A 144,179-nucleotide genomic window follows, 5' to 3' on the forward strand; every position below is an offset into this window, starting at 1 on the left:
ACACCAAACGTGTAGTTAATGTATTTACTCATCAGTGCTTAACATTCAACAATACTCCCAAAATCCGAATAACCATTAAAGACCACACCATGACACCAATCAGTTTGATTACGCAGTTTTGTTCATGAGTCCACCCTAGTCATGGGGTTTGAATTCTTACAGTTGTAAGACACTACAGAGGGGACCAAGAAATTATCCAAAATATAGCCAAAGTTCAGTTTTTTTTTTTTTTATGAGAAAAAAGTGCTGTTGAAGAAAGTGTCTGGTTTTTCCTGCAGATGGCATCAACAAAAGTTCTGCAGCAGTAAGATGACCATCTTCCATGGTTTCAGGAACAGGCATACTTGATTCATAAAGACACATTTTTTAACACAGTCCTGGCAATTTACTAAAAGAGAGCCCATTTTTGCTATTTTCTGTGCTTTCAACCTCCTTCCAGTTTGTGATAGAAACAAGTATGAAACCCATGGTGGATACCAGAAATCTATACATTTTGGAAAACTAGATAAAAATCAAAATTCGGCAAGTGGTCATTTGTGTGTATCCTTTAAGGCTTTCTCAAATAAGCTAAGTGTAAATTGAAATAAGTATTGGAAAACAGACATTTGTGACAGTGTTTTCATTTGTAACTTTTCATCATGACGGCTGATTTACTAAAGCAATATACCATTACAGTTGCTAGCCCCTTCTGGTTGTAGGTATATACAGGGTTTCTAGGTTTTCCAAGAACTCGGGCTACCCAAAGCCAATAATCGAGCTGCACCTTGCAATGGCTTTACATTGTGTACCAGGTATAGAGCAATTCACATGGTAAAATATAAAGAGTGAGACATAAGTGTCAAGGAAACCTATGTATTTCCAAAATGGGCACAAGATATGGAGTTTAGAAACAGTGTTTAATTGCACATCTCCTAATTTGTGGGTACACATACTAGCATGTGAATGAGAGGGCATTTCTCAAATTGTCTTCTGTACACTTGTTCTACTTTTGTATATTTCCCTACGTTTACTGATAAAAATGGTACCATGCTTGTATGGGTATAGGTAGCACCCGCAAGAGGAAAGTCCCCAAAATGCAAAATGGACACATCAACTTTTTCCACTGAAAACTGACCCTTTTTTTCAATTTCTCAAGCTGTGGATTTTGGGCCCTAGCTCAGCTGGCACCAAGGGAAACCTAGCAAACCTGTACATTTTTGAAAACTAGACTCTTAGTGGAGGTGATATGTGTGGCTCTCACTAGATTGTTTTACCCAGAATCCCTTGCAAACTTCAAAACACATTTTCAACACATTTCTGTGATGGAAGGTTCTGGAATCTGCAGGGAGCCCCAAACGTCCTTCCACCCAGCATTCCAATAAGTCTTCTGATAAAAATGGTGCCTCACTAGTGTCAGCGCCAGGAAACAGCCCAAAATGCAACATGGATACATGACTTTTTTCACTCAAAACTGACTGTTTTTTTGCAAAGTTGGTAGCTGTGGATTTTGGGCCTTAGCTCAGCCGACTCCTAGGGAAACCTAGCAAACCTATACATTTTTCAAAATTAGGTACCTAGAGGAATCCAGGATGGGGTGACTAATGTGGATCCCATGAGTTTTGTTTCCCACAATACCCTGTAAATCTCAAACTTTGCCTGAAATAATGCATTTTCCTAACGATTCTGTGATGGAAACTTCTGGAACCTCAGGAATCCACAAACTTACTACCACCCAGCATTGCCTAACCTGTGCCAATAAAAAGCTGTCCACTTGAGTGGCTGGGCCTAATGCCCACAACATGAATGGATCAAAGCAAGGTTGTACCTGTTTCCCTGTTGCTGGCACTAGACAGTTGCCCCTATTGGCACTGCCAATGCTGGAACAATTTTACAAGTAATAGTAAAGTTAACCTAGAGAGGGGAAGAGACAGTAACACTTAGCCCTTGCAGTGAACGGCGGTGGTGGAGGGAGGATCAATAATTAGTTTGTGGGGGAGGGATGCGGAAAACCAAGAATGATTTGGAGGGGAGTGGAAAGAGACAGACATGCACAGTTGAAAAAGGAAAGAAATGCAAAGAGCAAGAAATTATGAAAGAATTGTAAATTAGAGAAAGAGGGAAAAGCATACACTCACATTAGAGGTGGTTAGCCACTCAAAGCTGGAGCCAGACTTGAGCCTGAAACCTGGCTCTGGCTCAGATCGAGGTCCAGCTGAAACCCCAAGCCCATAATGAATGAGCTTTCATGTGGCCTCTGCTTGCCTCCCTCTCTCTACCAAGGATGTGGCCTTAAGACAAGAGCTGCCAACTTTGAACCCTTGGAGGCAGATCGGCCGATCATGTGCGTGTGTTTTGTGTGGGGGTGACCCCTTGCGCAAGGTTTGCCCCCAAAAGGAGACACATTACTGATGGCCATTTCTGCCCCCTTTGGTGGCAGATCAGCCTTTTTTTTTAGGCCCATCTGCCCCCAAGGGGGGCAGAAGCCACGAAGACACCAGGGATTTTTTTAGTTTAGTTTTTTTTTGTGTTGGGGGCCGCCCCTTGAGCAAAGGGGGCACACAACTGTTGCCCTTGGGGGCAGATCTGCCTTTTTTTGGGGGGCCCATCTGCCCCCTGGGGGGCAGAAGCCACAGAGACACCAGGTATTATTTTGTTTCAATTTTTTTTGCTGTGGGGTGTAGCTCCTTGGGCAAGGGTCGGCCCCTAAGGGGGGCACACAACTTTTGGCCATTTATCTCACCTTTGAGGGCAGATCGGCCTATTATCTTTAGGCCCATCTGCCTCCAAAGGGGGGGGGGGCAGAAGCCAAGAAGACACCAGGGATTATTTTGTTTGATTTTTTTTTGTATGGGGGCAGCCCCTTGAGCAAGGGTTGCCCCCAAAAGGGGCACACTACTGTTACCCATTTCTGCCCCCCTTGGGGGCAGAACGGCCTAGTTTTTTCAGGCCCATCTGCACCTGAGGTGGGGCAGAAACCACTAGAAACCAGGGAAAATTTCTAAATGTTTAGTGGCGGGGTGTTTGTCAACTGGTGAAGTATTTGCATTTGTGATTATAACAGTGTTTTTCTCCTTTTTGTTCTAGTTCAAAGCTTTTGCTTCCTTTGCTGTGACTCCTTGTGGTTTTGGCAGTGGTTGACCTGCAGTTTGTGTAGTTGTATGTTTTAGGTAAGAAAAAACTATTTAATCCAAATGATTATTGTTGCCATGCATGAATGACATTTTTGTAAGTGGTGTACTAAATGCAGGATTGTGTGTGAAATTGTCCTTAGACTTGTGCACAATGATATTTGTGTTGTCTTATGTCTAATTGTCTTTTATTTTATTTTTTTAGTGAAATATTATTGGTGATTGCTGTTTCTGTGCAGAGTAGTTGCTGGTGAGTCTAGCTTTTTCAGGCAAATGAGTGGTATAGTTTTTGAGTACATAATTCTTTGGAATAAAGCTGCACTTTGTTTATCACTTATTTTAGACAGTGCAGGTTGTTGTTGGTGCATTTGTCAAGTTACTTTTCATAGAAAGGATCATGGCTTGCCGCAGGGCGACCGCTCAGCAGGTTGTTGGTATGCTTTTTGAGTTGTCTTCTGACCATGATTATGAGACTGACTCTGCATCTGAGGCAGAGGAGGAAGTGCGAGGCTCTAGCAGTGAATTTTCTGTCCAAAAGGAATCTTCTAATGAGGAAGCCACTCTCAGTGCAGACAAAGGGCCTGTTTTAGAGGAGGACACTTATGTGCCAATAGTGCAGCAGCCTGGGGCTGAAAGGTTTCCCATTGGAGGACCTGAACACTGGGTTGCCCCAAACATGGAGCAGCCAGAGTTGCCTGCCTTTACTGGTCTCCTGGGGTGTAGAGTCAATACAGAAACCTTTTTGCCTATCAGTTTCTTTCAGTTGTTTATGGATGATGTATTTTTGGAAGAGATTGTTGAGCAGACTAATTTGTATGCTGAGCAGTATTTGAGGGACAACAGTGCCAGACTTAGGCCACAGTCTAGATCTACCCAGTGGATTCCCACAATTCTGGAAAAGTTCTTTTGTTTAAGTTTTTTGATGGGGTTGATAAGGAAGCCTTCAATGTCTTCTTATTGGTCTACTAGTCAATTGATGCCAACGGCTATATTTCCTGCAACCATGACTCGTAATCAGTTTTTGCTTCTTCTTCGGATGCTGCATTTTGTTGACAACGCTATAGCCTTGCCACAAGATCACCCTGATTCTGACTGTCTTTTTAAAATTAGGCCTGTCTTTGATCACTTTGTAGATTGGTTTTGTCTATGTTCCAGGTAAAGAAATATCTGTGGATGAGTCTTTGGTCCTGGTCAAGGGTCGTTTGTTCTTTAGACAGTACATTCCTAGCAAGGAAGCACAGTATGGAATTAAGATGTATATGATGTCTGAAAGTAGTACAAGGTATGTTTATAATTTTCGGGACTACACTGGTAGGGATTCCAGTATGGATCCCCTGGTTGTCTGCCCACTTTTGCAGTTAGTGAGAAAATTGTGTGGGAACTTGGTAGATGACTGTTAAACAAATGTTACCATTTAAACTGTTAACGCGTCCTTTTATGTTACTTTATTATACATTAGGACTCGTTTTAGGCCAATGAATCTTTTGACCCAGTTGAGAGACACCGTAGGACGAGATAGCTGATCAATATGTCAATCGATATATCAATAATGTAATCAATATTTATCATCACAATACATTTCACTTTGGTCAAAGACATTAATCAAATTGACGACGCAACCATGACATTTCAGCCATGAATAACCACACCTTTAATAGAATTTCATGAAGTTTATTCCCTATTAGTTACAATCTAAAAGCAAGTGCGTCAATCTCAAAGCCAAGAAACACTACAGCATAGTTACGATATGGCAACTCTGGTAAGATTTCAATAAGGCAAGAATCATAAACATCAGAATATAACACGGCGCAAACATAGATCGGGATACAGCAAAGTGTCAAATACGTGTCAGTTCAACATAGCATAATGTCAGTCATTTGTCTATTTGCGTCACTTTAAGTGAACCCCTGTCCTAACCACTGATTAGCATTAGCATGTTGGGCTTCATGCAAAACAATTTAGAAAACCAATTTGGAAAACATCTGACTATGGTCTCTATCAAAATTAAGCAGTTGGTACCTAGAAAAGAAAAGCAAACAGACAAATTACAAATTGCATTGTCATAATTACCCTCCAAGGATTAGGTTAGCATACAGGATCCATCTTCGTCTTCAGGACATCAGTCAAAACACCATCAGTCTAAGCTAAACTAAAGGGCATAGAGGACACTTCCCTCATAAGGAGGAGAGGTGTAAAATGGGCAGTCTATCGGTAAGGATGGTTTTAATAAGTCTCAAAGTCACCAAACAGAGTGACAGAGTTTCTGGATAAAATCAATAGCATTCCCTACCTAGTTCTAATGGCCCTTCTGTGAAATGGGTTTTTATCCCTTTTCCGTAGTACATTCCCCCAAAATCCTATTGGACATTTACTATACCCCACTATCTTTACCCTATCAAATTTAACATTAGGTAATCCCGATTGTCACCCCACATTAATTCATAGCACTTTGATTGGTCTTCATAATTGATGTCTTCGGAGGTGGCACGTCCGGTGTTACTTCACTCTTTGGCGCGTCTTTTGGGTCAGCAGATCCATTGTCCATCGGTCTAAATGATCTTGTACATTACATTAATCTACATTTGCTTCAATGTGTAGATAACTCTTAAACCAAGGCACCGAATATGCGCTTCTGAACTGAATTGACATAGATACATTCGTCTTCCAAGTTGAAGAAAAAGAACATTTGCAGGGTCATGGCCCTTTGCGAGTCAGCACACTGGAAAAACAGAAAAATGCATTTAATATGAGAGCTGGGCAGCTAAAATCCACAGCTCACGCTAACTTAAGGCCTATAAAGATTTTCAATATAAATGCAGTAACATAAATGGTAATATAAGTTTAATTAAACATAACATAAACATTTTATTCATCATTATTAGTTTGCGTATACATTGGTGGCCATTTACTATAATCATAATTCAGGTGCACGTTTAAGCAAAATCGTTATTATTATTGTTTTCTATGCAGCATCATTACATATTGATATAAGTATTTCATTTTAATATAGGTTATGTAAGCTACGCTCTCTCAGTACCAAGATAACTTCTACAGCAGAGTGCAATTGTTCAGGGAACTGTTGAGAGTGGACACTGTTGCTTGTGGAACAATTCGCTCTAACCGGAAAGGCTATCCAAGGGAGCTTGTCTGTAAAAAACTTCAGAGGGGACAATGCAGTGCCTTGTGTAATGATGAGCCGCTAGCTCTGAAATTTGCTGACAGGAGGGATTTCTACCTGCTGACTACCATCCAGGATGAGCGTACTTCCTCTGTGACTTGAGATTGACATAGTGCACAATCATGCGTGCATTTTGGTCTACTACAAGCACGTGGTTGGTGTCAATAGAGAATATCAGAGGTTGGAACCTTACACTGCTGTTCGTAAGTCTTACATTTGGTATAAACAGTTGGCTATAAATTTGTTCCATTTAGCAGCTTTTAACAACTTTTAATGCTTTTATTGTGTTCAAGGATTGTTCTCCTGAGTCAAGGATGAAATGTGTTAAATTTCAGGCGCCTGTGATGGAGACCCTTGTTGTGGTGGAACATGTGAGTTCCTAGAGAAACAGTGGTGGAGGATGTGGCTAGATTGAAAGATCGCCTCTTTGCTGATCAGATTCCTTCCACTCCCAAAAAATACTTTCTCACTAAGAAATGTAGAGTCAGTGCCCAAAGATGTATCCGAAGGGAGACTTGTATGTACTGCTCCGATTGTCCTTCTAAGCCTGGGCTGTGTGTGGCCGGCTGTTTCAGAAGGTATCACACGCAAAAGAATTATTGGGAGTGTAATCTGCCTGGTCTGTTTTTATATTTTTTGTTCAGTTTCACAGTTGGCATTACTGCCATCTATTTAGTGTGAGCTTTTGTGTTTGTAGTTTTGTACTTAATAATATTTAGTTAGTGTTTTCTTTTTTGTAAAAAATAAAAAGTGATGGTGGTGTGCGTGGAGTGGCGCTTGGCTGGCGGTGTAAATAGTGACACTGCTAGCCAAATGCCTGTCCACAAACTCTGTCAGCTGGTGTGATTGCTGTGGCAGGCATGTGGGTGTATGAAAGTGATGGGCCCTTGAATGGCGTTGTCTGTTGACATGAATGTTGTAATGTGCTGGGCCAGTGGCTGGTGGCATGAATGGTCTTGTGCATGTCATGTATGAAAGGTGTGTGAATGGACTGTAAAATGGTTGGTACTTTGTTGTGGCTTTACAGCTCACAAGCTGTGAGTCATCGGTTCAGTTTTTTGGCCGTTCAGTTATTAACATTGACAAATAAATGGGACAAATGTTCCATATTGTAAATATTTTTGCAGAACATTATCATGCACTTTAAAATTCTCCCATTAAAAAAATGACTGTAGGTTTATGTTATACATATAACGGTTCCGCATAGGGGGAAAGCTATGTCCTGTGACACGGGCTCTTTTTCACCTATTCACATATATCCCGTTCATATGCACACAAGACACGCTTCCACCGACACGCATGTCAGTCCTATCACTGCACCCCTAGTCAAAAAGTATTTTGTTCAAACCATAGTTTCTGGCTGAATAGACATTAGACTTATTAGTCAATTAGCTTGGGAGGGAGTGTCTAGTAACACTGCATGAGTGCCTTGGCCTTCAGTAGCTCACAATGATTTTCACTAATCAGAAGTAGCTCTCACTACAGAAAAGATTGGAGACCCCTGTCTTAGACAAATATATCTTTTCGCAAAACAGCAATTTTTTTTATTATTGCTTATGAAAGCATGTGAGTTCAGAATACCATTTGTAAAAAACAAATTATGTTTCATTTAATAGAACTATATCATTGCTCTGTAATATTGTGGACCAGTTACAGGGTTTTCATGACAATTACTTTACATTGTAGTGTTATATTGTGACATAGAAATCTCAAAGCTTCTGCGTATTATTAAAGAAATATACAGGTTTGAATTTTGAAGAGAATTTAGCATATTTTATGTGATCTTTCTTGTATGATTTGCATAGCAAGCATTTTCAGGGCTCGGCTCACGCACGGGCTCTAAGATTAGAGCCAGACCCTTGGATCAGCTCTGGTTCAGCTTTCGTTGTTAATTTGTTGGGTCACCCATCTCTAAGACACATAAAGTGCTGAATCAAAAATGCGAAGGAAAAAATAAAGAAAAATAATTCTCTGACATCAGCAGTGGATGGATGTTCAACCAAACAAAAATCAAGGTGAATCCTCAATACTACAGGGGCAGTACAAAAACAAGAATAAGAAAGAATAGGGAGCAGAGAATTGAAATTGACAAGAAAGCCAGTCAAGGATGACTAAGCGGCTGGCAAAAAGACTGTTCTAAGGACATAGTTAAGTATCATTTTAAGTATTAAGTATTGTTTACAATGCTGTCTGTGACAAAAAGACAGATCTGTTTGTAGTAGGACTGCAAAGAGGCACCAAAGTTGCAATCATGCTCTCAATGGATAGGACAGCAATACTCCATACCCTTTGATCAACTAGTGTGTTGGAAAATAGGGTAATGATTCAACCCTCACTGCCTGCTTTGGTGAACAGTTTTTTCTTGGGGAGTTTCAGCGGTGCTTATGATGTGGACTTACAACCAGCTAGCCCTTGCTGGTCAAGGCATGAATGAGCATCATTATATTAGTAACTTTATTGCATATGTTAAGACCGCAAGACTTGCTCTCATCCATGTCATCACAAGATATAAAACTCACACATGCCCCTCATTACTCTTCCAGCACTGTGCCTGGAATTCACAATGGATAATAGTTAGAGCCCGGCTCACAGATGTGAGCTGGGGCAAGGCAGGCAGGGACTTCACAAGTGAAGAATGACCTTGACAGTGAGGCAGCTGGAAAAAGTTTCATTTGTGGTTGATGCCTAACTCAATATTTATTTTTGCATAGCAGGGTCTATAGTATTACCCTTGATGTGCTTTTGGACTACTGCCAATATCCTACTTCTAGTACCAGTGTATTTCACCGCCAAACCAAGCACCCTATTTGCTGGGCTATATGAGTCCAAGGCAGTGACTAGCATTGGAAGCAGTTATGATAACACCAGCTGCACAGCAGCCAGGGCAGTTTGATCTTTAAGTGCCTGGACAGATGGATTACAGCACTAGGGGGGACCTTCTGTGATGCACAGATTGGAAGAGGACCATTGTTGACACTTGGTCACTGCTGCCTTCTTGTGTTTTTGTGTGGGTGTGTGCGTGCATGTTACCTCCCCTCAATCTCTGATGCTTTTACAGTCAAGCCTCAGCATCAGAGGGGGTGAGGTATGAAGACTTGTGACATTAGGAACTGATTGAATCCCAACTGACCAAAGAGTCTGAGCTCAGCAGGTGAGTTTTCAGTAGGAGGGGTCAAGGAACTTACATAATAAAAAGCTTGCTTTCATGGTTTCAGTTCTATCAATTGCTTTGCAGCTTATGCTATGTTCGTAGTCCCTCACCATTCATCCAGCTAGTTTCAATGAGAGTACAAGTGTAGGGTGTCTTCTCTTTTCTGTTAGTTTGTAGCCTTTCCATATGTGCTGTGACTCAGATGTCCCCCAGCCTCGTGCCATAAAGAATAAATGTTATTCTACTGAAGCTTGTTCATTGATCAATAGTAACATATGCTAAATTACATTAAGCTCCTCTTTTATGAATGCCTGATGTCTTGGGCATTCACCAAATGAGGTGGCATTTGTAAGTGATGCTAGGGTACATCAGCATAGGTACATCAGCATACAGAGACATTCAGTCCAGGCCATGGGCCCACACCGCTGCAAGTGTTCAACCCCCTTCAGCTGTTCACAGTGGGAGTTTTGGTGCAATCAAATCTTCACAGGCAACCAACCTCCACCATGTACGGCTTTCCCCTTACACATTATTAACTTGGCAGCACAGCCTGTCTATGTCCCGTGACCTACTGCCCATGGTCTCCCAAAGGTTGTGCATGGCAGTGACTTGGGCATAGGACCACAGTGTGCCTAGCCCTCCCACCATGCATGGTTGACCCTGTCATTTAACTGTATAAAGGGTGAAATTTTAGGTGTATCAAACCTATTGGCTTTGCCAAAGTGTCAGAACACCAAAACGTGGCTGGCCTATTGGCATGATCAAGGGATCAGCACATCAACGCATATAAAGCAGACCCACTGGCTTGTCAAAAAGTCACCAATAACTATCATCAAATGTATAATTCCCACATTCAATATTTAATAATAATGATTGTAAACAAAATATTTCCAATAAAGTAGTTACTTGAAAGAAAACATTAAACATGTCTTTGAGTCTTTTTCTTAACTTTTGTCAGTCCAAAAAGTACAACAAAGAACTGACCACAAGAGATCCTTGAACTCGGACTACTTTTAAAAACAAACTATGGTGAGCTCTCCTGGGGTCATGGACTTAATGACTTAGGGCACTTACTATTTTTTTAATGCTGCTGGGAAGTTGTTGTGCTCCCAACAGCCTTCCACAACATTAACAAAAATAGTTGGTAGTGCCCTGCTTCTTCTAGGGACAACAACAGAAGGAAAAATATAATTTTAAAACGCCCCAGAGCATAATGGGATGCTCTTTGCTGGAGCAGTGAATAATAAATATTTCTTTCATTTACTATTCTGTTTTTTTGGCTTTCCTTATACATGTTTTTTTCTTTATTTTTTATAAGTTGGGGCAGTGAGAGAGCCCCATGTTCCCTGCTGCCTCTGCCATGTTCCCAGCTACCACTGTAACAGGAGACTGGCATTTTGTTTTTCAAAGGCAGACTCCCACAATTAGTCAGTCATTGGGGGCCTCAAGGGGAACCCCAAGGCTCCCGTAGCCACCCCCGGCTCCCCAACCACCACCTTGTCAGGAACCAACCCTTGTATCCGTATTTTGTTGATGGGTGCCCAGAGGCCCATGCAGGGCACCCATGCCCTCTTTAATTGTTGGGGGCTATATGGGGAGCCCCAATGTCAGAGCTGCCCCAGCTGGATCCTCAGCCACCACCCTTTGTGGTAGGAGCCATATTTTTAACTTAGCTCATGCCCAGGCAAATGAAGTATTTTTCCCACCTGGGTGGAAGCAAAGGTGTATTTCCTGGCTGAGCGAGTGTGGTCAGAAAATTACATTTCTATTCTCTGGCTGTACTCTTCCCAACAGGGAACATCAGTGTCCTAGGGGATGGGGTCCCTATAACATTGTAGCTGTAATGGGCCCTGGGAATGGACTTCCTAGGACCAATTAATGGCCTGGGTGTGTGTGCATGACTGCCTCACAAAAATTATATTCTATCTCCAAGAGTTGGGGTCCCTGGGCCTCTAGAATGTTGAGGGGGTCTGTCAGTTTCTTGTCCATAAAATTAAAAACAGCCCCAGGGTATGGGGTCCTTTGGGCCTCAATAAAGCTTGGGGATGGTGGTCACATATACCCATTCCTAATAATTCATTTATCAGTCCTATTATCAGTACTGCAAGCCCTCCCTGCCTAAAAAGGCAGGAGACAGCGTTTTTTTTTAATCACAACTGTGGATCCTCCTTTGATCCATTGTGCTGCTAAATTGTTTTCTGTTTTGGTCCTAGAGGAATTCCACCCTACCAGACCTAGGGGAGCAGGGTATCCCTAATGTACTCCCACTAGGCCTGATTCACAAAGGTAAACTTAGAAGTTTGGTCTAAACATAGACCAAATGTGTAAATTTACAAATTTGGGAATTCACAAAGGGCATTCACAAGTAGTATTTTTAGATTCGTACTTGGGGTGAACCCAAAGATACAACCAGAGATTTACTTTACTTATAACTCTGAACATTCAATTCCACAGTTATTTTATGTTCTTCATGAAAAATTGAATTTCAAAGACCCCTTCACTTAACCTAATTTCACTGCTTGTAACAAAGAAATTAGAGTTTCTTTGAAAAAAACTCACATTTGGAATTGCTGACCAGGTTACATTGCTGAACATTAATAGTTTAATTTTGTAAATGATGACAATGTCCTTTGGTCTTCCTCACATAGGAACATATGAGGTGTGTTAAACTGACACACATATGTAATTCCTAGGTCTAAGGAATGTTACCATGCCTAAAATATTTAGGTATAGCGTTTCCCCTTGTGATGAAATTGACACAACACAAAACCACTTATTTGATGTTGAGCTCTTATCCTGACTTGAGCCCAACTCACATTTATGCTCAAATAAGCAGGAATATATTCTGCAAACAAACAGTTCACCATGTGGTATTTCTTTGCATGATTTGTGCCATTCTGACTTTGCAAAGTCCTCAATGAGGAATTGCTCATGGGGAATGTTTGAAATTGGGTTACTCGTTGAGGGGGTAAAACCCTACTCATGTAGCCACCATAAGCCTTGTCAGGATGAAGTCGCGAGCAACCCCAAATTAACCTGTACTCAACCCTCTGGTAGATTGTCACAAAAGCAGTCAGGTTTAACTTAAAAGTAATGTGTAAAGCATTTACGCAACACTCAAAAACAGTAATAAAGTGAAAACACAACACAAGAAAAATCTCACACCAATTTAGAAAAATAGAGTGAAATTTAATAAAATATTTGAGACCATAGCAACAAAAAATCCAATCAGCAGAACTGGAGTTATGTGATTTTTAAGATGTAAGTGAAAACAGAGCCACAGAGCACCAACTGTGGCTATCTGGTGGCACCAGACCGGGACAAAGCCACATGTTCTGGCCAACCGTTATGGAGTGTGGGACAGATACAGGGACCAAGTTGGGCCCGCTGAACAAGAGTACCTTAAATCCTGAATGCTGGTTGCTGAGTGTTGTGATATCCTGCGTCAAGGATGCACCATGAACCTCAGGGGATGCACGAGTCCGGTGTAGAGATGTGTTAAGCAGCATTGTTTCAGTGAAGAAGCGAGGCTGCAATACGGTGTCCTGCTTCATTCTGAGGATGCTGTTGACGAGGGGCTTGCAATGTGAGGTTGTGTATTGAAGATGCCTAGAATACCAGCTGGTTCAACGAAAGTTGTGGGGCTCGCAATGTGAAAACCTGCATTGGGATGTGTCGCTCATAGTTCCTGTTGGAAAATGGGTTATTGGTAAGGGACAGTAAGTTCCCACACTTAGCAATAGGCCACTAACCTCCACTTAGGTCCAGTTAGGTCTCAGTAAATTAAACCTAGCTCAACCTGTGGTAGCTTGGCAATGAGTGACAAGGCTTAACTTAGGAGACAAAGCGTAAAGCATTCAAATATCACAAAATAGTAAATAAATAAAACACAGGAAACAGGAGATATTAATTTTTAAAGAATTAATGCTTTCTAGCACATAGAAGCAACTAGTGCTCAAAGGGTTAAAAAAAGTCACACTGGAAAGGAACAAAGTCCAGAGTTCAGGCCACCCATGAGGGACGCTGGTCAGCTGGGCTCTGCTTGCAGGACTTGATGCAGGGGACTCTGGGCAGCTCCTTTGTGCCTGTAGCAAACAGGGAGTCCCTTCTTGAAGCAGTAGAAGACAGGTAAAGTCCTTTTAGTAGAGAAGCCCAAGTGTGCAGCTGGTGTAGTCCTCCAGAGTGCAGTGTCCAGGTGCAGGTCAGGGGTCCAGCAGGGCAGTCCTTCTTCTCCTGTAGTTTTTCCTTGTTGGAATCCGATAGAGATCTGAGGTGTGGGTGCAAGTCTGCCAGTTTTATCCCTGCTCCTGGGTGAAAAACAGGGGGGTCCTGGTTCTCCAATCAGGTGTAGGGTCCTTCCCCCTGTGATGAACACTTCCTGGGAAGTGTGGCAAAAATCAATCCCAAGGAGCAACATTTCTCAAAAATCCATCATGGCTGAAAGTGATTTTTGGAGGTTACATCTGGCTGAGCCCACCCACTGGTGTGGCTAAAAATCCTAAACACACCCCTCTCCTGCCCTCTCATAATACAACCAAGGGGGCACCTAATTGTCTGGGTTTGCAGGATGTGAGGGTGTTGCTGGGTTGCTCCAAATGTCCTTCTCTGCCTTTGGAGACCAGTTTGGCAGCCCTCCCCCTTCCTGCTTCACCATCTGCTGAGGGGAGATCTCCTCCCCCAGGCACATCTCTTTGTGTGGAGCCAGGCCACTTCACACCTCATCAAGGCAGCTTGGCCAGGCTGCCAGAGGCTGGCCAATCAGAGCACAGCAGCAAAAACACTGCAGGGCTGAAGTTGGCAACTTTTCAGGTAAAGATTAAAACTCTTTACCTGAATAAGTTATATTAAATCCCACAACTGGAAGTTGTGGGATTTATTATAACAATTAATTTGATACCAAACTTCTGGTATCTGTTACTTAAGGGGACTTTTAAAATTAAAATAAAGTCTCCCCATTCTAGCTTACGGAGGCTATTCACTACAATGAGGAAAACACTAATTTGGCTGTTTTACCTCACCAAGGCTTATAAAACTATTTTTATAAGGTGCCTGCTTATAGTTACATGGCACCCAGCCCTTGGGGCACATAGGGCACACCTTAGGGGTGACTTATATGTAAAAATAAGGTAGTTTAGGACTTTGGAACTACTTTTAATTCCAAAGTCAAATTTGCATGTAACTTTAATTTAAAAGCAGCCAGCAAGGCAGGCCTGCCTTTAAAATGACCACAAGAAGAAATTAGTGGAGCACACAAACACATCAACTATATGTAAAGTTCAAAAGACCAATTATGTCTTAGAAACAAGATTACAGAATTCTCAATTATTTTAACAAAACATGGTACAAGTTGGTAAACATGGTAATCAGTTCTCTTAGCATGGTCTACAAAGACATAATTAAATATAAATACATCAAATTGTTATTGTAAATCACATACAACAAAAAAACAAAACATCACAAATACTAATACAACAATCACATTAGTTATGATGAAGAAAAGACAACAGCCGACACGTGTTTCGTCCAAACCGGACTGCTTCAAGGCTGATAAATTTCAATAAAAAACAACCAATTATAAAAACATACATAACAATAACAAACATATACAAACATATATGTACATTTTCATATAAAAAGTGTTTTTCTCTTGTCAAATTACCTCAGTTGACCAAAGATGTGAAGTCACAATTAAACAGAAGTGTGCAAAGAGAACCAACACCCATTATCCATTCTCAAAGCTATAAGATGTTAGTCTAGAAAGGATTGATTAGTCCTCTGAAATACAGCCAGATATTCAGACATAAAAAAAGTAAATATTTTTAAATATTTTTTACTTTAAAAATAAAGGTAAATCATATAAAGAATCGTAAAAGTCCAAAGATATTAGAAGAGCATGCTAACCCTAATATCATGTAATCACCTCAGTGGATATATTCCTTAATTTTATAAATAAATAACTTGATCTTTCCTATATTCCTCAGTCTCACAATCCCTGTTAGGACTATCAGGAAAAAGGAAAAGAAAAAAGGAAAACCAAATTGTTTCCTTTTACCTCCAAGTATGTCAATAAAAGTTTTTTTAAGAACAAATCATTTTTTATTAACCTGGGTACCATATAACTCATAAACAAATTCCATTCGTAAATAAGTTCTTCATATTGAGCCCAACATCAAATTCTTTAATTCTACTCTCGCTTCCTGATCTCCACTGAAAGGCAATATAGTTTGCATGTGCCACACATGTAGTACGGAACGTCACAGCAAAGTGATTAATAACCTAAAACAATAATAATGTAGTCACTAAGTCATAGAAAGCATCATTAGCAGACCCAAAGGTTAAATATATGATCATTCTGACCCTAATACTAAGAATCATGGTAAAAGGACCATATATAGTTGATAAAACCACATAAGAAGATGTCCAAATATTTCCTTATCATACCCATCTGAACTCATTACTATTGTTGACACCCCTGTGCCATGTGGCATCATGGGACCAAAAATATCACCATCATAAAATACCAAAGTGGTAACTAACAATTGTCAAATCTAAAATAATAATATCCACAAGAAAATAAAAATTATTCAAATCTGGTCACTTCAATTAACCCATGTATAGATTCACATCATAGCATAGTAACTATACGTTATTGTCATTGCATCGTTCATTCATATTAAAGTGTTAACAACTATGCTTGACCCCAGTCCACTGTTAACCTTAACAAAATAAGGTGAGAATAGGGCAAAGCGACATCCTGAAGTACCTATATCTTGCTGCGTCGCTCCTCGAAAACTCCTTGTCTAGTCTCCCTGCCGGAAAACTGAGTAAACATCTACCGCGAGCGATGAAAGGACTTTCCTTGAATGCTTATCACGGACGCCAACAAACGTCCAATCATTAAAGAGGTTGCTAAAACCTTTCAAACAAACGTGGCAATAGCCCGTAATAGACAGTGAAAAAGGACTCATAATCCTCTTAAAAACACGGCCGCCATCTTTAAATATTAAGCAGATAAATGTAAGTACATTTTATCGAGGTTTTTGGAACAACTCAAATGGAGAGAACAATGGCCCCGAATGGACAATAACGAGGGACAGATAGTCTCCTCAAAAATACGGCGGCCATTTTTTACTATTAAAGTTTTAACAAATTAATCTAAAAACATTTTGTCATGGCAGTCGTCCTATATCCAAAAAATTCTCTAAAACATTATTTGAAAATTCTATCAGCCAAGTATAGTAAATGGCCAAACCTAAAGATGTCCTAAAAATAGTGATGACAAATATGCAAAAGTCTCTAAGACAGTATAACATCTGTACAATTTCAGACTCCATCTTTTTTCACGATTATTTCATTTTGGAAACATATATAGAGTGTTATGAGAAAGGCCAAATGATATTCAGAGTGCTCAAAAGAGAATAATCCCCAAAATTAGTGAAAGAACCACCACCTTGAACACTAAGTGATAGCACTGTACATTAGTCAAAGAGATCCAAATAAGTTTCCATTGCATTTTTCAAAAAAGAATTCACAACGTTGATGCCTCATAGATTGGAGTGGGAGTGTGGTTAATTAAAGAAAATGGTATGGTTCACCATCCAGATTCATCCCCAGTTCTACAGTTCTCAACTTAATAATCCATTTTGCTTCATTTTTTCTCAAGTCAAGGGTCCTGTTGCCACCTCTGGGGTCCACTCGAATATGGCTAATGCCCAAATACATAATTAATGGGACCTATGTCCCCAAATGTTTTTTGTTCATATGTCGTACTACTGGTGAGGCCATATTATTATTTCTCAGAGCTCGCATCTGCTCCTGAATACGTTCTTTTAAGGGCCTGATGGTACTGCCCACATACATTTGACCACATTCACACTCCAATATATATATATACCACAAATTTGGTATTGGAGTTTGGCAGCCCTCCCCCTTCCTGCTTCACCATCTACTGAGGGGAGATCTCTTCCCTCAGGCACATCTTTTTGAGTGGAGCCAGGCCACTTCACACATCATCAAGGCAGCCTGGCCAGGCTACCAGAGGCTGGCCAATCAGAGCACAACAGCAAAAACACTGCAGGGCTGAAGTTGGCAACTTTTCAGGTAAAGTTTAAAACTCTTTACCTGAACACGTTATATTAAATCCCACAACTGGAAGTTGTGGGATTTATTATAACAATTCATTTTATACCAAACTTCTGGTATCTGTTACAATTTTTAAAATTAAAATAAAGTCTCCCCATTCTAGCCTATGGAGGCCATTCAGTACAATGGGAGAAAAACGAATTTGGCTGTTATACCTCACCAGGGCTTATAAAACTATTTTTATAAGGTGCCTGCCTATAGTTGCATGGTACCCAGCCCTAGGGACACACAGGGCACACCTTAGGGGTGACTTATATGTAAAAATGAGGTAGTTTAAGGCTTTGGAACTACTTTTAATTCCAAAGTCAAATTTGCATGTAACTTTAATTTAAAAGCAGCCAGCAAGGCAGGCCTGCCTTTAAAATGACACTGGGCACCTCAGCAGTGCACCGATGGGGGCACTACCTATGCTGGGGTCCCTAAACCTCCGTGCCCTACCATATACTAGGGACTTATAGGTAGGTTGACTTAGCCACTTATAATTAGCCTAATTTGCATACTGATTTTACACAGAGCACAGGCCCTGGGACTGGTTAGCGGTACCCAGGTCACCATCAGTCAGGAAAACACCAGCAAAAAGTGGAAAATTGGGGCAAAAAGTTAGGGGGCCTCTGCAATCAGCCCTGTTTTCTCACAGTTCCAATGCAGAGTACTGTGAGGTGATGCTTTGTGCTGCAGCTCGAATGTGGAGTTTGGGGATGCCAGACATCGTGCTGTTGTGGTTATGCTTGCACCATAGCTAAGCTAGCAGAGCACCTTCAGGATCACTTGCAAGCGTCGAGGACTGGGGTAATACGACTTGGGAGGACAGGACTCATAGCAGACAGAGTCCAGCTGCTGGGTTCAAAGTAGTTGGGGCCTTCTGCTCTGAGGCTGTAGTCAGAAGGCCAGCCAACTAGCACCTGAAGTCCCTCTCGTGGCCCTGGGTTCAAGATGCAGGCCTAGTCCTACTCTATGAGACAGGAGGGCAGCAGGGCAGCATTGTTGAGCAGTGCTTCTTGAAGAAAGGTAGTACCACAGTCCTTCTTCTGAATCTTCCACTGTTCCAGATGTGCACCAAAGAGTTGTGTCTGAGGATCCAATATTCAGACCTGGTAGTCACTTTGAAGTAGGAAAAGGTGCTGGAGGGTTTCACCCCCAGGAAATTTCCTGCCTCTCTGCCCTTGCCCCAGATTCTCTCAGGTCACACTAGACTATTGTAGTGTCAAACCCTTTGTGACTGTGCTCAGGGAGAGTCTTTGTGATGTTCAAGTGTGGTAGGCTTCTCCACCTCATCAAGTCAGAGATGACCCATCCTGCCAACATATATGGCCCTTTGTTTCACTGTCTGGGAGCATACACAAAGACAACTAACAGATTCACATAGTCATGTGATTCAGTAAACAGGCTGCTGGCACCCAATGATCAGCACAATTTTCAAAAAAGTGTTACTTTCAGAATTGTGACTTATTATCCAACTTTACCATTAAAGATGGCTTTATATCACAGTTCCGTAGATACCAAACTTGAAATGCCTACCTGCTCCCAATCCCTTCCAATTGAAACATCACTTATTAAAGTTAACAAGTTAAGCCAGTGTTATCCTATGGGTATGGGAGAGGTCGGCCTCACGGTAATTATAAATGAATTTAGGAATTTATCACTACGAGGATATATAAAACTTGAAAGTACCTGTCCAAATTTTAAATACAATGCACTCTGCCATCTGGGCTGTTTAAGGCCTATGTTAGGGATGACATATATATATATATATAGCAGGGAAGTTTTGGCATGGCAACAGGTTTACCTTGCCTGGTCAAAATTGGACATTTAAACTGCCCACACAGGCTGCAGTGCAGACTAGTAAAATGGCACTAAATGTTACACAGGGCCGGCAAATTAAATGCTGCTAGTGGGCCTGCAGCACTTATTGTGTCACCCACATAAGTAGTCCTTTAAACATGTCACACAAATATAGTCCACAGACTTCAAAGAAAATGTGAAGTACTGTGCCTATACTATGAGGGGTAATGGGCGAAGCATAAGACACTGAGGGAGAATCAAATGCAGACAACATTCTAAAATATTAAAACAGATGTAAGATCACGCCACATTTCATACAGGGAAGAGGTACACTCAATTTCTGAATCTATTCTACTGGAGTACAAAAATAGCCAGGTGTCCCTTTCACAGAATGGCTTTCTTTGTTTTTTGAAGGAGGTACAGGAGGTATTTGAAAGGAGGTGAAATGTTGAATCAATTTTCTGGACAGAAATATCTTGCATCACAGAGTTCATGACAAAGTTCCATCACAAGCAGAGTGACATTTTAGAAATGAGCATATGTAGGACCCTTATGTCCTCATGGCAGGTTAGTACTTGTTTTTATGCACATGTTTTGGAATTAGGAATTTCTATAAATCACACCAATATGTATTATGAGCCTTCAATTTCCTTGACTACTTGGTCTATTGTGTGGGGAATAGTCACTGCTTAGCCTATTACCAGTGCATTCTGTTTGGTATTACAATCAACTCATGGATAATTATCCAATGGCTAAACATATTTTCTGGGTCAATATATTGCTGATAGAAACCCTTTTTATGTGTGTATCTCGTTGATCAGTTTCTGCAGTATCAGTGCCTGATATTAGTTCCTTGTGAATTCAGTGCCCATGACAATTTCCTATTATGTCCAATGTTGTCATGTCACTAGAGGAATGAGGAGCTGTACTCCTAGTCATTAACAATGCTTAGCAGTGAACAATTAATTTTTCCCTGGTAATATTTAAGAGGTATTTGTCTCATTCTTCTGTCTTTTGTCTGGAAAAGGAAAAATAGTTTTTGGAACCAGGCCAAAGGGCAGGTTATTCCCTCCTTGCTCCTCTGTATTTTTAAACCTTTATTTCTTTAACTTTTCCCTGAGTTCAAAAATGGCTGCCATCACATCTTTGTTGATGTGGTGAGAGCCAATCAGATCATATTGTAGTGTAGCCACTTTTAATATAGCCTCATGCATGTTAGTTTAACACACTAGGCCGCTGTGCACTTTGCCCTAGATACATTTTATTTGCTGTGCACTTTGCCCTAGATACATTTTATTCAGCTTCACACTGTTATTTTACAATAACCAGTTTTACAGTCTTGTTTTAATTTCTTCTATCACACTGTTTAGTTTAGTTCAGCACTGTGTTCTCAAATAATGCATTCTTGATCACCTTGTGCTTCAGTCAAGGCTACAGTTTGGTACATTGCCGGTAAACGTGGTAGAAGTTTAGTCTCCAGTATTCGTAGAAAATACACATCCTTACGTAGGGACATTTTCTTAGAACATCTGCATGTTAGTTATAAAAACACTTCCTAGTCCTAGTATACGTCAAGAGGGAGATTCCAGCCAGGGACCGACAACTAGATGCTGAATGCCTTGTTGCAGATGCTGATGCAGATTACAGGCCTTTGCTCAGTTATGAGGGTTGATATCCTCCCGGGGGAACTTGAAAGGCAGGATTGGAGCTTAATATGCTGTGCTCGAAATTAGAGAGAAAATAATCTAGCGGCACTATGATCGCCTTATTCTTGTGCTTCACTCTCATCGTTACTATTTTAATTTTACTGTGTTGCATAGTTCTGGTTATTGCAGCTCACGCTTTGCTATCCAAAATGCAGTTGTTTTATTAAACCTATCTTTAAAACTTAAACTGCCTTTGTCATTTATACATGAGACCGTACTGTGTATGAGAGAACCGGTTGTGACCTGAGTGACCACGACTTCCCTGAGAAGTACTAAGATGTCATGCGCTCGACTGCCCAATTGTCTCTACCATTAGGGAGAGATGAGGCACTGCTAGTTAGCCGGAGCAAGACCCGGATTTAGAGTGACAAGTGTCATCCACCGTGGGTCAGACTTAGTTCCCCACACTGTGAACAAACTTGCCGCTCAAAATCCAGTAGTCTCATTAGAATAATGAGAGCCTACGCGACAATATCTTTGGATCTACAGATCCTCTTGCCGCATGATATATACATAAATTGTGAATCTTAATTTCACAAAAAAAACACTGCATTGATTTACAGCAAGTCACATACAGCAAACGTTCTTGGTGAATATCTTGCTTTCTGCCACATTTAGTGTAGTTCCTATTTAGCCATTTTGTCTGTAGCTGTGTCTAATTCTCCTATGGAAATTATGTATGGGGAAAACACATTGTGGGACCCCCCCCTTTTTCTCAGCCCTTGCTTGATAGATCAACCTGAAAGTTTCAATGAAAGTGCTGAGGTGGATGAACATTTTTGGAAGGCTTCATGAAGATTCATCAAATGGTGCCAAAGTTTAAGCAACCCAAAAAATCAATTTCATATGAATACGTGGTCCCAACTGTTAATTCAGTGTCAAGTGCCACAGGATGATCAATGTAGCAAAAGGTTCTGGCTAGTGGGACCAGTGAGAGCATAGATATGCTGCATCCTGACTTCATTAAAGGCGTGGAAATTGTGTGCATATTTAGTTAACACACAGTATATCGGATACAGGTTTATGCAGCAGGTGCATTTCTCATTTAAGCATGTTTGGGATCGGAACCTGTGACTTGCAGGTTGCTCGAAGATTTATGCATCAAATGCATGAACACAGTGAGCTATCTTATCAAGATTTGAGCAGGGGGCAGGCTCTGGGCAGGCTTTGTGGGAGGGATGTTGGGAGGGCAGGAGTGGAAATAGAGAAAAGAAGCCATGGAAGATGTGAACTTTAAATGACCCTCGTGTGGAAAAAATGGTTGGGCATGGACAGGGACTGAGGCTTGGATTTAGTTGCACCCAAATCCTCCTGCAATATTACTAGACAGAATTACCGGTTGGTAAAATCGAGCTGGTGTACCCGCACTAAGAAAAACTGGGTGCAGACACACTGGGCCATTTGTAGTCAGGCAGCACAGTATCCCATGTGGGTAATGGTATGAGACCTTGGTAATGAGGGCCACTATGTAAGGTATGCTTCTAATACTGCTGTTTCTACTCTACCTATTTTGTGTGTAGGGAAGCTTGCACTGACGTTTAGTGTGTGCTGAAGGAACTAGGACATAGTTGAGCTAGGGTCTCTGAACACTACTTTAAATCCTGCTGTCCTTGTTAAGGAGATACTGTTTGCACTGCAGATGCTGTGTTGTAACCATTATAAGTGTGTTTGGCAAGTCGGCACTACTTCTTTGTGCTGGACATGCTCAGTGTGTTTGGTATGCATCCTTTTATTGCTCCTAACAAACCCCCCCTTGTGGGGCTATGCCACCAGTGGTTTTAGCACATCAAATGTATGAATTGTTGGGGTAAGCCAATATTTTTTATACCCAAGTTAGCACACAATATTGATATTTGAAGACCACAGCTGATTAATTATGTCAGAAAAGGAACTACATGTATTCTGCTACCCCTCTAAATAGGTAGGCCACACCTTCTGTAAAAGCTCCTTTTGAAGACAATGATCAAGAAAGAGACAAAAGGCAGGTTTTAACTAGAAGACACTTCTCACTTTGAACAACAAAGACTGATTTCCCCTTCACCCCCATCATCAACCAAGTGGCATGGGTACAAGAAGACCTATTAGCAGCCCTTCTCAGTAAAATGACCTAATTGAATTTCTCTAGGACCACTCGTTCCTTTGTACTCACTTCACTGTCTAGGTCTCCCTCCTGCATCCCTTGTGATACACTTCCACTGACTGGGAAAACAACATCATCTCCATCTTGTTGACAGGAAAAGCCACAAGACTTCCAAAACATAGCCCACAGGCCTCCGTCACTCTGCTTTGCTTATAAATAAAACGTATATACTATAATGGTCACACACACACAAATACTCACAACATACATTTGGATGGGATTAGATAACAAAATAGGGCATATCTCAGACTGCATACTGTCAAGACACTCAACCAGTGCCAAATAACTCATATTTAGTGAGTCAGTGAAAATAATATTTAATTTCAGACAAGGGAGGAATGATCTTTGAATGAAACCTTACCTTTAGCAGCATCCAGACCCTGTATCAATGTTGGTATACTCCATACTATGTTAAAAGGGCTGTCCTTGGCTTGGCACACAACAGGCTAGGCCTCTTAATGTTGAAATGTCATGTACACTTGGAATCTCAAATCTTACCTGTCTTCCCCAGCTATGCAGCACTGTGTATATTATTGCTTCTTTCTACAACTTTCATCCTCCAAATGCTTGCTATCTCAGAAAGCCTACTCCCACTATATTCCTAAAAGTTAAAAATGACAAATCGACCTTGACTTACTTCCACTTGATTCATTTCCTTTCATACTTCAGAGTGACCATCTTCTTACCTTCCATCCTGTGCATGGATTCAAGTTTTGAGTATAGCCTTCTCTCAGTCTCATGTCTATCTGCCTTAGTATTTCTCATTGCCATTCTGCAATTGGCTGATACTTCGTTTCAGAGATCACAACTTCTCCTCATTAAGACTCTGTTCCTGTAACCAAACATTACGTAATTCCACCAGACTGTCTCACCAACCATTCACTGGAAAATACATAGCCCCTATAATTAATCACACCTAAATTATATTAACACAGTCTGTCACAAAGTAACTGGTGTAAGTGTGTGCATTCTTTTCGTGAGAACACATAGCTAACCACAATAACCAACAATAAACACTGGATTAACCATAACCTTGGGCTCTGGAGTAGTTTGTTAGTCACCATAAAGTGCTTCAATGCCTTATCAGGTGCAGTAAGTGCTATATAAATACAATTATTTGTAGAGACTTTCAGCTAGCTCACTTCATCCACTGGGCAATTCTTCTGTGGTTCACATTTTCTTCCACCAACTAAAGTATACGCATGGGGGCAATGGGTCAGTCCATTTGAGCCATTGGCTAGCCTTCTTGAAAGTGATTGCATGCTTCCATTTCACAAGTGCACACCTTCACACAAAGTAGATGCAGTCAGTGCCCAGGACTACTATGGCAACATGTTCTTTTTGAGACTAAAATTTATTTTAACTTTCAGGCAATGTTTCTTATTTAGCATACAGCAGCTTCTGCAGCATGACGTTTTGCAAAAATTATGACAAACCAAAACAAACATTGACGAAGACCAAAGGATGGCAGTCAATGCTTGTTTTTATAAATGTAATATGAAAACTGTTAGAAATTGGTTTACTGGCTGAATAGGGTTTGAGCCTTGGTCAAGCAGCACCCACTGTCCTAGTCATGGCAAGGCACAAGCAACACCCGAATTAACCCACTTTCACCTTCTGGTGCAGAGTATTTGTGAAACACTTCAAACAGCAAAACAGTGAAAACACCACATAAAAAGATCTCACAGCAAATCAGAAAAATAGAGCAGAATTGAATAAATAAAACAAATTCAAAATGACAAACATCCAACCAGTAGAACTGGAGTTATGATTTTTTAAAGACTAAACTGTAATACAGTGCCTAAAAGCACAACGTGCTAACCGCAGCTATCTGGTCATTCTGGACCAGGTCAAAGTCAAATGTTCAGGCTGACTGCAAAGGAGTGTGGGTCAGATACTATCCCAGATTAGTACAGCTGAAGGTTTACCTCTCAAGTTTTGTGCCAAGAGTCATGTTTGCATTGGAGAGGGTTGCTGGAAGCAAGGAGAGTGTTGTGGGCGGCGGGCGGCATGGTGCGAAGAGCAGGCTGGGTTTCACAGACGGATGGACTCGAGCTTCCCATTGGCTGTCCTCCACGGGCTGTTGGTGCTACTGTGTGCGAAGAGACAGGCGGGTGGTATCTTCCATTGACTTTCCCGAGCGAGTGGCACAGTTCTGGTGCAAACGCATCAGTTCACAGTGACAAGGAGCCCAAAACTTGATTTCAAAAGCTTGAGAGCCTTGCCAAGGGTCCAGATCCCTGGAGGCACCACTTGTGGTTCAGGAACTCGCTGAAAATGGGTCCAGGAGCTGTGGGGAGCCTTTTATGTCCCTGGGGCTCAGATCAGGAGGCCAGTAGACTAGCCTTTTGGACCACTCTGGGTTGCTAGGCTCAAGATGGGTTGCAGATCCAGTTCTTCTTACCCAGGCTAGGGGGCAACAGGCAGCAGGTCAGCATAGCAGGGGAGTAGCTGCTTCATAGTATCAGTCCAGCAGAGTGGCAGTCTTTTCAGCAGCACAGCAGTCCTTCCTGGCAGAATACCCAGAGGTCTAGAAGAGTACTGAAGAGTGGGTGTCTGAGGTCTCCTTTTAATACTCTGATGTCTTGGGACCGGTAGGTGGGAGAAGATCTTAGACAGTGGCTTTGAAGTGCATGCAATTTCTTGCCATTCCTGTCCTGGCTCCAAGTTGGCTGAAGTGACAATGCAGGGTCGATAGCCCCTTTGTATGAAAGCAGAGAACAGGCTAATCAGGTGTAAGTGCTCAGCTCCACCCCCCCCCCCCCCCCATCCTGCCAGCAATGACAAGCCTGAGACATGTTCATAAGGCTACTTAAGTGGGTGGCACATGTTCAGGCTGTGGGTACATATAGTTCCATTTTACTATGAACTTATAAGTAAACTAAATATGCCAATTGACTATAAGCCATTATTACCATTTTTACAGAAAACAGCACATGCACTTTAGCACTGGTTAGCAGTGGTAAAGTTCTCAGAATCCTAAGGCCAGCAAACCAAAGTAAGAAGAATTGGAGGAAGAAGGCAAATGTTGGAGGGGACCGTCCTAAGGCTGACAGGTCTATCAAACACATTGCTTTAATGTTGCTATTGGAAGTTTATTCTGCCTTTTGCTCTGGGATGTGATCTTTTGGTGCTTTCTAACCCCTAAAATATTGAGCGTGACAGCAGCAACAGTTACCAAAATTAGTTTGCCACTTTATTGTGTATTCTTCTTCCACAAAAAAAGTGGATTAGTTAGAAATGCATCCACCTTCCCATGACTGCGTTCTGTGTGAATTAGACCGCCATTACCTGTGTCATAATTCATGGTAGACTTTGAGTTTTTTTTTAGGTCAAGCAGAACAATACAACACATAAATAAACCATCTGATATAAACACTTTTTACTGTAAAACAGCTTTGTCTGACGTCCAAAAATACCTATTGGAACTGCAGGAAACTCATGTATTATATAACATTGGGGTGAAGTTGTGAAATGGTCGGTGAAGCAGCCCTCGGGCACTCCGACAAAGACTTCTTTCTAAGATGTCCTACTGGCGCGCCTGGTTGTCATCTCCCTGTGATCCGCGGCTGTGCGCGAGGGAGTTCAGTACTTGTGACATAGAGGTCCAATCAATTTCTGACACGGTGACAGGGAAAGCCGCGTCCCAGACTATTGATATGCTGCTGGCAAGTGACTTTCATCCCGCTCCCATGCCCCCGGGGATCCTTCAGCTCTTCCCTATCAATCTGAGCAGCCCGCAGTCGGGGAGACTGCTCATCTGCACTGACACCAAGCACAGCAATTGTACTGAAGGTGTCAGACAGAAAATTCAATCTCACGCCAAGAGAGGACCCACTATCAGTTAAGCTTGCAATCAGCCGTAACAGTGCCAGCTACTGTCATCAGCAGCATTTTTCTATTTTTATTGTTGTTGTACACCTATCTACAATTCTCTTTTCAGGTGAAGTAAACTCGCCGATTACCAAGATGTATGGCAGCCATTGGCACTGCCGCTTGCTTTCAACGCCCCTAGCCTGCGCTGTGCTGTTATTCAGCTTCAGTGAAAGGGGTGTTTGTTATTCAATTTTTACCACTTTAAACAGTGATCAAGGCGCTGTGGTAGAGGGGGGTTCCAAAAGACTCAAGTCATATATACTTAACGTGTGCACCAGTGCATTATGTCTGTGCCCGAAGAAGTAAAAGAGTTTTGATGCAAATAAATGAAGCTATGTTCCAAACTGCATTAACTATACGAGTTGTTGGTCCTACGGAATCAATAGGGGTTTGAATGCACCTCAGTGGCATAACTCAAATGATGGAGCCCACGGCAGATTGTGACGTAGGGCCCATGTGTCTCCTATATCTAAAAGATATTCATTGCCCTTGGGCTGTATTGGGCTCCCCTTTAAGAAATTGGGGGGCCCTGGAGGGTTGGGGCCTCACCTGTCTGTAGAGCAGGAGCAGCAGGGCCCTGTGTTATGCCCCTGGTGCATCTGTTAGTGTTCTATCATAATAGTGAGCAACAAGAACGATACAATTTTATCAGTTGTCCTGTGGAGACCAGTCTGTGACATGCGAACTGTTAGAAATGGGGTTTTTGGTTGGCAGTTAGGTTGCCCTCTGTCCAAGCAAGAACCCTCACTCTAGTCAGGGTAAGTCACACACAATCCAAAATCAGCCTGTGCTCACCCTCCGGTAGCTTGGCACGAGCAGTCAGGCTTAACTTAGAAGGCAATGTGTAAAGCATTTGTGCAATAAATCATACAACACCATAGTATAACACCACAAAAATACACCACACAGTGTTTAGAAAAATATAGAATATTTATCTGGATAATTGTAGGTCAAAACGATCAAAGTTGCAATACGAATTTGTAAAGATATCACTGAAAAGTGATATTAAGAGTCTTTAAGTCTTTAAAAAGCAATAAAGTGTCTTTCAAGCACAGAGTACCTGGTTTCTGGTGGGAAATCTCCTCAGAGGGCCACAGGAGAAGAGATGCGTGGAAAAAGGGGTGTGTGCGTCGTTTTCCGCTCAGCACACACAGACTTGCGTCGTTCTTTTCCACGCGGGGAAGTCGGGCGTCGTTTTCCGGCGCGCAGACAGTCTCTTTTTGTGGATCGCGGGGATTACCAGATGTCCCGGGTCTGTGCGTGGATTCTCCTGCTTATTTTCCGGCTGCGCGTCGTTCTGCGGGGCTGCGCGTCGAAGTTTCGATCTCACGGTAGGCGTCGCGTCGATTTCTCCTTGGAAGTCGGGCGTCGTTTTCCTTGCGAGGCCGTGCGTCGAAATTTTGGTCTCACGGCAGGCGTCGCGTCGATTTCTCCTTGGAAGTCGGGCGGCGTTGTCCTTGCGAGGCCGTGCGTCAAAGTTTCGCACTCACGGTAGGCGTCGCGTCGATTTCTCCTTGGAAGTCGGGCGGCTTTGTCCTTGCGAGGTTGTGCGTCGAAATTTTGGTCTCACGGCAGGCGTCGCGTCGATTTCTCCTTGGAAGTCGGGCGGCGTTGTCCTTGCGAGGCCGTGCGTCAAAGTTTCGCACTCACGGTAGGCGTCGCGTCGATTTCTCCTTGGAAGTCGGGCGTCGTTTTCCTTGCGAGGCCGTGCGTCGAAATTTTGGTCTCACGGCAGGCGTCGCGTCGATTTCTCCTTGGAAGTCGGGCGGCGTTGTCCTTGCGAGGCCGTGCGTCAAAGTTTCGCACTCACGGTAGGCGTCGCGTCGATTTCTCCTTGGAAGTCGGGCGGCTTTGTCCTTGCGAGGTTGTGCGTCGAAGTCTCGATCGTCCCGAGGGCGTCGCGTTGATCAGCGTCGGTGTGCGGCGTTTTTCTCGCCGCGAAACAAGCTGTGCGTCGAAATTTTCGGCGCACGGAGCGTCCACGTGAAAGGCAGAAGTCTTTTTGGTCCTGAGACTTCAAGGAACAGGAGGCAAGCTCTATCCAAGCCCTTGGAGAGCACTTTCACAGCCAGACAAGAGTTCAGCAAGGCAGCAGGGCAACAGCAAGACAGCAGTCCTTTGGAGAAAGCAGACAGGTGAGTCCTTTGAGCAGCCAGGCAGTTCTTCTTGGCAGGATGTAGTTTCTGGTTCAGGTTTCTTCTCCAGCAAGTGTCTGATGAGGTAGGGCAGAGGCCCTGTTTTATACTAAGTTGTGCCTTTGAAGTGGGGGTGATTTCAAAGAGTCTCTAAGAAATGCACCAAGTTCCCTTTCAGCTCAATCCTGTCTGCCAGAGTCCCAGTAGGGGGTGTGGCAGTCCTTTGTGTGAGGGCAGGCCCTCCACCCTCCCAGCCCAGGAAGACCCATTCAAAATGCAGATGTATGCAAGTGAGGCTGAGTACCCTGTGTTTGGGGTGTGTCTGAGTGAATGCACAAGGAGCTGTCAACTAAACCTAGCCAGACGTGGATTGAAGGGCACAACAAGTTTTTAGTGCAAAGAAATGCTCACTTTCTAAAAGTGGCATTTCTAGAATAGTAATATTAAATCCGACTTCACCAGTCAGCAGGACTTTATATTACCATTCTGGCCATACTAAATATGACCTTCCTGCTCCTTTCAGATCAGCAGCTGCCACTTCAACAGTGTATGAGGGCAGCCCCAATGTTAGCCTATGAAGGGAGCAGGCCTCACAGTAGTGTAAAAACGAATTTAGGAGTTTTACACTACCAGGACATATAACTACACAGGTACATGTCCTGCCTTTTACCTACACAGCACCCGGCTCTAGGGGTTACCTAGGGCACACATTAGGGATGACTTATATGTAGAAAAAGGGGAGTTCTAGGCTTGGCAAGTACTTTTAAATGCCAAGTCGAAGTGGCAGTGAAACTGCACACACAGGCCTTGCAATGGCAGGCCTGAGACAAGGTTAAGGGGCTACTGAGGTGGGTGGCACAACCAGTGCTGCAGGCCCACTAGTAGCATTTAATCTACAGGCCCTAGGCACATGTAGTGCACTCTAATAGGGACTTACAGGTAGATTAAATAGTCAATCATGGATAAACCAATCAATAGTACAATTTACACAGAGAGCATATGCACTTTAGCACTGGTTAGCAGTGGTAAAGTGCTCAGAGGTCAAAAGCCAACAACAGCAGGTCAGAAAAAATAGGAGGAAGGAGGCAAAAAGTTTGGGGATGTCCCTGTCAAAAAGCCAGGTCCAACATGACCCCCCACCAGCCTAAAGCCAGGGGAGAACAATCACTATCCTGATGTACTTCCCTGTTTGAGGCGACAGAACAAGGACCCAGGCCCACAACAGCAGGGGCATGCTCCAGTTCTTCGCCTTCCTGACTCCAATTGGATCCCTCTGTCCATACTCTCAGGGCCCACTAAGCCCATCCATGGGGAACCTTTCTCCTTTCCTGCGGATCCCATCTGTGCAGCACCTAACCTTACTTTGCTCACAGATGTATCCCAGGAGCAGGATAGTACCCCCATGACCAACATAGTGGTGTTGCCCACTCTACCCCTGGGGTGTGACACTTGTCCCCTCCCCAGGGATAACTCTGTCCACCCGGACAGCAAGCCACAGTGATTACTGACAGCTGCCAGGGATGAGAGCCAGGCCCCAGGCCTCTCAAAGCTCTCCAACCACTGTGGCTGTGGAGAGTGGGGGGCGGTAGCCCCAGGTGCTGGGCACCCTTTAACCACTCTCCCTTCCACCAGGTCAGGGATGACAGCCTGAACCTGGTCCTCCCCTCTGGGGCTTTGTACCCTCCTTCCTGGAGCGGTACCCCCAGAGTCCAACATGGCCAGGGGGCTTACAGAAGTCGCCCTGTACCATTCCTCCACCAGTGCAGGGCTGTTAACCTGCCACTGGCCCTCCAACCTGGGGTCTGTACCTTCAGGTGGGACTAGGGCCCGGGGTGAGGCTTCCCTCCCCCTGCCCTCCCTTCTGGGGTCCAGCACCCTCCAACTAGGAGTGGCCTCCTCAGAAGACAACATGGTAGGGGCACTGTTATCAGTAGCCCCTCCCTCCAGGTCCAGGGGGACACCCTGAACCTGGTCTTCCAGCCCAGGGTCTGTACCCTCAGACTGGATCACCGCCTGGCAAACCAGGACTTCCTGGGGGGCACGCCTACCCCCCACCAGGTCAGAGTTTAACCTCTGCACCTGCCCATTCAACTCAGAGTCACCACCCTGAAGTTGAACAATTGCCTGGCACACCAGGACTTCCTGGAGGGCACACTGACCCTCCACCAGGTCAGAGTTTAACCTCTGCACCTGACCATTCAACTCAGAGTCACCACCCTGAAGTTGAACAGTTGCCTGGCGCACCAGGACTTTCTGGGAGGCACACCTACCTCCCACCAGGTCAGAGTTTAACCTCTGAGCCTGGTTCCCCAACCCAGGGTCACCACCCTGAGGTTGGGCAATTGCCTGGCACGCCAGGACTTTCTGGGGGGCACACCTACCCCCCACCAGGTCAGAGTTTAACCTCTGAACCTGGTCATCCAACCCAGAGTCAACACCCTGAGGTTGGACAATTGCCTGGCACAGCAGGGCTTCTTGGGAGGCACACCTACCTCCCACCAGGTCAGAGTTTAACCTCTGAACCTGGGTATCCAACCCAGAGTCAGCACTCTGAGGTTAAACAATTGCCTGGCACGCCAGGACTTTCTGGAGGGCACACTGACCCTCCACCAGGTCAGAGTTTAACCTCTGAACTGGGCCATTCAACTCAGAGTTACCACCCTGAAGTAGAACAATCGCCTGGCACGCCAGGACTTCCTGGAGGGCACACTGACCCTCCACCAGGTCAGAGTTTAACCTCTGAACCGGGTTCTCCAACCTAGGGTCACCATCCTGAGGTTGGACAACTGCCTGGTACACCAGGGCTTTCTGGGGGGCACACCTACCCCCCACCAGGTCAGAGGTTAACCTCTGAACCTGGATATCCAACCCAGAGTCACCACCCTGAGGTTGAACCATGGCCTGGCAGGCCAGGACTTTCAGGGAGGCACACCTACCTCCCACCAGGTCAGAGTTTAACCTCTGAGCCTGGTTCTCCAACCCAGGGTCACCACCCTGAGGTTGAACCATTGCCTGGTATACCAGGACTTTCTGGGGGGCACACCTACCCCCAACCAGGTCAGAGTTTGACCTCTGAACCGGGTTAGCCAACCCAGAGTCACCACCCTGAGGTTGGGCAATTGCCTGGCACCCCAGGACTTTCTGGGAGGCACACCTACCTCCCACCAGGTCAGAGTTTAACCTCTGAACCTGGCCATCCAACCCAGAGTCGACACCCTGAGGTTGGACAACTGCCTGGCACGCCAGGACTTTCTGGGGGGCACACCTACCCCCCACCAGGTCAGAGTTTGACCTCTTCACCTGGTAAGCCAACCCAGAGTCACCACCCTGAGGTTGAGCCATTGCCTGGCATTCCAGGACTTTCTGGGGGGCACATCTACCCCCCACCAGGTCAAAGTTTAACCTCTGAACCCGGTTATCCAACCCAGAGTCACCACCCTGAGGTTGAATCCTTGCCTGGCATGCCAGGACTTCCTGGGGGGCACTCTCACCCCCCACAAGGGACACGCCGTCCCCAAGGGCCACACAAGAGTCTGGTTGGCGCAGGTCTCCCGACCTCTGCCCATCCGGCAGAGTCTGGGTTTCCCCCAAACCAGAAACGGTCTCACCTGGGTCATTCCTGGGGGGCTCTGCTCTCAGAGCTGACCCCTGACTTTCAAGATCCTCCACTGGGGTCTGCCACCCCCTCTCAACCCTATGTCTGGACTTCTGCACCCCCTCACTAGGAGTGGTACTGCCAGACACCAGAACTGTTGGGATGCTGTCTACAGTCATCCCCCCAAGTTCTTCTGCCACTGCGGGGCTTCCCTCAAAAGGTGGCCCTACGGTACAGGTTAGGCTCTGAGACCTACCTGGGACACTACAATCCTTTCCCACCTCACTTGGTCGGGAACCACCTAGACCACTCCCTTCAGGAGCACCCCCAAATGCCTCTTCAGACTCTCTGGTACTCACCCAAAAGTCTGCCTCCACTGTAAGTTCCCTGGGGTCAGAGAACTCACACTCCACCTGGTGTTGGCGTAGCTCTGGAAAATAAGGACCAGACATATGCTCTCCAGCAATTACATCACTCTGCCCTTCACATGTATTAACCACAGTACCCTTCACCCAACCACCTAGTAACTCAACCTTGGAAAAGCACTCTACTTCACCCTCCTGAGACTGGTGAGACAGTATCTGTCTGTCCCTGACACTCAACCCAAACTCTTCTGGGATGTCTCTACACTCTATATCCAGGACGTCCACCAGGGGGGAACCCTTTTCTCTGTCACTCTCTGCTAGAGTCAGTAAAGTGTCCCTCCCCCCAGTAGGAATATGACTCCCTGTGCCAGTTCCCCAATCCTTCTCAGGGACCCTGTGCATAACGGGAACTACCTCATATCCTTGAACCGCCTGGGGTGTGTCAACTCTCTTCTTCAAGTTGGGTACCACATCTCTGGGCTTGTGCCCTTCTTCAGCAGTACTAGATGCAAGATTTTTGCTGCCACCATCTGAACTGGACTCAGCCCTTCCGGCCTCCAGTTTCAGCTCTTTACAGCTCAGCTCTTGAGCTGCAATCTTTTCTTCTTCCAGGGCTAAGAGACTTGCTGCCTCAGCCCTTTCAATAAACTCATCTAGCTCTTCCATCCACCGTGCTTGAGCCATGAGCCATTCTTTTTTCACTGGGTCTCTTTCCTCATCTGAGTCGTCCTCCTCCTCCTCTGAGGGGTACTTAGTCATTTGGTTTCTTGCTGCCTCTCTCTCTGCCCATCTGTCTTCCTCCCAGACTATGTAGGCACGTAGCATCTCTGCTTTAGTAGATCTCTTTGCTACAGGAAGGCCACATTCTCTGCAAAGCTTCCTTAGGTCAGCCTTAGTGAGGTGGTCAGTAGGCAAAAAGAATAAGTAGGTAAGCGATCCCATTCTGATAGGATCTTACCAGCAAAAACCAAAATCCAAAGTCCAAAATATCAATAGTATATCCAGGAGGACATCAGAGACCAAAAGTCAAAAAAGAGATCAAAAATCAAGTTGACCTTCAACTGTGGGTAGGTAGTGAAATACTTAGCTACTGTATGTCACTGCACAAACACAAGTCCTATCCTCACCGCTGATCACCAATGTTAGAAATGGGGTTTTTGGTTGGCAGTTAGGTTGCCCTCTGTCCAAGCAAGAACCCTCACTCTAGTCAGGGTAAGTCACACACAATCCAAAATCAGCCTGTGCTCACCCTCCGGTAGCTTGGCACGAGCAGTCAGGCTTAACTTAGAAGGCAATGTGTAAAGCATTTGTGCAATAAATCATACAACACCATAGTATAACACCACAAAAATACACCACACAGTGTTTAGAAAAATATAGAATATTTATCTGGATAATTGTAGGTCAAAACGATCAAAGTTGCAATACGAATTTGTAAAGATATCACTGAAAAGTGATATTAAGAGTCTTTAAGTCTTTAAAAAGCAATAAAGTGTCTTTCAAGCACAGAGTACCTGGTTTCTGGTGGGAAATCTCCTCAGAGGGCCACAGGAGAAGAGATGCGTGGAAAAAGGGGTGTGTGCGTCGTTTTCCGCTCAGCACACACAGACTTGCGTCGTTCTTTTCCACGCGGGGAAGTCGGGCGTCGTTTTCCGGCGCGCAGACAGTCTCTTTTTGTGGATCGCGGGGATTACCAGATGTCCCGGGTCTGTGCGTGGATTCTCCTGCTTATTTTCCGGCTGCGCGTCGTTCTGCGGGGCTGCGCGTCGAAGTTTCGATCTCACGGTAGGCGTCGCGTCGATTTCTCCTTGGAAGTCGGGCGTCGTTTTCCTTGCGAGGCCGTGCGTCGAAATTTTGGTCTCACGGCAGGCGTCGCGTCGATTTCTCCTTGGAAGTCGGGCGGCGTTGTCCTTGCGAGGCCGTGCGTCAAAGTTTCGCACTCACGGTAGGCGTCGCGTCGATTTCTCCTTGGAAGTCGGGCGGCTTTGTCCTTGCGAGGTTGTGCGTCGAAGTCTCGATCGTCCCGAGGGCGTCGCGTTGATCAGCGTCGGTGTGCGGCGTTTTTCTCGCCGCGAAACAAGCTGTGCGTCGAAATTTTTGGCGCACGGAGCGTCCACGTGAAAGGCAGAAGTCTTTTTGGTCCTGAGACTTCAAGGAACAGGAGGCAAGCTCTATCCAAGCCCTTGGAGAGCACTTTCACAGCCAGACAAGAGTTCAGCAAGGCAGCAGGGCAACAGCAAGACAGCAGTCCTTTGGAGAAAGCAGACAGGTGAGTCCTTTGAGCAGCCAGGCAGTTCTTCTTGGCAGGATGTAGTTTCTGGTTCAGGTTTCTTCTCCAGCAAGTGTCTGATGAGGTAGGGCAGAGGCCCTGTTTTATACTAAGTTGTGCCTTTGAAGTGGGGGTGATTTCAAAGAGGCTCTAAGAAATGCACCAAGTTCCCTTTCAGCTCAATCCTGTCTGCCAGAGTCCCAGTAGGGGGTGTGGCAGTCCTTTGTGTGAGGGCAGGCCCTCCACCCTCCCAGCCCAGGAAGACCCATTCAAAATGCAGATGTATGCAAGTGAGGCTGAGTACCCTGTGTTTGGGGTGTGTCTGAGTGAATGCACAAGGAGCTGTCAACTAAACCTAGCCAGACGTGGATTGAAGGGCACAACAAGTTTTTAGTGCAAAGAAATGCTCACTTTCTAAAAGTGGCATTTCTAGAATAGTAATATTAAATCCGACTTCACCAGTCAGCAGGACTTTATATTACCATTCTGGCCATACTAAATATGACCTTCCTGCTCCTTTCAGATCAGCAGCTGCCACTTCAACAGTGTATGAGGGCAGCCCCAATGTTAGCCTATGAAGGGAGCAGGCCTCACAGTAGTGTAAAAACGAATTTAGGAGTTTTACACTACCAGGACATATAACTACACAGGTACATGTCCTGCCTTTTACCTACACAGCACCCGGCTCTAGGGGTTACCTAGGGCACACATTAGGGATGACTTATATGTAGAAAAAGGGGAGTTCTAGGCTTGGCAAGTACTTTTAAATGCCAAGTCGAAGTGGCAGTGAAACTGCACACACAGGCCTTGCAATGGCAGGCCTGGGACAAGGTTAAGGGGCTACTGAGGTGGGTGGCACAACCAGTGCTGCAGGCCCACTAGTAGCATTTAATCTACAGGCCCTAGGCACATGTAGTGCACTCTAATAGGGACTTACAGGTAGATTAAATAGTCAATCATGGATAAACCAATCAATAGTACAATTTACACAGAGAGCATATGCACTTTAGCACTGGTTAGCAGTGGTAAAGTGCTCAGAGGTCAAAAGCCAACAACAGCAGGTCAGAAAAAATAGGAGGAAGGAGGCAAAAAGTTTGGGGATGTCCCTGTCAAAAAGCCAGGTCCAACACGAACATATTGCGTTCTTTCTTTGCCTGCCAAGTCTTGTTTCGTTGGTCATTATGAACTTGCCAGTAATGCCAGAGAGTAGAAAAAATGGGCCTAATGAAGTTGCCAGATGTGTTTCACTGTGACCTTTTGCAACATTGACTATGGTTACCGAGAGGTATTATGATAATATCCCACACCTCCAAGTACTTTACTGCCAGGTTTCAAGCATTCCAGATGATTTTACTTGCGAGAGGAGGATACGAGTATACCGTACATTTATTGAACATCTAAATGCAGTGTTGAAAACTGCCCTTAATCTCACATACCAGACAGTTCATCATCAGAAGCTGAAATACTGCACATTGCGCCTGTCACTGTCTGCAAAAAACATTCAATGCAATCGGCCAGTAGTGACCAGCTCTTTGCACTTCAGCAAAGACGCTCAACCTGCTTCTGGTGCAGAAACCTCCTCTTCCCGCCCCCCTCCAGTGTGAGCGAAACCCTTTGAGCCAGACTTGAGAAAGCAACTCTTCAGCAGGACTAACCTCTTTAAAATTAGATATAGAGATGTTAAGTGGCTGGAAGGCATCTTAATTTATCGCCCTCCAGGCCCCAAAATGTAATTTCTTCACAATCTGCACCAAGTAGTTGATTCGATCATTGCCATGAATAAATGTGTTGTTTTAGGGGACTTTAATTTTCACCTGGAGGACAAGCTGGATAGTTATATAAATACCTTCCTAGATTTAGCGACCATCTTTGATTGGAGTCTAGGGGTTCAGTCAGCTATTCACTTTGTGGGTCACACTCTTGATGGGATTTTCTCCTGACATGGGTATCTTACTATCACAGGATATCAGTCACTGGATTGCACTGATCACATGCTAATTTTGATTGAAGTTTCAGGAAGGGAGGGGGACAGAACATAGGTAACTGGCCATCAAGAAGGGCTGGAAGCAAATAACAGGCTAGGGAGGATTTAAGGATTGGGCAATGTCTGAACCCTGTGATGTCATCATGGTCAAAGAGAACATGACATCACTTCAGCTGCCCCTGTTATTTTTATGTCTCAACGTCTGTGGCCTGAGGCTCCTAAAATGGTTGATATGTTAAATATATATTGTCATACTTGCATACATTAAAGAAACAGCCCCATTCCATAGGTCACACTTCAACTGAGATACAATCATACAACATTCTCTTCCTTACTGATATTTTGTGGCATTTTGTTGCTGAAGTATGCATGTACAACCTACTGTTATGAGAAAACAGGGCTAATTGCAGAAGCCCTCTGACTTTCTGCCCCCATTTTTCACTTTTTGCTGGTGTTTTCCTGACTCTCATGGTGCCCTGGGCACTGCTAACCAGTCCCATGGCCTGTGCTTTGTGTAAAACCAGTATGCAAATTAGGCTAATTATAATTGGATAAGTCAATCTACCTATAAGTCCCTAGTATTTGGTAGGGCATGTAGGTTTAGAGACCCTAGCATAGGTGGTGCACCATAGGTGCACCACTGAGGTGCCCAGTATCATTTTAAGGGCAGGCCTGCCTTGCTTTTAAATTAAAGTTACATGCAAATTAGACTTTGGTATTAAAAGAAATTCCAAAGTCTTAAACTACCTTAATTGTACAGCTACGTCACCACTAAGGTGTGTCCTATGTGCCCCTAGGGCTGGGTGCCATGTAACTATAAGCAGGGACCTTATAAAAATAGTTTTATAAACCATAATGAGGTAAAACAGCCACATTCATTTTTTTCTCATTGTAGTAAGTTTGGTATCAAATAATTGTTATAATAATCCCACAACTTACAATTGTTGGATTTAATATAACTTTTTCAGGTAAAGAGTTTTAAACTTTAACTGAAAAGTTGCCAACTTCAGACCTGTAGTGCTTTGCTCTGATTGGCCAGCCTCTAGGTCAGTGGCAAGACTAGTAGAACCAGCAGCAAGGCCAACTGAAAGGAACCAACCAGCAACACAAAAGCCCAGCAACAGCAATGACAATGATCCACTTACCTCCTTGCCCTGGTGTTGCAGCAGCCGCCTCCACCTACACGAGCCAAGACCATAGATGACAGCAGATGGCAGATGGTGAATGGCAGTGGATCACAGGGCATGGCAGCAGGTAACAGCAGATGACAAAAAATGGCAGTAATGGCAAATGTGGCAGGTATTATCTGGCCGCAATGCTGATGGTCTGTGGTGGCCTCACTGGTGGCCCGCACACTTATTTGCTTGCTATATAGAGCCCCTCAAGGCTGCAAGCTCAATTATCAATGATCTCACCTGGATTTGATCATCCATCAACTGACAGTGGAACTCCTGTAGAATTTGCTAGGATTACCATACCCCCCCCCCCTCCTTCAGCTGGAGAGACTACCAAGGCTAAAGGGGACTGTCAGCGACAGCCCAAGGTACAGCCATAGCCAGAAGCTGCACTGGCAACTCCAGCTACCGCAGCAAATGCTGCTCCCTATCCTAACCATCCTGCTGTACAACTGTACCCACCCGTCCCCACGAGGGAACCAGGTACAGTGGCAGTGGCCAAGGGCAGCGAAAGAGCAACAGTGCTAAAGAGACCAGGGGCACTATCAGCTCTATCGGCTCTGCACAAACTCAGTCTGATCCCTACCAGACACAGCAAGCCACGCGGGGTTCAGCAACAGCTTTCTCCTCATGGCTACTCTCCTCTCAGCATATGGTGAATGGGTTGGCGTGGGGACTAACGTATGGACGGGTATGAGTATGGCCTCAAGAGTAGGACAATGTGTACTATTTTTAACTATACATATACTTTAAAAAACAACATTTGTGTATATTGTTTTGCAATATTATTGTAAAATGATATTTTTTTGTATTTTTTCATTATAAGTATAGGGTAACGATATTTTTGTACTCAATATTTTTGTGACAATATACTTGTATCACAATATTTAGGGTTCAATATTTTGTGAACCGAAAGTGAGCCATAAAGCCACATCAAGGCAGCAACCACTTTCTGGTCTATTCACATGCCACTCATACACCACACACAAGACTTTCATACCTCCGGCTGCAGACCCAATCAAAAATATCAGTGCACTCACATCAACATACCACTGCCATTCAAGGGCCCATCACCTCCATAAGCCATAGGACAGAATTTCCATTCAAGACAATCTCTGAAACAGTCATCAACCAAATTGCACGCAAACACACCACAAACAAACCTCTATATAGACATATGTTCACACATGTTGTGGTGCATCCACAATCTTCGCAAATGAATAAACATTTTGACTGCATTTTTATCACCGGTCAAATAACTTCCTCCATTTTGAACATTATTGAATACATGCCTAGTGAACCTGTATTAATGGCTCTCATGACAGCCACATGAGGCTGAGGAAGACCTGTCTTACATGCGTCTTCAGTGCAATCACTGTGGTAATTCCAACTCCTTCCAGTTTGTGGATGCAAGCTAGGGGTGTCAGAGTATGCCTCCGAGGCCTCTGTCTCTTGAACTGAGTGAGCAGATCTACCTTTGAAACTAAGGCAAACATGTTGAGGAATACTGCCTAAGTTCTCTAAAGTAACAGAGGTAACTGTATTTCTCAGGAAAAGCACATCTTTGAAGTGTGTCACGCTGCTGCATGATCTGCAATCATGTGGTTGTGTGACAAAGGACAGGCATGCTTTTCCTAAGTAATCCATTTACCTCAATGGGGACATCTAAGTAACTGAGACGCCCATTTAGCATTGTTGGCTTTGTCTAGGAGTACACCTGTTTGTGTAATTGTGACCACTTTCTTCACACAATACAAAGGTGTACTTCTCTTGAATAAATCAAATACCCCACCAATACAGTCCAGCCAAGCAATTGGCTCGATATATATTGTAGACTCAAACTTGAAGTATTCTTGCATGTATTGCTTACAGGATGCCCTTTTGAAGTTCCTAAGAACACAAGATATCTAGGGAACTTTAGTCAGATGATTTTTGTCCTGATGAGATCTGAAAACCAAATACAGGTTGAATCATTAGTATCCCCTCCCTAAGTTGCTGAAACATGTTATGGTTCTCCAAGAGATGGCATATATGAACATACATGATCTCCACTTATATTTGTTTCATTTAAAATGATATACAACCTTGGAATCTGTTCACTATCTTGTTCTATGTTATTGTATGCATATTAATTCATTATCTGAGCACTGTGTCATCTGCACTAATTTTGATGCATACTTTAATGTATTTTGTCCTGATACTAAAAATGTGAAAATCATCATCATGCTAAAAAATGTGTCCTGTATCCTTTTTCAATAGCATTGATTATGATTCAAGTTACTAGTTGAGTTTCCACACTTTCAAAGCAAATAGAAGTGTTGATGAATGAGTCTCAAGGGAAATTTGTTCTCTAAAAAACACTTCAAAATTTAGTCAAGACTCTATATTTTTGCCACACAGGATACTACGTGACAATGTAGCTCATGTTCCATTCACCATTATGTGCAGTGTGTGGACTATAATCCACTTGTCAATTGGCGAACAGAACACCTTCCACATTCTGACAACAGATAAAAGTGTTTAACAGGACATAAGCAAGTCCATGAGTTTCTCAAGTAGAGGAACAAGAATCATACTGCTGTTTGCTTAGTGAAATAATTGCTCATGGAAGGTACATATCAATGTACAGCTATTGGAAGGATTACCTTCCAGCAGCTCCACCTCAGTTCATTTCCCAATATTTCACTCCTGTATGGCACAACATAAAGCACGTAGGAAAGCATAGGGCTGGCTAAAATGGGCACCGTGGACAGTAAACATGGCTCTCCCATCTCTTTCCTTGTGTGAAGCAGACTCTACAACAAAGAAATTGTTGAGTCCTTTTAAATGTTTGAGGAATATGAATGGAAAAGTATTAATCCTGCAGCTGTGCCACATTTTACATAGCATATAAAGGGGAGGCTGCTGCTTTTTTAGCAATATGACTTTCAATGATGGTCAACTGATAGTCAAGGAAAGGCATGAATGCAACACAATGCTCTGAGATTTCTGGAGCTTTAACAAACAAGCTCCTGCTTGAATCATTTGTGGTGACAAAAAGTTGTACTGCAGCCCACAGTGGTAGCTATGTACAGCTCACTGAACAGCTCTATTCCCATATAGAAGGTGTCCGCATAAATGTTATAATCTTTGTGAAGGAGTGGCTAGAAAATTCCCATACAATCTTTCCTGTGAGTCCTAGTGTGGGAAGGCAACCTACAGCGTTTAGAGTGGAGTCCTTCTCCTTATACACTCTCAGGCTATACACATAGGGCCTCATTCCGATTCCGGCGGGCGCCGCCCGGCGGGCGGGAACCGCCACTTGGCCGCTCCGCGGTCAAAAGACCGCGGAGGCCATTCTGGCTTTCCCGCTGGGCCGGCGGGCGACCGCCAAAGGAGTGCCCGCCGGCCCAGCGGGAAAGGCCCTGCAACGAGGAAGCCGGCTCCGAATGGAGCCGGCGGAGTTGCAGGGGTGCGACGGGTGCAGTTGCACCCGTCGCGATTTTCACTGTCTGCAAAGCAGACAGTGAAAATCCTGCTGGGGCCCTGTTAGGGGGCCCCTGCACTGCCCATGCCAATGGCATGGGCAGTGCAGGGGCCCCCAGGGGCCCCGCGACACCCGTTCCCGCCATCCTGTTCCTGGCGGGTTTTACCGCCAGGAACAGGATGGCGGGAAGGGGGTCAGAATCTCCAGCGCCGCCATGGAGATTCAGCCCAGCCGGGGGAAATCCGGCGGGAAACCGCCGGACCCGGCTGGGCGACCGCAGCTGTAAAGCCACAGTCAGAATAACAGAGGAAGCACCGCCAGCCTGTTGGCGGTGCTTCCGTGGTCGACCGCCAGGGTCAGAATGACTCCCATAGTCTGTAGAGCTTTTGCATAGCATGTACAAGTTGATGCCATAGCGAACTCTTGCAATGTACTGCCTGAACTGCAGCCGCTTTTTGTATAGGATCAATGACTTATCAATTGCTGTATTCTTTCCAGGAGTACAAATGTTGGGACTCCTGGTAGACAATTGTTCCACAACAGGCCAAATTATAAATAACCTGCCATGGTCTGCAAGCTTGGTTTGTGCACTAACCCTATTGTGAGCAAAAGGCCCAAAAATGTCTTCAACACCTCAGGTGAAGTGGGGGGGGGTCCACTGATGTGCTCTAAAATGAGGCCCTAGAGTGTCTAAATACGCTCCCAGAAATTATTCAGCAAGCAGATTTGTTTGCTGCACAATTCGCTCAAGTAAGTCAACGTCCATAAAGAGATGGGCATGGTCAATTTGCAAAAAAATATCTGTATCAACTTTACATCCTGTGTCGCCAGTGAAAGGTAGAATTGGGGGCTAAAATGCATTGGAGGGGCTGCCAAGAAAGCATGTTGTCTGTGCTTGCTGCCACTTCACAGGTTGTGCTTGCGAAGGGACAGAATGACTGCCATCATCATGTCCCTCAGGATTGCTGGAAGATGAGTCATCAAACGGAACTCCAGTGACTGAAAAATCACTTCCAGATTCTGTTCCATTTTTCTCTCCCTCAGATGCAGTCCCAGTAGTTGCTGTCTTAGGGACGCACTATGGCTTTGGTGGTCTGACGGAAGGCCGCCACCGTGACAGCCTCCAAAAGACTGCCATGTTGGTGGCCATCCGACCTCCATGTTAAGAGTTACACAGCTCAGTCTAACAAAAAACAGCCTATTTACCGACACCCCCAGGACACTGGAGGACAGAAAAAAGGCGGTTCGACCACCAGCACCACCAGCCCGACAAAAATCATCCAATAAAATTACAACACACAAATCACAAGAGCGGTTCTTCCATGGCGGAAACCCCTTGGCAGTGTAAACCGCGGCAGTCTTAACTCACATTAGTCAGAACACTACATCACATTGGATAGTTTGAATACCCCACACCTGACACACATTCACACACCAACACAATTACACTCTGCACTATATAACACACCCCCACTCAACCCAGAATCCTTTGCAACCGGAACACCACACACAGTCACAGACAAGCAACATTTTAGAGAGTTACAAAAAGTAAGAATAGACAACCATCCACATTTTCCTATGCACACATCCCATACGTGCACAACATACTCAACACAAAATGTACTACCACACATAATACACAGCAACTATCTCCCACTCACATCACAGCATCTACACCTCATCACTAACATTTTTTCATCCTATTTTCACTATCTCACTGTCTTTACCACCTCTACCATGTCCCCACAAAAACATTCTTGTTTCACTGATGATGAGTTGAGGGTCATGGTGGACAAAATTACCAGGGTAGAGCAGATCACAGGTCCAGCAAACATCAATAGCTAGGAAAATTGAATTGTGGCAAAGGATAGTTGACAGGGTGAATGCTGTAGGCAGTTACCAATGCACAAGGGAGGACATCAGGAAGAGGTGGAACAACCTGAGGGGGAAGGTAAATCCTATGGCATACAGGCACCAGATGGCAGTCCTCAAGACTGGCGGTGGGCCCCCACCTCCTCATCCTACTTTCATATCATGAGAGGAGAAGGTGTTCGACATCCTGCATCCTGAGGGCCTGACAGGAATACATGGGGGAGTTGAGTCGGGCAAGTAACAACAACATTCATGTTACCAAACATTTCTGTCTTGCATGCTCACTGATCACATTTCCCTACCCCGATGACCAAACCACCAACCACCCCTCTGTCCAAATCTCCAAATAGCCCTCTCCGCCGTACCACATGTCAAATAAACTGACGTTGGGCCACAGTGTTTGGGAAGGGCATGTGAAGCATTGGGCACTCACAGCACTACAACTCTCAAAAGGCACTATTCCACCATTATGAAAACCAGAACAGTGCACTCAATTTAAAATGTCTTACATGTGAAACTAACAATCAAAGTAACCCATCCTGAATGGTCCACCATTTAACAGTCCATGGCAATGACAGCTATACAATTGCACAAAACCAATACCCTTACAAGCAAATCTCAGCTAAACTTGTGTCCCATACCAAACTGGCCTCTGGGAAAAGCTTCCTAATAATGTCATATTCTCACCCTGGGGGTGGGGGATGTCAACTAAATGGCAAACTGGATTTACTTGCAGTACATTCAGACAGAATCCCAGGTCAAATTGTAACTTCTATGCTGTGTGCCAGCTCTGACACCATTGTGCATTGTTCAGCTTTTAGTTGACTCAATGATGCCAGCCACCTTACTAAGAGTGAAATGTACATTGTTATGTCTTTACTCAAACAGGATATGAAGGTATCAGCAACCATCTAAACACCAACATATTCCAAGAGCTTGGAGCATGCTGTATATAATTGCAAATCTCTGTGTCCCACATTGCACCAACCCAGATTTCGTAGCAGCTGTCATTGTCATTTCAGAGGATCATGTAAAGGCAGTGTGTGCATCTCACCTACCATGTTTAGTTGTCTAATGTATACATCACTTGTTGCATCACTTACAGCTACTGTGTGTTCTACTTCTCCTACAGGTAACCTTGCCATTCCCAAAATGGAGAGGACACCAGAGACTAACACTGCCCCTCTGGATGAAGGCCCCAGTGAGGAAAATACCTCAGGATGTTTGGACACTGATGACAATGCTGGCCCAACAGGGACGCGTGGTCAGTCAACATCTGTCAGCCTCACCCTGCCCATGACTCCTCCCAGCCCTGTTGCAACTACATCACAAGCAACCATTCGCCACCAGACCTGTGTCCCAAGGACAGTCTCTTCCATTGTGTGCCCCCAGTACAGTTACCTGAGTCTTCTCATGTCACCCCTGACAATGATGGTCCTGCCACCAGTGGGAATGGGCACACTGTGCCAGGGGCACAGGCACATGGAGGTAGGGTGCGTGGGAGAGATGGTGTGGACCAGAGGATTGGGGCTCCAAGGGACACAACTGACCAGAATACCATCTCCCAAGTCTGGAGAACCTACTAAAATTACCTAGGCATGATGGGCCAGATACTGACCATGATGGGGAGATCCAACAGCTGCAGAGGGACAACCAATAGGAAGCCATGCAGCAGTGCCAGGCCCGAAATGTCATCCTCACTTCTATTCCTGGGGTGCTGAGGGACATGAACACCACCCAGTGTAGGTTTTGCACCCAACATCAGGCCTCTTCCAATAGTAATGAGACATCAGGCCCTTCTACATCTGTGGGTACTAGTGAAATGGAGACTCTGCCAGGGGAAGGGAACGCCTCAGACACTCTACCCTCTGTAGCAGTAGAACCCCCACACCCTGCAAATGTGAATGTCCACCCAGACAACCAGGAGAAGCAGTTGCCAAGACCAAACCCACTGCCAGGTAGCAAACATCTCCTGGTTGGTTCCCCTCAGCACATACTGAAGAACTGCTGTGGACTTCTGTGTTTCATCTTAGGTGTCATTCACCACCAACCCACAGAATCTAGGGACATGTCAGTCTTTCAACATCCCAGGAGGAAGACAGATTGGTTCAATGTATCATCAGCTGAAGCCTTATCACATACCCATACCTTACCTTCAAATGACCATACCCCATTAAACAGACAGAGGTCAGTACTAATCTCCCCAGTGATGGAACCTTCTGCATACAATGGTCAGGTATCTTTAGGCTTGCCAATTACCTATGTCAGTCTTCAGACACAAGCACATTGATCTGCAATGAGGAAAGACAATGACAGCTATGCACAAGTTAGTTCACATACAACACAAACCATAATGATGGTAGAGGGTCTAGATATCACATTATGACTTGTGTTGTACAGAAATGGGTACACCCGTGCCACCATTTGAGCCACCTCAAATACCAAACAGGTGTTTCGTGGAAAAGGACACTTCCATCCCACTGTCCTGACAGTCTGGACATAGAACACACACACCACAAATGTCATGGTAAACAGTACTTGGTTTGATCCATTTCCACTTCTCATGTCAGTCTGCAAACTCCATCTGCCTGTGACACTGTCTGCGAATGCCAAATGAGGATAAGGAAAACAGCCAATCTGCAAACCTGTGATTGACAAAGATTAGGTATAGGCCAGAGTGGAATACCTCCATCACATTGTAAATTCATACCTACAAATTTGACTTTGATTGTGCATTTTCATAACAACAGACTATGGCCCTCATTCTGACCTTGGCGGCCTTTTCGCAAGACCGCCGAGTTACCGCCGCGGTGAAGACCGCCGACCGCGGCGGTATGCCGCTCTGCGTATTCCGACCGCTGGGAGCGTTCCGCCGGGAAACCGCCAGCAGCCACACTGGCGGTCGGCGGGAAAGTGGAGACTGGTCAACCTCCACCGCCACGCCAGCAGAACACCGCCCACAGAATTACGACCCACATATCTGTGTGGTGGTCTTCTGTTGGCGGTGTTCTGTTGGCGGTCACCTCCCCATGGCTCCTGTCGCCTCCCAGAGGACCAACGCACAAGGTAAGTTGATCGTCCGTTAGGGGAGGGGGTGGGGGGGTGTTGTGTGATGTGTGCGTGCATGGGGGTGTGCGTGTGAGTGTGTAGAGGGGGTGTGTGAGTGCGTGTATGCGGGCGGGGGGTGCTGCTGTGTCTATGGGTAATGAGTGCAGTTCGGCGGGTGCGTATGTCTGCATGTATGTGTGCGGGTATGTGTCCCCGTTATGTATGTGTGTGTGTAGGGGGTGTGTGCATGTCGGGGTGCATGTATGTGCATGTCGGGGGTGGGGGTGGGGAGGGGGTTCATACCACCTCTGGGTGGTGGCAGGGGGGTGGAGGGTGTGGGGCGAGGACTCGTGGGGGGGTAGTGGGGGGTGGGGGAGACCCCTATCAGTGCCAGGGAAGGAATTCCCTGGCCCCGATAGTGCCTACCGCCATGGTTCGCATGGCGGTTCCCGACCGCCAGAAACCGCGGCGGTAAGCAGGGTCATGATACCGTTGGTGGTCTTGGGACGACCGCCGGGCCGGAGTGCGCAAACTCCAGCCCGGCGGTCATGACCGCCGTGGCGGTCGGAGTGGGGAAGTGGCAGTCGATCGCGGCGGGGACCGCCGCGGTCAGAATGCCATTTTTTTGACCGCTGGTCTGTTCGCGGTCCGACCGCCGCCTCTCCGCCGACCGCCAAGGTCAGAATGAGGGCCTATATACATAACAGTCCTGTACACTACTCTAGGTAACAATCTGCATGCATATATGAGTCATGGGCTTTGGAGCCACTTAACACCTTACTGATGGTAGTAATTAGAACATTACATGGCATGCAAAACCTAAACAATACCCCATGGAATCTCCATTGTTACATCACATTACATACCTTGAGTCAGTTGAAGTATTGGTGGATAACATCTGCCCTGATGTCTCCAGATTCATCCTCATCATGCTCATCCTCACGTGGCAAATCTGCATTTCTGCCCACAAGCTCTGCTGGCTCTCCCTCATCTGGTATGAATGGTATCTGACGTCTCAGGGCAAGGTTGTGGAACATGCAGTAGACAACAGGCAACTATTATTTCACATACATTGTAGGGTGAGTAGAGTATGGCTCCTCATAGACTTGTCTATGCTCCGAAATCCTGATTTCAGGAGCCCAAATGTCAGCTCCATGACACACCTTGTCCTTCCGTGGGCCTCATTGAAGCCCACAGCCGGTGGGGCACCCATTGTAGAAAGCAGTGGAAGGAGCTGAGACGCTGGGCCTGGAAGACCACAGGGGCCTAACTGGGGATGTCCTCCCAAGGAGGAAGGGCTAACCATTGGAACTTGACACTCCCTAATGGCTCACATATTCGTGGTGGCCTACACTGAGTTGGATGGGCATTTGAGGGCAGCACAGCAGCTACAAGTGGGTAAGTACTGACTACACTTATTTACATCCCTCTGCCAGGTCAGTATATTATGTGAAAGACTCTAAGCTGTGACTATGTGGTAAGTGCAAAAGCTAAAATGTCTCCTAGGAACACCTAGATGTACAGTCCTCAATGCTGGTACAGAGGTGTGAACACAATATTGGGTATAGAAACATATTACTCACCTATATCATCCCTTCTGTACAGTAGCATATGTGACTGTGTCATATGTGTACCACTATACTGCTCTTTATACCCTTCTGGTTGAATCTTGCCACCCACAGACCCATACTCCCAATGTCCTGATGGTAAGTTGTCCTGGTTTTTGCCCTCTGTCCATTCCAATGACCCATCTCCTTGTGCAACATAAAGTCTGACAAGTTCAACACAGTCCTACTGTCCCTGAGGTCCCAAATGAGTGTCAACTTATTGTGAGGCTGTGATCTCAATCTAATGTTTCACATGCCACACTTGCTACACTTTCTCAGACTTGTTAGGAGGTGTCCACATTGGAAAGCGAGGACTATACATTTGTACCTGTAATGTTTCATCAGAATGGGCATCCTCATCCTGCATGTTGTAAACCATGGTGGTATAACTAGACTCCCAGTTCAACGCATATCATTTATCAACTATCAATTGTAGTGTTCTTTAATGGTAAAGGGCACTATTGGGACAGATAAGCTTGCACTTAAATGTCCTCATACTTAATATAAAACAGCCTGTGTCCTGGGCTGTGGAGGCCTTTCTTATGGGTGTCTGGTACATTTTAAAGATAGTACTATAACCTTGCCACACATAGGCCCTCATTACAACCCTGGCGGTAAAGTCTGCTGACTGCCATACTGACGGCCGCCAACATACCGTGTCCATGGTGGAAATCCACTACGGGTATTATGACCCACACATAGAAATCCTCCACAAGACAGACACCCACACAAGTCCGCCAAACCAAAGGTCAGTGATAAACTGGCAGTACCAAAACCCACACCGTTACGCCAACAGGAATATTTCCACACTCTCACGAACCACGAATCAACGCAGCGGTACACACTGCTGCGCTCAAAATACACACACATTTACAAAACACAACCACCTTGGACAATCCAAAATACACACACCTGATACACATACACGCACCACACCCACATACTCACACCACTATAAAACACACACCCACATTACCCACAACCCCTTACAACGGCATTTTTGGAAGAAGTAGAGAGAAAGAAAAGCCACGACAACAACAGCATCCAGAGGCACACAACACCATCACTCATACACCATCCACACACCTCAAAGAACACACCCCAACACATCAACCTACACATCACATCAACCATCACCTCACACATCACCAATATCACATCATGGCACCTCAAAGACACCCCAGGTTTTCTGAGGAGGAGCTTAGGGTCCTGGAGAAGGAAATCATCCGTGTAGAGCCAAAGCTATTCGGATCACAGGTGCAGCAAACGTCCATTGCAAGGAAGATGGAGCTATGGCAGAGAATTGTAGACAGGGTCAATGCAGTGGGACAGCATCCAAGAACAGGGGATGACATCAAGAAGAGGTGGAACTACCTACGGGGGAAGGTACGTCCCGTGGTATCCAGACACCAGGTGGCTGTACAGAGGACTGGCGGTGGACCCCCACCTCCTCACCCACAACTAACAACATGGGAGTAGCAAGTGTTGGCGATCATGCATCCTGAGGGCCTAGAGGGGATTAGCAGGAGGACTGGACTCTGGTAAGGCAAATCTTTACTACTATATCCCCCACCCTACCTGCATTCCATCACAAACGTCTACCCCTACCCTCACACCCATCACCCCAACACCTCACAGATACCCCACTATCACAACCCACACAACCCAATAACAAGCCCTACATGTGACAACAATGCATGGACACCCATCACAAACCTGCATGGGCACCCATCACCACAGCATGTTCAAGAGAGAGACTCACCCATGGCACACAATCACCACTCACACAAGGTCCAAGGTGATAATGCAAGAACAGTAGTAGAGGGAAACACACCCATTGGACAAGATGGCACACACAGATACAATAACAGTGCATTTACACCCCAACAGGACCCCTACACAACGTCACCAGACAGGAGGTGCCAGCCATATCCAGTCCCCCCACAGAAGAGGCCCACATTGACGACAGCAGCTCTGCATGCCTGGATCAAGATGACCAGCCCGGCCCATCAGGGACAGTCGGTTCCCCTGCCACAGTCCCAACCCACCACAGAACCTCCCCCTCAGGAAACACCATCACAGCACCCACCCAGCGGGCCTAGGCCACTGTCCCCAGGACACGTCAATCAGCAGTGTGTCCACCACTACAGGGACCCCAGGCAAACTTAATAACACAGGATGATAAGGGACCTGGGGTCAGTGGCAGTGGGCACACGGTTCAGGGGACAGATGCACAGGACAACAGGGAAGCTGGGAGGACTGCTGTGCGACAGGGGGGAGGACAGGCCCAGGGAACCGACCCTGCACGAGGCGCTATCAAACATCATGGGAGCATAACACCATTCCCAGGAGACCATGGGCACCGTACTGGCCAAGTTTCAGAAGACCCAGCAGCTGCAGGAGGAACAGTACCTGGGGATCAGGGAGGACTTGAAGTCCATTAACAGAACCCTGATCACCATTGCAGGGGTGCTGGGAGACATGGCCAACACCATGAGGGAGACAGTGGCATACCACCAGGCCCCTGACACCAGCCCGAACGATGAACAGCCTTCCATGTCCACTGGCGATAGTGGACCGGAGGTCCCGCCACAGGAACAACAGGCCACCAGCACCCCACCACCTGCAGAAGGAGAATCACCCCACCACCGGTCCCTGCAATCCATACACAAGACAGAGAACATTGCCAAGACCCCCGCCAGGAAATAAGACTCTCCTGATTGTCACCCTTCTGTCCCACTATGTCACCCTGCCATTGCTCCACTTCCTATCCCCCATTGGACAATGCACCTGTGATACAAAGAGACTGGACTCTACTATGGATATTCCTACACCATTACCCCAGCCCATTGCACACACCCTCTACTTATTAGCACTTAAATAAACACCCTTGAAGCACAAAACAATCTGGAGTCAGTCTGCACTTTCACAAATGTATTATCACAACCTCTTAGACAACTATCAATGTAAATGTTCATTTGCACACACTGCTGTTGGGCAGCAGTAAACATAGCAGAAGGCAGAATGCGGTATCCAGATCTGTGAAAAGGAAAGCCAAAGTGAACTGTCAGGGTCCATACATAGAGGTAAAAAGGCTGACTTATACAATGTCCTACAGTAGTCAGATATGACATGAGCAGTGCCAGTCTCTTACCTGTGTCTCACTGGATGTACTGCATGATGATGTTGTTTCAGTTGTCAATATCTTCTTCCTCTGCCTCCTCTTCCTCACTGTCCACAGGCTCAACAGCTGCCACAAGACCAACATCAGGGCCATCCTCCTGCAGAAAAGGCACCTGGCGTCGCAAAGCCAGGTTGTGCAACACAGAGCATGCCACGATGATCTGGCACACCTTTTTGGGTGAGTAGTATAGGGAGCCACCTGTTAGATGGGGGCACCGGCATCTGGCCTTCAGGAGGCCAAAAGTCCACTCAGTAATCCTAGTTCACCCATGTGCCTCATTGTAGCGTTCCTCTGCCCTTATCCTGGCATTCCTCACTGGGGTCAGTAGCCATGAGAGGTTGGGGTAACCAGAGTCACCTGTAAATGTCGAGGGATATCTGTTAGACATACACCAACCCTTAGAGACTACCCCATACCCAGACACCTATTCATACTGTGTGGGGACCTTGGGCTCACCTATTAGCCACACACAGTGCCTCTTGAGTTGGCCCATCACATAAGGGATGCTGTTATTCCTCAAAATGTAAGCGTCATGCACAGAGCCAGGATACTTGGCATTCACATGAGAGATGTACTGGTCTGCCAAACACACCATCTGCACATTAATTGAATTGTAGCTTTTACGATTTCTGTACACCTGTTCATTCCTGCGGGGGGAGGACAAATGCCACATGTGTCCCATCAATGGCACCAATGATGTTGGGGATATGTCCTAGGGCATTGAAGTCAGCATTCCATGTGGCCAAATCCTCCACCTGAGGGAAACCGATGTAGGTGTGTACGTGTTTCAGCAGGACAGATAACACTCTGGACTACACGTTAGAGAACATTGGCTGAGACATCCCTGATGCCATGGCCACTGTTGTTTGAAAGGAACCACTGGCCAGGAAATGGAGCAATGACAGGACCTGCACTAGAGAGGGGTACCTGTGGGAAGAGGAATAGCTGACATCAGGACTGGCTCCAATTGGGCACAGAGTTCTTGTATTGTGGCACGATCAAGTCTGTAGGTGTTAATGATGTGTCTGTCTTCCATTGTCGACAGGTCCACCAGGGGTCTGTACACCGGAGGATGACACCATCTCACCATCTGCCCCAGCGGATGTGCCCTATGGAGGAGATTGGTGAGCAGAGGTTCATGTACCACATAGGTTGCACAAGGGTTTTTGCACTAATGTGATTAAATCCGTGTGTTGCGTTTTCTGTCTGTATTAGTGCACAAATGTGCTGTGATGCACCTAACTGCATCACAGCGCATTTGTGTACTAATTTGTGCCCTGCCATGTGCCACGCTGAAATGGTTGCTGCCTGACCTTTAAGGAGGGACAAGGGGAAATGAGGTAACTGCACTGGCGTTGTGCAGTGTCGCAGTAGGCGGTCGAAGACCGCTGCGCAATTCAGTATTGGTTATCATTGGGCCCTATGGGTTCCAGGAGCCAATGACGATGTACGCCGGAGGTGAAGGTACACACCGCTTCGGACGTGACCTCCATTTTCTATCTGTTCACTCACTTGATACCTGACCTTCCACAGGAGAGGACCTACACTGCAAGTGTTGCTGTGACCTCAGTCCGGAAGCAACAATGGCTTGAGTGTCTGGGGATAGGGCCCCTGCCTTCACTGTGGAGGAGTTGGAAAGACTAGTGGATGGGGTCCAGTACACAATAATTTACGATCCTCCAGACGAACAGGTGAGTAAACTCTGAGCATGATGCATGGGACATGAATGTATGGAATTGTGTGGATGGAAGATACATGTTCGGGGGGCTGAGGCCTGCATGTGAGGATGGTGAGTGCAGGTGTGTCAGGGCATTGGTGGGAACTGGTGGCCAATGAGGAGTATGTTCTTTTCATACTTTACCTTGCCTCTAGGTCAGCACCCACCAGAAGAAGGGTATTTGGCGTGCCATCACCAAGGAAGTGGTGGTCTATCATAGACGGAGCACCCACTGCCACAAGAGATGGGAGGACTTGCGCCGCTGGAGCAAGAAGACGGCGGAGGCCCAGCTGGGGATGGCTTCCCAACGTGGAAGGGGTGCTCGTCACACCATGACCCCCCTGATGTTCCGTATCCTGGCGGTGGCATATTTGGAGTTGGTTCAGCGCTTGAGGGCATCACAGCAGCCACAAGGGGGTGAGTACAGTCTCATTCAGCTGACTCTGCCTTTTACGAGGTGTCTGGGTGGGGGATGTGGGCTGTGGATTCCCCTAGGCCAGGGTGAACTTGGTAAGGTAGGTCCCTTGTTACGCAGACAGTGGCCATCTACAACTAGTCAGGCTCCTGTGAGTTTCAGGTGTGCAGCAAATGTGGTTAGGCATAGTCCCCCAGGGGCAGGTGAGTTTCCTATGAACTGTAAGTGCATGGCCTAGTGCATAGGGCTGCTCCCTGTGTGTTGTGTCTGCCGGTAGTGGTGTTGCTGGCATTGACCATGTGTCTCCTCTGTCTTTCCCCCCTTTTCATTTTGTCACCCTGTCCTTGTGTGCATTAGCATCATCTGGCAGAGGAACAGAGACACCAGAGCAGGAGGGAGCTCCATCCCACATGGCCCAGTAGGGTGAATGTACGGAGTCTGAATGCTCCAGTGGGACGGAGGGCGAGGGGAGCTCCACGACGGGAACAGGAGGGGACACCAGCAACAGCGACTCCTCCTCTGATGGGAGCTCCCTTGCGGTTGCGGGCATCTCGGCACAGCCGCCACCTGCCCACCAGCACCGCCCTCCCAGCAGCCCCTCAGCGTGTTTCCCGTGCCCGCTCACCCAGGAGGGTGGGCATCACCTTCACCCAAGGCACCTCGGGCCCTGCCCCAGTCAGCTCTGCTGCGCTCAGTGAGGAGGCTATTGACCTCCTGAGATCCCTCACTGTTGAGCAGTCAACCATTTTGAATGTCATCCAGGGTGTCGGGAGGCATTTGCAGCAAACAAATGCATACCTGGATTGCATTCATTCTGGCGTGGCAGCCCAATAGAGAGCATTTCAGGCTCTGGCCTCAGCATTGATGGCAGCCATTGTCCCTGTGTCCAGCCTCCCCCCTCCAACATCCACTACCTCAGCCTATCCCAAGCACACCATCAGACCAGCATGCACACACATCAACACACAAAAGTGGCAAAGGCAAACATAAGCACCACACATCCCACAGGCACTCACACAAGCACCATACCCATGCAGACACACCAACATCCACTGCCTCCACTGTGTCCCCCTCCTCCACGTCCTCCACCTCCCTCCCAGTCTCGTCTCCACTCACACCTGCATGCACTACATCCTCAGCCACTAACTCCATCACCAGCCTGCCCATCACTACACACCCGTCACGAGCAATCACAACCCTCACTACCATTCACACGTCCCTTGTGTCCTCGCCCAGTGTGTCTGTGAGCCCTCCTCCCAAAGTACGCAGACACCGGCACACACCCACTCAACAGCCATCCACCTCACAACAGCCTCCAACCCATGCAACTTCACCCAAACTCAGCAGACGTACACCTCCTACAACCACTACCTCTTCCTCCACTCCCAAACCCCCTCCATCTTCCCGTCCCAGTGTGTTTAAAAAACTTTTCCTGGCTACCATTGATCTCTTCCCTACACCTCCCCCCGTCCTTCCTCTAGGGCCAGGTTGTCTAGAGCCCAGACCAGCACCTCAGCCACCAAATCGTCATCCACTGTGGTCCCTGCAAGTCCGGGAGGATCGAAGGGGACACCTACTGAAGCCAAGGACCACCCTATTCTGCCACCTGCCAAGCTAAAGAAGGGGCCAGCATGCAGAAGAGAAAAGTCGCACCACCCACCCAACAAGGCCTCATCTAGAACCAAAGAGGACAGTGCCAAGGTCCCAGTAGCGACTTCCAAAGTGTGGAAGGGACACAAGAGCAAAGGAAAGTCACCTCAGGGCACCGAGCCTCCGGGTGAGGGACTGGTGACCCCCATTTCTCAAGACAGGCCAGCAGCCTGTACAGCGGTAAGCACCATTGCAACGACCTCCACCTGCACCGCCACCTGCACCATCACCTGCACAGCCACCTGCACCGCCATCTGCACCGCCACCTGCATGGTAGCTGCCACAACTACAGTTACCAGCATCATCCCCAGTGGGCAGCCTTCCGAGGCTTCAGGAGATGGCCTGGTGTCTCCCTCCACTACTACAGACACCCACACCACGGGCAGCACCGGCAGCATCTCCACCGCAGACACCACCGCAGCCACTGCCACCTGCCCTGCGACGTGCCCAGCCAGTGCAACTACAGCGGACATCAGCAGCATCCCCATTGGGCAGTCGTCCGAGGCTGCAGGAGATGTCCTAGACCCTGCACACACTACAATACACACCACCACCAGCACTGGCACTACCAGCAGTTTGCAGCCTAAGTCGTCACAAGGTGGATTGTGTCTCTGCCTCCATGGAGTATCATGCTACCTGTTAGACACCCAGGTGAGGGAATGGGAACTACCACATCCCTGGTGCAGCATCACTGGGCACCAAGCCCTACCCCAGAACCAGTGGAGAAAAGCATCCACTAACAAAGTCCGTGGCAGGACGAAGCACTCTGGGCACCAAGCTCCCTCCAGAACCAGTGGAAAAAAGCATCCACTAACACAGTCCTTGGCAGGATAAGGCACTCTGGGCACCAAGCCCCCTCCAGAACCAGTGGAGAAAATCATCCACTAACACAGTCATTGGCAGGATGAAGCACTCTGGGCACCAAGCCCCCTCCAGAACCAGTGAAGAAAAGCATCCACTAACACATTCCTTGGAAGGATGAATCACTCTGGGCACCAAGCCCCCTCCAGAACCAGTGGAGAAAATCATCCACTAACACAGTCCTTGGCAGGATGAAGCAGGCTGGGCACAAAGCCCCCTCCAGAACCAGTGGAAGACGCCACCCACTTGAGAGACTGTGGATTTGCACTCCCAAGGACCAAGCAGTGGGCAAACCACCCAGTTGGGAGACTTGAGAGACTGTGGCTTTGCACTCCCCAGGACCAAGCAATGGGCAAACCACCCACTATAGAGACTGTGGCTTTGCACTCCCCAGGACCAAGCAGTGGGCAAACCACCCACTTTTGAGACTTGAGAGACTGTGGCTTTGTACTCCCCAGGACCAAACAGTGGGCAAACCACCGACTAGAGAGACTGTGGCTTTGCACTCCCCAGGACCAAGCAGTGGGCAAACTACCCACTTGAGAGACTGTGGCTTTGCACTCCCCAGGACCAAGCAGTGGACAAACAACCCACTTGAGAGACTTTGGCCTTGCACTCCTCAGTACCAGACAGTGGGCATGGAGCCCCCTCGAGGAGCAGTGGCATTGTCCAATCATCCGGCTCAGGTGCCCCCCTCCCCTTCCCCCTGAGGCGCATAGTTTTTTTTCTACCTGATACCCCTGCAGTGTTCTCTCCGTTTTGAGGAAGGTATCATGTGTGGGCTTCGCCCATGCTTTTTGGGATCAATGGTCCATGGACATTTAATGGGACAGTGTACTAACTTGTGAACTTGCTGTGAATATTTGTATATACTGATGATTTAAAGTTATCTTGGGCTATTTGACTGTTCGAATTATACACTTGTTAAACTCATTTAGTTTGGTCCTTGCGTTCTTCCAGGGGGTGATGGGGTGTATCTGTGATTGGCTATGTGTGTGTTGTGAGTGGGGGGTGGGGGCTACGTGTGTTGCGTGTGTGTGTCACTCTCTTTTCCCTCCTCCTCTCCCCGGTGTGTTAGGTGCAGTACTCACCGTCATTGTTGCTGTCGCCTTTGATGTTCCTGGTAGATGAGGAGGTAGACCAGCATCGGCAGGACCTGTAACTCGGGCTCCATGGCGTCCTGGTTGTTTGTTGTGTATCGAGAGGTGAGTGGTTTCCCTTCCAAAGACTGTTTCCGCCATGCTTTTGATGGTGTTGGTACCGCCACGGAAAAGCTGGCCGATTGGTGCCTTGTAATAGTGTGGGCATTACATTGTGTTCTGCCTGTCTGTTGGTGGTTACCACTGCGGTGTTTGTTTCTACCCCCGTGGCGGTCAGAGTGTTAAAGTGACTGTCTGTGTTGACTGTTTCCGCCATGGTCGTAATTCCACTTTTTTTCACCGCCAGCCTGTTGGCGGTATTACTACCGCTTTATCACCTACTGCCAGGGTTGTAATGAGGGCCATAGTGAGTGAAAAGTCGAGTTTGAGCAGTTGGTACTGCTCCTCCAGCCAGAAATGGCAGGCCTGCTGTCAGTAGTTTACTTGGGTCACGCAGCGTGGCACAATCAGTGCTTCAGACCTTGTTGTTCCCTTTACGACCCATGCCCTGGGGACCACTGGTTCCATTTACCTAGGGCTTGTAAAGGAGAAAAGTCCTTGACATTTGGGGTTACCATTTTGCTCACATCAGTTTTAGGGAGAGAGCACTGGCACTGAGGCCTGGGTAGCAAGCTCCAGTGCTCTTTCAGAGTCATAAACATCAGCATTGGAGCAAAAAGTGAGGAAGTGACCATACAAAAAGGACACTTTCCTACAAGAGGTGGGAGTTGTAGTTAATGTGAAAATGCCCAATGTTCTCTGCAACTCTGTTGCATTCTAAGGGACAGTCATGGCTGCCATCAAATTCTAATTCTTATCCTTAATTGGCTTCCTATGGTATGAAGTTTCCAACATCCTCTTTCCTGAATCTCTCATTCTTTACCTTTATCCATTTTCATCCAGTACTTGGAAGATGCTCATTAGTACCTTGACGTGTTCTACTGTTCATCCATGGGATAGTCATGCAATTCATATTCTAAGCCTTAAAACACTGGTAGGTACTACATTGAATATTTTTCTCATGAGGTGATGGGAGGTTGTTGGTCTGTTCTGAAGCTCCTGTGTAGATTCTCTTTTTTAAACAGTATCCACCTGCCAGTGGAAGTCCATAAGCTTCATATTTTTCTCCATTAGGATGACAGAAATCCATCTGCTACTCATGCTCAACTTAGATAATATAAAATAAGCTGGGGGACTTGTTATTGTCAACTTTGGAAATGCCTCACACATGCAGCCACCAGTAGCAGGAATGTATTATTTTCCCATGTATCACCTGTTTCTTTCATTAAACCTACTGCTTGAATTTTACCTCTAACTATCCTTTCTGCACCTGATATCTGTGAAGATGAACTAACCTTGCAATCATGATGCAACAGTAGTGATCTGTGCTTCCACATTTCTATGAACCTACTGCCAAGAACACACTGACAAAATGTTTGGGAGAAGTAGACCCATAGAAAAGAGAATGGGGCATGCAAAATAAACAGACACAAAGGCCCAGATTTACTAGGGGCTTGTGTTGCCCTTGCAACACATGAGAGTGGCTTGGAATGTCAAGTAAATCTAGAGTAATGCAAGGCAGCACAAGTTGTTTCTGTGCATTACTTTGCCCTGGGAAAACATTTTGTGGGTAGAGTGTGGGTGTTCCCACAAATTTACCAATGTTTCTTGGTGCATTTCCATAATTTCTAACAATAGTATACCTCTGAATGTGTCAAAATTCTCTGCCTCCCAGGAGAGGCTTAACAAGGAGTAATATGTTTATTTCTCCCCATTTTTCCCCTTTGTATGTGTGCTGGATTCTGCTTCACACATAGTGTGAGAAAGTCATCCATTTTGCCTTGATGCCCCCCATTGATTGACTGATATTGGTGATTGCTGACTGACTGTGTTCTCAGATCTGCTAACCAGGCCTAGGACCAGTTTTTGTTAAAAAGGTATATGGTAATTAGACATAATTATAATTGGTACTGACAACCAACCTGTAAATCCAGAGTATGAGTATTTGGTAGGGCATGTAGGTTAAAAGGCCCAGTAGATTTGAGGCACTTAATAGTAGAGTGCACTGCTGTTTTGTTTGCTCTCATTTTATAAGCCAGCCGTGCCTTGCAGGCTGCTTTAAATTAAAACTATGTCCAAATTCAACTTTGAAACTAAAAGTATTTACAAAGTCTTAAACAACCTTATTTTTGCATGCATGTTACCCCCAAGACCTACTCTAGGTACTCCAATGGCAGGGTGCACTGTGATAAAGAGAAGGGACATTATAAAATATGTTTTATACGCCCTGGTGAAGAAATAACTTCCACGTTGTATCACTGCTAGCTCCATAGGCTAACATTGCAATACTTGATTAAACTTTAATAAAGTCAAATGTTTTACAGCGGTGAGTTTAAACAGTCATTCAAAGTGGCAATAAATCCAACAACTTGCAAAGGTTAGATTTCTTATGACTATTACAGGAATGTAGTTTTAGAACTGCTTTCCTAAAGTTTCCTAAAAGCAGCCTCTTCTGAATGGTTAGCCTTTGACAGGCTGCCCAGGCTGCCCAGGCTGCTCTGATGAGGTATGAAGTGGTCTAGGCTGACACAAAGGAGACATCTGGTAGGAGAAGAGCTGTAGCAGCAGATGCAGGACAGGAAGGGGGCTGGGTAGCCAAACTGGTCTTCAAAGGGGGGGAAAGACAGATACTGCAGGACCCACGTTCAGCGGTGCTTGAGACGGCGGTGCCCTGTTCAGCGGTGCTTAAGACGGCGGTGCCCTGTTCAGCGGTGCTTGAAATGAAGGGCCCAGTTCAGCGGTGCTTGAGACGGCGGTGCCCAGTGCAGCGGTGCTTGAGATGGCGGTGCCCAATGCAGCGGTGCTTGAGACGGCGGTGCCCTGTTCAGCAGTGCTTGAGATGAAGGGCCCAGTGCAGCGGTGCTTGAGACGGCGGTGCCCAGTGCAGCGGTGCTTGAGATGAAGGGCCCAGTGCAGCGGTGCTTGAGATGAAGGGCCCTGTTCAGCGGTGCTTGAGATGGCGGTGCCCTGTTCAAGCGGTGCTTGAGACGGCGGTGCCCTGTTCAGCGGTGCTTGAGATGAAGGGCCCAGTGCAGCGGTGCTTGAGATGAAGGGCCCAGTGCAGCGGTGCTTGAGACGGCGGTGCCCAGTGCAGCGGTGCTTGAGATGAAGGGCCCTGTTCAGCGGTGCTTGAGACGGCGGTGCCCTGTTCAGTGGTGCTTGAGACGGCAGTGCCCTGTTCAGCAGTGCTTGAGATGAAGGGCCCTGTTCAGCGGTGCTTGAGACGGCGGTGCCCTGTTCAGCGGTGCTTGAGATGAAGGGCCCAGTTCAGCGGTGCTTGAGACGGCGGTGCCCAGTGCAGCGGTGCTTGAGATGAAGGGCCCAGTGCAGCGGTGCTTGAGACGGCGGTGCCCTTTTCAGCGGTGCTTGAGACGGCGGTGCCCTGTTCAGCGGTGCTTGAGACGGCGGTGCCCTGTTCAGCGGTGCTTGAGATGAAGGGCCCTGTTCAGCGGTGCTTGAGACGGCGGTGCCCTGTTCAGCGGTGCTTTAGACGGCGGTGCCTTGTTCAGCGGTGCTTGAGATGAGGGCCCAGTGCAGCGGTGATTGAGATGAAGGGCCCAGTGCAGCGGTGTTTGAGACGGCGGTGCCCTGTTCAGAGGTGCTTGAGACGGCGGTGCCCTGTTCAGCGGTGCTTGAGACGGCGGTGCCCTGTTCAACGGTGCTTGAGACGGCGGTGCCCTGTTCAGCGGTGCTTGAGACGGCGGTGCCCTGTTCAGCGGTGCTTGAGACGGCGGTGCCCTGTTCAGCGGTGCTTGATATGAAGGGCCCAGTTCAGCGGTGATTGAGACGGCGGTGCCCTGTTCAGCGGTGCTTGAGACGGCAGTGCCCTGTTCAGCTGTGCTTGAGACGGCGGTGCCCTGTTCAGCAGTGCTTGAGACGGCGGTGCCCTGTTCAGCGGTGCTTGAGACGGCGGTGCCCTGTTTGGCAGTGTGCCAGGTGGCACCAGACTTCCTGCCGAGGCCATGGTAGGAATTTTGGTCCCTGGTGTCTTGGGCCTCTCGCGCCGGGCACTGGCAATCTTCAGATGCTTTACCGGGGGTGGGCTGGCCGTGCCGTTGCTCCTTACAGAACTGGCTTCCCTTGAGGGTGGGGGACTCCACAGTCCATGGCAAACTGTCTTTATAGGTCCCACTTTTGTGGTGGCTGAGGTGCTGACTGGAGTCCTATGAGATGGACGGGGTGGGGGAGTTGTTGGAAAGAGGTCAAGTTTGGAAAGGAAAAGCAATTTAGGAAGAGAGGGACGGGTAGGTGTAGTGGGTATGGGAGTGGAGGAAGAGGTTGTGGTTGTAGGAGTTTTCAGTCTGGTGTCTTTGGGTGCAGGTGCTTGGGCTGGATGCTGTCGTGAGGTGGATGGCTGTTGGGTGGGTGGCTGCCTGCGTTTGTGTAGCTTGGAAGAGTGGGTCACAGACACAGTGGGAGAGGACACAGGGGATGTGTAAATGGTAGTGGGGGTGGTGACTGCACGTGTGTGGGGTGTTCTGGTGGGTGTGGTGGTGATGGACGTAGTGGCTGAAGATGTTGTGCATGCAGGTGTGAGTGGAGACGTCACAGGGAGGGAGGAGGGAGGCGAGGAGGAGGGGGACACAGTGGAGGCAGTGGGTGTTGGTATGTCTGCATGTGGATGTTGCTTGTGTGTATGCTTGTGGGATGTGTGGTGCTTATGTCTGGATGAGCTTCCCTTGGGTGTTGAGGTGTGTGCAGGCTGGTCTGATGGTGTGTCTGGGATAGGCAGAGGTACAGGGGATTGGGTATGGGTGGAGGAAGTTGGAGGGGGGAGGCTAGAGACAGGGACAATTGCTGCCATCAGTGCTGAGGCCAGAGTGTTGAACGATCGCTGATGGGCAGCCTGACCAGAATGAATGCCCTCCAGGTATCCATTACTCTGGTGCACCTCCCTTTCTACACCCTGGATGGCATTCAAAAGGGTAGTCTGCCCAACAATGATCATCCTCAGGAGGTCAATGACCTCCTCACTGAGGGCAGCAGGGGTGACTGGGGCAGGGCCTGAGGTGCCTGGGGCGAAGGAGATGCCCAACTTCCTGGGTGAGCGGTCATGGGGCAAATGCTGAGGGGCTGCTGGGAGGGCGGTGCTGGTGCGCTGGGTGGCGGCTGTACCTGTTGTTGCGGGGGGCACGGATGTTGCCGCCACCACAAGGGAGCTCCCTTCAGAGGACGAGTCGCTGTCACTAATGTCCGCACGAGTCCCCGCTGTGGAGCTCCCCTCTCCCTCCGTCCCACTGGTGTATTCGGACTCCGTTGCATGGCCCTCCAGGGCCATGTGGGATGCAGCTCCCTCGTGCTCCGATGCCACTTCTCCTCCGCCTGATGATGCTAATGCACACATGAACAGGAAGACCACAAAAAAGGGGGGGGGAGTAATAAAGACATGTTGAGTGCATGCATTGGCAACACCGTTGGCGGAGAGGACAGACACAGAAGCCCCCTGCACTACGCCGCGCACTTGGGGTCGACTACTCAATCCGTGGGACATGGCCTACAAGCCTATGGACGACAACTGCACACATAGATGACACAGGGCCATGGATACCTGCACTTGGCATCCTACAGAGGTGGCGGGCAGGGGCACGGAGGGGCTTAGCCTACAGAAATTGCCCTGGCCTAGGGATACCCACAGCCCTCCTCCCCCACCCAGACACCTCCACTGCACGCAAAGTCACCAGAATGAGAGTGTACTCACCCCCTTGTGTCTGCTGTGATGTCCTCACGCGCCCATCCAAATCGGGGTAGGCCACCGCCAGGATCTGGGACATCAGGGGGGTCAAAGTACGACTGCCACCCCTCCCACGTTGGGAGGCCATCCCCAGCTGAGCCTCCGCCGTCTTCCTGCTCCAGCTTCAGATGTCCTCCCATCTCTTCCGGCAGTGGTCTGTTGTGGACCCCCAGGGTCTGGATGTCCTTGGCGATGGCACGCCAAATGTCGATTTTCTGGTGGGCGCTGACCTATGTGACATGTACAGGGAGAGAAGTATAATCATCACCTTCTGCATGCTCCATGTGAGTGGCCCCCCATTCCCACCCTTGCCATGTGGCACATGCTCTCACCAGTCGTTTGATGCATGCCTCAATCGCTCCCCTCCCCACCATCTTTCATCCACCCCACTCAACACAGGCATAGCCCACAAAGCATGGTCCCAGTGTACTTACCTGTTGGTCTGGAGGACCGGAGAGTAGCGCATACTGGGGGAGGACCCCATCCACAAATTTCTCCAACTCCTCCGCAGTGAAGGCAGGGGCCCTTTCCCCAGTCGCATGAGCCATTGTCTCTTCCAGACCGAGGTCACAGCAGCACTTGCAGTGTAGGTCCTCTCCTGTGGAAGATCAGGTATCGAGTGATTAAGCTGATAGAAAATGGCGATCACGCCCGCGGCGGTGCGTACCGCAGCGGTGCGTACCGCGACCACCGGCGCACATCGTCATTGGCTCCTGAAACCCATAGGGTTCAATGTTAACCAATGCTGCTTCGCGCCGCGGTCTTCGACCGCCTACCGCCACGGTGTGCCACGCCAGCGCATTGACCTCACATCCCATTGTCTCACTTCACAGGTCAGACAGCCGCCATTTCAAGGGCCCACATGGCTTAATTTCTACTGCGTCACACATACCTAGGCCTTGCATCGACACTCAAACAAGCCATACAATGCATTGGGAATCGTGTTATGTGCAAGCTTTGGGAACGTACCTGTGGGTTGATTGACTCTGTGCTCGTTGTTGTCCTTCATAGGCACCATCTGCTGGGACATGCGAGGAGATGGAGGAATCTTCCCGTGTACAAACCGCTGGTGGACCTGTCGACAATGGAGGAAAGACATGTCATACTGACATACAGGCTTGACCGAGCCACTATACAGGAACTGTGTGCCCAGCTGGAGACAGACCTGATGTCACTCATCCGCCAACCCACAGGGTTCCCCCCTCTAGTGCAGGTTCTGTCAGTACTCCATTTCTTTGCAAGTGGGTCTTTTCAAACAACAGTGGCCATATCATCAGGGATGTCCCAGCCCATGTTTTCCAAGGTGTTGTCCAGAGTCTTGTCTGCCCTGCTCAAACACATGCGGAGCTACATCGTGTTCTCTGAGGTGGGGGATTTGCCTACAGTGAAGGGTGATTTCTATGCCCTTGGACATATTCCCAACATCATAGGTGCCATTGATGGGACACATGTTGCTTTGGTCCCCCCCAGCAGGAGTGAACAGGTGTACAGGAACAGGAAGAGTTATCATTCCATGAATGTCCAGATGGTCTGTTTGGCTGACCAGTACATCTCCCATGTTAATGCCAAGTTCCCTGGGTCAGTGCATGACGCGTACATCATGCGGAATAGCAGCATCCCTTACGTGATGGGTCAACTCCAGAGGCACCGGGTGTGGCTAATTGGTGACTCTGGTTACCCCAACCTGTCCTGGCTACTGACCCCAGTGAGGAATCCCAGGACAAGGGCAGAGGAACGGTACAATGAGGCACATGGGCGTACTAGGAGGGTGATCGAGCGGACCTTCGGCCTCCTGAAGGCCAGGTTCAGGTGCCTCCATATGACAGGTGGATCCCTAATGTACACACCAAAGAAGGTGTGCCAGATCATCGTGGCCTGCTGTATGCCTCACAACCTGGCTTTGCGATGCCAGGTGCCTTTTCTGCAGGAGGATGGTCCAGATGGTGGTGTTGTAGCAGCTGTGGAGCCTGTGGAGAGTGAAGAGGAGGAAGGCGAAGAGGACGACATAGAGAACAGGAACACAGTAATACAGTAGTATTTTCAATGACACACAGGTAAGAATCCACACCGGCATATTACATTTACTTAAAGACTGCTACCTCTCTACTGTCTGACCTTTTCCCCCAGTGTATGGTAACTGTGTTGTGACTTTCCCTTCCGATTTCAGAGATGTGGGCCCCACTGCGTGACATCTGCTTTTTTTCCCCATGGACTGCAGCTGTGTGACAGTGGTATGTTGGCATCACAATGTAAATAAACATTTTGGCACGGTCATGTCCAATACATTTGTTCAAAATCACAGCCAGACTCCAGATTGTTTTGTGCAATAAGTGTGTTTATTACCGTGCTCTAAATTGGTGGGTGGTTGCAAATCGGTGAGGGGTGATGGTGGAGGATTGTCCATGGCAGAGTCCAGACTATCAGTATCACAGGTGCATTGTCCAAATGCCTGTGGAAAGTGGTGCAGGGGCAGTTTAAGGTTGGACAGGGTGTCAATGTGGGACAGTGGGATGACAATCAGGGAGGTATCCTTTCCTGGCGGGGGTCTTGGCATCTTACTCTGTCTTCTTCCTGGATCTCAGGGCCCGCTTGCGGGGTGGTTCTCCTTCTGCAGGGGGTGGGATTCTGGTGGCCTGTTAGTCTTGTGTCGGGGCCTCCTGTCCACTAGCGCCGGCGGAGGTGGTAGGCAGTTCTTGGTCCATGCTAGTGACAGGGTCCCTTTGTGGTGCCACAGTGTCCCGCAATGTGGTGACTACCTGATTCAGAGCCACTACGATGGTGTCCATGGCGGAACTGATGTTTCTTAGTTCCTCCCTGAACCCCATATACTGTTCCTCCTGCAGAAGCTGGATCTCCTGAAACCTGGCCAGTACCGTTGCTATCGTCTCCTGGGAGTGGTGGTATGCTCCCATGATGGAGGTGAGGACCTCGTGGAGAGTGGGTTCCCTGGGCCTGTCCGCCCCCTGTCGCACAGCAGCCCTCCCAGTTCCCCTGTTTCCCTGGGCCTCTGTCCCCTGGACCGTGTGCCCACTGCCACTGCCCCCAGGTCCCTGTTGTTGTTGGGGTGGTGGGTTAGCCTGGGTGCCCTGTAGTGGTGGACACAACGCTGCTTGACGTGTCCTGGGGACAGAGGTATGGGCCCGCTGGGTGGGTGCTGTGCTGGTGTTCCCAGAGGGGGGAAGGTCTGCTGTGGCCTGTGGCTGTCTGAGGGGAACCGACTGTCCTGAGGTCCCCGATGGGCCGGGCTGGTCATCTAGATCCAGGTCGACAGAGGTGCTGTCATCACTGTGGGCCTCTTCTGGGGGTGGAGTGGACATTTGTGGACCCTCCTGCGCGGTGACCTGGCGTTCGGGTCCTACAGGGGTATAAAAGTATGGTTATTGCTTCTGTGTGTGCCATAGCGTGCAATGGGTGGGTGCCCGTGTACCCCAGTGCTGGCATTCCCTTGTGGGGGCTGTTGTGACAGTGGTTTGGGGGGGGGATGGGTATGTGCAGTGGGCATGCTTTGGTGATGGGTGTCCATGCTTTGTGGACGCATGCAGGGCTTGGTGTTGGGATGGGTGGGTTGTGAGGGTGAGACATTGCAAGGAGTAGGTGTGATGGGGTGAGGGTGGGGGTATGAGTTGGCATGCTGGTGGGGTGGGGGGATGAAGTAGTGAAGATTTGACTTACCAGAGTCCATTCCTCCAGATACTCCTGCGAGGCCCTCAGGATGCAGGATCGCCAAGACCTGCTCCTCCCATGTTGTAAATTCTGGGGGTGGAGGTGGGGGTCCGCCGCCAGTCCGCTGCACCGCGATGTTGTGCCTGGATACCATGGAACGCACCTTCCCCCGTAGGTCATTCCACCGCTTCCTGATGTCGTCCCGATTTCTTGGTTGCTGTCCCACAGCGTTGACCCTGTCCACTATTCTGCTCCATAGCTCCATCTTCCTGGCAATGGTGGTGTGCTGCACCTGTGTCCCGAAGAGCTGTGGCTATACCCGTACAATTTCCTCCACCATGACCCTGAGTTCAGCCTCCGAAAACCTGGGGTGTCTTTGCGGTGCCATGGGGTGGTGTGGGTGATGTGTGGGGTGGATTGTGTGGTGCTTAGTGTGGTGATGTGTATTGTTGTGTTGTGTGAAGTGCGTGCTAATATTGCCGGGTGACAGTGAATTGGGCGTCTGGGTGCTCGGATCTCTTTTCTCTGTGCCTGTTCACGAATCTCTAGGAGTGGGGGTTTGTGGGTGATGTGCGTGTTTGTTTTATATTGTATTGGGTGTGTGGGAGTGTTGTTTGTATGTGTATCAGGTGTGTGTATTTTGAATTGTCCAATGTGGCTGTGTTTTGGAGGTGTGTGTGTATTTTGAGCGCAGCGGTGTGTACCGCCAATGGAATACCGCAGTTGAAAGACCGCCGCATGGATTCGTGGGTTGTGATGGCATGGGCGTATTTCTGTTGCCGTGACGGTGGAGGTATGGTCATCGCCAGTTTCTCGCTGCCCTTTGGTGTGGCGGACTTTTGTGGATGTCTGTATTTTGGCGGTTTGCCTGTTGTGGGTCAGAATGACCGTGGCGGTTTACCGCGACCGCGGCGGTGTTATGGCGGTCTTCTGCAAGGCGGTAAGCGCCTTTCACCGCCGAGGTTGGAATGACCCCCTTAATATTTAAAAATACATATTTCCAGTTACCTACATTGGAATTTTGTAATTTTGTTGTCATTTGAAAGGCAAAAATGTTTTCTCTCTACTTAAATTGGTGCTGGATTTCTCTTGTGTATTGTGTCCCCCTTAATAACTGTTTTGTGGATGATAAGTGCTTTACACACCTGCCTTCTAACTTAAGCCTAACTGCTTGGCAGTCGAGCTACCAAGGGTTGAACAAGGATTTATTTTGTGAATGATGCAGTTGCTGTGCTTTTTTGTCTTGAGATATCCTGCAGACGTTTTAGTCAGGAAATTTAATTTTAAAAATAACATAGAAATTCACGGAAAAAAAATAAGGTTACTGGGACATTTTTGTTAGGCTCACAATTTAAATATGCAAAACGATAGAAATTTACCTGTTATAATTAGAGTTATCTTAAGAAACTATAACTCGTGCCTTAAAGTAACTATAAATTGCACCCTCGCCATGCACTGATAATTACCCAACAAATTACAGCACTCATGGCATCTTTAATAACATCACTAACAATATCATTGTAAAATTCTAAGTAAAAATATATATATTTTTTAATGTTGTTGGGGTTCACGTTGTAGTTACTTAAGTGCACAACTTATAATTATTTGAGATAATTCTATAACAGGTGAATTTCTATGGCTAGTACTTTCAAAATGTGATCCTAATTATAACGTCCCTGTAAACTTTGTTTTTTTCAGTGAATTTCTACTTTTTTAAATATATATATTGATTTTCATAACTATATGTTAATCTAACCACCGTTGAGCACTGTCTTTGGCCATGTGCAGTAGGAATTGGAGACAGCAGCCAACCCCCCTAGCCATCCAATCTTGCACGATGGACAGCCAAACAGTCTGTCTCTCTTTGTGTGAGAATAGGTGTGTGGGGGTATCGCTGGGTGTGAGTGTCTGAGTGTGAAAGTGGATGCGTGAGGATCTGAATGGTTCTGTGACTGCTGCATGAGGGCCTGAGGGGGGTCTGTGAGTGGGTGCATGAGGGTCTGAGTGGGTGCATAAGTGTCTGAGTCATTGTGTGAGTAGATGTGTGATGTGTGAGTGGGCCTGAGTGGGTGTGTCAGTGTCTGCGTGGGACTGTGAGTTGGTGTGTAATTGTCTGAGTGGGTCTCTGAGTGGGTGCATGAGGGTCTCAGTGGGTCTGTGAGTGGGTGCATAAGTGTCTGAGTGGGTCTCAGAGTGGGTGTGTGAGGGTCTGAGTGAGACTGTGAGAGGGTGTGTCAGTGTCTGGGTCTGTGAGTAGGTGCATAAAAGTCTGAGTGGGTGTGTGAGGGTGTCAGTGGGCCTGCAACTGGGTGCATGAGGGTCTGAGTGGGTCTGTGAGTGAGTGCATCACTGTCTGAGTAGGTTTTGAAGTGGGTGCATCAGTGTCTGAGTGGGTCTGTGAGTGGATGCATGAGGGTCTTAGTGGGTTTGAGAGTGGATTCATGAGTGTCTGAGGGGGGTTGTGAATGGGTGTGTGAGGGTCTGATTATTCTGTGAGTGGGTTTGTCAGTGTCTGAGTGGGTCTGTGAGTGGGTGTGTCAGTGTCTGTGTGTGATCTGTGAGTGGATATCTGAGGGTCTGAATGAGTTTGTGAGTGGCTGCATCAGTGTCTGAGTGGGTCTGTGAGTGGGTGCATGAGGAGCTGAGTGGGTCTCTGAGTGGGTGTGAAGGTCTGAGTGGATCTGTGAATGGGTGCATCAGCATCTGAGTGGGTCTGTGAGTGGGTGCATGAGGATCTGAGTGGGTCTGTGAGTAGGTGTGTCAGTGTCTGAGTGCAGTCTGTGAGTGGATATCGGAGGGTCTGAGTGAGTTTGTGAGTTGGTGCATCAGTGTCTGAGTGGGTCTGTGAGTGAGTGCATGAGGACTTGAGTGGGTTTGTGAGTGGGAACATGAGTGTCTGAGGGGGTCTGTGAGTGGGTGCATGAGGAGCTGAGTGGGTCTGTGACTGGGTGTGAAGGTCTGAGTGGATCTGTGAATGGGTGCATCAGTGTCTGAGTGGGTCTGCGAGTGGGTGCATGAGGATCTGAGTGGGTCCGTGAGTGGGTGTGTCAGTGTCTGAGTGCGGTCTGTGAGTGGATATCTGAGGGTCTGAGTGAGTTTGTGAGTGGATGCATCAGTGTCTGAGTGGGTCTGTGAGTGAGTGCATGAGGACTTGAGTGGGTTTGTGAGTGGGAACATGAGTGTCTGAGGGGGTCTGTGAGTGGGTGCATGAGGAGCTGAGTGAGTCTGTGAGTGGGTGTGAGGGTCTGAGTGGATCTGTGAGTGGGTGCATCAGTGTCTGAGTGGGTCTGTGAGTGGGTGCATGAGGATTTGAGTTGGTCTGTGAGTGGGTGCGTCTATGTCTGAGTGGGTCTGTGTGGGTACATCAGTGTCTGAGTGGGTGTGTAAGTGGGTTTTTGAGGGTCTGAGCAGGTTTGTGAGTGAGTGCATGAGTGTCTGAGTGGGTGTGGTGGTCTAATTGGGTCTCAGAGTGGGTGCATCGGTGTCTGAGTGGGTCTGTGAGTGGGTACATGAGGGCCTGAGTGGGTTTATGAGTGGATGCATGAGTGTCTGAGTGTGGTTGTGAGTGGGTGTGTGAGGGTCTGATTGGTCTGTGAGTGGGTTTGTCAGTGTCTGAGTGAGTCTGTGAGTATGTGTGTCAGTGTGTGAGTGGGGTCTGTGAGTGGATATCTAAGGGTCTCTGTGAGTTTGTGAGTGGGTGCATCAGTGTCTGAGTGGGTCTGTGAGTGGGTGCTTGCGGGTCTGAGTGGGTTTGTGAGTAGATGCATGAGTGTCTGAGTGGGTCTGTGAGTGGGTGCATGAGGATCTGAGTGGGTCTGTGAATGGGTGTGAGGGTCTGGGTGGATCTATAAGTGGGTACATCAATGTCTGAGTGAGTCTGTGAGTGGGGGCATGAGGATCTGAGTGGGTCTGTGAGTGGGGGTGTCTATGTCTGAGTGGGTCTGTGTGGGTACTTCAATGTCTGTGTGGTGTGTAAGTGGGATTTTGAGGGTCTGAGCAGGTTTGTGAGTGGATGCATGAGTGTCTGAATGGGTATGGGAGTCTGAGTGGGTCTCAGAGTGGTGCAAGAGGGTCTGAGTGGGCCAGCAACTAGGTGTGTGAGTGTCTGAGTGGGTGCATGAGTGTCTGAGTGGGTGTGTGAGTGGGTGCATGAATCTCTCAGTGCATGCATGAGTGAATAAATTAGTGTATGAATGAGTGGGAATTTCTTTAAAATGTTTTTGCTTATTTGTGATTAATCTCGATTAATCGTGAATATCCCGCATAGTGAAGAAATATCATTTTAAACCCATAATTTAACCCTCACACCCCCCTATATTACAGTCCTGGGGTCAGGGTACCTCCACCCTGACCCCTTATGCTACTTTTTATTTTGTTTTTCAGCCCTAGGAACCCTCTCCTGTAATTTTACGTTCAGGTTGTGGCCATCCAATTATAACACTTCTATTCACACTCGAATTAATGAAAATTTGTGAATATTCACAATATATTTGTGAGCTCAGATATACAAATTTGGATTTTCTTTAATTTCTCATATACTACTGAATGGATTTACACCAAATAAGTGAAATCGTAATCTGCGTACTGAAAGGTAGCTTTCTCTTAATTCTGCCCAGTGGTTCGGGCTGTAGTGGTAGATAAAGATCCTGAGGGAATTAAGAAGAGAAAAGCAACTTTTTTGACCAACCCCCTTCTTCTTGGCCTCCGCTTGAAACATCACCTCAAAACTTTCTGTGTGCAACAAGAATCATCAGGGCACTTTTTTGGTAGATTTTGTGAAGATTCATCAAACGGTGCCAAAGATATAGGCAAATCTACAATCACTTTTTCTGTGGAAACATGGTCCTAACTATAACTACCTATGTGTGTGTGTGTGTTTGTATATATATATATATATATATATATATATATATATATATATATATATATATATATATTCACATATATATTTATATATAAAGGAGTTTAGCCAAAACTCATCTCACCTTGCAGTCTTGCTTGCTTATGCTCAATTGAGGTTTATAATAAACATGAACTTTTTTACACAATTTCTGTTTCAGAATTTCCCTTTTCTATGTGGCTACCAGTTGCCAGCAGATAGTTATAGTTATGAGAATGTTTCCATTAAAAAAACATTTTTTGGCTTGCCTATATCTTTGACACTGTTTGACAAATCTTCACAAACTTTTCCCCAAAAAAGTGTGTCAAAGATTCTTGGTGTGCTTGGGAAGTTTTGGGGTGCATTTCCCGTGTCAATTCCTATAGGAACTTTGAACGTGACTACAGCCCGAACCACTTGATGGAAGTACCTAAAATTTGACAGAAAGATAGCTTTTGGTAGGCAGGTTATGCTTTTTGTTCTTTGGTGTAAATCCATTTGAAAGTTTTTGAGATATTAAAAGAAAATGAATTATAGGGGTCTACAGGCGCTAAGGCTTCACAAATCCTCCCGATCTCGGGCTGAGATCTGATTGTCTGGCAACACTTCAAACAGGAAGTGTTGGCAGCCATCTTGGGACTAGTCGCAAGGTGGGTAAGGTCTTGGGGGCATATAAAAAAAAGGAGGGGCACATGGGACCCCCTTCCTAGGACTTAATTTTGCCCAGGGTCCCCCACCGCCCAGGGCATATAGTCAACGGCATGTGCCCCCCTGGGACCACTACTTCCTTGGGACAAAATTCCTTGATTAAATTGGGGGGCGCTGGACCCCACCAAGCCCTGGGGACCGCCACCTCCCTGGGGCTGACATAAAATAATATAGGGGTCTGTGTGGACCTCCGGAGACCACCATCTTCCTGGGGCTGGAATAAATAAGATAGGGAGTCAGTTGTTGACCCCTAGCCCTGGGGACCACCACCTCCCGGGAGCTGTTTAAACATTGGAGGGGGGCCATGTGGCCTGACTCACAGAGCCAACAATGGCCCTGAGGACCATGAGTTAAACAGCTCTCACTTGCAAAGGTTTTCTCTGACTACCTGCTCACAGAAATGCAGGCATGTAAACAGAGGAAACTGTTGCTCTCAGACAGGGAGCCGCATGATTAGCACCTCCCTGTCTGTTACAGTAATTCCTACTCTTGCAGGAGACAGGGAGTACTGGGGCCTTGAGGCTCCCCCCACGGGTCCATTGCACACTGGGTGCCCCGGAGGGCACCCACAAGAAATAGCCGGGCCCTGGGGGATGGGGGATGGGGCCTGGGGGGGGGGCAAAATCAGTTCAGGAAGAGAATTGCATGGCCCCATCTCCTCCATTTAATTAAAGCCAGGCCTTGAGGGATGGGGTCCCCAGGGACAAGATTAGCCAGGCAGGAAAGGGGGGCCTCATGGCCCCTCCTCCATTTAATAAAGTTGGGCCCCCAGGAAATTGGGTCCCCGGGGCCAAGATCAGTCAGGGGAGTGGAGCAGCATGGACCCATCCCCCCATTGCATAGTGGTGGTCCCTGGAGAACGGCGTCCCTGGGGCTGAAATTGGCTGGGGGAGAGACTACACAGTCCCCTCTCCTAGAGCAAAGGGTCTTCTTTTAAATTGCTGAGTATGCAAATGTGCAAGTCAACTGGAAGCTGTGCCTGCTTGGACCAGCTACGTCCTCATTAGTAGTATGCATGTCTTCCCCCTTTTGCCAGGGTGTTGGACAGCTTCCTAAAGAGCACCCAGTGCATTTCCTGCTGATTTTGATAACGCATTTCAAGTCCTGCCATCCTTGGCATGGTTTCCTCTGTCTTTTTGCCTCTACCTAGTCTTCGACTATGTGTTGGATTTCATTTTTGCTGGTTTTGCTGGTTTTGCTAGTCTGGCACTTTACCACTGCTGATCAGTGCTAAAGTGCAAGTGCTGCCTGTGTAAATTGTGATTATGATTGGTTATCCATGACTGGCATATTTGATTTACTAGTAAGTCTCTAGTATAGTGCACAATGTGTGCCCAGGGCCTGTAAATCAAATGTTACTAGTGGGTCTGCAGCACTGATTGTGCCACCCACGAGTAGCCATGTAAATATGCTTCAGACTTGCCATTGCAGTGTCTGCGTGTGCAGCTTTAAATTGCCATGTCAACCTGGGAAGTGCACCCACTTGCCAGGCCCAAACCTTCCCTTTTAGTACATGTAAGGCACCCCTAAGGTAGGTCCTAGGTAGACCCATAGGCAGGGTGCAGTGTATTTAAAAGGTAGAACATGTACTGGTGTGTTTTACATGTCCTGATACTGAAATACTGCCCAATTCAATTTTCACTATTGAAATTTGGAGTTTGAGGTCCTTGAATTCACAATTTAAAAATACATATTTTTGTGATGGTGGTTTTGAAATTGCGTGTTTGAAAAAGCCACTTTTAGAAAGTGGGCATTTTCTTGCTTAACCATTCTGTGCCTCTGCCTGGCTGTGGAATACATATCTGGGTCTGAAACTGACAGTTGGGCTGATTGTGAACTCACTCTAGACAGTCACACAAAGGGAGCTGAGGTCGGTCCTTCATATCCTGACGGGTCTTGAAGGGCTAGAGTTGGTGGGAGGAGACAACACTTGCACCTGAATAGGGCTGTGCCTGTCCTTGCACAATGCAGTCTCAAGACCCCTAGAGTGTGTCCAAGATCAGGGCAAGAAAGGCAGGGTCTTGTGCACTACAAAGACTTTCCTTTGAAGTTTACTGAAATGACCATAAGTATTGGATCCAAAACCCTAGACTTTTAGAACGCTTCAGGATCAAGAGGAGATTCTGTGAAGGAGAAGAGCTGAACAGATGTGAGGAGGAATATTGCCCTTTGCTTCTTGTGCTTTCCTCGGTTGGCCTATAGTTGCTGCTTCTGCTTTGGAAAGGACAAAGACTGAACTTTGCAGTGTATCCTGCTTGTTAAGTTTCTCCAAGGGCTTGGACTGAGCTTTTCCCCTGTGAAGAAGTCTCAGGGGTACCAAAGGAGTTTACAGCCCCTGGGTTCGCTTGCTGAGGACCTTGACTTGCCAAGAGATGCCCACTCCAATTCCTAGGTGTGACTTCCTTAACCTGACAGAGTGCGGGTCACTACTTGGACATTGTGTAAATTAGGTGCTAACTAGAGATTCCGTTTCTAACACACGTTATTTTATTATTTTTTTTGGTCCTCATCTCACTAATCCTTGCCAGTAAAGGAAGGATCCACTACTCATTGACCCCCAGGTATATAGCCCCACAATATCAACGGGCCACTCCACCTGCCACTCTCTTCCGTGGATCCCCCTGTGTCCTTGGCAAATCCTTCCAATCTATCCGCCTGGTACCATAACTGGACAATACGCCTAGACGCACGGAAGGGGGGATCAGGTATAATCATCGGACTTCATAACCAAACTGAGCACCTCCAATCAAGTAAGGATTTGACAAACATTTCCCCATCCCAGCCAAAAAATAATAGGTCCGGCTCTGTCCAACTTATATAATCGATCTGCCGAGTTATGCTACTCCTGCACTGTGGAGGGTGATGAGCATACCCATTTATAACAGATTTGCCGCTGGGCAATAAGCATCAAAACAACCAAAAGACATTGCTGTTTTTGGGCTTTCAAATCACAAACCCCAAATAAAACTAGAACAGGGTTCAATGTTATTCCTTCACCAAATATCTTGTTTAGGACTTTCTGCATGGCTTCCCAAAAGTTTCCAGCCTGGCACAATTCCAAAACATATGAATATCATCCGCTTTTCGGTCATCACATCGTGGACAGTTTTTCTGAATTTTGCCAATGCGGGACAGCCTTGCTGGAGTCCAGTACACTCTATGCAAAGTAAACAAATGGTTCCTCCTCATTGCCGCTGATTTAACAGCGGACCAAAGATTTGAACATGACCTTTGCCACAACGATATTATATCAATGGTTGGAAAGACCTCTCCCCACTTCTGGAGCGGAAGGGGGGGTCCTCCTCAGTTGCCTCCAACAAGGCTTGATACCAAAACGCGATTTCCTTAAGTAAAGGTCTCTGAGTTAATTTCTCCTCCCAACTAGATCTACCAATTTCTCCTACTTGTAACAATTTAATCCAACTAGCCAGCTGATAATATATAAATTTGGAAACGGACCCCCCGCTCTCTCCAAAAATGTAGTCCACGGAATCAACTTCACATCTTCTTTGATCTGTCTCCACCATAGTACCCTACTCACTTTCAGCGGGATTGATAGCTTATCAAGAAGACATACCGGGGTACCTGGTGAATCCCAAATTGGGGCTAATCCAGAATAATAGGCTATCCCTAGTAGGTTACAAATCTGGAGCCAGACCTTGCAGGCCTGCTGTGGAATCTTAAGTCTGTCTTTTTTTAAAAACCTTGGATGACCAAATTTATACAAAGGAGGTCACGGGAACAGGAGGTCACGGGAACATGGCGGTCAGCTAAGCTGCTGAGCCGCGAGTGCTCCGTACGGGGGTGGATTGACGCAACACAGACGGAGGAGGAGGGGCTTGCCGGGCGTGCTGAGTTAGCGCTAGGCCGGGTGCCAGCAGCTCCGACGTGAACCCGGTTTGTTTTTGTTTTTAGAACTGCCTTTAAATTTCTAACACCAAGGTAAACCGGCTATCGGCCACCAGGTATTGGAGTTATTCTGCTGCAGGGATATTGAAGGAAATATATTTCCTGCAAATATTTTCAACTCTAACAGTGAAAGAGTCCCCATTTCATGTTTTACTCCAGATTTAAGAGCATTGAGCAAGATTATAGCCTCTGAGTTTGTGGCAACTCCGATGCGAGCCCGTTTTTTTTTTTTTTGTGGGTTCGCATTTTCTTTTGTTTTTTTCTCTCTCTTTCCCAGACGGCAGCGGGAGGCTGTAAACTGCTGCAAAGCATTTTTGGAGTTCTGGCCCATACCTACGCTTGGGCTGCTGGTAGCAGCAGGTAGAAGTGCAAAAGGTACATGTGGAGAGAGACGTTGGAGGTCTCATTCAACCTCGGGAGTGTGGAGTGAGGCTGTAAGGGGTGTGTGTCAGGGAAGACGCTACACCTCCAGGTGCAGTCTTCAAGGTCCAAGAATATTTCCTGGGGCTGGCTTAACAGAAGCAGAGAAGCAAGGAGAAGAGACATCTGGATCAGCATTAATGTCACCGGTTAAGCACTATCTGAAAGGTCCCCAGGTAGGCGCTGTCAAGCTAGGGGTGAGGCGAAAAGGTAAGCCCGGCTCTCGGGGACTGGAAAATATTATAACTGTGGACAATGTATGCTTACCCAAAAGGAGGGGCCAATCTTGAATAAAGGGGAGTCTGGGAGAGTTGGAGAACTATACGGGCGGTACTGGTGACTCTGGGGGAAAAAGTGCTACCCTAGGCTCAATAACTAAATACTTTCAGCCAGGGGTGGAGGAGGCAAGTGAGATTTCTCCTTCACCTATGGAAGCACAACTGGCCTTAGGGGGCTTGGAGGCATTGGAACAGGACTCTCTGGAGAGGCCTGAGGCTCAGGTGTCCCAGATGCCTCAAATAAGGAGTGGCCTTTCAGGGGGCAGGGAGGATTCCTTGCTCTTACAGGCCCCCTCTTTTGAGCCCAATACATCAGCCCCCGCAGAGCCCAGTAATCGGGTTTTTTACGAACTTTTGCTTTCCCTCACAAAAGATATTCAGGAAAAGTTTGAGATCTCTGAGAGTAATCAAGCTAAGATACAGGAAGCGTGTATGGTTTTGGAGACCAAGATTAATCAGTTGACAGATCGGGTTGGTAAGGTGGAGGAGGCCGTGGAACAGCAAAAAGGCCAGGTGTTGGTTAACACTCAAGATATCTTGCAGCTTAAACATGGGGAGAGGAACCTACAGGATAAATTAAAATTTTGGGAGAACAATATGAGAAGAAACAATATTAAGGTTCTAGGAGTACCAGAGGGGACAGAAGGGGCGGATCTTAAGGTAAATGATCTCATTGATAAAAGACACAATGCCAGGTTTAGCACATATGAAGTTGGAGGACGATAGGAAATCCCCCAGAAGAATCCTAGTGAATTTTGCTACTTATTCAATAAAAGAGAAGATCCTGTATGAGGCTTTGAAGGTGGGAAATTTTGTCAAAGGTGACTGGTCTTTTAGAATACGGTCAGATGTCTCTAGAGCGACCTTGGACAGACAGTGGGAGTTGGGGAAATTAATGCAAGAGCTTCGTTCCTTGGAGGCAACAGTGCAGCTGAGATTTTCCGCGGCCCTACGGATTATGTGGCAGAATAAAACTCATAATGTAAGAGATCCAGAGGAGGTTAGGGCCTTTATAGAACAGATGAAGCGTCGCAATAACGTTGTAATGTTGGTATGATTGGATATAGCCAGGTGTACGGAGTGCTCTATGGGATAATTGTGGTTGTCCTATTAAAAGAAAGGAGGGTTCCCACGGCTGGGTGGGTCATGGGTATGAGGGGGGCTGTGTGGTATGGGGAGTGTGTTGTTTTGGGTGTGGGAGCAGGGGGGTTTTGTTACAATTGGAGAAGGGAAGGACCCAAGAAGTTTCTCTAGAAGATGGGTAAGCAGGAGGGTTTACTCCTAAAAATAATTTCATGGACTATCAACGGGTTAAGGGTTGAGCGTAGAAGAAGAAAGATTCTGGAGTTTCTCAGACAGGCAGAAGAGGATGTGATTATTTTACAAGAGACGCATCTCTCACGAGAAGAATGGGAAAATGTGCTTAAAAACACAAGGTGGATCTCCTGTGGGATAGTGACTAATCAATTGTGCCCGATTAAAGGTGTTGCTATTCTTTTTAAAGAGAAAAAAACTAAGGGGGTTGTGCAGGTAGGTTCAAAGGGTAGATGGGTGATGGTTGAGGTTTGTTTTTTTGGGCTATGGCTTATGATTGCAGGCTATTATGGCCCCAATACGGATGGTTTTACCCCGTTTATAGAACTGTATAACCTTCTCTTGAAAACTAAGTAGCCAGTTGTGTAAGGAGGAGACTTTAATATATTGTTGAATTTGGATTTGGACAAATCCACCACCCGGGTGATGGTTAACTCCCCTAGAAGTAGGTCAATGCTTAAACAGGCGATGATTGGTTTGGGGCTTGGGGATGTGTGGCAGGTTAAGGGAGGGCTAGGGCCCAGATTCATCTTTTATATTAAGAAATATGAGCATAAGTCCAGAATAGATTTAATTTTATTGCAAAATAGCCTGCTTGGGAACGTTTCTTATGTAGCTCATGCCCGGCACACCTTTCAGATCATGCTGCTGTGAAGTTGTATCTTCCCTTTACGATGCAAGTTCCTAGGGTTTGGTGTACAATAAGCTGTTCATTATTATTAGATGACTTGATAATTGAGATATTAAGAAAAGACACAAGAATATTTTTTTAGCTGAATCAGGGTTCAGCTAGCTTGCAAATAATATGGGATGCATACAAAGCCTATATAAGGGGGGATTGCTTAGTTTGGCTGCATATAGGCGTAGTGAGGAAAGAGGGAAGTTACGTAATATTGATACCAGAATGGCAACTTTGCGGGAGTCCATACAGGCTGCACAGAAAACGGAGAATAAGGTTCAATTAAGGATACTTGAGCAGCAGTATGAAAAAGCACATTTGAACTTAGAGTGTTTTTTAGAAAGGCATGAAAGGAAGAAATGGGAAGCCAGTCAGTATGCGCATTATGAATACGGGGAAGGATGCAGTAAATTATTAGCTTGGAAAACAAAGTCAGATCGTTCAAAGAAATATATTTCTTCAATAAGGTCTGAGGCTGCCGGGCAGATCTGTGTAGAAAGTACAGAAATAGAAGCTGCTTTTGTTTCCTTTTTTTCTACCTTGTATTCAGATGAGTCTCAGAACTCTGAGGAGCAGATTAGGGACTTCCTGACTAAGGTTAGATTGCCTGGCCTGGAGAACTCAGCACAACATTTATTAGAAGGAGATTTAACTGAGATGGAACTAATTGAAGTTTTTAAGGGTTTGAAGAGAGAGAAGGCATCTGGCCCAGATATGAGCTGTACTTGGTACTGAGGGAAGAACTAATCCCGGTTTTATTGAAATTGTTTAACTATATGCTTCTGGAAGGGGCGCATGTACCGAGATCTTGGGCTGAGGCTGTAATTTGTTGGATTTTGAAACCCCGTAAAGATCCAACACAATGTTCTTCTTATCGGTCTATTTCACTACTTAACTCGTATTATAAAATTTATACAAGCTTGTTATCTAAAAGGCTGGGGAAAGTCATTTCTGGACTAGTCCATCCAGATCAGAAAGGGTTTATTAAAGGTAGGCAGCTACAGGAATTAGTGCATGACTTGCTGGCTGCAATGGACCTGGCCTTAGTTGAGAGGCTCCCTCTGGCAATAATAACTTTTGACATGGCCAAGGCATTTGATCAGGTAAATTGGCTATTTTTGCAGGTTGTAATGGAACTATTTGGATTAGGGAGCACTTTCATTAGAGCACTCAAAGAGCTATATAGGTCACCAACAGCGAGAATTTTGATTAATGATGTGCTATCACAAGAAGTAGGCATTTTTAGAGGGACACGTCAGGGTTGTCCCTTATCCCCTCTATTATTTGATTTATATATTGAGCCTCTTGCGATATCGCTTAGAAAATGTGGGGAAATTCTTTCCTTTCAGAGTAAGGGTTGGGAGAAGAAAGTTGCATTGTATGCAGATGATCTGATGATATACACTAGGGATCTTTCTTTTTCACTTCCCTCTATAAATTCGGTGATAGAAGGTTTTGGTAGAATGTCGGGCTATAATGTTAATGTTGAGAAGACAGAGATTATGTGCTGAAATATGTTATATGAATCCCTGTTAGTTAAACAAGAGATCAGATATTTAGGAGTTCAGATTATAAAAGATCTGAGGGAGGTAGCAAAGATACATTTTGAGAAAGTCCATTTTGAGACTAAGAAACTCCTTAGAGCATGGGCGGCTCTCCCTCTCTCTTTAATAGGTAGATCTAACATTTTGAAGATGATAATTTTGACAACATTTACTTTCTTATTTAATGCTATCCCCTTGGAATTCAAGGTTAAGTGGTTTACAAAACTGCAGGGAGATTTGTCTTTGTTTGTCTGGACACATAAGGGAATAAGGATATCTTGGAAGAAGCTGTGTAAGAAGAAGGAATATTATTTGGCTTTTCAATTTAAGAATAGCAGAATTCTTTTAAGTAAAAACTCTGAGTATACCCCAATGCTGGAAGCTTTGACAGCACACGCAGAGGAAGGGGCAAGTTTTTTTTTGTCTAACACACGTTCTTGATGCCGAGCAATATCTCCACAAAACAAAGAAGCACTTAATTCATATGGATAAGAGGAGAGACCCTGGTTTGATGAAGATTTAAGTCTTTGTAATCTTGTTGGCCTCTCTATAAGAAGATTCATCATAACACAGAATTCTGGAGAAGCAGGCAACAATATCAATCATGTTGCCAAAATGCAAACAAGGTCACTGGTGACATTTCCTTAAGCTCTATTATACAGCTGTAGTGTAGAATATTCCAGGCATTTACCCAGGGAGGCAGAAGGAACTCCACTTGTGTAGATATTTCATCCACATCTATGGACTCTTATGAGATAAAAGGGCAGCTGAGGTTCTTTGTCGCAAAGTCACTCACACAGCTACTGACACACCCACACAGACACTCACACATCCACTCACAGACGCTCTCAGATACTAACACCGGCACTCATGCACTCACTGACAGACACACTTGGAGACTAACGCACCCCCTCACAGATGCACTTACACACTCATGTACCCATTCACAGACCCACTCAAAGACTCATGCATCCACTCACAGACTCACACACCCACTTACAAACCACCTCAGAGACACACCCATCCACTCACAGACCCAATCAAACACTCATTCACCCACTCATAGACTCATGCACCCATTCACAAACCCACTCAGACATTCATGCACCCACTCACAAACCCACTCAGACTCTCACACATGCACTCACAGACCCACACAGACACACACACACTCACAGACACTCTCATTCCTACTGTCATACCCAGAGACACCCTCTCACACCTATTCTCACAGCGAGAGGCAGACCCTGCAGCCAACTCTTGCCACTCATGGCCAAAGGCAGTAGCAGCACGGGGTTGGTTGGTGAGGGGGTTGGCCGCAGGGTCTGTCTGCAGTGGTTGGATTAAAGTGTATAATGAAAATTACTTTACGTTAAAAAAACATAGAGGTTTACTGAAAAAAACAAAGGTTACAATGACATTATATTTAGGAAATTGAATTAAAGAAAACATAGAAATTCACTTTTAAAACCAAAGTTTGCAGGTATGTTATAGTTAGGTTTTGAATTTACTCACACAACACTAGAGAAATTCAGCAGTAATAGTAACAGTTATTTAATATTACTATAACTTGCGGCCTAAGGTAGCTATAACTTGTGTCCTCATCATGCACTGCTAATTGCCACAGATATTTCAGCAATCATGACAACTTTTATAACATCAATAAAAAAAAGTCAATAAAACATTAGGGGCCTGATTTATACTTTTTTAGCACCACATTTGAGTAATTTTTTGATGCAAAAATGGCACAAACTTACAAAATACAATTATATTTTGTAAGTTTTGAGCCGCTTCTGCATCAAAACCTAAAACAAATGTGGCACTAAAAAAGGATAAATTAGGCCCTAGATGTCAATTTATTGAAGAGAATACTATGCATGGCGGGCACGATTTATAGTTACCTTAGGCCGTGAGTTATAACTATAACTGCTGAATTTCTTTTGCTTAGTGCAAATAAATTCAAAACCTAACTATAATGTCCCTGTAACCCTTTAGTATTATATATATATATATATATATATATATATATATATATATATATATATATATATTCAGCTAAAAAAAACCAAAGGTTACCTGGGTGTTATAGCAGACTGACATTTTCTATGTATCAACCCATAGAAATTCACCAGTTATAGTTCGAGTTGTGTTAAGTAACTATAACTCGTGCCCTAAGGTAACTATAACTTGCACCATGCCATGCACAGTTACCTGATCAATAATTTTACTGCAGATATTACAGTGACTTCATTAGTGATGATGTCAAAGATGTCATGAGTGCTGTAATTTGTAAGGTAATTAGCAGTGCAATGTAAGGGTGCAACCACTATGACAACCCAATCCTGCATGGCACCCCCCTAATTAGCAGTGCAATGTAAGGGTGCAACCACTATGACAACCCGGCCCTGCATGGCATCCCCCTCCTGAGGCCAACATCGGCCCTTGGGACATTATCCCCTAGGGTCCAGCTTAAATATAAATTTTTTTTTGGGGGGGATGCATTCCCCACTGGCCGACCCAACCCGGGAATCCCATCCCCCGGGGCCTGGCCTAAACATTTACTTTTTGGGGCAGGACGGGGACCCAGGCCGATCTCGGTTCCGGGGACCCCATCCCCCGGTGCCAAACCATGTAACCTGGGTGCCCATCAGGGCACCCAGTCTCAGTTTTGGGGGCCATGGGGGGAGCCTGAAGGCCTCCACACTCCCAGATGGCTCCCGGCCTGCATCCCCGTAGACAGGCAGACAGATGAAACCTTCGCTCTGAAGATGGGAGAACTGTTTGTCAGCTCTCCCTTCATTGGAGCAGAGTGTTTGCTGTGGCTTGGTGGCAGCTGTCAAAGCTGCTACCAAGCCACAGCAAACAGTAATGTTCTGGGAGAGAGTACCCCAGGACATAGCAGGAGAAGGTTCTGGGTGGTGGTGGTCCCCGAGGCCATCAGTGGCTCCACAAAGGGCCACACAACCCCTTCCCCCCCAGGGCTTGGTGGTTTGAAATGGGCCCCTTTCTATTTTTCGCTGATTGCCCCAGGGGGGAGGTGGTTCCTGGGACTGCAGGGGTGCCGCATGCCCACAAACTGAATTACACTATAGCCCCAGGGAGGTGGTGGTCCCCAGGGCTGTGGCAGGGACCATACAGCCCTCTGCATTGAATTACATTATACCGCCAAGGGGGTATCAGTCCCTGTGGCTGGGGGGGGGGGGGCGCATGGCCCCTGCATTATATTTAATAGGAGCCTCAGAGATCATAGAATTAGATAGAAGTCCGGCGATGTGGCGGTCCGGGGGGCTGAGAGTGGCTGTGCCGGTATAGATTTAACTTAATGCCTCGGGAGGTGGCAGTCCCAGAGGGTGCATTGGGGCCCGGGTATCCCCTTCATTACAATTCATGAAAACCCCGGGGAGGTAGTGGTCCCTGTGACTGCCACTAGGTAGTCATAGTTAGGACCATGTTTTAATGGAAAGAATGTTTTTTGACTTGCCAATATCTTGATCATCGTTTGGCGAATCTTCACAACATTTTACAGAAAGAAGTGACCCGGTGATTCTAGTTTTGCAGAGAAACTTTTGGGGTGATCTGTCAAGAAGGGGGAAGTGTTGAGAAAAAGGGACGGTCAAAAAGTTGTTTCCATAGAATCTCGGAACGCGACTACAGCCCAAACCGCTGGACAGAATTAAAACACATTTGGCAGAAAGATAGCTTTCAGTATGCAGATTACACTTTCACTTATTAGATGTAAATCTGTTCAGTAGTTTTTGAGAAAGTTTTCATTTGTGTATTTCTAGCCGCAGTGCATTCACGAATAATGATGAGCTTGTGCAGGGAAATACACAGGTCTGATTGGCTGCAAACACTTCAACCAGGAGTTTTTGCAGCCATCTTGGGACTCGGAAACTATTTCGGACCCCTGCTGCCCCGATACTGCCACCTCTCTGGGGGTAAATTCACAGTTGGAAGTGGGCTGTGCAGCCCCCTCTTAAGAAGCCAATGATAGCCCGGGCACAACCACCCCACAGGGCTTTCTCCTGCTATGTCCCGGCATGCCGACAGCGGGGACATAGCTGTTTGCTTCCACTTGGTCGAAGCAAAAGCGAACTAACTCAGCTTTCTGCAAGTGAGAGCTATCAAATGCCTCTTGCTTGCAAAAAGTGGTGTTTTCATATGTCTTCACTGCACACAAACATGCCTGCAGGGAAAACATATGAAAACATTGCTCCTGTAAGCAGGGAGCTGCTATAAAAAGCAGCTCCCTGCTTGGGGGAGAAATGTCGGCTCCCACAGGATGCAGGTAGCTGGCTCAGACTGACGCTGCCCCCGCAGTCGTGTCACTCTCTCTCTTCCATCCTTTAACAGGATGGAAGAGAGAGAGAGAGTGGGGGCCTTCAAAGCATCACATTAGCAAAATATTTGGTTGGGATGTTATACTTACGTTTTGAAGGACAGCATCATAGAGTCACTTGCGACCTACTGGTAAAGCTGTTGGACTGTCAGTCAGTAGGCTGAAGGTGGCTAAAAACATGTAACACATGGCAGTATGTCTGTTTATATCCTTGTGTTTTGAATGCTTTACATTCCTAGTGATGGTACAATTATGTTTTTTGGTCATCAAAATCTGTGGGTTGAATTTACAAGATACATCTTGGCGCTGCAAAGCAAAGAGTCACCTGTGGCTTAGCGGCCAATGTCTGTGATCATCACACTGAAGGTTATGGGTTCCAGTCTAGGTCTGTCAGTGGTTATTTACCAATCTCAATTTCTTTTCAATGTGAACATTTTAAGGTACATACTGAAAGATCATGTCACTCTTTGTAATTAATAACTACATTTTAATTTTTAGTTTGTCCAAAAATATCTCATTCTAAGCATATCATTCATCAAAGTCTAAAACACCCTCTATCTCTCTCCTTCTCATTCTCTTTATCTCTCTCTCTCAATTTTTCTCTTTCAATCTTTCTCACACGCCCACTCAGACTCTTGCACACCCACTCACACACCCAATCAAATACTGAAACACTCACACACAGACACAGCAGTTATGGTTATTTCAAGGAACTATAACACACGCCATAAGGCAACTATAACTCACGCCCTTGCCATGCCAACTTCTCTAATGTCATTACAAATATCAATGACGCATTAGCAGTCAGATTAATGAACAAAAAACTGTGCATGTGGGGGCAGGAGTTATAGTTACCTTAGGGTGCGAGTTATGGTTACTTGCTGTTAGAAATGGGGTCTTTGGTTGGCAGTCAGGTTACCCTCTCTCCAAGCAAGGACCCTCACTCTAGTCAGGGCAAAGAAGAAACACACCTGGTTAATCCCTGCTCACCCCCTTCTGTAGTTTGGCTCAAGCAGAAAGAATTAACCCAGAGACAATGGGTAACATATTTGTACCAACACTTACAGTAATACAGTGAAAACACTACAAAATGACTCAACACCACGTTTGACAAATAGCCAATATTTATCTGAGCAAAACAAGATCAAAACATCAAAAATCCAACACACACAAGCAAAGTTATGAATTTTGCAAGATTAAACACAAAAATAGCGCTTAGAAACACTAATGCATTGATTAGGTGATATCACAGCATTGTAACAGATTCGTTCCCAATAATCCGATGCCAATGACAGTACCTTGTGAAAATGAGGAAAGAAGCTGGTGCACGGAGTTGGGTATCATGACGCTGATGGATTCGAGGTGGCATCTGTTCCAGTGCTGCAGAGCGAAGGAGCGGAGGTGTCACAAAGAGTCGTCGGGTCCTTGCTGCAGAGTGGTGGAGGTGAGGTGGCGTTGACTCAAAATGATGGATGCACGCCCTTCGGGCGAAGTGAATGTCTGGCGGTCACAACATGGTGCGCTGACTTCCACGGAGTCACGGACTTCAGCCTGTGGGGTTGTTGCACTCCAACGAGGACCACTGCTTCAGTTGCTGGTAGCATCACGGAATTCAGCAGCGGCGTCAGTCAGTAGTCGACGGAAGTCGGTTTACTTGGTTATTCTTGGTTTTTCCACCAGCTTCTCCGTTTGTGGGTGCATGGACCTGATTAGGCACCACTTGGCAGGGCAGGAGTCTCAGCAGAGAGTCCACATGCTGGTAGAGGAAGTCTTTGATGGCCCTGAGACTTCAGAACAGGGGGCAAGCTCAGTCCAAGCCCTTAGAGATTGTTCTCAAGCAGGAATATACCACAAAGTCCAGTCTTTGTCCCTTTTCACAGGCAGAAGCAGAAACTGCAGGATAGCCCAAAAAAGCACAGTCACAGGCAGGGGCAGCACTTCTCCTCAGCTCTTCAGCTCTTCTCCTTGGCAGAGATTCCGCTTGGTTCCAGAAGCAAATCTTGAAGAAATCTAAAGTCTGGGTTTTTGGGTCCAATACTTATACCCCTTTCTGTTTTTGAAGTTGCCCAACTTCAAAGAAAAGTCTCTGTTGTTTTGATGACAACATTTTCCCATGACTTTTGTCAGTTCAGCTGCTATGTTAAACGTTTCGGGGTGATCCGTCAAGTGGGGGATGAGAAAAAGGGGGGGTTCTCAAACAGGTTTTCCCCATTCTACGTCAAGGGGCTTTTTCAATTTTTTTAAGCTGACTACTGCCTGAACCGCAGAACATAATTACACCAAGTTTGTCAGAAAGCTAGCTCTTTGTCCAGAAAGAGTGATTTTTGTGACTTGGTGTAAATCCATTCAGCAATTTTGGAGTAATTAGAGTTTAAAACTATCGATCTCTAGGCATGGGGATAATCCGCAGATCCAATTGTCCCCATGCCGATATCTAATTGGCTGCCAAACACTTTAACAAGGAAGAGATGATAGCCATCTTGGGACTCAGCTTCACCAGAGTCCCACAAAAAAATATTTTAAGAAAAGAAAAGGACCCAGTGTAGGGTCACCATGAGCCCCTAGTCTTGGTCTAATGGTCCCCCACGGACTACGTCATGGCTAAAAAGCATTTTTTTTAATCTCAGTAAAATCACTGGATCTAGATCTGCACATTTTTCTGAGATTTAAAAAAAAAGGCATGGGTAGTTCAGGGACCCCCGTGGCTACAAGCACACCTTCACAGCTCACCTTTCCATGTTGGTGATACTGCCATGGAAAGGCTGGCGTGAGGGGAGTTGTAATCAGCCAGGGAGCACTGAGCTCAGCACCTCCCTGACTGAGTACAACTCTGACTGCCATCATGCTGTTGGGAGCCATGTTCTCGACATGGACAGCAATCCCTTGGTGGGTCAGCCTGTCAGCATTGTAATTGGGCTGTCAGACGACCCGGAGTGCGACGGTTCAATTGTTAACGCAAGTGTGGCCGTCTTCAGACAACCACACTCGTAATGAGGCCCTACGTCATGATTGAACTGAGGAGCTAACTAAGGTGTATCATCAGAAACTTGATAAATGGCATGCCAGAGGGTTACTGGATAAAGATGAATATGTTTATTTCAGGAAAGAACATCCTATTAGACCCACTACTTAGTTTTTTGCCAAAAGTGCACAAAGGCATACAGGATCCATCTGGATGACCAATAGTGAGTTCTATTGGTTCCCTTTTGGAGAATACGTCCAGGTTCATAGACATTTTTTTGTTGTTTCTGTATGTATCTGCCTTGCACTATTATTTCAGAGAGTTGATGGACTTTCTAAATAGGATAAATGATATCCCATGGAGAGAAGGCTATCTCTTTGCCACAGTAGATGTGATAGCTTTGTATACATTGATTGACCATGCACATGGCTTACAGACACGTACATTTTTTTTAAGATCCAGATCTATCAGTCTTGTAGATCATAAGGAAATGCTCTTAGAAATGTTACAATTTTGCCTAACCCATAATATGTTCATGTTTGATCACAACCTTTATTTACAAAGGAAGGGGGCCGACACAGGCACATCATTTGCTCCCACATTTTGGACAGAACAAAACTCACAAATCTTGGAACATATAATTCTGTTGGTATGCTTTATAGACAATCTATTTTTAATCTGGGAAGGGGCAGAAACAGACCTTGTGAATTTTATTAAATCAACAACCACGACCACCAAAAGTTCAAATTTACCCCCGGTATTAGTGCTTCTGATATAACCTACTTGTATATAGCAATTTATGTACAAGATGGTGGTATGTGGACTAAGATCCACAGAAAGACGACGAGCAGTAGCAGCCTTTTACGTGTGAAACAGTGGACACCCTTGGGTGCTTTAGTGGAGTGTTCTGTTTGGTAAATTAAGACCACAGCAAGAACTGCTTGTAGGATAGTGAGTTTGCTGTACAAGCGAAAGATGTGTGAAAGATTCAGGCGCAGAGGATATCCATAATCCATACTTGATGATGCCCTACAGAGAGCTTGGAGCAGTAAGAGGGAGGAACTGTTAAAACCTAAGAAAGTTATCCCCAGATCTAAAGGATTGTGTGATGAGATCAGATAAATTATGAAGTTTAATACCTCAAGTCAGGAGGTTAAGAAAGTCATCACTCATAATTAGAGATTACTACAAATGGATGACACCTTATATCAAATATTACCAGATTATCCCAGAATCACCTACAAAGGAACATGCTCACTAGGAGATCACTTAACAAGCAGCCTTGTGAAATGCAGTGGGAATGAGGCTCCAACTGGATGTCCAAACAGAAAGGATTTTGGCATTGCTTGAAATGTTAAGCGTGCACTTATGGTCAAAACAAGAAGTCTTTTCAGCTGCACAATGGCACAAGTAAGATGATCAAACAGTGGCTAAATTATGAGACGACTCATGTGGTGTATGCACTGGAGTGTATGTGTGGAAAAATATATGTAGTTAGCACATGAACACATTGGAACTATGTATCTTGCAACATCTTCAAGAAATCTCCAACAAAGATTTTTCCTATGCCGTGGCCAAACATATCTGGGAGAATTATGATGGTAATAAACAAGCAATGAGTTACCATGCAATTCAACATGTGATGAAAGCTCCGCGAGGGGGGTGATCGTGAAGTGACCTCAAGGAAATCAGAGTCCAGGTGGATTATCATGATGGTAATAGAGGTACCTTTGGGCTTGAATACTGATGCAGAATTACATATACATCTTTGACTGACTATGAGACACCATGTACTAACTGGCAACACAGATCATACACAGAGTCTAAGTTTCTGATGACTTAATATAGATATTAATTTTGTAATGCCTGTTTTCCTCGAACCATAAACTCACATATCAAACTTCGTATGTCATACTGTGATATGTGTAGAAAACTACTCATCAGTTTCTCCAGATATGCTAATGTTTACGATGTGGTGAAAAAGAAAATGTACCTTTTAGTAGACCAGGTATAATATATTGGCTAGGATCCTTTTTACCATTTGCATTGACATATGAGATAACTGAAGCACATGATACATTTGTTATGAACTAGGCCAGACAACCATGATGATGGCTCAGGGATGCACAAGTGAGTGACATGGCCCTGTAGAATTAAGCACTATGTAATAGAATGTGGATGGGAGATAGCTCTCTTTTCCACTCTGGTACTTTTAGTTGCTGCATGCATAGGACAACTTAACGTCTGCAGGCATAGGGCATATTAACTGTGGGTCATACCTAGGTATGAAGAGAGTTACAATTAATATTTTAAGTGCAGCGTACAGGTCTGAATCTTTGCACTTTATTCTGCACATAACACTTTATTAGTGGATCATATCCTTGATTGATACCAGCAGTTATATGTATATGACATTGTCTACTGTGTGTTGGATTGAAACACCCCTAAGATCTGCACATGATGACCTGATCCACACTTGACACCCCCAAAAAACATGGACCACACTCAGGTACATAAAGAGTGCTTTTTTCAATATATCTTACTTCATATAGCAAGTAAGTTTTTGATATTTAATCTTTCTTAACATTGAACATCTTTGCCACATCCCAAGTAACCTTTGCTGTTGAACGCACCGGGCACTTGAGTTATGGTCTGGTACTCCAATGCAAAAAGAGACATGCATATAATTCTTTGGATTGGCTGGAATTCCTAGATTTCTGTACTATATACTGCGCATGACACTTTTTCAATTGGATCATATCGTTGAATGGTATCCATAATAATGTACATATGACATCACATATTGTGTATTTGTTCAAATCAATGTTGACTTCTATCTTTACTGGATACCCTAATATTGCACCTTATATTGCTGCATGCACATGTGGTGTATGTACTTTAGTTATGGTCCAATGTCCCCATATAAAAAAGACATGCATTGGATACTTCATATTGGTAAAGATTCTTATACTACTCCACTTATACTGGACATGATACTTCAGTACTTTACGGGAATAATTTAAATGCATAGTGTGTTAAGATAACATAGGACATTCAGAACTGTGGACATATCAGACTGTTCAGATCTTATAGGTGGATCATGAATTTTAAAAAATGTCGGGTGTCATCAGGAGTGCTGTTTTGCCAAAGTTAGGGGCAATGGTATAACATATTAGAATCTAACTAGAAAATAGGAATTGCAGTTTAAGTTGTTTGCTGCAAGGGTGTGCCGGTGTGTCCAATGCACCACCCAGGTCCAGCACACCAACCAGCAGCTGACGCACCTCTGGGCGGATATCATTGACTGCAAGCAGGACCTCCTCGACCTGCTAGGCATTGAGATCCCGGGGCTCAATGATTATTAGTTAAATTGCTTGTTATGTTTGTTTTCTAAAGTGCTAACTTTTTATCAGAACAACATGCTGGTCACACTCAGAGATACATTTAGTTTACGTTAAGAATATTATTATGTGATCCTGTTTGAGCTAGGCAGGTGTTCGGTGCTACCTAATTGTGCTCATCGGTGCTCGCTTTGGCTGATTATTTAGGAAGCCATTGTAATGCATACTGCACTGTCACGTAGTGAATCAGTGATTATGAGTGATTTAGCATTCTCTGCGACTTTCTTTATCAAGCTTGTACAATCCAGAGCAATTTCACAGTGTTGTGTAGTTGTAGTATGCATCCATGCATTACAAAAAAGGGGGATTGAGTTGGCCCAACAAGTGGGTTGAGCAAGGATCATAGAAAGAGATGCATTGGATACTTCAGATTGATAAAGATTCCTATGCTACCTGTACCTGAGCATGATACCTCAGTACCTTACTGAAATAATTTACATGCATAGTGGGGTAAGATCACAAGGGACATTCAGACATTAAGAATTGTGTAAGTGTCAGACATTGGTGGACCATGACTTTTAAGAAATGTGAGGTGTCATCAGAAGTGCTGCATTGCCGAAGTTAGGGGTAATGGGATAACATTTTAGAGTCTAATTATAAATAGGATGTTGCAGTTTAGGTTGTAAGCAGATCAGAACTTTCAAGGAATGTGAGGTGTCATTAGGATTTTTTTGTTGCTGAAGTCAATTGTGATGGGATAGGATGTTAGAGTCTAACTTGATATAGGATGATGCCATTTACAATGCAATGAAAACTAGGCATGGGCAAAGACGCACTATGCGAAACTCTGTGAAGTAGCAAAAACACTCTGCCACACTATGAGGGGTTCCACGGGTGAGCGGCGTACCCCCTTGCACCCGTTCATGTTGTGTTTTATGTCAAACGTAATGCAAAGAACGTTTTGTCATTCAAAATCTCACACAACGGGCACCACACTCTGTTTAAGGTACTGGGTCTTTTTTTTTTCCATCCCCCATTAATCTTTTCAATCCTCCACCCCTCTGGTTATTCTACCCACATTTTTATTTATGGTATTACTGTGTCTTTTTTTGGCTAACTATTTTTTCTACTTTTTGTGACTTTTTGTGTTTTGTTTATTTTTCTCTTATTTATTTTCTTTCTTCCTTCTCCTGCTTCTTTTCTTCTTCTTCTTCACCCCACCACCCAGTATCATGACAGTGCAGGGCAGCACTGAAGAACACTGGAGCAGCAGCGCCAGGTCCCTTGGACTGCCAGCAGTCGCCCCATAACTGGTGAGTGGCAGCGCTGCCAAGGGGTGCAACCTTTAGTTATTTTACTTATTTACTTACACCCTTGCACTACTTCCCTTTGCAACTATATTAACCACTAGGGGATAAATGCCATTGCTTATGATTACCATTCATTATTTTGCTCACAAAAACTAGATACACATTTACATCTTCTTTAGTAGGAGTTAATTACTAAATAAACAGGGTAAGTTCATATCATAAGTATTCACTTACCTTAATAGATGAAGCGAGGTAGGCTTCTTACTGCACCTTTTTCCAAGGTGGCATTCTAAGGTGGTGGTAGGTTCTAGTAGTAGCAGGCTAACGCGCTAACAGAGAAGAAAGAAGTTACCACTCCCACCTAGACGAACTCCAACTACAGGAGTAATCAAGGGGTTATTTATCACTGTCAACTAGATTGAGAGAAAACAGAATTAGTGTGTCATACTATATCTTAACTTTAAGAAGAATGACACCAGATTACCACAATGAAAATATTTGACACACAACTAAGAAGATCTGATATGATAATAAAGACTCGCAAACTCATCTTATTTTTGCAATGGTGGGAAACCAATAATTAAAAACTAAACTTAGCAAAATGAAATCATGGAGGCAGGATAAGTTGTCTCAGAGTCAAGAGTGGTTGGACAAGGTTAAGCATTTATGCAACGTGCAACACAATAGGCCTTAGTGATGATGTTGATAGGGCCGGTGTATTATTGCTCGATAGGAAAAGGTCATGCTGTGAGCTGTGTTGCTTTCACCACATCCGCCACAACAATTGTGTGATCCATTATAGTGTAAAATTAAGTCACACCTCAATAATCACACAGGGAAAGGTAAATTGGGGAAAGATGTAACAAAGGCAAACACTACACAAAAGAAACCATGACAATATTCATCGGGTGCCGAGCAGCGCACCATCATCAACCTTTTGTGGAAGGAAATGATGAATCGATAAGTATGACACAATTCAGTTACATGCATTGCAAACTTTCTTCCGCCCCAGAGAGACCCAAGATGGTATATCTCTAAATGTTATGACTTCTTGGTTTGAAAATACAAATTATGGAGGACTGCAGTTAACGCACCCAGTTCTACAAGATATGATTGTTAAAAAAAGATACTGTTTTGCCAAATTAGGCGGTATATCTCTATTCTTCTTTGAATGTCCGTTATTCTTGGGTGCCTTGCTAAACCTGTCAAATAAGTAAGCTGGAGTCTTGAGCTTTCATCAAGTTTTCATGCAGAAGAGGACAAGGAGAAGGCGTGCATATTTGTTCTTCAACCGAGGTAGTCCCGCTCTGAGTCCTTCTATCCTCCTCTTGATTCTGAGTAACTCTGTCCCAGTTTCAAACTGAGCGAGGTTAACCTGTGACCTCCTGACCAGTGACGATACTTGGGTCCTCCTGGGAAATGACTCTGGCGGTGGCGGTGGTCTCCTGACCAGTGACGATACTTGGGCCCTCCTGGGCACTGACTCTGGCGGTAGCGGTGGTCTCCTGACCAGTGACGATACTTGGGCCCTCCTGGGCACTGACTCTGGCGGTGGTCTCCTGACAAGTGACGATACTTGGGCCCTCCTGGGCACTGACTCCAGCGGTGGCGGTGGTTTCCTGACCAGTGATGATACTTGGGCCCTCCTGGGCACTGACTCCGGCGGTGGCGGTACTTGGGCCCTCCTGGGCACTGACTCCGGCGGTGGCCTCCTGACCAGTGATGACGGTGCTGGCGGTGGCGTCCCGGCCGCCGGGAAGGATGCCGCCCTTCTCCGCTGTGATGCTCACACCAGGCTGTGCAGACTTCTTCTGTCCCTTCCCCACCTTTGGAGGAGTCATAGCTGATTCTGCAATCCCCCTGGGACCCCTGTGAGTTGTTTTGCCTCCAGGAGTCTTCACACGGTCCCGTCGGCCACTTTCCAAATTCAGAGCCTTTACAGGGGGTGGACTGGCAGTGCCTTGGCTCCGTGTCACACTGCCTGCCCTGGTGGCCGGTGCACTCCATACACCTTGAACACGCACCACTGGTACTGGAGGCTTTTTGGCTGAGGCGCTACGAAGGGACTGATGAATTGGAGGGGTGGGGGCAAAAAGGTCAACTTTGCAGAGGGACAGTTTCTGACGAACACTGGGATGGTTAGCTGGAGGGGGTCTGGGAGTGGAGGAAGAGGAGGTGGTTGTAAGAGGTGTCACTTTAGGTGTTTTGGGTGCAGGTGCAGGTGCAGGTACTGGAGGCTGTCGTGAGGTGGATGGATGTTGGGTGTGAGGGTGCCCGTGTTTGAGTACTTTTGAAGGGGTCGTCACAGACACACTGGGAGAGGACACAGGGGACATGTAAATGGGAGTGGAGGTGGTGATTGTAGGTGAGCGGGGTGTGGTGCTGGGTGTCTGGTGTGAGTCCTGGTGCCTGTAGATGTAGTGCATGCAGGTGAGAGTGTAGACGACACTGGGAGGGAGGAGGGAGACGATGAGGAGGGGGACACAGTGGAGGCAGTGGATGTTGCTGTGTCTGTATGTGTGTGATGCTTGTGTGAGTGCCTGTGGGATGATTGGTGTCTATGTTTGCCTGAGCTACTTTTGTGTGTTGAGGTGTGTGCATGCTGGTCTGATGGTGTGCTTGGGATGGGCTGGGGTACAGGGGATTGGGTCTGGGTGGAGGAGGTTGGAGGGGGGAGGCTAGACACAGGGACAATGGCTGCCATCAGTGCTGAGCCCAGAGATTGCAGGGTTCGCTGAAGGACAGCCTGACCAGAATGAATGCCCTCCAGAAATGCATTACAATGTTGCAACTCCCTTTCTACACCCTGGATGGCATTCACAATGGTAGACTGCCCAACAGTGAGTGACCTGAGGAGGTCAATGGCCTCCTCACTGAGGGCTGCATGGGTGACTGGGGCAGGGCCTGAGGTGCCTGGGGCGAAGGTGAAGCCCACCCTCCTGGGTGAGCGTGCACAGGGCGAACGCTGAGGGGCTGCTGGGAGGGCGGTGCTGGCAGGGGAGGTGGCGGCTTTACCTGTAGAAGTGGGGCGCACAGATGGTGCCGCCACTACAAGGGAGCTCCCATCGGCGGACGAGTCCGTGTCGCTGGTTGGTGATCCGGTGGCCGACGTGAAGCTCCCCTCGCCCTCCGTCCCACTGGTGCATTGTGAGTCCATGGTGTAGCCCTCCATGGCCATGTAGGATGCAGCTCCCTCATGCTCCGTTGCCACTGTACCTCTGCCTGATGATGCTGATGCACAAAAGAACAGGGAGAGCACAAAAAGGGGGGGGGAGACAGAAGAAAGACAGGTTGAGTGCATGGCATACCGCTACCATTGGCGGACAATACAGACACAGCAGACCCCTGCACTACGCCGTGCTCCTTGCCTCTACAGATGCAATTTCTGGGATCTGGCCTACATGGCTATGGTGGACATCTGCACACATGGATGCCACAGGGGCATGTATTCCTGTACTTGGCACTCTACTGCGGTGGGGTAGAGTGCCACATTGCCTGCATTACGGAGGGGCCTAGCCTACGTATTTCTGCCTGGCCTAGGTACACCCACAGCCCTCCTCCCTCAGCCAGCCCCTCCACTGCGTGCCAAGTACCCAGAATGAGATGGTACTCACCCCCTTGTGTCTGCTGTGATGCCCTCAAGCGCCCATCCAACTCCGGGTAGGCCACCGCCAGGATCCTGAACATCAGGGGGGTCATGGTGCGACGGGCACCACTCCCACGTTGGGAGGCCATCCCCAGCTGAGCCTCCGCCGTCTTCTTGCTCCAGCGGCGAATGTCCTCCCATCTTTTCCGGCAGTGGGTGCCCCGTCTCTGGTGGACCCCCAGGGTCCGGACGTCCTTGGCGATGGCACGCCAAATGTCCTTCTTCTGGTGGGCGCTGACCTACATGACATTCACAAGGGAAGAAGAGAAGTCATTACCAACTGCACCGTCGATGTGAGTGTCCACCCTCCCTACCCTAGCCATGTGCACATTCATTCACATGCATTAATGTTCCCTGAACTCTGCCCCCTTCCCTCTTACAACCAGCCCTCTCCACCCAGGCCTAGCCCATACAACGTGCTACCTGTGTACTAACCTGTTGGTCTGGAGGACCGTAGAGTAGCGTGTACTGGGGGAGGACCCCGTCTACTAGTTTCTCCAACTCCTGAGCAGTGAAGGCAGGGGCCCTTTCCCCAGACGCAGCAGCCATTGTCGCTTCCAGACCGAGGTCACAGCAGCACTTGCAGTGTAGGTCCTCTCCTTTCAAAGATCAGGTATCTAGTGATTGAACAGATAGAAAATGGCGGTGACGTCTGCGGCGGTGACGTCCACGGTGGTGCGTATCATCACCGCCGGCGCACTTGTTCATTGGCTCCTGGGACCCATAGGGTCCAATGTTAACCAATGCAGCATTGCGCCGCGGTCTACGACCGCCTACCGCAACGGTGTGCAACGGCAACGCAGTTACCCCACAATCCTATTGTCCCAGTTAAGAGGTCAGGCAGCCGCCATTTCAGGGGCCCACATGGCTTTATTTAATTCTGCGTCACACATAGCTAGGCCTACACTCAACACACATACAGGAAGGGTTTTGTGTTTGGTGTCGTGTTCTGTGTAACTGTGGGTACATACCTGGAAAAAAGTTGACTCTGTGGTCGCTGTTGGCCTTCCTAGGCACAGTCATTTGGGACAATTGAGAAGATGTCGGAATCCTCCGGTGTACCGACCGCTGTTGGACCTATTGACAATGGAGGAGCGACATTTAATCGTCACCTACAGGTTTGACCGTGCCACTATCCTGGAACTGTGTGCCCAGCTGGAGCCAGACCTGATGTCACCAATCCGCCATCCCACTGGAATCCCCCCTGACGTGCAGGTGCTGTCAGTGCTCCATTTCCTTGCAAGTGGCTCTTTTCAGACAGCAGTGGCCATGGCATCAGGGATGCCCCAGCCTATGTTTTCCAACGTGCTGCCCAGAGTGTTGTCTGCCCTGCTGAAACACGTAAGGAGATACATAATTTTCCCTGAGGTGGAAGATTTGGCTACAGTGAAAGGTGACTTCTATGCCCTTGGACATATCCCCAACATCATAGGTGCTATTGATGGCACCCATGTAGCTCAGGTCCACCCCCCACAGGAGTGAACAGGTGTACAGGAACCGGAAGAGTTATCATTCCATGAATGTACAGATGGTATGTTTGGCAGACCAGTACATCTCTCAGGTAAATGCTATGTTTCCTGGCTCAGTGCATGACGCCTACATCCTGCGGAATAGCAGCATCCCTGATATGATGGGTCAACTCCAGAGGCACCGTGTGTGGCTATTAGGAGACTCTGGTTACACCAACCTGTCCTGGCTATTGACCCCATTGAGGAATCCCAGGGCAGAGGAACGCTACAATGAGGCCCAAGGGCGGAATAGGAGGGTGATCGAATGCACCTTCGGCCTCCTGAAGGCCAGGTTCAGGTGCCTCCATATGAATGGTGGTTCCTTATTCTACTCACCGAAGAAGGTGTGCCACATCATCATCGCCTACTCTATGCTTCACAATCTTGCATTGCGACGCCAGGTGCCTTTTCTGTAGGAGGATGGTCCAGATGACGGTGTTGTGGCAGCTGTGGAGCCTGTGGAGCCTGTGGACAGTGAGGAGGAGGAAGCTGAGGAAGAAGACAACGACAACAAGGAGTCAGTCATACAGCCATATTTCCAGTGACACACAGGTGAGAACATTTTCATTTTGACCATTACATTCACTGTCAGACGTCTTCCGCTACCCTGTGTGTAATTTCATAGGATTATTTGGTAACTGAGTTGTTCCTTTCCATTACGGTTTCACAGGTGTGCTTACCAACGTGTGTCATCTGCATGCATCCTTCAAGGACTTGTGATGTGTGACATAGGTATGTTGCCTTTACAGCTAGAAATGCATTTTGACACTGTCATTGATAATACATTTTACCAAATCATAGACTGACTCAACATTGTTTTGTGGTTCAAAAGTGTTTATTTAAGTGCTCAAAAATGGAGGGGGTTTTTTAAATGGTGAGGGGTGATGGTGGAGGAATGTCCATGGCAGAGTCCAGTCTATTAGTCTCACAGGTGCACTGCCCATATGGGCATAGGAAGTGGAGCTGGGGCAGTTTAAGTATGGACAGGGTAACAAAGTGGGACAGTGGGAGGACAATCAGGGTGGTCTCATTTCCTGGTGGAGGTCTTGCCATCTTGCTCTGTCCTGTGCCTGGATCTCAGGGACCGCTTGCAGGTGGTTGTCCGTCTGCAGGGGGTGGGGTGCTGGTGTGGTGGTCCTGTGGCGGGGCGTCCTGTCCACTAGTGCCGGCAGAGGTGGTGGGCAGTTCATCGTCCAGGCTAGTGTCAGGGGCCCCTTGGAGTGCCACGGTGTCCCTCAAGGTCTGCTGTATGTCCTTCAGCACCCCTACGATGGTGCCCAAGGCGGAGCTGATGGTCCTGAGCTCCTCCCTGAACCCCAAATACTGGTCCTCCTGCAGGCGCTGGGTCTCCTGAAACTTGACCAGGACCGTCGCCATCGTCTCCTGGGAGTGGTGGTATGCTCCCATGATGGAGGAGAGGGCCTCGTGGATAGTGGTTTCCCTTGGCCTGTCCACCCCCTGTCGCACAGCAGCCCTCCCAGTTCCCCTGTGTTCCTGTACCTCTATCCCCTGGACCGTGTGCCCACTACCACTGCCCCCAGCTCCCTGTTGTTGTTGGGGTGGTGGGTTATCCTGGGTTCCCTGTAGTGGTGGACACACAGCTGATTGACCTGTCCTGGGTACGGAGGTTTGGGCCCGCTGGGTGGGTGCTGTGCTGGTGTTACCAGAGGGTGGAAGGTCAGTGTTGGGCTGTGCCTGTGCAAGGGGAACTGACTGTCCTGAGGCCCACAATGGTCCGGGCTGGTCATCAGGATCCAGTAGGGCAGAGCTGTTATCGTCACTGTGGGCCTCTTCTCTGGGTGGAGTGTAGTTGTCTGGACCCTCCGGTGTGGTGACGGTCCTTCGTGATCCTGCAGGGGCATAAGAGCATGATTATTGCATGTGTGTGTGTCATGGTGTGCAATGGGTGGGTGTGCGTGTACCTCAGTGCAAGCATTCCTGTGTGGGGGCTTGTGTGATGATGGTTAGGGGTTGTTATGGGTATGTGCAGTGAGCATGATTTAGTGATGGGTGTCCATGCTTAGTTGTGTCATGCAGGGCTTGGTGTTGGGATGTGTGGTTTGTGTTCTTAGTTCATTAGTGAGGAGTTTGGGTGATAGGGGAGGGTGTGAGGGTGGGGTGTGTGATAGCATGCAGGTAGGATGGGGGATCTGATAGTTAAGATTTGACTTACCAGTGTCCATTCCTCCACCGACTCCTCTGAGGCCCTCTGGATGCATGATGGTCAAGACTTGCCCCTCCCATGTTGTTAGTTGTGGGGGAGGAGGTGGGGGTCCGCTGCCAGTCCGCTGAACCACAATGTTGTACCTGGAGACCACTGAACGCACCTTCCCCCGTAGGTCCTTCCACCTCTTCCTGATGTCCTCCCGATTTCTTGGATGCTGTCCCACAGCGTTGACCCTGTCCACTATTCTGCGCAATAGCTCCATCTTCCTGGCTATGGATGTGTGCTGCACCTGTGAGCCAAATAGCTGTGGCTCTACCTGTAGGATTTCCTCCACCATGACCCGGAGCTCCTCCTTGGAAAAGCGGGGGTGTCTTTGGCGTGACATGGGGTGGTGTGTGTGATGTGTGGGGCGGTGTCAGTGTTGATGTGTGTGGTGATGTGTAGTGGTGTGTGGTGTTTTGTGCGTGGATGTTGTGTGGGTGATGGTGTTGTGTGCCTCTGTGTGGTGGGATTGTCTAATCTGTGCTGTCTCTCTGGCCTTCGTGACTAATTTTTGGTCGTAGGTGTTTGTGGGTGATGTGGGTGTGTGTTTTATATTGTGTTGGGTGTGTGGGAGTGATGTTTGTATGTGTATCAGGTGTGTGTAGTTGGAATTGTCCAATGTGGTGGTGTTTTGGAGCTGTGTGTGTATTCTGAGCGCGGCGGTGTGTACCGCCAATGGAATACCGCGGTTGAAAGACCGCTGCGTGGATTCGTGGGTCGTAATAGCATGGGCGTGTTTCTGTTGGCGTGGAGGTTTTGTTTTCGCCAGTTTAACACTGACCTTTGGTGTAACGAACTTGTGTGGGTGTCTGGATTTCGGCGGATTCCGAGATGTGTGTCATAATAGCTGTGGCGGAATTCCGCGGCCGCGGCGGTGTATTGGCGGTCTTCTGCACGGCGGTAAGCGGCTTTTACCACCAATGTTGTAATGACCCCCTAAGACTCTTAAGGCATGTGTGGTGGATGTCCAACACATTCCAACTCATTTATCAGACCACGCAGCAGTGATGCTGTCTTTGAAGGAAGAAAGGTTACGGCCAACTAAGAGGTGGACATTAGATCGCTCCCTCCTAAGCAATATTGAAGTGGTAGAACGTTTGTCTAGGGAAACTAAGTGGTTCTTTAAAGATAACCTGAACTCTGCTTCTCTTTATGTGGTGTGGTATTCTTATAAAGCTTTTATTAGAGGGATCCTAATCACTATTTCAGCTCAGAGGAATAGGGAATATAGGTCGGAGATTCAGATGATTGAGAAAGATATAGAGGGTTTGGAGAAAAAGCTGGTTGAGGCACAGTCTAGAGGGAGAGATGAAGATATAATCAGGCTAGAATTGGTGTCTCAGCAGTAATAGAAGCACGGGTGAGGGAAAAATGGGAAGCAAGCAAATTTGCAAACTATGAATATGGGGAAAGCGCGGGGAAGTTACTGGCATGGAAAACAAAATCTGATCTTATCAGAAATCAGATTTCAGAGATAAGAGACCCCGTTAAAGGGGTGATAGTAACGAGTCCTTTAGAGATTCAAAGAGTATTTCAGTTTTTTTTTAAGTTCTGTATAGAGAGGAGTCATCAGTAGTTGTGGAAGATAAGATTTCAAATGTAGAAGAATTAATTCCAGGAAAACTGGAGGATGAAGAGCAGCTTCTTTTGGAGGAGGAGTTTTCAGAGGGGGAAGTAGCACGGGCCATTTTAAGAGCTAAAAAAGGTAAAGCAGCGGGTCCTGATGGCTTACCAGCAGAGTTGTACGTAAAATTATGCAATACCTTAACCCCATTCTTTAAAGTTCTTTGTAATTCAATCTTGAAGGGGGAATCCCGATTGGCAAGGTCTTGGGATGAAGCAATAATAACTCATATTAAAACCTGGGAAAGATTCCTCGCTTTGTGAATCATACAGGCCAATCTCCTTCTTGCTTGTAGATTAGGAAAGGGTATTGCGCAGCTGATTTACGAAGATCAGAAGGGATTTTTTCAAAAAAAGTATATGTATCAATTATCTCATGAACTAATGGGGGCAACTGATATGGCAATGGTATCTGGCCTCCCCTTGGCAGTTATTACCCTGGACGCCACTAAGGCGTTTGACCTAGTAAATTGGAACTATTTAAATTACATCTTAGTACATCTGAATTTTGGACCAAGGCTTGTGGGGGTTTTAAAACGTATTTATGCTAATCCATCTGCGAGAGTCCTGATAAATGGGAATTTAACTCTTCCTTTCCCTATCACTAGAGGGACAAGACATGGATGACCTCTCTCTCCATTGCTCTTTGACCTGTACATAGAACCGCTTGCTAGCATGATTAGAAGTGACATTTTGATAAAACCTTTTGTTTATATGGGGTGGGCGAAAAAAGTCTCTTTGTATGCTGATGACATCATGATGTATACCGCAGACCTTCCCTCAACATTAGACAGACTTGAGGTGATTACACAAAACTTTAGTCATGTATCGGGATATCTGCTTGATAAGTCAAAGACGAAAATCATGACATGGAATATGGACATACATCATAAACTAATAAAAGAGGAGATAAAATACCTCGGAATTAAGATACCGCAGAATTTAGAGAAAACGCCCTCATTAAATTGGAAGTTTTTGATACACCAGATAGATAAGCATTTATGAAGTTGAGCACATCTTCCTTTAACTTTATATGGAAGGGCGAATTTGGTAAAGATGTTTATTCTCCTGAAACTCACCTTTCTTTTTAATATGATTCCGCTGGAATTAGAGGAAAAAAAAAATACAAGGTTTACAATAAAAAATGAATAGCTTCATATGGGTCTATAAGGAAATCAGGATTTCCAGGAAGAAACTCAGCAGGAACTATGTTAAGGGAGGGATTGCCCTCCCGGATATTCAGTTATATGTATGGGCATACCAGTTAAAGAATGTTAAAGAGTTATTAGTAGGAAACGAGATCTCTGCCCCGAAGAAGGCTATGTTAAATGGTGAAGGGGAAGTTCAAGTACAAGTTTGGTCTCTCGAGGTTTTTCAAAAGAGTAAGGCTGAAGTCACTACAAGCGGTGGCTTCTTTGTGGGCCAGAACAAGGAAAGTTACGAGTTTATCATATTATAGTTCTCAGGCCCCATTTGGGATTCTCCCGGAACTCCGGAATGTCTGAAAGACGCTTTAGCTCGCCCTTTGAAGGAGGCAGGTATTATGGAATGGGGACAAGTATTACAGGATGGAGTTCTGAAACCTTGGGGAACATTTGCCTCTGTGGGACAGTGTTCAATGTCCAGATTTAAATATTATCCAATACAAGCATGGGTAAGATCTCTACGAATAACGGACAAGGAGACTAATGAGTTAGAGGACTTATTACACAAGAACCAACCATGTAAGAAGGAAGTCGCTGCCTATTACAGAATATTTATGGATAGTTTAGATTGCGAACAGAGTTTTCCAGGTTCCTTATGGGATGAAGTGTCAAGAACGGATGAGATCAATACATTGTGGGCAGGCTCTTGGCAGCGCCTTTACAGGGTGGTCAAGTCTGCCCTCTTGGGAAGAACCATCTATTTGTTTCACATAGAGCATATTATACCCCCCAAAAATTAAATACATTTAATAAAAATGCACAGGTAGCTTGTAAAAAGTGTGGATTAGAGGGGGCAGATGACATTCACATGTTAATGCTATGTCCCCGGGTTTCAAATTATTGGAAATAAGTTTTTGAGACCCTATCCTCTGTGCTACAAGTCTCGTTGATGGCTTCCCCCAATTTAGTCTTATTCGGTTATACTTTAGAACTGTAAAACCTTTTGAGGGCTTATGGGAATTTGATATTTTACTTAATACTTTTGGGCAGGTGATTTGTAGGAATTGGACTGTTTCTACTCCCCCAACCTGGTGGAAATGGGTGACTGTCACAATGAGAATATGTAAACTAGATCTTTGTAGAACTGGCACTAAAAATGTTAAAGAATTATGGCAACCTTGGGTGAATTGGTTCTCTTTGAGCATTAGCTCTTAAAATTGGTTGTCCAATGATTATTCTAAATGAGGGTTGGTACACAGTAATTTCTACCCTTACGATATGGGTCTTCTGGACATGGCTTACCTCGGTCTTGTTCAGCAGGGGGCAGAACATAGATCGGGATGGGGCATAATGGAGGTACTCTAAGAATAGGAGGACAAAAAAAAGAAAAAACAAAAAAGAAAACACTAACATTAATTCAGCAGTGCAAAACACGAAAATTAACTCAGCTACAGAAATTTCACAACAACAATACACACATCCTCATATGCCTTCAAATATTATTGCACAACATGTACACGTTTTGCAAAAAAACATGAAATGTAAAAAATGCCAAACATTTTATTTTCATCAAATACCATCCCTACCCTAAATTACTTTTTAAAACCATATATCACTTAAACATTTATGTAATACACTAATGACTACTGGTACTGGGTCTGCTGGCTAGATGGCCCTTTTGATATCTAGGCCACATAGTAAAATATTATTGCAAATGTTACCAACATGTAGAAAAGTTACTGAGCTGTGCAACAATTTTCCTTTACAAAAGATAAAAAAGCAATGAAATGCAAAATGAATAACTAGTCCCATACTTCAACTCCAGGCCACCCAGCACTATAAAAAGTGTAAAATCAAATTAAAGTACAAAGAAATACTGGTGCATTCCCAAGCAAACAGACAACACCCTTATTCAATAGGTTTTTTAACTTACTTGTGTGATTTCACAAAAACAAAGTCCTTAAATAAAAAGGTAGATCCAGCAGACAAAGAGTGATCCTTCCACCTTGAAATCCAAGTGAAGAGTGACCAGGACACACAGCATTGGGAGGAGCCTGCTGTCCAGGGAGTTGGAGTCTGTGGGGCACTTCCTTCCTGTTTGAAAAAAGAGAATGCTTCTCAATCTGAAAAACAACTTAAAGGTTCCATTAAAGAAAAAAATCCACTTAAATCCACTTTTGAACTACATTTAGATGCATCTGGAGTAGAAAGTCTAAGTGCCTTCATGCTCACAAGCCAAAGTGTTTTTGCTGCCGTCACAGTCAGAAGCAGCACAAGAGAACACAAAGGCCCTCATTACAACCCTAGCGGTTGGTGAGAAAGTAGCAGTAATACCGCCAACAGGCTGGAAGTAATTACCACCAAATTATGACCATGGCGGTGAAAACTCAGATAGACAGCCACTTTACCACACTAAGGGCCAGATGTAGCAAAGGTTTTTCCCCATTCTGTGTCTATGGGAAAAAGTGTTTGTACATATGGCCCTAAATGCCAGGGTGGAAACAACAGCCACCATGACTGTAGCCGCCTACAGCCAATGTTACGCCCACCGTATTAAGACAACCCAATCTGCCACCTTTTCTTGGGCGGTACCAATGACATAAAAATCCTGGAGGAAACCCTGCACAGCAGGGAAAGGACTCAGCATTGGAGACACAGGGAACAACCACGCCGCCATGGAGCCCGAGCTGCAGATCTTTCCAGTGAACTTCTATGTCCTGCTCCACCACGAACACCAACTCAGTGAAGACGACCAGGGTGAGTACAAGGGGGCATTGTGCCCTGTTCTTTGGATCCTGGTGAGGATGGGATGAGTGGGTGCCATACCCACTGGTTCTAGAGGGGGCAATGTGCCCTGTGCTTTGGATCCCTGTGAGGATGTGGTGAGTGGGTGCCATACCCACTGGTTCTGGAGGGGGCCTCATGCCTTGTGCTCCTGATCCTGCGGAGTCCATGGTCACAGTCTCTCAGCTGGGTGTTATTACTACAGGATTTGCAGGTGGCAGGCTGCACAACAGCCTATGGAGGCAGGACTACAGACCATCCGCCGGCAGTGATGGCTGATCAGTGGTGATGCTGCTGATGCTGCAGCCACTAGTGGGGGGAGGATCCAGCCCATCCGCTGCAGCCTCGCATGGCTGCACAACCATGGTTGGTGGTGTGGGCTCCGACTGAGTCCCTGCACCAGGTCCCTTGTCCTTCCTGCCTGCTGGTGCAGGCCCCTTGCCCTTCCTGGCGGCACTTGGGGGAGACTCCTTGCCCTTCCAGGCAGCACTTGGGGCAGGCTCCTTGCCCTTCCTGGAAGCACTCGTGGCAGCCTCCTTGTCCTTCCTGGCAGCACTTGGGGCAGCCTCCTTGCCCTTCCTGGTAGCACTTGTGGCAGGCTCCTTGCCTTTCCTGGCAGCAGCTGGGGCTGGCACACTTTCTTTGAGGGTGGCTGGTGCCCTGGATCCTTTCCCACCACGACAGGGTGTGGAGACTACTGGGCCCGTGGAATGGGTGGCTGAGGTGTTTCCCTGAGTTTTTGGCACCCTGAAGGACTTTGGGGGAGGGAGAGGGAAGAGGTCAATGGTGGAGAGAAAAAGCTTCTTAGGGACACTGGGGCAGGAAGGGGGAGAAGGTTTGGGAGTGGAGGAAGAGGGAGTGGTTGTGGGAGGTGTCTGTCTGCTGTGTTTGGGTATAGGTGCATGGGCTGGATGCTGTTGTGAGGTGGATGGCTGTTGGGTGTCTGAGTGCTTGCGTTTGTGTACCTTGGGAGGGGGGGACAGACACAGTGGGAGAGGACACAGGGGACGTGTGCATGGATGTTGCAGTGGTGTCTGCAAGAGAGGTGTGTGTTCTGCTAGGTGTGGTGGTGATGCTGGTAGTGGATGAGGATGTAGTGCATGCAGGTGTGAGTGTAGCCGGAACTGGGAGGGAGGTGCAGGAGAAGGAGTCGGAGGAGGGGGACACAGTGGAGGCAGTGGAAGTTGATATGTCTGCATCTGGATGGTGTTTGTGTGAGTGCCTATGGGATAATGTGTGGTGCTTGTGTTTGCCAGTGCCACTCTTGTGTGTTGTCCTGTGTGCATGCACGTCTGCCTGTGTGCTTCGGATAGGTTGGGGTTGAGGAGAATGGGAATGGGAAGAAGAATTTGGAGGGGGGAGGGTGGAAACAGAGACAATGGCTGCCATCAGAGAGGAGGCCAGAGCCTGGATTGATCTCTGTTGAGCCGCCAAGCCAGTGTAAATGCCATCCAGAAATGCATTTGTCTGTTGCATTTGGGGTGCTAGCCCCTGGTTGACTACCCTACAGAGATAGCTCCCAGGAGGTCAATAGCCTCCTCACTCAGGGCAGCAGGACTCACTGGGGCAGGGCCTGAGGTGCCTGGGGAGAAGGACATGCCCACCCTTCTGGCGGAGTGGGCATGGGCAACTCGCTGAGGGGCGGCTGGGAGGGCGGTGCTGGTACGGGGGTGGTGGCTGTATCTGTAGCTGGGGTGGTCACAGAAGTGTCCGCCACCACCAGGGAGCTCCCATCGGAGGAGGCATCTGTGTCCGAATGGTCCCCTCCAGTCTCCGCCGTGGTGCTCCCCTCACCCTCTGTCCCACTGATGCCCTTAGCATCGGTAGACTCTGCCTACTGGGTCCTGTGGGATGCAGCTTCCTCCGTCACCGGTGCATCTGCTCCTCCACCAGAAGATGCTAATGCACATAAGGACAGGGTGACAAAACAAACGGGGGTAAGAGACAAAGGATACACTTGGTCAATGGCTGCACCAACACCACCGTTGGCGTACAAAGCACACTCACACACAGGGTACAGGCCTACACACTATGCAATGCATTACCAGTGAAAACGCTAGCCACCAGGGCATGGGCATGGGCATGTCCACACACCGCCAACTGCAGCACACCTAGGATGCATACAGCCCTGACCAGTAGTGGATGCCTACAAGCTAGGTAGCAGGATTATCACTTCAGAACCCTGCCCAACATGGGACCTTCTCTGCAATGTCAGGCCTGGCCTAAGGGCACCCAGTGATACACATCCCCCACCCGGGTACCCCCCTACCATGTGTAAGTTGTAATGATGGGAACTGTACTCACCCCCTTGTGGCTGTTGTGATGCACTCAAGTGCCCATCTAGCTCCGGATAGGCCACCGCCAACATGCGGGCCATCAGGGGGATCAACGGGGGAGGCCATCCCCAGCTGGGCCTCCGCCCTCTTCCGTGCCCAGCTTCTCAGGTCCTCCCACTGTTTCCTACAGTGGGTGCTCTGCCTGCTGTAGACCCCCAGGGTCCGCACATCCTTGGCGATGGCCTGCCACATACCCTTCTTTTGATGGGCGCTGACCTGCAGAGAAATCCACACAGGGAAAGGTATTAGTCAGACCGTCAGTACTGTTACACTCATGGGCCACCATACCCCTTCCCATTGCCATTTGCACACACAGAGCCCAGCACACAACCTGTCCGTCACCCAGAAGCCATCCAACACCCCACCACACGAGGCCTTCACACACACCACTCCATGCATTCATGCCCCATGCATCGTGCTCATATTGTACTCACCTGTTGGTCTGGAGGCCCATACAGCAGTCATTAGTGGGGTAAGACCCATCCACCAGTCGCTCCAACTCCACTGAGGTGAAGGCAGGGTCCATTTCCCCAGTCACACGAACCATGGTAGGTCCAGACACAGGTTATCGCAGCACATGCAGTGTAGGTCCTGTCCTGTTGAAGGTCAGGTAGCAAATGAGAATCAGATAGAAAATGGCGATCAAGTCTGCGGCAGTGCATACTGTCACCACTGGCGTACATCACCATTGGCCACTGTACCCCAAAGGGGCCAATGTTATCCAATGAGTAGTTGCACAGCAGTTCACACAGGACAGGCGGATGTCATTTCAGGGAAGGGGGCAGGCCCTGAATTATAATTGCATCACAGTACACAATTGGACATACAGGACAAATGCCACATATACATTAAAAATGGACATCATGCATTGTACTGTTGAGGCTACGATGTATAGTTTGTGACCGGCTTCTCACTCTTTTGCCCCATAGATTGCTACCACTGCGGATGAATAGGAAATAAAGACATATCACGTTTACACACCCTTGGTGGACTTGGCAACAATGGAGGACATTTACATCATCCTCACCTATGGACTTGACAGGGCCACAATCACAAAGTTGTGTGCCCAATTGGAGCCTGAACTGATATCTGCTGTCCGTCACCCCACTGGGATCCCCCTCTTGTGCAAGTTCTATCAGTGCTCTGTTTCCAGGCAACTGGTTCTTTCCAAGTGACAGTGGGCTTGGCAGCAGGAATGTCACAGCCAATGTTCTCAATAGTGCTGACCAGAGTGTTGTCTGCCATGATCAAACACATGTGCAGCTACATTGTTTTCCCTAGGTGGAAGATTTGGCCGCTGTGAAGGCTGACTTCTATGCAATGGGACATATCCCTAACATCATTGGGGCAATTGATGGAACACATATTGCATTTGTTCCCCCCCAGCAAAATGAACAGATGTTCAGAAATCAAGAGTTGTCCAGATGGTGTGCCTGGCCGACCAGTACATCTCCCATGTCAATGCTAAGTATCCTGGGTCGGTGCATGATGCCTTTATCCTGAGGAATAGCAGCATTTTAAATGTGATGGGCCACCTACAGAGGCACCGAGTGTGGCTAATAGGTGAGCCCTGGTTCACACCCAGTGGATGTTGGTGTATGGGTATGGTTTGGGCCATATGGGAAAGTGTGTGGCTAAATGTTGTCCCTAAATATTTGTAGCTGACTCTAGTTACCTCAATCTATCATGGCTACTGATCCCTGTGAGGAATCCCAGGGCAGGGGCAGAGGAACGTTACAATGAGGCACATGGGCAAACAAAAATGATACTGAATGTACCTTTGGCCTCCTGAAGGCCAGATTTCAGTAACTCCATCTAACAGGTAGATCCCTATGCTACTCACCCAAGAAGGTCTGCCAGATAATCGTGGCATGTTGCATGTTGCACAACCTTGCCTTGAGATGCCATGTGCCTTTTCTGCAGGAAGAGGAGGCTGGAGATGGCCGTATGGCAGCAGTGGACCCTGTGGACAGTGAGAATGAGGAGGCAGAGGATGAGGATGAGGACAACAGAACTGCAGTGATTCAACAATACTTCCAATGAGACATAGGTAAGACAGTGTTACTTCACACTTCATTGACATTTTTTTGTTTCATTTTGTCACTGGCAGGCTGTTACTACAAACTTCTATGCCTACTCACTGTACCCTTTGGCAACTCTTTTTGCAGATGTTGGTGTCCCACTGTCGCTCGTGGTGTGATCACTGCAGCCAACTACAGGCTTACCCTATGTCAACATTGCTGTACAGTTGAATTGCAATTTTTGAAAATGGTTAAATGAATACATACTTAAATCATTTGACATACTCCATACTTGTATTTATTCAAAGGGCATTCATTGAAGTGATAATGAGGAGTGGGGCAAGTGCATTAGGATGGGGTGATGATGGAGGAAAGTCCATGGTAGAGTTCCAGTCTATTTGTAGCACAGGTGCATTGTCCATGGGGACATAGAAAGGGGAGCAATGGCATTTCAAGGTGGACAGGGTGATGGTGTGGGACACAAAGGGGACAATCAGGAGAGTCAAATTTCCTGGCTGGGGTCTTGGCAGGTGTCTCTGGCTTCTGTTTGGATCACAGGAAACGTTTGCGGGTGGCTTACCTTCTACAGGGGGAGGGGTGCTTGTTGGTCCTGTGGCAGGGCCTTGAGTCTACTAGCGGCAGCAGAGGTGGAAGGCAGTTCAGATGTCTGGCTGGTGACAGGGACTGCCTCCCTCATAATGTTGGCCATGTCTGCCAGCACCCCTGCTACGGAGACCAGAGTGGTGTTAATGGCCTGCAAGTCCTCATTGATCCCCTGGTGCTGTCCCTCCTGCAGCTGCCAGTTCTCCTGAAAGTTGGCCAGGATCTGGCCCAGCATATCCTGGTAATGTTGGTATGCTCCCAGGATCTCAGTGAGTGCCTCCTGGAGAGTCGGTTCCCTGGGCTTGTCCTCCCCCCTTGGCGCACAGCAGACCTCCCAGTTTCCCTGTTGTCCTGTGCCTCTGTCCCCTGAACCGTGTGCCCACTGACACTGACCCCGGGTCCCTGATTGTCTTGGGGGCGAAGTGTGCCCTAGGGTCCCTGTAGTGGGGGACACACTGCTGATTGACGTGTCCTGGGGACAAAAGTATGGGTATGCTGGGTGGGTGCTGTGGTGGTATTTCCAGATAGGGGAGGCTCTGTGGTGGTGTGTGACTGTGCCTGGGTAACCGACAGTCCAGAGGTCCCTGGACTGTGAGCCTCTTCTGTTGGGGGACTGGATAGTGCTGGCACCTCTTCACCGCTGACATTGGCTGGGATACCTGTGGGGATGTAAATGCAGTGTTATTGTTTCTGTGTGTTATATATTGTGCATCAGTGGGTTGCCCTCTTTGGTTGTATTCACCCTCGCAGCCTTCACTTGTCTGAGTTGGTATGTGGTGGGCTAGCTGATTCTCTCTAGTGTGGATGCTTTGGATGATAGGTGTCCATGCAGGGCTGTGAGTGATGTCCATGCATTGGTGGTGCATGCAGGGCTTGGCATCGGGATGGGTGATATGTGATGGTGGGGTGTGTGGGAGGGGTGGAGTGATGGGAGTGAGGGTGGGGTGGGGGATGTGATGGCATGCAGGTAGGGGGGTGAGAATAGTATAGAGTTGACTTACCAGAGTCCGGTCCTCATGCTACTCCTGCCAGTCAATCAGGATGCATGATTGCTAAGACTTGCTCCTTCCGTGTTCTTAGTTGTGGGGGAGGAGGTGGGGGTCCACTGCTAGTCCTCTGGCGGCTTGCTACAATGGAACGTACCTTCCCCCATAGGTCTTCCTGATGTCGTCCCTTGTTCTATGGTGCTGTCCCACGGCGTTTACACTGTCCATGATCCTCCACCATAGCTCCATCTTTCTAGCTATCAATATCTGCTGCGCCTGTCCTCCAAATAGCTGTGGCTTTACCTGGATGATTTCCTCCACCATGACCCTTAGCTCCTCCTCTGAGAATCGGAGGTGTCTTTGTGGTGCCATGGGTGTTGTGTGAGTAGTGTGGGTGACGGTGTGTAGGGTGATGTGTTGGGGTGTGTGATGTAAGGTGTGTGGGTGGTGTATAGGCGATGGTGGTGTGTGGCTCTGGTCTTGTCTGTGGTCATGGTGTATGTCTTGTGCCAATGTTTTGTATTCGTAAATGGTTGTGGGTACTGTGGGTGTGTGTTTTATAGTGGTGTGGGTGGGGTATGTGTATAGTTGTCAGGTGTGTGTTGTTTGGATTGCCGAATGTGGTGCTGTATTGTTTGAGTGTGTATATTTTGAGGGAGGCGGTATGTACAGCCAATGGTTTACTGCCATTGAATGTCCGCCATGGTGATTTGTAGGTCACAATGTGATGGGCATAGTTCTGTTGGCGTAACGGTGTGGGTTTGGATACCGCCAGTTTATCACTGACCTTTGGTGTGGCGGAATTGTGTGTGTGGCTGAATAGTGATGGATTGGTGTGTGTGTGTTATAATATGGTGAGCGTATATCCTCTGCGGCGGTGGAATGTTGGCGGCAGTCACTGTGGCGGCAAGTGGGATTTACCGCCAATTTCATAATGAGGGCCAAAGTCTTGCGCCTGTGGCCACAAACAGCATGATCAAAAACAAAGAATATTGTGCCCGCAAGAGAGCAACAAAACCCAACCTCCAAATGATCTCTGCTCCGCGTTGGAATGCTGACTTCTGGAACTCCCGAATGCTCTGCATAGTGCGAATTGCCCAAAATCCACAAACTCTTCCGACAAGTGGATTTCCATGCTCAGGCCTAATGAAAACATACAAAGTGATATATTAATATGATTTTTATGAACTGTTTGGGAACACTGACACTGTTCTACAGTCTGAAGAATGAGAATCATACTCAATAGTTCTGTTGCAGAAAAAATGTTGGATTACTTGAGATTTTTTTTAATAGTGGTGGGGGAAGGGCATTGTCTCTTTAAAAACACTGTCTGCACCTTGTCGAATATATGGCTAGTTGAAGGATCCGGGAGAAACATGATGCCTTACCCACACTGTTGGCATTCAGAAATATGGCCTGGCTCTGCCATCAGTTTCTTCAGTCCATCCATGAACCTGACGATGATGTGTGCGGGAAACATTAGTGCAGATGATGATTTTTGTTTGTGTGTATATATATATATATATATATATATATATATTTATATACATATATATATATATATATATATATATATATATATATATACAGGCCTAAAGATTTTGCTGTAGACTTTGTTGCTTTGCTCTCTGGCTCACCGTGGATGGCAATGTCTCAGTCCTATGCTTAAAAACTTTGCTAGAAAAACAGACATTTAAAGTGAGCAAATCTGTTTTACATAACTTATGCGACACACTAACCATGAAAGGGTGTTGTTTTGATCTCTCTCTCTCTCTCTGTCTATATATATTTATATATATATATCTGTATATGTATATATATATATATATATATCACAAAAACAATGCGGTCATTTTAATGATGTGCTCTACAGTTGGTGCGATGCACGAGGGTAGACCGATCCCTCTGTTTAATTGTTTGTTTGAGGGGATAAAATAACTTAATTGATTTATATAATTTTTTGAAAAATTGGGTTATGGACTAATGAAATGTACTACAAATACCAGAATGCCCTTTATTGGTAATAGCGATTTGGGAGTATAAAAGTGAACAAAGTGAAAGGACTCATGAACTTTGACGAAGACCGTTTGGTCGAAACACGTTGGTTTGTTGCACAGAATAAATCATGTGGAAGTACAAGCCTTTGCGGAGTGCGCTGCAGTTTTATTTTGTTGGACAATATATATATATATATTCCTGATCACCTTCCAAACTTCCAAACGTTTGGATTTGGATTGATACTGGTGCACTTACTAACCAGTCCCAGGGACAGTGCTCTGTGTAAAATCATGTATGCAAATGAGACCTAATTATAATTTCCTTTGACAACCTACCTGTAAGTCCCTAGTATACAGTAGGGCATGTAGGATTAGGGACCCCAGTATAGCTAGTGCACCCATAGGTACATTGCTGTGGTGTCCAGTGTCATTTTAAAGTCAGGCCTGCCTTGCTGGCTGCTTTTAACTTAAAGTTAACCCCATTTGTCTTAGGAATTAAAAGTATTTTCAAAGTCCTAAACTACCTTATGTTTACATACACCTCATCCATAAGGTCTGCCCTAAGTTCCCCCCTGAGGGTAACATTCTCCCGATTGCAGTCAATGGCCCCCCTTAGGGTAACATTAGAGACTTAATTTAAAATAATAAAGTCTTATTTTCAATAAAGATAAAATAAATATAGCACGTTTAGTACCAAATTAAACGTTATAACAAATCCAACAACTTGCAAAAGTTGAATTTAATATAGCACAGGAAAATAGTTTTAGACCTCTTTCTGAAAGTTACCAAATTCAACTCTGTAGTGCCCTTTCCTGATTGGTCAGCTTCTGGCAGCCTGAGCTAGGCTGCCCTAAAGAGATGTGAAGTGGCCTGGGCTGACACAAAGGAAACATCTGGGGGGAGGAGAACTGCTACAGTATATGGCAGAGCAGAATGGGCCAAACTGGTCTTCAAAGGAAGGACAGCCACTTGAGACAGAAACTGGACCGCCAGGTAGTGGCCTGCACCCCATTTGACCGGAGTGTCCCCTGCTTTCCACCTACAGGAGCAAGGATAAATATGGCAAAGCTGCCACCCAATTCAGATCGCTGCTGGAGAAGACACAGGACGAAGATGGACTGGCCTGCTGGATCCCTGACTGCCCCTGGACACTGCACTCACAAGGACTGCACCAGCTGCACACTGTGGGCTTCAACAAGAAAAGGACTTTACTTTGCTTCTGCAACTCCAGGAGTGGACTCCCTGTACGAAACAGGTAAAAAGGAACCAATGGACCACTGCCTGCTCTGAAAAAAAACGAAACTAAAGGTTTCGGTATGTTTTTCCAAGTGCAGCTCGTTTTCCTTTAAGGAAAATGGGCTGCAGATGGAAAAAAAACTGCTTTATTAAAAAGCAGTCATGGACATGGTGGTCTGCTGTCTCCAGCAGGCCACCATCCCCGTGAGTGCCCATTCTCGCAATGGGGTCGCAAACTGCGACCCACCTCATTAATATTAATGCAGTGGGTCTTTGCGACCCCATTGTGAGTTGCAGAAGGTGTCTGAGACACCTTTCTGCATAGCAAATTGCGACTTGCCATTTGCGAGTCGCACGGACTCGCAAATTGCAAGTCGCAGTTTTCAACCTACCTACATCTGGCCCAAAGCTCCGTAAAGTGACTGACCTAATGACAAGAGTCAAGCCGGCGACTTCAAACAGTGACCTGGTCTAACTTTCGGGTTCATCTCACGAAAGCTCTGGAGCTTTTCCCCGTCGACGAGATTTCCAGGAGTTGAATGGGATCCCGCGCTGAAGCAAGCTGCCGTTGTCACATCTCAGAACAGCCTAAAGAGGAGCCTTGTCTGAAGACGAGAGAAAAAGCTAAAAAAATAAAAAAGTGACAAAGGCCAAAGGTAAAATTTTGACTGAGGCCTCCTGCTCTGGGTAGTCGAGCAGGGCTCTATCATGGTAGACCTCAAACTGTGACTTTGTCCTGGTCAAGTGCGACCAGATGTCACCGGTTGGCGCTTTTGGTTTTTAGGTGCTACAAAGCATTTTTTTTTTATATATATATAGGCCCTCATTACGACATTGGTGGCAAATGCCGCCTACCGCCTACCGCCACGGTGACGGCCGTCAACATACCGTCACCTTGGCTACCAACGATCACTGGCATTATGACCGTAGTCGGAATTCCGCCAGAAGGCTGGCGGAATTTCATCGACGGTCACGGCAGCGGACAGTGGTAAGGTGGCACTGCTGCCAGCAGCAGCGCCACACCAGCAAAACACCATCTACTGGCCTGGCAGCGTTTTGCTGGCGGACCCTGGTGCTGGCAGCAGCGCTGCATCCAGTCTCCTGCTGGAGGACCCCCTACAAGCAGGTAAGTCGGGTTCTCCGAAAGGAGAGGTGGTGTGAGGTGTGACTGTGTGTGAATGCGTGCATGCATGTGTAAAGCGTGTGTGCATGAATGGGAGTGAGCGTACGTGCATGTTGTGTCGTGTGATTGCATGTGTGCCGGGATGTATGTTCGTGAGTGTTGTTGTGAGTGTGTATGAATGTATGAATGCGTGGGTGAATGTGTGTATGCATATGTGTATCGGTGTGTATGTATGTGCGTGCATGTGTTTAAATGTGCGGGGGTCGAGAGAGGGAGGCGGAGGGAAAGGGAGAACTCTGGGGAGAGGTACAGGGTGACCTCTATCAGTGCCAGGGAAGGAATTCCCTGGCAGTGACAGTGCCTACCACCATGGTTTCAGTGGCGGTACAGAAAGCACTATTGTTGTAATGAGGGACATAATCTTTAAAAATTCATGATTCCAATTCCCTACATTAAATGTTTGTCATTTTGGTGTCATTGTAAAGATAAAAATATTTTCTATTTTTATAAATTGGTGTTGGATTTTTTATTATGTGTTGTGTCTTACGTATTTAGGCCCATATTTATACTTTTGTTAGTGCCGCATTTGTGCCGCTTTTTGATGCAAAAGCATTGCTTTTGCATCAAAAAATGATGCAAATGTGGCACTAAAAAAGTATAAATAGGGTCTTACTGTTTTGTTGATGTTAAATGCTTTACACGCTTGTCTTCTAACTTAAGCCCAACTGCTCATGGGCCAATGGTAGCAAGGGTTGAGAAAGGATTAATTTACTGAGACCTTGACGGCATCTAATGGGGATTTGTGGCCTTTTGCTAATCATAGGTACCTTCCTGTCCTTACCAATAATCCACTTTTCAACATTTTTGGTGTGCAGTGGTGGGATCCAGTGCTTCTGATTAATATCATAATACAGTTTCAAGTGAAGCAATTAAAAATCTTCTAAAATGCCCTGGTGAAAAAATTGGTTTTCATTTTGATTTGGACTAATTTCATTTAATTTTTTTGTGATTTCTCTCAATTCCTGATTCAATTTTTGCAAAGTTTTTTTCTAAGTGGCACAAAACCTAAGGATACCATGAAGCTTCATCTGACTAGCCTACCCACACCCAACTGTAGTCCAGGTTTGGGAGTTGTGTACACAAAGGTCATTGCCAGCAGCTACTAAAATTAGGAAGGCTGAGCTGGATAAATCACTTAGGGCCTGCGATGCAGCCAAGGAGGTAGGCACAGAGGAGGCCTCCGTGGGAGAGAAGGGGGAGGTTGCAAGATCCAACCTCAGAGGGGAGAACGTCTACACCTCAGTGATGGTGAGGAAAAGGGGTCATTCTTCCACACAGTAACCAAGGCCCTGTCAAGAGCTGGTTGGGGGAGAGAGGTCACCTAAGAAGGAGTAAACCTGTCCCTCAGGAAAGGAGAGCTGGAAGCCCAGGTGGCCTATATCACACTAGAAGCAAATAAGTTGTCCCTAGAGAAGAAGAAGTGTACAAGATAAGAACAAAGAGATGGTGGCAGCAAGATAGATTTTGAGGTATCCAGGGGTGGTTGGTTTTACCCCCAAAGTCCCCAAAGAGGATTGCTCCTAATTATCAAGAGGGGGACAACATTGACAAGTGGCTGACAGCCTTTGAGAGGGCTCTCAAGATGGGACAGGTCAGACCTCATTACTGAGGATCACTCCTATGGGAAGTGATCTGAGTATTTGGAGGGGTAGGCTCCTGAACCTAGGGAAGGATGAGACAGAGTCCTATCCCAACATGAAGAAATGCTTCACCCAAACGTTTGGTCTCACCCCAGAGCAATACTGGATGAAGTTTAGGAACACCCAGAAGGTAAATACCCAATACTGGGTTGTTTTTGTGAATACCTCAGCAAAGGCACTAGATGGCTAAATACAGGGTAACAAGGCGAGTACCTGTGAGGTGCTATACAGTTTAATCTTGAAGGAGCACCTCTTGACTAATTGTATCTCAGAGAAGTTACACAGTATCTGGTAGACTCATTTTGACAAAACCCAGGGACCTGGGGAAGGCAGCTGATGATTTTCCCCAAAACTCAGGGGGTGATTTGAAGAAAGTAGGACAGGGTCTTTCCCATGGGAAAGCCCAGGGGAAGGAAGATAAAAAGTCCAAAGCACCCACACAAGTGACCCCAAAACCTGCACAGGGATGGAGAGCATTATGGCCCTCTTAAGGCAGAAAAGTTCCAGGAACTTGCCAAGGCAGAGAGGTGTTTTAAGTGTCACCAACCAGGACACAAAAGAGGACATGCTGTCTGCTCCAAGAAGCCACCCACTGGTGGGCAGTCTCAAAGGATTGCTAATGTACGTGTGGGGGTGGAAGTTGGCCCGGATATGGGGTCAGGGTATACAGAGGTCACCTTAGAGTCCATGGGAGGGATGGATGTTGCAACGCTGGCTACTATACCTCCAAGCTTGGAGAAGTACATGCAGAGGCCTAAAGTCAATGGGACGTAGGTGGAGTATCTGAGAGATACAGGAGCCTGTGTGACTATGATCACAGAGAAACTGGTTTCTCCAGAGCAGGGCCAACCTGGTGAATTCCATCAGGTAACTTATGCAGACAGCAGAACCACGCTCCATCCCAAGCTTATGGTGAGCTTGGATTGGGGAGCTGTGACTGGCCCTAAGAAGGTAGTTGTAGCTCCTGCCCTCGCAGTACAGTATCTACTGGGAAAATATCTTGAAGCATCTGACTGGTCAGAGGTGGAGAGAAGGGTCCATGCACAGATGCAGGACCTCCCTGAATGGGTGTGTGCCTTAATGTCACAGGTAGCACAACAGAGAAGTGCTGGACACTAGAACTCAGGATCAATGAGCCAGGTCTCCAGAGGCAATGGAAAGGACACAGGTTCTGGCTTGCCAGCCTAAAACACTACAGAGGTGCAGGAGGAATCTAATCATGAGGGCCAAGATCCAACCTCTGAGGGAGGGACAACAGCCCTACTAGCTCTGCTGACTTGACAAAATTGCAAGGGGCGGCTGGGCCCACCAGAGAAGAGTTGTGTCAGGGGCAAAGATAGTGTCCCACTCTGGAGGTCCTGAGGTAGACTGCCTCCAGGAAAGAACAGGGTAATGTCAGTGGATCCCACAGGGTTTACTGGGAGGATGGAGTTCTCTATACTGAGGCAAGGGACCCCAAACCAGGGGTAACCAGGAGATTGGTGGTCCCCCAGAAGTACAGGGAATTCCTCTTCACCTTAAGCCATGACATCCCCTTGGCAGGGCATTTGGGGCAGGCCACGGCCTTTAATAGGCTGGTCAATCATTTCTTTTGGCCCAACATGCCAGCCAAAGTAAAGGAGTCTGTAGCTCCTGCCTCACCTGTCAGGCCAGTGGCAAGACCAGAGGCAAGCCGAAGGCTCCCTTAATACCACTGCCATTGGTTGGGACTCCCCTTGAGAGAATGGATATTGATATTGTTGGTCCCCTAGAGTCACCCACTGCCTCAGGCAATAGATACATGTTGGTGGTAGTGGAGCATGCCACCAGGTATCCAGAGGCATTATCGCTCACGATAATCACTGCTCCCACAGTAGCTAGGACCCTACTTGGTGTGTTCACCTGAGTCGGTTTCCCCAAGGAGATGGTCTCAGATAGGGGCACAAAGTTTATGTCTGCAGGTGATATGGGATGAATATGGTGTTACTTATAAGTTCACCACCCCATATCATTCCCAGACTAATGGTCTAGTGGAAAGGTTTAGTAAGACCATGAAGAACATGATCATGGGTTTGTCTGACAAACTTAGGAAGAGATGGGCTATTCTCCCCTTATGCCTTCTATTTGCTTACAGGGAGGTACCCAAAAGGGAGTTGGCTTCAGCCCGTTTTGGGACACTGTTTAGGCACCCTGTAAGATGACATAGTGTTTGGTGAGATAGTCTTGGGAGAAGCCTCTCAAGGAGTCCTAGCAGAATGTGATTGACTATGTGCTAGGTCTGCAGTCTTGCATGGCAGAGTACATGAAGAAGGCAAGGAGCAACCTCGAGGCCAGCCAAAAGCTCATTAAGCTTTGGTATGACCAAAAGGTTACTATGCCTTAGTACCATCCAGGTCAGTTGATGTGGGTTTTGGAGCCTCTGGCTCCTTGAGCTCTCCAGGGTAAGTGGACTGTGCTCCACCCCATTCAGGAGAAAAAGGGAAAGGTCACCTAACTGGTGGACCTTGGCACCCCCAGGAATCCCTACCCGATCCTGCATGTCAACAGGCTTAAACCCCACCAAGATAGGGCAGACATGACCATGCTTATGGTCACTGATAAGGGAAAGGAGGAGGAGAATACATCTCTGCCAGACCTCCTCTCAACCAATGAGCAAGATTGGTCAGTGGAGTGAGTGGTTCTCTCCCCCAAGCTAAGAACACAGCAGCAAAAAGACTGCAAACAAGTTTTGGAGCAGTTTCCTGGACTGTTCTCGCTAAACCCTGGACTCACCACTTCATGTAACCATGACTTTGATTCTGATGACAGCTTACCTGTCAAAACAAAGAGGTTGTCAAACCAGGTCAGAGCCAACATCAAAGCTGAGGTAGCTAAAATGTTGGAGCTAAGGGCAATTGAGCCCTCTGATAGTCCTTTTACCAATCCAGTGGTGCTGGTACCCAAACCTACCCCCCAAGGTGGGAAAGAGAAAAGGAGTTGTGATTAGAATACAGAGGTTTAAATGCAGCCACTAAAACTGATGCTCACCCCATACCTAGGGCTGATGAGCTTATTGATAGGTTGGGGGCTGCCAAGTTTCTGAGAACATTTAATCTGACCGCAGGGTACTGGCAGATTGCCCTAAGTCCAGGAGCTGAGGAGAGGTCAGCATTTTCCACACCAGAGGGCCACTTTTGGTTCAAAGTGATGCCCTTTGGTTTGAAAAATGCTCCTGCAACCTTTTAAAGATTGGTGAACAGAGTATTGTCTAGGTTGGAATCCTTTGGTGCAGCTTATCCTGATGACATAGCTGCATTCAGTTGTACCTGGAAGCATCACCTGGTCCATCTAAGGGAAGTGCTTCATGCCTTGCTTCAGGCAGACCTGACTATCAACACAAGTAAATGCAAAATAGGGCAGAGCTCAGTGGTGTACCTGGGCCACCTTGTAGATGGAGGCCATGTACAGCCTCTCCAGCTCAAACTTTAGACCATCCTATATCGGGAGGCTCCTAAAACCCAGACTCAGGTCATGGCCTTTCTTGGCCTGGCTGGGTGTTACATCAGGTTTGTCCACAATTATGGGACCATTGTGGCCCTTCTGACAGAACTCACCTCTAAGAAACAGCCCAAAAAGGTAATTTGGACCCCAGAGTGTCAGAAGGCCTTTGACACTCTGAATGAGGCTATGTGTTTAGCGCCAGTGCTACTGGCCCCTGACTGCATTAAAGAATTTATTGTGCAACCAGATTCTTCAGAGACAGGGATTTGGGCAGTTTTGGCACAAGTGAATGAGGAGGCCCAGGATCAACCAGTTGCCTTCATTAGCAGGTGACTAGTCCTCGGAGATCAAAGATTGAGTGCCATTGAGAGGGAGGTCTTTGATATGGACAGGTCCCTGAAAAAGTTTAGACCATACCTGTTTGACACTCACTTCCTTGTTCAAACTAACCACAGACCTCTCAGGTGGACCATGCATATGAGGGGCGAGAACCCACAATTGTTGAAGTGATCCATTTTTCTACAGGAGATAGAATTTACAGTGGAACATCAACCTGAGACTGCCCAGCCCAATGAAGATGGACTTTCCAGGTTTCTCCACTTAGCTGATGAGGACTGCCATGGTGTAGGTTAGTACCCATCGCCTTTCGGCTGGGAGGAGCTAGTGTGGAAAAGGTATTCTTTTTGCCCTGATCACCCCACCAACATTTGGACTGATACTGGTGGTTACTGACTCTGACTGTGCTCTGGGCACTGCTAACCAGTCCCAGGGCCAGTGCTCTGGGTAAAATGGTATATGCAAATGAGACCTAATTATAATTGGCTCTGACAACCTATATGTAAATACCCAGTATATTGTAGGACATGTAGGTTTACAGACCCCAGTAAAGATAGTGCACCCATAGGTGTACTGCTGTGGTGACCAGTGCCATTTTAAAGGCAGGCCTGCATTGCTGGCTGCTTTTAAGTTAAAGTTATCTTCAAATTCGACTTTGGAAATAAAGGTACTTCCAAAATCCTAAGCCACCCTATTTTTACATATAAGTCTTACAAGTCACCACTTTATTTTAAAATAATAAAGACTTATTTTCAATGGAAATGAGCGAAATATAGCAAGTTTGGTACCAAATAAATGCCCTCATTATGCCCCTGGCGGTAAATCCCACTTACTGCCACGCTGATGGCTGCCAACTTACCACCCCGGCGCTGGCTATCCGTTCACCATATTATGACACACACATATCAATCTGACAGAATTCAACCACAGATGAAAATCCGCCTTCCCAAAGGTCAGTGATAAAGTGGTGGCATCAAAACCCACACAGTTACACCAACAGAATAACGCCCACCACATTGTGACCCACAAATCACCATGGTGGACATTCAGCTGCGGTAAACCAATGGCAGCACATACTGCTGTGCTCACAATGGATACCCACAGACAAAACAACACCACATTGTACAATTCAAACAACACACACCTGAACCTGACACCCATACCACTATCAAACACACACCAACGTTACCCACAACCCTTTACGATTACAAATCATTGGCATGAGATTGACACCAAGACCACTGCCACAACTACATACACACACCACATACACTCATACATCCCTCATGCACCCCACTTCACACACCCCAATACATTACCAAGCACACCCTCACCAACACACATCACCTAACACCCATGGCACCACAATGGCACCCCCGTTTCACTGATGAGGAGTTAAGGGTCATGGTGGAGGAAATTATCAGGGTAGAGCCACAGCTATTTGGAGCACAGGTGCAGCAAATATCAATAGCTAGGAAGATGGAGCTATGGCGGAGAATCATTGACAGGCTCAACGGCGTGGGACAGAACCCCAGAACTAGGGATGACATCAGGAAGAGGTGGAACAACCTACGGGGAAAGGTAAGTTCCATAGCAGCAAGGCACCAGCTCGCTATACAGAGGACTGGTGGTGGACCCCCACCTCCTCCCCCACAACTCACAGCATGGAAGGAGCAAGTCTTGGCAATACTGCATCTTGAGGGTTCTGGCAGGAGTCAGAGGAGGGCTGACTCTGGTAAGTGAACTTTTTACTACTATCACCCCCTACTTGCATGCCATTACATACCCTCACCCTCACTCCCTTCACTCCACTCCATCCCACACACTCCCCATCACATCTCACTTATCCCAATACCAAGCCCTGCATGCGGTACCAATGCATGGACACCCCTCACAGCCCTGTATGGACAATCATCACTAAAGCATGCACAACATAGAAAACTAACAACCCCACCATACACTAACATACACAAGTGAAAGCTGGCAGGGCAAATCCAACCATAGAGGGGAAGCCAGGGATGTACAATATGCCATACACATTAACCATAACACATCATTTACATCCCCATAGGTACCCCAGCCAATGTCACTGGAGAGGAGGTGCCAGCACTACCCAGTCCCCCAACAGAAGAGACCCACAGTGATGAGAGTATTTCTGGTCTTCAGGATCTGGATGATCTACCTGGCCCATCAGGGACCACTGGACAGCCGGTTACCCAAGCCCAGTCACACACCACCACAGAGCCTCCCCCATCTGGAAACAACACCACAGCACCCACCCAGCGTACCCACACCTCTGTCCCCAGGACACGTCAGTCAGCAGTGTGTCCACCTCTACAGGGACCCCAGGCCACACCAAGCACACAAGACAGTCAGGGACCTGGGGTCAGTGACAGTGGGCACACGGTTCAGGGGACAGAGGCACAGGCCAACAGGGAAACTGGGAGGAATGCTGTGCGCCAGGGGGAGGACAGGCCAAGGGAACCAACTCTCCTGCAGGCAATCTCCGAGATCCTGGGATCAACAACACCCTGTTCTCCATAGTATGGGTGCTGGCAGACATGGACACATTATGAGGGAGGCAGTGTCACACCAGCAGGCCCCTGCCACTAGCCAGTCATCTGAACAGCCTTCCACTTCCACTAGCACTAGTGGTCAGGAGGCCTCACCACAGGACTCACAGGCCACCAGCACCCCGCCCCTGCAGAAAGTGAACTACCCAGCAAACCTTCCCTGTGATCCAGACAGAAGCCAGAGACACTTGCCAAGACCCCTGTCGGGAAATGAGACTCTTGTGGCTGTCCCCCTTGTGTCCCACTCAGTCACCCTGTCCACTTTGAACTGCCATTGCATCCCTCCCTATGTCCCCTTGGACAATGCACCTGTGCTACGAACAGACTGGAACAGTACCCTGGACATTCCTCCATCATCACCCCATCCATTGTAGTTTCCCCTCTATATATTAGCACTACAATAAACACCCTTTGATGTAAATCGATTTTGAGTATGTCATGTATTTCAAATATGTATTGATTGAAACAGGTACAACCATTGCAAACGAACTGTACATAGAATGAACATAGAATCATTGACCTGTAGCTGGCTGTTATGATCACACAGGAGTGTTTGTCAAATCACTAGCATCTGCAAAATAAATAGCCAGATGTGACAGTAAGTGGGCATAGAATTTGGAAATACCAGCATGCCAATGCCACACAGAATACAACTAAAGTAATTGAAATGTAAAGTTGCATTGTCTCACCTGTGTGTCATTAGAAGTACTGAAGGATTACAGAAGGTCCTATCAATGATCCTTCTGGTTCGCTCACATGCCTCATTATAACGTTCTTCTGCCCTTGTCCTGGCATTCCTCACAGGGGTCAGCAGCCATGATAGGTTTGGATAACCAGGGTCACCTGCAAATATCGAGGGACAACATTTAGCCACACACTATCCTCTATGGCCAACACCATAGTCATACACCATCATATACTGGGTGGGAACCAGACCTCACCTATTAGCCACACCCTGTGCCACTGTGGTTGGGCCATTGCATTTGGGATGCTGCTATTCTTCAGCACAAAGGCATCATGCACCGACCCAGGGTACTTAGCGTTGACGTGGGAGATGTACTGGTCAGCCAAGCACACCTTCTGCACATTCATAGCGTGAAACTTTTACGATTCCTGAACACCTTTTCATTCTGGCGGGGGGGATGCAATATGTGTTCCATCAATCACCCCAATTATATTGGGGATATGTCCCATTCCATAAAACCCGGCCTTCACAGTGGCCAAATCCTCAACCTGGGAGAATGAAATGTAGCTGCACATTTGTTTTAGCAAGGCAGACAACACTCTTGTCAGCAATATTGAGAACATTGGCTGTAACATTCCTGCTGCCAAGCCCACTGTCACTTGGGAAGAACCAGTTGCCAGGAAATGGAGAACTGATAGCACTTGCACAAGAGGGTGTATCCCAGTGGGCTGACAGTTAGCAGATATCAGGTCAGCCTCCCTGTCCAGTCTATAGGTGAGGCTAATGTGCATGTCCTCCTGTGTAGCCAAGTCCACCAGGGGTCTGTACACGGGGGAATGTCTCCATCTCCTATTCATACACAGTGGTAGGTATCTAAGGGACAAAAGAGTGGGGACGCTGTCACAAGCTGAACAATGGAGCCACAACAGTAGTCTGCAATCTGTAAACATGTTATGGGACAGTGTAATTTGTCAAGTATGTGCCTATTTATCCTGTGACGCAGCATTATTCCATAGGCCTACCCCCCCTGAAATGGCATCCGCCTGTCCTATGTGGGTGGAGGGACAGGTAGAAGTGAGGTGATGCCGCTGACGTTGTGCGCTGTGGTGGGATGCGGTCAGGAACCGCTGTGCAATTCCTCATTGGTTATAATTGGGCCCTATGGGGTACAGTGGCCAATGGGGATCTACGCCGGTGGTGACGGTATGCACCGCCGCGGACGTGACTGATTCCTCACTTGTTTCCTGACCTTCCATAGGAGAGGACCTACACTGTATGTGCTGCTGTGACCTGTGTCTAGAACCTACCATGGCCCGTGTGACTTGGGTAAAGGGCCCGAGCCTTCACTTTAGAGGAACTGGAGAGACTGGTGGATGGGGTCCTACCCCAGTATGGACTGCTGTATGGGCCTCCAGACCAACAGGTGAGTAGACTCTGGGCATGATGCATGTGTAAAGAATGCATGGAGGTGTGTGTGAAGGCACTGTGTAAGGGGGAGAGATGTCCTCTCGGCTGGGCATGTTGAATGCTGGACTATGTGTGTGCCAATAGTGATGGAAATGGGTATGGTGGGTCATTCGTGTTACTGGCTGGACTGTTTGTCTAATGGTGTTCTTCTGTCTGTATTGCCTCTGCAGGTCAGCGCCCATCAAAAGAAGGGTATATGGCGTGCCATCTCCAAGGAGGTGCGGACCCTGGTGGTCTATTGCAGGTGGAGCACCCACTATCGCAAACGGTGGGAGGACTTGAGATGCTGTGCACAAAAGACCAGAGAGGCCCAGCTGGGGATGGCCTCCCAACGAGGAAGGGGTGCCCATCGGACCTGACCCCCCTGATGGCCTGCATACAGGCGGTGGCCTATCTAGAGCAGGATGGGTGCTTGAGGGCATCACAGCAGCCACAAAGGGGTGAGTACAGTTGCCATAATTGAAGGAAACGGCTGGAGGGGTGGTATCCGGTTGGTGGGTGTGTGTTAGTGGGTGCCCCTAGGCCAGGCCAGATATAGCAGTGTAGGTTCTCTGGTGGCTAAGGGTCTGAAAGGGAAATACTGCCTACCTAGCTGGTTAGCATCCACTACTGGTCAGGGCTGTGTGGGTCCCAGGTGTGCTGCAGTTGGCGGTGTGTGCTCCTCCTCATGCCTTGGTGGCTAGCAATATCACTGGTAGTGCAATGCATAGTGCGTAGGCCTATTCCCTGTGTGTGAGGGTGCTGTGTATGCCAACGATGGTGTTAGTGCAGTCATTGACCCAGTGTATCCTTTATCTCTCTCCCCCTTTCTTGTTTTGTCATCCTGTCCTTATGTGCATTAGCATCATCTGGTGGACGAGCAGAGGCACCAGCGACAGAGAGAGCTGCATTCCACAGGACCCAGGAGGCAGAGTCCACTAAAACTGAGGGCACCAGTGGGATGGAGGGCGAGGGTAGTACCACGGCAGAGACTGGAGGGGACAAACAGACTCAGATACCTCCTCCAATGGGAGCTCCCTGGTGGTGGCGGACACTTTTGTGACCACCCCAGCTACAGGTACAGCTGCCACGCCCCGTACCAGCACCACCCTCCCAGCTGCCTCTCAGTGAGATGCAGCAATCTAATGCATTCCTGGAGGGCATTCACATTCGATTGGCGGCCCAACAAAGATCGATCCAGGCTCTTGCCTCTTCTCTGATGGCAGCCATTGTCCCTGTTTCTACCATCTCCCCTCCAAATTCCACTTCCCAGTCGCATTCTCCTCAACCTCAACCCATCCCAAGCACATAGCCGGACGAGCATGCACACAAGACAACACCCAATAGTGTCACAGGCAAACACAAGCACCACACTTCATCTCACAGGCACTCACACAGACAACATGACAGCATCCACTGTCCCCACTGTCCCCCCTCTTTCTCCTCCACCTCCTACCCAATTATATCCACACTATCACCTGCATGCACTACTTCATCATCCACTACCTGCATCATCACCACACCAAGCAGAACGCACACCTTACTGCCAGACACCTCCACAGCAACCATGCACACGTCCCCTGTGTCCTCTCACACCGTGTCTGTCCCCCCTCCTAAAGTACACAAACGTAAGCACTCGGGACACCCAACAGCCATCCACCTCACAACAGCATACAATCCATGCACCTTCACCCAAATCCAGCAGACAAACACCTCTAACAACTACTCCCTCATCCTCCACTCCCATTACTTCTCCCTTTCCCTTCCCTAATGTCCCTAAAAAGCTTTTCCCTTCCCAGACTGACCTCTTCCTTACCGCTCCCCCCCCCGTCCTGCACGTATGGCCAGGGTATCAAGGAACCAGCCAAGCGCCTCAGCCAAACACTCCTCGGTCCCAGTTTCAGCAGCACCTACTTGTGGTGGAAAGGATTCCAGGCCACAAATACTGAAGGGGAAGGAGCCTGCATCAACCAGCAAGAAGGGGAAGGAGTCTGCACCAGGCAGCAAGAAGGGGAAGGCGTCTTTACCAGCCAGCAAGAAGGGGAAGGAGCCTGCACCAGCCAGTAAGAAGAGGAAGGAGCCTGCACCAGCCAGCAAGAAGGGGAAGGAGCCTGCACCAGAAGCTGTCACAGAGCCCCCACCACCAGCCGTGGTTGTGCAGCAGTCTGAAAATGCAGGGGCTGAGCAGGAGCCTCCCCTGACCCCCACCAATGTGCAGCCATCACAGGGTGCAGGGCCTGAGCAGGAGCCTCCCACGACCACCACCACAGTGCAGCCATCGGAGGGTGCAGGGGCTGAGCAGGAGCCTCCCATGACCACCACCACAGTGCAGCCATCAGAGGGTGCAGGGACTGAGCAGGAGCCTCCCACAACCACCACCACAGTGCAGCTGTCACCGCCGGCGGACGCCATACTATCCAGCCTCTATGGGCTGCTGTGCCACCTGCCACAACCAGAACCAGTGGGCAAGACACCTACTTGAGAGACTGTGGCCTTCCACTCCCCAGGACCAATCACAGGGCATGTTGCCCCCTCCAGAACCAGTGGGAAAGATACCCACTCCAGAGACCGTGGCCTTGCACTCCCCAGGACAAAGCAATGGGCATGCTGCCCCCTCAGAACCAGTGGGCAAGTCACCCATTTGAGAGACTGTGGCCTTGCACTCCCCAGGACAAAGCAATGGGCATGTTGCCCCCTCCAGAACCAGTGGACAAGACACCCACTCCAGAGACTGTGGCCCATCACACCCCAGGAGAAAGCAATGGGCATGTTACCCCCTCCGGAACCAGTGGGAAAGACACCCACTCCAGAGACTGTGGCCCATCACTCCCCAGGACAAAGCAATAAGCATGTTGCCCCCTCCAGAACCAGTGGGAAAGACACCCACTCCAGATACTGTGGTCCATCACTCCCCAGGACAAAGCAATGGGCATGTTGCCCCTTCCAGAACTAGTCGGAAAAACACCAACTCCAAATACTGTGGCCCATCACTCCCCAGAACAAAGCAATGGGCATGTTGCCCAGGCCAGAACCAGTGGGCAGGTCACTTACTTGAGAGACTGTGGCCTTGCACTCCTCAGGACAAAGCAATGGACATATTGCCCCCACAAGAACCAGTAGGCAAGTCACCCACTTGAGAGACTGTGCCTTGCACTCCTCAGGACAAAGCAATGGGCATGTTGCCCCCTCCAGAACCAGTGAGTCTTGTTTCCACATCCGGCTGAGGCGTCCCCCCCCAAGGTACCTGCCTATTTGCCAACTGATGCCCCTGCAGTGTTCTCTCCATATTGGTGCAGATATCAAGTGGGGCCTTGGATTTTGCCCTGTGGCCATGTGGCCCCTGTGAACTGTGGACTGGGCAGTGTCCCTTTTTTGTACATTTGTACATATCTGTTGCATTGCCACATCGACTTATTATTTTTGATGTTGATCTTATTACAATCACTTTAGTCAATTCCTGTGGTCCTTGCATTATTCAGCCAATTATCTGTGGCAATTTTTTTTCTTGTGCAGCTGGTGGTGTACATGGACTGTGTGTGTGGGGTGTGTTGTGCGTGTGTGTGTCACTGTCGTTTCCCCCCTCCCTTGGGTGCTAGGCGGCTGTTCTCGCCTTCGTCGTCTTTTTCTGGCATTGGTGCTCGTGGTGGAGCATGACATAGAAGATCATCGGAAAGACTTGCAGTTCGGGTTCCATGGTGGCGTGGTTCTTCCCTGTGTCTCCAATGGTGAGTCCTTTGAATTCTGTGCTCTGTTTTCGCCAGGCTTTTGATGGCATTGGTACCACCCCGGAAATGGTGGCGGTTTGCTATGTCATAATATGGTGGGCAGAACATTGTCTTCTGCCTGGCTGTAGGTAGCTAGATTGGCTGTCTTTCAGGGATATCACCGCCATGGTCATAATTTGGCAGTACTTACCGCCAGCCTGTTGGCAGAATTACCTCCACTTTATCACTAACTGCCAGGGTCGTAATGAGGGCCTAAATGTTATAATAAATCCAACAACTTTCTAATGTTGAATTTAATATAACTTGAACAGTGAAAGAGTTTCAGAACTCTTGCTAAAAGTTACCAACTTCAGCCCTGTAGTGCCCTTCTCTGATTGGTCAGCCCCTGGTAGTCTGAGCCAGGTTGCCTTGATGAGGTGTGAAGTTGCCTGGCCTGAAACAAAGGGAACATCTGTTGGGAGGAGATCTGCCTCAGCAGATGGTAGAAAAGGCTGGGGGGAGAGCAGCCAAATATGTCTTCATAGAAGGGAAGGAACATTTGGCACAGCAATTACCTGCCCCCAGTTCCTGCAGACACAGACAACCAGGTGCCCTGTGATTAGATTAAGAGAGGGCTGGAAAGGGGTGTGTTGAAGGAAACTTAGCCACACCAGTGGGTGCCCTCAGTCACATCTAAACTCTAAGACTGAACATTCGCCATCTTGGAGTTTGGAGGTATATTGCTCCCTGGGACTGCTTTTTTGCCACACTTCCCAGGAAGTGGCCACTCAAGAGGGACATGATTGGACAGGAACACCCTCCCTGCTTTCCACCGCAGGAGCAAGGATAAATATGGTAGAGCTGCACCCCACTTCAGATCCCTACTGGAACAAGACAAGTACTGCTCTCCTAGACCCCTGGCCTGCACCTGGACACTGCACTCAGAAGGATTACACCTGCTGCACACTTTGGGCTTCATCAAGAAAGGGAACTTGGCCTGACTTCGACAACTCCAAGAAGGGACTCTTGGTAGGCTACAGGTAGAAAAGAGCTGACCAGAGTTCCCTGCATCAAGCCCTGCAAAAATAAACTAGCTGACCAGTGGTCATTTAAGGATTTGAGCCAGGTGCATTCTAGAAGTTGAAGTCCTAACTTCCTTGCTTGTAGCATGTGTTTAATGAGATGAGATAATAATGTGCGAAATAAACAATAGACTTCAGTGCTCAACGTTGTGTTACATGTTGCGATATTTGTACTTGCTTGAGCTTTCTTTTTTTGTCAAGAAACACATTTATATTTTTTCTACACTGTTTAAATATCATTTTTGAGAGGAAACTGGTGACGCTGCAAAAATGTTACAAACAGAGCAGGATTGGCACACCAGAAATTATCGAGACTCGCAGAGAAATATGAAGTCGAAATTGAGAAATCAAAGCCACTGAAAAGGAGAAATAGAGTAGAGTTCGATTCAAAAGATATTGAGAACATGAAAATGAAAATTCATATCAAGCAATTCATTCAAAATATTCAAACATGGGGAGCATTAGATAAATGGGAAGGTAGATGGGTGAAGAAAAGAGATCAGAAGAAAAAGGAGTGTGCAAATTGAAATGTTGATGTGCAGATTAATAATCCAGTAAAGATATTACAAATAAGAGAAATACCTAGAGGGAAATTTGTACATTTCCCTTTGGAGCAGGAGTGATGTTTTTTCATTTACAAATGACTTCCTGAGACTGAGAGAGAAACCAGTTAAATGGTATCAGCAGACAGATAGATTTATGAAGCTTACAAAATGCTTGTGTGAGGATTTGAATACCTTGTTAGAAATGGTAGGTCCAGCTGATTTGTGGGTGGAATGCAAAAGGAGTGTTGACTGGACAACAAGAGAGCCTCCACGAGATCCACTTACAGGTGCACCATCTCCTGATGTAATGAAATACTATTACAAAATGATTGAATTTTTGAAAACCAGAATTCCCCCTAAAGGTATTGATTGGCAGAACATCTATTTAACTGTACAGGATGTGTATTATGAGAGATTGTTGCAAGCCTTTCAACATTATAGTGGTACAGAAACAATTGATCCCAAAGACATTATTTATTTTGTGTTTAGATTTGTTGAATGGTTGAGACCTGAAATTAGACAGATGCTCAAATGTCATTTGATTTGCTGGCAAGCAAAACCGGTAGATGAAGTATTACAGTTTTCTAAATACTGTTGGGACAAGATTGAAATGAAGAAACTGAACGAAAAGGCAACAGTGATGCAGATTAAAGCGGCACAATCAGTAATGCAGATATATTCCCAAAGCAGGGAAACATGCAGATGTTTCAAAATCATGGTCATGCAAGTGGTAGAGGTTGTGATGGAAATGGGAACTGTGGTGTTGACTTGGATACTATTGTTAATTCCAGTGATGTGTAGACAATTAAAAGGATGCTACCTTGTCACGCCTGCAGGAGCCTCAGGCATTGGAAATGGGAGTGCCCGGTGATGGTGCAGGAAGGTGTTGCTATGCAAATGAATGAGAACAATCGTTTTCCAAATTTGAGAGAACCGAGAATAAGAGGTCCTAAATTAAATGTCCAGAATATGAATGATCAAATACAGATTCCTCAGAAAATGCAAAGTCCCCAACCAATGCAACAGATACTGGTGCCACGTTTCCAGGTGCCACAGTCACAGCAATTGTAGTCCCAAATGCAAATGACACCAAAGCAGCAAATTCAGATCCCTTAAGCTCCAATATCACAGCAGCAGGTGATGCTACCTCAGCAGAACACAGCTCAAAGGTTAAATCAAAGTAAACAGATGGTACAACAGTGAACACTTCACAGTGAGGATGAATTAAATGATTAATTGATGAGTGAGAGTTCGGATGAAGAAGAATGTGTGTTACGGGTTTCATTAGAAATAGATGAAAAGGGTCCTTGTGTAAATGGAAAAGTAATGTGTCATCAGGCTTCATTCTTAGTTGACAGAGGAGCTACACACTCTACAGTGAGAGCTGCAGAAGTTCCTAATGTGCCACTTTCAGGGAAAACAGTGCAAGTTTTTGAAGTTGCAAATCAATTCCTGACAAACTGAATTACTAAACTGATTCCTGTTAAAGTTGGCAATTTTGAGAGTTTGTACAAATTTGTAGTTTCTGACTCAAGACCAGTTTTCTTACTGGCAAGGGACCTGTTGTGCGAAAGAAAATGTTTGCTTACCTGTCCAAATGAAGAAATTGCTATTCAGACAAATAATGATGATGATAATGATTCATATATGTAAATTGAATGTGATTCAGTTAATGTACAAGACCTGCCAGCTGATTTACAATGTACAATTACTTCAAATGTTTGGGATCTTTCTGGGAAAGACATTGGTCTGAATAAAGGAGCTGAACAGTTAGTCATAATCAAACCTAATGCAGTCTTTCTGCAAACTCCGCAGTATCTTATGGCACCAGCTGTAATTGAAGGAGTTACTCCTGTAATTGCAGATTTTGTGAAACATGGAGTTATGAAAAAAGTGCTGAGAAGCACATGTGATTCTCCCACTATGGGGTTGCGAAAACCAAGTGGGAAATTTAGAATTGTTCAAGATTTGAGGAAAATTAATGACATAGGCCCTCATTACAACATTGGCGGTAAAAGCTGCTTACCGCTCCGCGGAATTCCGCCACAGATATTATGACCCACATTTCGGAATCCGCCAAAATTCAGACATCCACACAGGTCTGCCACACCAAAGGTCAGTGATAAACTGGCGATAACAAAACCTCCACCGTCACGCCAACAAAAATACCCCCACACTATCACAACACACTAATCCATGCAGCGGTCTTGCAACCGTGGTATTCCATTGGCTGTACACACCGCCGCACACAAAATACACACATACATACAAAACACAGCCACATTGGACAATTCGAAATACACACACCTGATACACATACACACACCACTCCCACACACCCATTACAATATAAAACACACACCCACATCACCCACAAACCCCTACTACCAAAAATTCTGAAAGAAGGCCAGAGAGAGACAGCACCAGCAAGAACAACAGAATCCACAGGCACACAACACTATCACCCACAGAACTTCCACGCACCTCACACAACACCCCACTACATATCAGCACACTTATCACCACACACTCCACCCCACACATCACCTACACCACCCCATGGCACGGCAAAGACACCCCAGGTTCTCGGAGGAGGAGATCAGGGTCATAGTGGAGGAAATCATCCGGGTAGAGCCACAGCTATTCGGATCACAGGTGAAGCACACCTCAATAGCAAGGAAGATGGAGCTATGGCGAAGAATAGTGCACAGGGTCAACGCAGTGGGACAGCACCCAAGAAATCGGGAGGACATCAGGAAGAGGTGGAACGACCTACGGGGGAAGGTGCGTTCCGTGGTCTCAAGATACCACCAGGCGGTTCAGCGCACTGGCGGCGGACCCACACCTCCTCCCCCACAACTAACAACATGGGAGGAGCAGGTCTTGGCGATTCTGCATCCTGAGGGCCTCGAAGGCAGTGGCGTAGCGTGAGGGGTTCAGGGGGGGCCGGCCGCACCGGGCGCAACATCTTGGAAGAGACTAAATCCATGGGTTAGGGGGCGCAAATTACTTGCCTTGCCCCGGGTTAGGGGGCGCAAATTACTTGCCTTGTCCCGGGTGCTGACAACCCACGCTACGCCACTGCTCGCAGGAGTAGGTGGAGGAATGGACTCTGGTAAGACAAATCTTAATTATTACATCCCCCACCCAACCTGCATGCCAGCACATACTCCCACCCTCACCCTCACCCCCAGCACCCCAACTCCTCACATATGTCCCAACATCACAAACCACCCATCCCAACACCAAGCCCTGCATGCAACAACAAAACATGGACACCCATCACTAAAGCATGCCCACTGCACATACCCATACAACCCCCTAAACCATCATCACACAAGGTCCCACACAGGAATGCAAGCACTGGGGTACACGGTCACCCACCAATTGCACACCATGCCACACACAGATGTAATAACCATCCTTTTATACCCCTGCAGGACCCCACCCAACGTCAACGGACAGGAGGGTCCACACATGTCCACACCACCAACAGAAGAGGCCCACAGTGATGACAGCAGCTCTGTCCAACCGGATCTAGATGACCAGCCCGCCCTGCTGGGGACCTTGGGACAGTCGGTTCCCCTCACCCAGTCACAGGCCACCACAGACCTTCCCCCCTCTGGAAACACCAGCACAGCACCCACCCAGCGGGCCCATACCTCCGTCCCCAGGACATGTCAATCAGCTGTGTGTCCACCACTACAGGGAACCCAGGCTAACCCATCACCCCAACAACAACAGGGACCTGGGGCAGTGGCAGTGGGCACACGGTCCAGGGGACGGAGGCCCAGGAAAACAGGGGAACTGGGAGGGCTGCTGTGCGACAGGGGGCGGACAGGTCAAGGAAACCCACTCTCCACAAGGTCCTCTCCTCCATCATGGGAGCCTACCACCGCTCCTAGGAGATTATGGTAACGGTACTGGCCAAGTTCCAGGAGACCCAGTGCCTGCAGGAGGAACAGTATTTGGGCTTCAGGGAGGAACTCAGAACCATCAGCTCCACCCTGGGCACCATCGTAGGGGTGCTGAAAGAAGTACTCAATACCAGGAGGAACACTGTGGCACTACAAGGGGCCCCTAACACTAGCATGGACGATGAACTGCTCGCCCCTCTGCCAGCGCTAGTGGACAGGACGCCCCGCCACAGGACCACCACACCAGCACCCCACCCCCTGCAGAGGGAGAACCACCCCGCAAACAGTCCCTGAGATCCAGGAACAAGACAGAGCATGATGCCAAGGCCCCCGCCAAGAAATGAGACCACCCTGATTGTCATCCTACTGTCCCACTTTGTCACCCTGCCCATACTTAAACTGCCCAAGCTCCACATCCTATGCCCATATAGGCAATGCACCTGTGAGACTAATAGACTGGACTCTGCCATGGACATTCCTCCGCCATTACCCCTCACCATTTCACTACCCCCTCCAATATTGAGCACTTAAATAAACACACTTAAAGCACAAAACAATCTGGAGTCTGTCTGTGATTTTGAAATAGTGTATTAGCAATTACAGTGACAAAATGCTCTTTCAATTGTAATGTCAACATACCTATGTCACACAGCTCTAGTCCATGAGGAATCTAAGCAGATGTCACACAGTGGGACCCACATCTGTGAAATCGTAAGGGAAAGTGAAAACTCAGTGACCATACACTGGGTGAAAACGACAGACAGTAGAGAGGTAGTAGTGTTAAAGTACATGTAGTATGCGGGTCTGTACTCTTACCTGTGTCTCACTGGAAATATTGCTGGATCACTGAGTCCCTGTTGTTCATGTCTTCTTCCTCTGCTTCCTATTCTTCAATGTCCACAGGCTCCACAGCTGCCACAACACCGCCATCTGGACCATCCTCCAGCAGAAAAGGCACCTGTTGGTGCAAAGCCAAGTTGTGAAGCATACAGCAGGCCACGATAATCTGGCAAACCTTCTTTGGTGAGTAGAATAGGGATCCACCTGTCATATGGAGGCACCGGAACCTGGCCTTCAGGAGGCCAAAGGTCCGCTCGATCACCCTCCTAGTTCGCCCATCGGCCTCATTGTAGCATTCCTCTGCCCTTGTCCTGGGATTCCTCAATGGCGTCAGTAGCCATGACAGGTTGGGGAAACCAGAGTCACCTGCAAATGGCGAGGGACAACTGTTAGACATGCACTAACCTGGAGGGATATCCCCAGACCCAGACAACCATTCCCACTGACTTGCTTCCAGGTGCTCACCTAATAGCCAAACACAGTGCCTCTGGAGTTGACCCATCACATAAGGGATGCTGCTATTCCGCAGGATGTAGGCGTCATGCACTGAGCCAGGGAACATGGCATTCACATGGGAGATGTACTGTTCTGCCACACATACCATCTGTACATTCATGGATTGATAACTCTTCTGGTTTCTGTACACCTGTTCACTCCTGTGGGGGGGGACTAAAGCCACATGGGTCCCATCAATGGCACCTATGATGTTGGGGATATGTCCCAGGGCATAGAAATCACCTTTCACTATAGGCAAATCCTCCACCTGAGGAAAAACGATGTAGATCCGCATGTGTTTCAGAAGGGCAGACAAAACTCTGGACAATACATTGGAAAACATAGGCTGGGACATCCCTGATGCTATGGCCACTGTTGTTTGAAAAGACCCACTTGCAAGAAAATGGAGCACTGACAGCACATGCACTTGAGGGAGGATTCCTGTGGGATGGCGGATAGCTGACATCAGGTCTGGCTCCAACTGGGCATACAGTTCCTGGATTGTGGCACGGTCAAGCCTATATGTGATAATCACATGTCGCTCCTCCATTGTCGACAGGTCCACCAACGGTCGGTACACCGGAGGATGCTGCCATCTCCTCACATGTCCCAGCAGACAGTGCCTATGAAGGACAACAGCGAGCACAGAGTCAAACAACTCAGAGGTATGTGCGCACAGTTTACACAGAACACCATTCATACACACAAGATGGCCTGTATGTGTGTAGAGTGTAGGCCTAGGTATGTGTGATGCAGTTGAAAATGAAGCCATGTGGGCCCCTGAAATGGTGGCTGCCTGACCGGTAAAGTGGGACAACGGGATGTGAGGTAAGTGTGCTGGCGTTGTACACCGTCGCGGTAGGCGGTCGAAGACCGCGGCGCACTGCTGCATTGGTTAACATTGGACCCTAAGGGTCCCAGGAGCCAATGACGATGTACGCCGGCGGTGACGGTACGCACCGCCGCGGATGTGACTGCCATTTTCTATCTGTTCAATCACTCGATACCTGATCTTCGACAGGAGAGGACCTACACTGCAAGTGCTGTTGTGACCTCGGTCTAGAAGAGACAATGGCTCGAGTGTCTGGGGAAAGGGCCCCTGCCTTCACATCGGAGGAGTTGGAGAAGCTAGTGGATGGGGTCCTCCCCCAGTACACGCTACTCTACGGTCCTCCAGACAAACAGGTAAATACACAGGGAGAATGTTGTATGGGCTATGCCTGAGTGGAGAGGGCTGGATGTAAGAAGGAATGGGGGAGAGTGCTGCGTGCATGAAAGACGGTGAATGCATGTGCCACATGGCAAGGGTAGGGATGGGGGCCAATCACTTTGACAGCGCAGTTGGTAATAACTTCTCTTTTTCCCCTGTACATTTCATGTAGGTCAGCGCCCACCAGAAAAAAGAAATTTGGCATACCATCGCCAAGGACGTCCGGAACCTGGGGGTCTATCACAGACGGAGCACCCACTGGCGTAAAAGATGGGAGGACATTCACCGCTGGAGCAAGAAGACGGCGGAGGCTGAGCTGGGGATGACCTCCCAACGTGGGAGGGGTGTCCGTTGCACCATGACCCCTCTGATGTTCAAGATCCTGGCCTACACAGAGTTGGATGGGCGCTTGAGGGCATCACAGCAGCCACAAGGGGGTGAGTACACTCTCATTCTGCTGACTTTGCGCGCAGTGGAGGTGTCTGGGTGGGGGAGGTGGGCTGTGGGTTTCCCTAGGTCAGGGCAAGTTCCGTAGGCAAGGCCCCTCCGTAAGGCAGGCCATGTGGCACCCCACCCCACTTCTGTAGAGTGCCAAGTACACCTAGTCATGCCCCTGTGTCATCTATGTGTGCAGATGTCATCCATTGCCTTGTAGGCCATTTCCCAGGAATTGAACAGTGGAGCCCAAGAGCGCGGCGTAGTGCAGGGGGCTTCTGTGTCTGTCGTGTCCGCCAACGGTAGAGATAATGCATGCACTCAACATGTCTTTATTCTGTCGTCCCCCCCCCTTTTTGTGGTCTTCCTGTTATTGTGTGCATTAGCATCATCAGGCAGAGGAGCAGTGGCACCGGAGCACGAGGGAGCTGCATCTCACATGGCCCTGGAGGGCAAGACCACGGACTCAGAGGTCACCAGTGGGACGGAGGGCGAGGGGAGCTCCACGGCGGGGACAGGAGCTGACAGCAGCGACACGGACTCATCCTCTGATGGGAGCTCCCTTGTGGTGGCAGCAACATCTGTGCCCCCCCACATCTACAGGTACAGCCGCCACCCCCCTACCAGCACTGCCCTCCCAGCAGCCCCTCAGCCTTTGCCCCGTGCCTGCTCACCCAGGAGGGTGGGCATCACCTTCGCCCCAGGCACCTCAGGCCCTGCCCCAGTCACCCCTGCTGCCCCCAGTGAGAAGGCCATTGACCTCCTCAGGTCCCTCACTGTTGGGCAGTCTACCATTTTGAATGCCATCCAGGATGTAGAGAGGCAGTTGCAACAAACTAATGCATTCCTGGAGGGCATTCATTCTGGTCAGGCGGCCCTTCAGCGAGCTTTTCAGACTCTGGCCTCAGCACTGATGGCAGCCATTGTCCCCATCTCTAGCCTCCCCCCTCCAACTTCCTCCACCCAGACCCAATCCCCTGTACCTCAGCCTATCCCAAGCACACCTACAGACCAGCATGCACACACGTCAACACACAAGGGAAGCTCTGGGAAACATAAGCACCACACATCCCACAGGCACTCACGCAAGCATCACACACATACAGACACACCAACATCCACTGCCTCCACTGTGTCCCCCTCCTCCTCGTCTCCCTCCTCCCTCCCAGTCTTGTCTACACTCACACCTGCATGCACTACCTCTACAGCCACTACGTCCCTCTCCAGCACACCCACCACCACACCCCGCTCACGTGCAGTCACCACCCCCACTACTATTCACAAGTCCCCTGTGTCCTCTCCCAGTGTGTCTGTGACGCCCCCTCCCAAGATACACAAACGCAGGCACACACCCACCCAACAGCCATCCACCTCACAACAGCCTCCAGCGCATGCACCTTCACCCAAAGTCACCAAACGTACCCCTCCTACAACCACTACCTCTTCCTCCACTCCCAAACCCCCTCCAGCTACCCGTCCCAGTGTGTCCAAAAAACTTTTCCTGTCCACCCTTGACCTCTTTCCCACACCTCCCCCACCCCGTCTGTCTCCTAGGTCCCGAACTAGCACCTCAGCCACAACATCTCCGGGACCAGTGGTGCCTGTAGTCACCGGAATGTGGAGTGCACTGGCCACCAGGGCAGCTAGTGTGGCACGGTGCCACAGCACAGACAGTCCCCCACCTGTGAAGCCTCAGAAGTTGGCCAGTGCCCGGCAGGAGAGGGGGAAGACTCCAGCCACTAAAGCCGCTCCCAGGGATCCCGGTGGTAGTGTGGAGTCAGCTGTGACACGTTCCAAGGTGGGGAATGGCCACAAGAAACCCGGCAAGTCTGGGAAGAGCAGCACGGTGGAGAAGACCGCCATCATCCCCGCTGCCCAGGAGGCCACCAGCACAAGCCCAGATGCCCAGGACAGGACCACCAGCACCAGCCCAGCTGCCCAGGAGGCAACCGCCAGCACCAGACCAGCTGCCCAGGAGGCCACCGCCAGCACTAGCCCCGCTGGGCCATGAAGGACCGCCAGCACAAGCCCCGCTGGGCCATGAAGGACCGCCAGCACTAGCCCCGCTGGGCCATGAAAGACCGCCAGCAAAAGCCCCACTGGGCCATGAAGGACCGCCAGCACAAGCCCCGCTGGGCCATAAAGGACCGCCACCAAAAGCCCCGCGGAGCCATGAAGGACCGCCACCAAAAGCCCCGCTGGGCCATGAAGGACTGCCAGCACTAGCCCCGCTGGGCCATGAAGGACCGCCAGCAAAAGCCCGCTGGCCAGGAAGGACCCCCAGCAAAAGCCCCGCTGGGCCATGAAGGACCGCCAGCAAAAGCCCAACTGGGCCATGAAGGACTGCCAGCACAAGTCCACCAGCACAAGCCCCGCTGGGCCATGAAGGGCCGCCAGCACAAGCCCCGCTGCGCCATGAAGGACCGCCAGCAGCTGAGACCCTGCAGTGGAGACCGCCATCTCAAGCAGCGCTGAACAGGGCACCGCTATCACAAGCACTGCTGAACAGGGCACCGCCGTCTCAAGCACCGCTGAACAGGGCACCGCCATCTCAAGCACCACTGAACAGGGCACCGCTGTCCCAAGCACAGCTGAACATGGCACCGCCATCTCAAGCACCGCTGAGCAGGGCACCGCCATCTCAAGCACCGCTGAACAGGGCACCACTATCTCAAGCACCGCTGAACAGGGCACCACTGTCTCAAGCACCGCTGAACAGGGCACCGCCGTCTCAAGCACCACTGAACAGGGCACCGCCATATCAAACACCGCTGAACAGGGCACCGCCATCTCACGCACCGCTGGCCCATGAGAGGCAAGGACATTGACGCAACTGAGTCTGTCACGGGGTGAATGATGCACTCTGGACCCCATGCCACCTCCAGAACCAGTGGAGACTGTCATCCACTACCTCTGTCCTTAGCAGGATGAAGCACTCTGGGCACCATGCCCCCCTCCAGAACCAGTGGAGAAAAGCATCCACTTCCCCAATCCTTGGCAGGATGAAGCACTCTGGGCACCATGCCCCCTCCAGAACCAGTGGAGACTGTCATCCACTACCTCTGTCCTTTGCAGGATGAAGCACTCTGGGCACCATGCCCCCTCCAGAACCAGTGGAGACTGTTATCCACTTGTGAAACTGTGGCTTTGCACTCCCCAGGATTGAACAGTGAGCAAACCACCCACTGTAGAGACTTGAGAGACTGTGGCTTTGCACTCCCCAGGATTGAACAGTGGGCAAACCACCCACTGTAGAGACTTGAGAGACTGTGGCTTTGCACTCCCCAGGATTGAACAGTGGGCAAACCACCCACTGTAGAGACTTGAGAGACTGTGGCTTAGAACTCCCCAGGATTGAACAGTGGGAAAACCACCCACTGTAGAGACTTGAGAGACTGTGGCTTTACACTCCCCAGGATTGAACAGTGGGCAACCCACCCACTGTAGAGACTTGAGAGACTGTTGCTTAGCACTCCCCAGGTTGGAACAGTGGGCATGTGGCCCCCTCGTGGACTTGGCGTTGTGCACTCAAGCGGCTGAGGTGCCCCCCTTCCCTCCCCGAGGTGCCTGTTTAGTTGCTCTATGATGCCCCTGCAGTGTTCTCTCCATCATGGTCGGAGATCTTGTGTGGGCCTCGCCCATACCGTATGGTCCCAGTGTTCCACGGACTTTCTTAGAGCACTACCTGGACTACTATGCTTGGTATATAATATGTACATGGTGTATATATATATATTTCTGCCTACTTGCTTTTAATATATTACAATGGTTACACTCATTTTCTATTGTCTTTGCATTCTTCCGGGGAGTTTGGGGGGTGTAACTGTGATGTATTGATATGCACTAGAGTGTGTGTTGTAGTGGGTGAGGGTTGGGGTGTTGCGTGTGTGTTTCCCTGTTTTTTGCCTCCCCCCTCCCCTGTGTCGTAGGTGCAGTACTCACTGTGGTCTTCGCCGCCGGTGTTCGTGCTCCTGGTAGAGGAGCAGGAAGACTATTGCAGGTAGAATTTGGAGTTCCGGGTCCATGGCGTCCTCGTTCCTCATGGGGTGTGTAGAGGTGAGCGTTTTCCCTTCGGGATTCCTGTTTCCGCCGTGTTTTTATCCATGGTGAATCCGCCCCGGAAAAGGTGATGGATTGGCCCGTCATAATAGTGTGGGCGGTACATTGTCTCCTGCCTGTCTGTTGGCGGTGACCAATGCGCTGTTTGTTTGTACCGCCGTGGCGGTCGGAGTGTTAAAGTGGCTGTCTTTGTTGGTGGTTTCCACCACGGTCGTAATTGCACATTTTTTGCCGCCAGGGTTGTAATGACCACCATAGTGATCAAAAGTTGCCCAGTGTTACCAAATCCAGCAGTGATTTTATTTCAGATCCCATGTGAAGCAGAGTGGTTCACTGTGGTGGACTTGTCACAAGCATTTTTCTCAGTGCCTCTGCATAAGGCTAGCCAATTTTTTTCTGTTTCAAATTCTGTAATCGTGTACATTCCTAGTGTAGGATCCCACCAGGCTTTTGAGAGGCTCCATCAATATTTAATCAGTTGTTGAAAAAGAACGTAGAGTCAATGGAAATGCCTTTCCAATCAGTATTAGTCCGGTGCATTGATGATCTTTTGGTTGCTTCAAAGACTAACGAAGCATGCAGGCAAGATACTATTGCTTTATAGAATAATTTGGGTGAAAAATGCACATAAAGAGCCCCCAGAGAAAGTACAGTACTGTCAGGAAGAAGTGAAATACTTGGGAAACCAAATACAAAAAAAGTGCAAGAAAAGGTTCCAGAAAAAGAGTTATAGCTATTTTGCAAATCAATCCTCCAGTTACACAAAGAGATGTCAGGATGATTCTTGGAATGGTGAGCTATTGTTGCTGATGGATTTCCAATTTTTCTGCTATTTTAAAGCCATTACAGAGACTGACCCACAAAGATATAACTGATCCAGTGGCCTTTGATGAGGTTTGTGTAAAAGCTTCTACTGAGCTAAGAGAGAGTCAGTGTAGAGTACCAGCTTTGGGAATGCCTGACTACACTAAATCATTTTTATTGTTTTGTCATGAACATGATTGTTGTGCACTTTCTGCCTTGCAAAGGTACATGATGGTGTAAATTGCACAGTAGCATATTTTTCTGCTACTTTGGACCCAGTCACAGCAGCCTTTCCTAGCTGTTTGTGGACTGTGGTTGTGGTTGGTTTATTCCTCACTCAGTGTGAAAGTATTTTGTGGGGACATCCTTTATCTGTTTTGTTCCCACATTCTGTTGAGGTTTTGCTTACCCGAATAAAGATCCAATATTTAACAAATGCAAGGCTCACGTGGTATGAGGATCTGATTTTAGGCTCTCCTAATGTGTCATTAACGAGGTGCATGGGCTTTCGGACGGATGCTGAAAGTGAAACATTGTTGCACGTATATACCTGACAATAGTAAAGGAATATGAAATTTTATTAAGAACAGATTCAAATTAAGACATAAAAATTCAGAAAGAGACAAGGGAATGGGCAAATATTGGCAAAGGTGTTACTAGAGAGAAAAATTGGCTGGGAAATCTTGGTCAGGGTATTGGAAAAATATTGAAACCATAATTAATTGTGGTTGTATGTGTCATCTGTATAATAGGGTTTTATAAACTGTAAATACTGATAAAGACAAAGGATGAAAAATGAACAGAAGAAAGAAAGTAAACTAGAAAAGATGAGAAGCAGATACTTTTATGATCTGAGAAAAACTGAAAACTGGAGAACACTGAGAAACAATATATATTTAAACAAAATATATTTTGAGCTGACTCACAAGTATTAATAAGTATTTATTTTGTAAGGACAAATGTAGTTGTCA

Source organism: Pleurodeles waltl, chromosome 1_2 (assembly GCF_031143425.1).
Source record: "Pleurodeles waltl isolate 20211129_DDA chromosome 1_2, aPleWal1.hap1.20221129, whole genome shotgun sequence".
Classification (NCBI taxonomy): Eukaryota; Metazoa; Chordata; class Amphibia; order Caudata; family Salamandridae; genus Pleurodeles; species Pleurodeles waltl.